The sequence below is a fragment of the Rhododendron vialii genome, chromosome 7a, assembly GCF_030253575.1.
Source record: "Rhododendron vialii isolate Sample 1 chromosome 7a, ASM3025357v1".
Lineage (NCBI taxonomy): Eukaryota > Viridiplantae > Streptophyta > Magnoliopsida > Ericales > Ericaceae > Rhododendron > Rhododendron vialii.
Genome location: NC_080563.1, coordinates 30,481,899 through 30,611,585, shown reverse-complemented (window position 1 = coordinate 30,611,585; position 129,687 = coordinate 30,481,899). Strand labels below are relative to the sequence as shown.

Here is a 129,687-nt window from a genome sequence, read left to right as displayed (position 1 = left end):
TCACGCTCATGATCTTAGCAGCTCTACGCTCGCATTCTCAAGCTCCTTCTCAACAGGCTCCATGTCATAATCGACAAGATATCATCTGTTCTCAAGCTCTATGCTTGAATGCTCAAAGTCCAACACTTTGAATGCTCGAAGCTCTTCGAATGCCCAACCACTGTGTACTAGATGCTCAAGTTCTACACTTGAATGCTCAAGCTCTACGCTTGAATGCCCAACCACTGCATACTGGATGCTCGAACTCTATGTTTGAATGCTTAAAGTTCATACTTTAAATGCTCAGGTTTCGCGCCCTGAATGTCCAACCACTGCGTACTGGATGCTCAAAGCCTGTACTTTGAATGCTCGGACTCTATCGACCGAATGCTCGAGCTTTACGCTCTGAATGCTAAAGTCTAGAACTTAAAAGAAGCTCTACGCTTAAAACAACACACACGCATGGGCCCGTGTACGTAAATTGCATCACCATTGTTATCATCGAGTCTGCATCATCATCATCATCATATTTGTTCGTATTTAACTATCATCATACACATATTATGTTTTGCATCTCTCTCTCATGCAACAGGTCATTCCTGCACACAATCGGCTCTACGCTTCGGTTCTATTACTCCGAGCCCTAAGCTCCAACCCATAGGCTCTTGCCTTATTATTGATACCAGCTCTATGCCTCGGTTCCATTACTTCAAGCTCTAAGCTCTGACCCTCAAGCTCTTGCCTTATGATTGATACCGGTTTTGCACCTCGATTCTATCACTTTAAGCTCCATGCTCCATGTCACGCCCTGGATTTTTAAGCATAAATAAATAATATGTTTCAATAAAGAGTTTCGCTTATCATAAATATATTATCCCAAAGAAGTTTTCACCTGTTCAAATTATAATTAAGTCCCCAAGATTAAGGTTATACAACTTAGGCACTTAGGCCCCAATTAGAACTTAAATATTTGTACGGACTATCCCTTAAGTTACAAACAGTTTAGTCAAAAGGAATTTCCAAAATGAATAGTTACGAACCCATCTTTACCAAACGAAAGTCATTTACAAAAGATGATTAAGTACCTATATGAGGTTGGCTTCCAAAAGTCGATCACTTCAAGCACATAACATATGCAATCTACTATCCAGCATTTGAACCTGAAAGGAAAGATTAGGTTGAGCTACACTAGCCCAGTAGGAAAATCTTTAGCAATTCTATATGTAAACATGATGAAATGTGCAGGTGAAATGAAGACAAGAAGTGCGGCTTAATCGATAGATAACAATTGATTTAAGGGCATTCCAACGTTCAATATGATCATCCTAATGCATGCCTATAGCTCAATGTACCAGCAAGTTCACACGATATTAAATAACTCAAGTAACCTCGACACGACTCACTATCACCAATCACCTCCATCAATATTTCCACCCATTGCGTTAGCGTATAACACTAAGAGGATTACCATGTTACCACCCCTTGCGTCATAGTGATCCCTAACAACTCAGGTCACCATAGAAGGATGGTTTGGGTATCAATACCGCGCTGTTTCAGAGCGATTTTCTACAGTTTTGACAGACATTCAAGCACCAAAGAGGTACGATCCAAGCAGGATTTCTACATCATTTCAACATATATACACATAAAAGAGGTAAAAAAGTCCTTACCTCGAGACGATAACAAAGATCTCCGAGATTAGAACAAGCCCTAGCTTTCTTGAGTTTCAAATCTTCGGTTCGAGCTTAGAGACACGATCGGAAGGCTGGAGGGAGGTTGATTATTGAAGTTTTTTGCAAGATTGAATGAGCTTTTGAGAGAGAGAGAGAGAGAGAGAGAGAGAGAGAGAGAGAGAGAGAGAGAGAGAGAGAGAGAGAGACGGCAGAGAGAGAGATGAGGAATGGAGATAAAAATGATCTCCTACTTCTCACACACCTCTATTTATACCCATACATCTTTTATTCACACCTACACTCCTTCCACTCTCTATTCTTTCACTTCAAGCCGCAATCTAATTAATCACTAATCATGCCATACTTTCTCAATTAGCCATTTAACTATTGTTTCAAAAATTAAAGAAAATATGGATCTCTACAGTCTATCCTCCTTAAAGAAATTTCGTCCTGAAATTTACAACTCAAACCAAACAAGATCATGCATCGAGTAATTATGCTTATGCCACAACATATATCATCAAACAACAAGTCAACGATCATAAGATTTGAAATCTCAAGACTTACATTGATCAATTTAGAAACAAATGCGGATATTTCTCCCTCACTTCGTCTTCCATTTCCCACGTTGACTCTTCTTTTCCGAGATTACTCCATAAGACTCATACTAACGGAATGGTTTTACCTCTCAAAGCTTGCTCGCGTGAATCTAGGATACATATCGGCTCCTCCCCATAAGATGCATCAGCTTTCAACTCTAATTCGGACCACTCTAGAACTTGTGACGGATCCGGCTCGTATTTTCGTAACATCGACACATGGAACAGATCATGAATGCCCAATAATCTCGATGGTAATGCCAACAGATACGCGACTTCTCCAACCATCTCGATAATATCAAACGGTCAGATAAAATGCGGTGAAAGTTTGCCCTTTTGCCCAAAACGAGATAATCCCTGATGCGGTGACACCTTAAGGAACACGTGGTCTCCCACTTCAAACGATAACGGTCGGCGACGACGATCGGCGTAACTCTTTTATCTACTTTGCGCGGTTAGCAACCAGTGGCGAATCAATTTAACTTGCTTGGTGGTTTTCTTTTGTGCTTCAAGAAGACGTTGACGAATCGCTTTCATGCACTCAGAAGTTTCTCGGATCAGTTCTGGCCCAATTAATGTAGCCTCGCCCAACTCGGTCCAACAAATGGGTGATCGACATGGTCTCCCATACAACGCTTCATACGGTGCCATCTCAATACTAGATTGGTAGCTATTGTTGTATGCGAATTCGACCAACGATAGGTGATCCTCCCAACTACCCCGAAAATCCATGACATAAGCCCGAAGCATATCTTCTAGATTTTGGATCGTTCTCGTGGATTGCCCATCCGTTTGAGGGTGATACGCGGTGCTAAATAAGAGATTCGTGCCTAAAGCGGCTTGCAAACTTTGCCAAAAGCGCGCGGTAAACCTTGGGTCTCGATCCGACACGATAGAAACGGGGATTCCATGAAGACAGATAATCTCATGAATGTATAAACGGCTAAATGTGTCAATCGAATCCGTAACTTGGATTGGTAAGAAATGCGCCGACTTGGTCAATCAATCGACTATCACCCAAATGGCATCGTGTCCCCTCGGCGATCTCGGTAAATCGGTAACGAAATCCATTGTCATGTTTTGCCACTTCCATTCGGCCACTAGTAATGGTTGCAACTCCCCCACGGGTCGTTGATGCTCGGCTTTGACTTGTTGGCACGTAAGGCATTTGGACACAAAGACGACAACATCTTTCTTCATTCTCGGCCACCAAAACTGTCTACGCAAGTCATGGTACATTTTCGTTCCTTCGGGATGCATGGCTAAGGTGAGTGGTGAAATTCCTTCAAATTTTCCTTTCAACACGAAATGGGTACGAACAATTTTCCTTGGTATCGTAAACCTCGATCGGCATGTATCATCCACCATTCTCGAGCATTTCCGCTAAGAAACTGGTGCGAAACTCCCCCGCTTCTTCATCTTGCTGTTGGGCGTCAATCATTCGAGTCGACAAGGTTGATTGAACAGTCAAATTGCACAATGTAACCCCATCTCGAACCTCCTCGAAATGCAATGCATATGAGCCTAATTCGTTCATCGTTTTCCACTCATGGATAGCTAAACTCGCAAGATGTGTCGATTTTTTACTTAAAGCGTTCGCTACCACGTTCGCCTTACCTGGATAATATTGCAACTCAAAATCGTAGTCTTCTAAGTGTTCCATCCAACGGCTTTGATGTAGATTAAGCTCCTTTTGAGAGAATAAATACTTTAGACTCTTGTGATCAGAAAAGACTTCGAACCTCTCACCGTAAAGATAATGACGCCAACTCTTCAAAGCAAAAACAACGGCCGCAAGTTCTAAGTCATGGGTAGGGTAGTTCCATTCGTGATTTTTCAATTGCCATGATCCATACGCCACCACTCGTCCCAATTGCATCAAAACGCACCCTAACAATTCTTTCGAAGCGTCACAATACACAGAATAACCGACTCCCCATTTGGGTACAATCAAAACTGGCGCAGTAGTTAATCTTCTCTTCAATTCCTCAAAGGCCTTCTCACACTCGTCACTGCAAACAAATCGAGTCCCTTTACGAGTTAATCTAGTCATCGGAGCCGCTAGGCGAGAGAAGTCAAGTACAAATTGACGATAATACCCGGCCAAGCCCAAGAAACTACGAATCTTGAATACATTCTTCTGTTGTTGCTAATTCATTACGGACTCTATCTTTCCCGGATCAATGGACACCCCATCCTTCGATACAACATGACCCAAGAACTTGACCTCGGACAACCAAAACTCACACTTGCTAAGCTTAGCATACAATCGGTATTCTCTCAAGAGTTCAAGGATGATTGAAAGGTGAGATTGGTGCTCCTCCTCCGAAGGCGAGTAGATAAGGATATCATCCACGAATACAACCACAAAACGATCAAGATAGGCACGAAAGATACGATTCATCAAATCCATGAAGGTTGCCGGGGCATTCGTCAATCCAAAGGGCATGACAACAAATTCATAGTGGCCATTTCGGGTACGAAAAGCGATTTTTGGAATGTCTTCCCTCCGAACCCTCAACTGGTGGTAACCGGACCTCAAATCGATCTTAGAGAAACAAGTTGCACCTCAAAGTTGGTCAAACAAGTCATCGATTCTAGGCATTGGATACTTGTTCTTAACGGTAATGCGGTTCAATTTACGGTAATTGATACATAAGCGAAGTGACCCATCCTTCTTTTGAGCAAACAAAGCCGGTGCTCCCCACGGTGACGTGCTCGGACGGATAAACCCCAGATTCTCCAATTCTTGCAATTGAACCTTCAATTCTCTCAACTCGGCAGGAGCAAAATGATAAGGAGGTACGGAGATAGGAGCGGTACCAGGAAGCAAATCGATAGAGAATTCAATCTCTCTCTCGGGTGGTAAACCAGGCAACTCCTTCGGAAACACATCCGAAAAATCACAAACAACTATGGGCAACTCTCCACGCGCGGATACATCCTCATCTAAGGCCAAACTTGCTAATAAGGCGTACATCGACTCCCGCTCCCGAGACTCACACAGACACGGTTCTATCGTTTCTCGACGCTCCCCGAGGAACTCAAAACAAGAACCCCCAAGCGGACAAATACGAACCCGACGCTTGAAGCAATCTATAGTAGTGTGAAACGTAGACAACCAATCCATCCCCAATATAAGATCAAACCCCGACATGTTCAACACAATGAAATCAAAGGTAAAACGACGATCTCGAATGATGAGCTCACAATCCTGGCAAATACGGTCTAATGGTTATCTACCTCCTATAGGTGTCTTGATGAACAATGGAGGATTTATACTTTTGATTTCTAACTCCAAAACACAAGCAAAAGATGCAACAATGAATGAATGTGATGCTCCGGAATCAAATAATACTCTAGCAAAGGAATTAAACAGTAGAAATGTACCTCTCACAATTGAAGTTTCTGGGGCTTGAGAAGTGATAGGAGGTGGTTGAGGCGGAATGGCTGATGTAATGGCAAAAGCTCTCCCTTGTGTAGTCTGACCATGAACATGTCCACCCTGATGACCAGAGCCCTGAGTAGGCGTAGATGAACTAGCTCCTCTTTCAACCTGAGATCCCTGAATAGAAGTGGTTTGACGAAAATGGGGCTGCTGCTCCTGTCCACCCATTGGCTGCTGCACCGAGCCCGACTCACTACGTGCCCCTTCTCCACGTGGGCAATTCCTAGCAAAATGGCTGCATTTCCCATAAATGAAGCATGTACCCAAAAGCCGCGGACACTGGGTGCGAATGTGCCCCACCTGGCCACACTCGTGGCATACGATTGGAGGTCTATTAGACACTCCCCGAGTCCCAAATGAGGAAGAAGGTGGAGGCCTAAAGTTTGACGGACCCTGCGAAGCCGATGAATGATCTCGTTGTCTCTTTCTCCCTTGACTACCAAAACTCCCAGAAGAAGAGCTCATACCCCCAATCGGTTGCCTTGGCTCCCAAACCTTAGGATTTTTAGGTGCTTCTTTAGGTATCTCAATGCTCCTAGCACATTCAACGACATCGGCAAACCTTCCTTTATGTTGTGCTATCACCAACCTCTTCACAGTCTCATGTAAGCCCTTCTCAAACCTCTTACATTTTCTCTCCTCCGTAGCCACCAATTCCGGTGCGAAACGGGACAATGATTGGAACTTTAAGGCATACTCTGACACTGTCATATTCCCTTGCTCAAGCTTCTCAAATTCATCCCTCAACTGGTTGCGACTGGTTTCAGGAAAGTATTGCTCCTCGAAGAGCATCTCAAACTCGGCCCAAGTTATGTTCTCAACATCTGGCTCATTTACTTGAGCCGCGGTCCTCGCCACTCTCCTAGCATCCTTCCTCAATTCTAAGACCGACTCCGACCATTCGTTAGCTTCCCCAGTTAATTGAACGGCCACTATATTCACCCGCAAGTCGTCTTCCGTTATCTTAAGAGCCCTAAAGAGTTTCCGGATCTGGGCCAACCAATGGTCGGCTACAAGAGGGTCACTGCTTGACCCATCAAACGTAGGTGGATTTCGACTACTGAACTCCCTCATTGCAGACAAAGCACGGCTATCCACACTTTCCCTAGAAGCAGGGTTTAGAAGATTTACAGCCGCAAGAGCCGCAACAAATCCCTAGCTAAAGGATTTTGAACGATCGGTACTTCCTCTCCTTGACCGTGTCCGGCCCCTTCCCCCGGATTCCCATTCGGATTTTCCCCATGATGGCTAACTTCATCCTCAACCAGTGCCCCTCGGCCATGATCACGGCCTCGACCACCCCGACTTTCGACCTCACCAGCTCTAGCTCGAGTTCTTGGAGGCATTTTACTACAGGTTATAAGAAAATAAAGGTTTGTCAACAACAACATTATTTCATGAGGTCGAGGTCCCCCAACAATCCCTACACGGGTAAAACAACTCCACGCTACTCTACTGTAGTGAACTGCAATGCCACGTAAGCCAAATAATGTCAATGCACACAAGCACACGTGTGATACGAAAAAGGCATGACTTTTGAACCCATGAGACTAGAAGTCTCCCCACGATCTCAAAGTATTCAAACCTAGTTGCTTTGATACCAATTTGTCACGCCCTGGATTTTTTAGCATAAATAACTAATATGTTTCGATAAAGAGTTTTGCTTATCATAGATATATTACCCCAAAGAAGTTTTCACCTGTTCAAATTACAATTAAGTCCCCAAGATTAAGGTTATACAACTTAGGCACTCTAGCCCCAATTAGAACTTAAATATTTGTACGGACTAACCCTTAAGTTACAAACAGTTTAGTCAAAAGGAATTTCCAAAATGAATAGTTACAAATCCATTTTTACCAAAGAAAGTCATTTACAAAAGAGATTAAGTAACTACATGAGATTGGCTTCCAAAAGTCGATCACTTCAAGCACACAACATATGTAATCTACTATCCAATGTTTGAACCTGAAAGGAAAGATTAGGTTGAGCTACACTAGCCCAGTAGGAAAATCTTTACCAATTCTATATGTAAACATGATGAAATGTGCAGGTGAAATGAAGACAAGAATTGCGGCTTAATCGATAGATAACAATTGATTTAAGGGCATTCCAACGTTCAATATGATCATCCTAACGCATGCCTATAGCTCAATGTACCAGCAAGTTCACACGATATTAAATAACTCAAGTAACCTCGACACGACTCACTATCACCAATCACCTCCATCGGTATTTCCACCCCTTGCATTACCGTATAACACCATGAGGATTACCGTGTCACCACCCCTTGCGTTACAGTGATCCCTAACAACTCAGATCACCGTATTACCACCCCTTGCATTACGGAACCGCCTAAGTCTTTGTATTACCACCCCTTGCGTTATGAGACTTCATAAATCAATTCCTGACACAAACAACTATTTCCTTACTCGATATACAAGCTATGACCTTCCCAAGACCACAATCAAACATGAAATATGTTACGACATGCTAACTATATCACATATATGCCATAAACGTTCATAAACATTTGACCAATCAATAATATGCGAAATAACAAGTTTTAATCAATTAGACCCTCATCATTTGTTACTTACGGAGGGCCTAAGGATCACGAATAACATCAATTAATCATAGGAGATCAATTAGATAAGCAAAAGACGGGCTAGAAGGTATCCAAAAGGGTTTAGAATCGATTGGGATTGAAACGATCGAAGAAACACAAACAACATTGAAGTTGTCCAGAACAACAAGGGGTATTAATACCCCTAAGTCAGGTATCAATACCCGGCAGGCTGGAAGTCAAGAGAATGATGGGGTAATGATACCCTAATTTTGGGTATCAATACCGCGCTGTTTCAGAGCGATTTTCTGCAGTTTTAACAGACATTCAAGCACCAAAGGGGGCGATCCAAGCACGATTTCTACATCATTTCAACATATATACACATAAAAGAGGTAAATAAAAGTCCCAACGTCGAGATGATAACAAAGATCTCCGAGATTAGAACAAGCCCAAGCTTTCTTGAGCTTTAAATCTTGGATTCAAGCTTAGAGACACGATCGGAAGGCCGGAGGGAGGTTGATTATTGAAGTTTTTTGCAAGATTGAGTGAGGTTTTGAGTGAGAGGAAAAGAAAGAGAGAAAGATCGGCTGGAGAGAGGGTGGGACGACAGAGAGAGATATGAGGAATGGAGATAAAAATGATCTCCTACTTCTCACACACCTCTATTTATACCCATATACTCCCTTCGTCCCATTTTTATAGTCCATTTTCGTTTTTCGTGCCGTTCTTTTAACGCTTATATCTTTCAATATAAATCTCCAAAAATATGCAATGTGGATCTTGTTTGATAGTTCTCGACTAGATCTATAACACAAAGTTTTCAAAATTATGAAAAACATTGTAGATTGGAAGATATAAACGTAGAAAGAAAGACACGAAAAACGAAAATGGACAATAAAAATGGGATGGAGGGAGTATCTTTTATTCACACCTACACTCCTTCCACTCTCTATTCTTTCACTTCAATCCCCAATCTAATTAATCACTAATCATGCCATACTTTCTCAATTAGCCATTTAACTATTGTTTCAAAAATTAAAGAAAATACGGATCTCTACACTCCGACTTCATCAGGCTCTTGCCTTATGATTGTAACCAGCTCCGCGCCTCGGTTCTCTCATCTCAAGCTCTGCACTCCAGTTACTGGCCTCGTGCCCCCAATTCTCAAAATCGGCGTCCGATTTAGAAGATGGCTTGGATTCCACTCCAATTACATCAATTCCATTAAGCTCATTCACAAGGATAGGCTACCCAACCGAGCTCCCCTCAGTCAAAATAAGGATGATCATGAAAAGTGGGTGAGTCGATTTCTTTTCATGATCATCCTTACTTTGACTGAGAGGAGCTCAGTTGGGTAGCATATCCTTGCAAATGAGCTTGATGGAATTAATGTAATTGGGGTGGAATCCAAGCCAACTTCTGGATCGGACGCCGATTTTGAGATTTGGGGGCACGAGGCCAGTAACTGTAGTGCGGAGCTTAAGATGAGAGAATCAAGGCAGAGAGCCGGTTACGATCATAAGGCAAGAGTATGGGTGTGCACAGGTCAGGCGGGTCAGGTTTGACCCAAACCCGACCCGACATGTTGAGTAACAAATATTTTAGGCCCGCAAACCGAATTGAATAGGTGCAACAACCGTCCGCGAGCCCGATTCTTTACGTCGGGTCGAGTCCGACCAAAAATTGAATTAATCTTCATGAATTAGTCGGGTCAGGTAAGATACGCACCAACTTGCACCCCGAACTGAAATCTAATTTTTAACAAAAATTAAACTGCACCTGTCCGAACCACATGTTCGACCCCGCCCGAGATAGTTCGGGTCGAGTCAGGTTCGCGGGTGGACGATTTTTTTGCATAGGCCTAGGCGAGAGCGATGAAGTCGGAGCCGGTTACAACAATAATTTATACAAGGTGTGAGGAATAACTTTGAAGCAAAATGAAAGAAAATTCTTTAACCTACGGGTTCCTGTCTTATTTTGATAAGTTTTATGGCTTTCTAACACATGTAAGATTTGGGTAGTTTCAAGGGTGTTCCGTTGTCAAAAGGGCACCAGCCCATCATAGGCGGTAATCAGGTGATTCCTTCTTTAATACTATACCACTAGGTACAAGTGACTGCGGAGTTTGCTGAAACCCCTAACATAGCCCGTGACATACTGGGATATTAGGTGCACTCAACGAAGTTGCCCGCTTGATGCATATGATACAAGAATTAAATAAAGCAAGTATTAATCTTATGTCGAATTTTCTGGTTATGGCTCAAAAGTCCTTAGCAGAGTCGCCAAAAACTGTAGACACCTCCCAAACGGAGCATTGCCATACAGATTGATCATATTTATGTTTGGTTCCACTTCATAAACTAAGATCGTGGATATTCCCATGGCTAGGAATATCTCTATACGATCGCGGTTATCATCAAAATAGAGTCGCCATCTAGTTTATAAAAATTAGGAAAAACAGATAGAGATTCCAGGTACGGAAGCCAAAAGTACAATAAAGGGAAGGTATTAGGCACCCCGTTTTGCCCAGCCGTGAGACTAGCCCATAATTATTCGACATACAATTAATGCTTGCTTCATTCAATTCTTAACATGTAATCTATTTTTATGCCATTAAATAGTTAATGGTGAGCCAAGATAGTAATTGAAAGCATGCATCAAAATAACCAGAAAACAAACAGACTGTCCTAGAGAATGGATCCCGCGGCCAATGAATTGATGTCACGGCCGAGGGATCCTTCTGGATTGATGTACCGGCCGAGAGAATGATATCTCAGCCGATCTTCTTCCTCACACCAGAACAAATAATTAATTGAAAATCAGAACGCTGTGATTTTAAGTACAGACACATAAAAATAGACAAACCATAGGCCTTTGTGCCTCACCACCTTGATCCCTCAATTGGTTGATTGTTTCGGATTGAGGGTGATTGACTGATTTGTTTTGCGAAACCCTAGGATTGGGGTTTGTACTTCGAAGTTTGATTGCTAGGATTGCGGGTACCTTCAGGATCTTAGGGCTTTTATAGAGAGAGTATTTCTGCAGGGTTTTGTGGCTACTGAGTGTGTATTGTTATTATATTTCAGAACCCTAAGGCGGCCCCTTTATATAGACACCAGATAACATCACTCCAACGAATCACAATGCACGAATTAATAGGAAGTATATGATCACAAGATCTCTTCTCAAAATCTTCTTTCGTAGCTCGAAAGAATCGAAAAATGGCTGCTAGGGTTTTGAGCATTAGATCAAACGATTGAGAAAACATTCCAAAATCTGGAAAAAGGATGATCTGGCGGCCGAAAAATGGATCTGGCGGTCGAGGAATTGTTCTTGCGGGCGAGGGATCAATCTCTCAGAGAGATTTTCAAACAACATGTTTCACGGGTGAAAGAATGATGTAGAGGCTGTGAGATCGATCTTGCGGCCGATACATGTATTTTGCTAGGATGATGTATTTTTGTCTGAAATGCTATTTGGCTCTGAATTGGGCCCTCTTAGTGGCTAAAAGTACTCACCAAAAGTTCATGGGCCTATGAGAAGTCAATCAACAATCATTGTATCTATTCATCATCGGGATGGTCTCCAAGGTGGGACTTGAAATAATCGTTAGGCCAAATTAGGGTGTCTACAACAAGAACTTATTTGTAGTTGTGGTAAGGCAGTGAGTATAGTTATTGAAATGGTAACTATGCCCAGATTTTAGCAAGCACACCCTTTTTATATAGTAAGTATTGCTATAAAAATGAGAAGTATGCCCAGATTTCTTTAAGTTTGGTTATTGAAATAGTAAGTATGCCCATATTTTAGTAAGTACATCCTGTTTATATGGTAAGTATTGCTATAGAAATGGGTAGTATGCCCAAATTTTTATAAGTATGGGTATACCCAGATTTCTGAAATGATACAACATGTTCATGGCACACCAAACAACACCACAAAGATACTAACCAAGGTCACCATTTATCAAACACAAAGAGCCACCAAGTTTACAAAAAGGTAACATTTGCCATATCAAGTTTATAACAAAAGCCACCAAGGCACATTGCATTCATCAAGTTTATAACATGATTGAATTGCAGCATTTGTCATATCATTGTTTGTCTCCATAATTGAATTTTAACTACATTTGTAATAAAAAAGAACTACAATTGTCATCAAATTATCCTTCTAGTGTTGCGCGGTATTTTTGTTGAGCCTTTCGGATATTAGTGTCCAAGAAAACCAGATCCACTAGTGCTATTGGAGGGAATCACATCGCTCCACCTGCCAGAAAAAATAATGTAAGAGCTACAACCGCTGGTAAAGTAAGAAGCAACTCCAAAAGTGCAACTAAGAGTCAATTAGTGGAGAACAATAAGATGTTGGTGCAGACAATTACAAGACATCTCCAATAGCTGAAAAATGACAACCCTCCTAATTCTGATAGCTTCAACCCAACCATTTAGCTAGTTCTAAGAAAAAACCCGTGCATCACGCACGAACTCATATTTTTTTTCCTCTAATAAAAAGTACGTAAAAACAATAGCGTTCACCCTATGAAAAGAATGATACATAAATATTCCATCACAAAATAGATGGCGTTTTTCCTCCAAATACTTGCACTTGACCCTCCGTCCAAATCGCGATGGGTTTGTCAACTGCTTGTCAAACTTGTATGGGCTCAATGCCTCCCCTGCACTTGCCCCTACTGAAAACACCCAGTTCATGGCATCAACCCATAACCCATGGAAAGGTTTTGAGCACCCACTAAACTATTGGCAAGGATTTGACCCACCTATCAGCGACTTGGATGCATGGTCAATTGTGACAATGTACTGGACACCGAACAAGAAGAATACTTCAACGTTTCCAAGAAGGTTATTCAATGCCAGTTGGACTGCTGGGACAAGTGCTGATGATGAATGACCGGAGCCCCGAAAGCTAAAAGAAAATTAGACAATAAACCAAAAGTAAGACCAAAACAACTTGAACTTTGATGATAACAACTTGAATTTTTACCAATGACACTGATGGAGAAAATCCAAATAGGGGGAAAAAAACTCCCTTAGTCGAACTTTACCAATGGCACTAATGAAGAAAATCCAAAGAGGGGAAAAAAAACTCCTTTAGTTGAACTGAAATTGAACTTAAACAGAAGCGCTTCATATGGTTGACTTGAGCAAAAAGCGTGCACCTACTTTTGTCCAAATTAATGCAGTCATACAACAAATTACCATGGTTGACTTAAGCAAAAAGCGTGCACCTACTTTTGTCCAAATTAATGCAGTCATACAACAAATTACCATGGTTGACTTAAGCAAAAAGCGTGCACCTACTTTTGTCCAAATTAATGCAGTCATACAACAAATTACCACTCCGATTGTCACGCCCTTGATTTTCAACATAAATAAATAATCCATTTCAATAATAATCTTTACATAATATAGATATTACCCAAAAGAGAGTTCCCAAATGATCACTTACAAAATCAAGTCCCCAAGTGTTAAGATTTACAATTTTGGCACTACGGCCCAAATTCCATAGTTAGTCAAAGACGGTAAATTTAGAGATTACAAGATATTTAAAGTTAAAAGAGTTCAAATAAATTTACAATTACATCTTATCAAGTGGTCATACAAAAGATGATGTTCCACTTCTCAATGACGGCTTTGAAAAGATATGAAGTCAAGCATGCACAACATGCACTCCGTGTTAAGATCCTTGAGATGTACCTGAAATTGATGATAGATTGAGCTACACTAGTCCAGTAGAGAATTCTATACTCAAGCTATATGTAAATGCGATGAAACATGCAATAAGAGTAAATGATTTCCGATAAACGATTAAGAGAGTACAAGGGGCACTGCAATGAACCGATGGACTACAACCACGGGATTCCATACGCCATAAAGATATCCTTAACCATTCATACATTAAGCTAGATAACCTACGTCAATTTCTCAAACCATTTTAAGACCCTCAATGAACACCACAATTTGCTTCCTCATTTTTTACCATTCATTATTAGTCCCCTTTTCATAAAAAGAACATTCCTTTTTGATTGCCAAAAACAATTTTGAGAAAAACTCTCGACCTTTATGGTTAAGCTCCGTTGATTCGAACTTGTATACCGGAATTCGTTGATTTGTGCTCAAATACCGGAACCGTTGATTCGCTGAAGAATACCGGAGGATTTTTCATAAAAAAAAAATCATTTTTCCAAAACCAAATTCCTTCTTTTTCAAAAAAAAAAAATTTGATGAAACCAATCGTTTATTTCTTTTTTTTCAACTGTTACAATCTCCAGCAATACACAGCCCAAACAACAACATGAACTTCTATAATAAATCATAAATTCCTTCATCATGTGAAACATTTAACTATATTACCACACCTTGCGTTATATTGAATTCTCTCCACCTGGGTTTCCGCATTACCACACCTTGCGTTGCAGGCCCTCTAGATTCTCCGCATTATCATACATTGCGTTGCAAGACCCTCAATTCAAAATTCACAACTCACACATACATACATGCACTATCAATCCGTATACAAAATGACAATATTTTCCAAGGTCACATTCCTTCGTTCATCATCACACAAGGTATCACAAACTCACAAACATGTCTTATTGTATGTTAATAAATATCTTAAGTTCATGTTATACCTCTAAGTTTATCATGACGCACTTCGTCAAGTTCCAAACCCACAAATGACTCCACGACATACCATCCACTAGGTTCTAAACGAGTATCTTATAGAACGAGTGCCAAGGAACCTAGGGAGATCAACAAGATGAAGCACGAGGATACAAGTCACAATACTACCCATCGTATCACTAGACAAGGTCATGTCTACTCATAACACTTATCACATTACCCCTTATAGCCCACGGTACTCCTATCAACCTTACGGTACATTCTCTATCCAACGACACTAATATCATACTCTAATGAGTGCCAAGAGACAAGATCGAACAACAAGGCATTAGGACACAAGAAATCATGTTCAAGAGTGACTTAAACATGTTCCATTTATATAGGGAGTCATTACGATGGAACGATAACAACCTTTGGAGTAGGTAGACTGACACACCTCCACTCTTATGGTCATAACTTTCTGTGTACTTATAATTTTAAGACGGTTTTAGTGGCAAATGAAAGCTGACTTCAAGACCTTTGAATCGATATAAGTTTTGCATGAAATGGACATCGGATGAGGATGTTATGGCCGTTTGAAGTTGGGCTGAAACTCAGAAAGTGAGCAAAATTTCCAGAGAGGGGAAAGATTGATCCCTCCTCTAATGAGGATCGATCCCCAAGGGCAAAATTCCAGATTTATGAGGGATCGATCCCCCCTTCCCCAGGCAATTTTGGGCGATTTCAACAGATTTTTGATAGACTTCAAGGACACGAAGGAGGACGATCTAAACTCGATTAAAGCATGAAATCAACTCATAAACACATAGAATGAGTAAGAAATCCCTACCTCGAGGTTAGAAGCTTCAAACACGAGACCAACGAATGAGCCCTAGCTTCCAAAGCTCCGGAATCAACCAAGTACTCCTCTTCCAAGCGAAACCCACGAAATACAAGCTCGAGACTATGATTGAGAGATGGAATGGAGGTGAATCTATGTGATTTCGGGGTGATTAAGTGAAGTTTGGTGAGAGACAGAGAGAGAGGAGAGAGGGCCGAATGGAGAGAGAGGAGAGCGGGGTGTGTGTGTCGTGTGTTAGAGAGAGAGAAAGATATATGGGATTTTGATTTTCTACACACTCACCCATCTATATATACTAGGATACACACAAATCACACTTGTTCTCCTTTCAATTACAATCCTATGACATTAACCCCAATTCACATAAACTTATATCATTTTGTATTTTTCCTCAATTTCCAATATCAAATAAATCCGTAAATATTTTTTCAGAAATTATGGGTCTCTACTGATGTTGGACATAGAACAGCCCCCATAATGAACAATACAAATGCAACTTGAAATCATCATCATCGTCATTTGTTTTAAATCCCGTACATTGGCGAATCCCCTACATTCTCTCAACAACATTTTCTTTATTTTAAACAACATTTTCTTTGTTTTAAATCCCGTTTGAAAGGACAAAAAGGGTAAACTCTCTCTCAATAGCATTTATCCATGTACCCAGTAATCGATGGGTCTCTTTTTTGAACTGTTAAATTCAACATCCAAAGAGAGAGGGAGAGAGTGTGTTATCTTGTCGTTGGTTTCGGGGCTTTGGAGGTCAGGAGGTATAGCAGTTGTGGAGGTTTCTAGCCTTGTTCAGAGGAGCACAGGAGAAAGAGATGAAAGAGATGAAAGGCATCGGGTGTCTACGTTAGGGAGCTTTGGAGGAGGCGTGGAGCTGTGTTTGAGAGGGGTGGGAGCTATGGAGTTTTCGACTGACTGTGGAGGCGTGAGAAGAGAGAGACAGGATGGAGGAGGGGTGAAAATTAGGGCTTTCAATTTCAGTCAAAAAAGTAACCGGGATAGTAGATAAATGAGAGAGAGGGGGAGTTTTCTACCAATGGCTGAGATTAAACCCATAGCATCCAACGGCTCAAAAACAATGGGAGTATGGTGCTCCCAAACTGCTTGGGAGCGCCACAGCCGGACGCCACATGTAGTAGTAATTACTTCAATATTTAACACTGTATTTTCCTTATTTTACCGCGCACAAAGGTAATCACAAGGGAAAAAAAAACCAAGAGTAATGATTTTAATTATTTGTAGATTGTAGTGCTTATGGTCTGAATTGAGTTGAGTTTTGTTCACCCTCCACTTAAGAGCGTGAACAAACCTCTTTTTCTTATGGGAGCCTTGTTGAGAAGGACACACTACAGGGTTCAACGTGTAATTAGTCCACCTAAACTTTTCATAGTGGTTCCAGTCCTTATATGGACACGCGTTCCAAAAATACCCAGTATACACGTGTTTCTGTCACCGTCGTTTTCATCATCATTGTAATGGAGTCTCTGCATGTGTTTACATTGTGATATTACTATCTCTTACTTTATCATTTGTTGTAAAATACAACCAGAAAATATTTTCGATAAGATAACATTATCTCTTTATTCAGTTTGTGAGATACCAACACTATTTATCTAAGATATTGATAAATCTTGCTTTATTTTTGCCGATACACTATATTTTTGGCAAATAGAGTTGTCCTCTACTTTATTTGTGAATTGAATTGGCTGCGATACTATTATCTCATCTGTTTTAACAGAAAAAATGACAGATAACATGTTAAATATTGTGTAATGAAGTATTTGCATATGTTTACATTGTGATATTACTATCTCTTACTTTATCATTTGTTGTAAAATACAGTCAGAAAATATTTTCGATGAGATAATATTATCTCTTTATTAAGTTTGTGAGATACCAACACTATTTATCTGAGATACTGTTATCTCTTGCTTCATTTTAGCTTATACACTATATTTCTGGCAGATAGAGTTATCTTTTAGCCTATTTGTGAATTGAATTGGCTGAGATACTATTATCTCATCTGTTTTAACAAGAAAAATGACAAAAAAACATGTTAAATATAGTGAAATGGAGTTTTCACATGTGTTTACATTGTGATATTAATATCTCTTGCTTTATCCCTAAGTTTATTTGTGAATTGAATTGGTTGAGATACTGTTATCTCATCCGTTTTAACAATATCTCAACCAATACATTTCAGCCAGTAAAATTCACAAAAATTAAAAGAGATAACGCTATCTCAAGAGGAAAAACAACTGGAAGAGGAAGAAGAAGAAGAAAAAAAAATGAGGAGAAAGAAGACGAAAAAGAGGTGAAGGAAGAGGATGTTAAACCAAAAATGGCAGATAGAGTTATCTCTTAGCTTATTTGTGAATTGAATTGGCTGAGATACTATTATCTCATCTGTTTTAACAAGAAAAATGACAAAAAAACATGTTAAATATTGTGAAATGGAGTTTTCACATGTGTTTACATTGTTATCTTAACAAAAACAGTCTCAGTATCTACCAGAACAAAGAAATAGATATAATGCTATCTCAGCAAATAAACAAAAATAGAAAGAAATAATAGTATCTCAGCAAATACAGTTCACTGTGATACACATATCTCAGCAACAATAATTTTTGTATTTACCAAAATAAAGCAATAGATAATGTTATCTCAACAAAAAAAAATTTCAGTATCTACCAGAATAAAGCAATAGATAACGCTATCTCAACAAATAAACTCTATAAATACAAAAATAGAAAAACACAGCAAAAATCAAAACAAATACTGAGACAGAGAAGAACACAACGACAGAGAAACATCACCACAGAGATCGCAAACAAAAAAAACTCCGAGGACAAAGATCGTGATCCTGATCGGGAGAGATCGTCACAAAGGGAACAAGATCGCGATCGCAACACAGAATCGAGATCGTGATCCAGAACTGAGCTGTGATCGCGGGAAGAGAGAGAGAGAGAGAGAGAGAGAGAGAAGGAGACAGCGAGAGAGAGATGCAGTCAACGAAAAATGCTGCTACTTTAGATTTTTCTGACGCTGACGGCCTCCACATGACTTTCGTCTTCTACAACCATCTCTGGCGCCGGGCGTTAGCATTCATCACCGGCGATTGTAAATTGCAACTGAATTTTCGGCGACTTCCAATGGGACGACGACTCCCGGCTACGCCAGTGGCCGATCAAAGATGTTTGGGGTAGTTTGTGTGGCGACTGGCAAGGGTAATGGTGTGAAACGACGAAGGTTGCTGGACTCGGACTCGGTCGGAAATGGTGGAAACGGACAATGCCGGAGTCGGTCGGGTAGTTTATTTTTTTATTTCGTCTTTCCGTAACATTGAAAAACTAAAAAATAAAACATTATATAGTACACCTAGTCAGGGCATTTTCGTCTAAAAATGGATTGTAGACCTAATAAATGTACAGTAATGGACCTTCACCACTATTACACATTAGGCTGGACTAAACACCCAAAATCACCTTCAAAACGGATCCTAGCCCAATTTACCGTTAATATTAAAGGCTCCGTTCCGGAACCAAAAATAAGTTTTATTTTTTAAGAAGGCAATTTCAAGCTCAAAAATTATGGATTTATTGAAATCTAAAAATATGCAATATGGATCTTGTTTGGAAGATCTCGATAAGATCTTTTATACGATGCAAAAAAAAATTGAAAAATTATTTTTCACTTACTTTATTTTTGAGTTTGAAAATGTAGAATAAGCTACTTATTTTTTAAAAAAGTTTCTGGAACGGGCCTAAGAAAGAAAACAATTTATTGGTGAGACATCCATTCATTTAAAATAGGTTTCCTTTCTTATTATTAGTATTAAGAAAACAAATGAAAAAAGCAAAAAAAAGGATACAGCGCTCAGCTTTAAAATTCAAACGGCAACTTCCCCATTCTCATCACAGCCAAAAAAGTCAGTCCCCTCTCTCTCTCAATGGCGACGACGGGAAGGGTTCCCGGGCTTCCTAGGTCGTCCAACAATGGCGTCCCGTGCAAAACCGAGACCAGATTGGTGATCCTCGCAGCGAGTGCTTTAATTCCCTGGCAGCAAGGTCAAGATTGGAGAAAGTTGATTTCCGGGCAACTTTGGGGGTTTTCTCTTTTGAGGCAGGAGTTCTTGCTAAATGTGTGGATATGGGTCGGTAAAGTAATGATATACTCATATCTTATGTTTTCTCCCAAAACCCTAATCAACACCAGGCTTGGATCAAGACAAAGAACAGCGGAAGCGCGCAGACGAACCCTAATTACCAAACCCTACTGGCTTTCAAGCCTCGCCAGGTATTGCTCGCCGAGAGAAACACTAAGGTGACGACGATGAAGCAATGCAGCAACTGCGAAACCCTAGCCCTGAATCCTGATCAGAAGCCCTTCTTCTCTAATCGGTCCTCGGCTACCCCGATCGCAATGGCTTCTCCAGAGCTCTCAAACGCTTACTTTCCGAAGCTCAAATCGAGGTATCCTTGCCTCGTTACTTCATCTCCATATACATGCATGTAAAGACTGATTTACATATAAATTTGATGCTGCTCAGTTTGTGTATTTTTCAGGCCTCAGAGCAAGTTCAATAGTAGTCATTTTTGGTGCTGAACCCATAATTTGGAACCAGAGAATAGAACTTTGAGCTCCGATGCGGAGCCAAATTTTGGTTCAATATTTGTATGTAATAGTCAATAACCGTGCTCCAAACCCTAGCCCGACACCATTGTTTCATTCATGCTACCATTGACGCCATATGTGTTGGCGGCGTGCCGTTGCGAGGGCCGCGGATGCCTGGGTTGTAGCAATGACGGTGCGTTGTCGTTTCTACTCCGGTCAAACTAGCCATTCTGGGACATGTCTGTGGAGTCGGGCTTGGGTTCATCAGCTGAGGGCGGAAATATCAGAGGAACTCCCACCCATGGTGGACGCTACGTCCAGTACAATGTCTACGGTAACCTATGCTACGTCCTGTCGGCCGCGGTGCTTACGGTATCATTTGGTAAGGGCCTGTACTCGATTCCAGCTGTGTTGTAATTCTGTACTCGCATCTCTTGCTTCATGGAATTGAGGTTTTTGAGAACTTGAGATTTTATTTTTTGTTCTCAATAACAGGAAGTGATATTATGTAGTTTTGGTGAATAGTGGTGCGCGATATCCATGTGATGTTACAATGAATTAGAAACCAACGTGTCCTTTGGATCATGCTTCATCTGTTGTGGGTATTTGGTTTGTTTTCGTTCTCGATTGATCTGTCTATCGTGCTATCTTGCGTCAATTTAATGAAGCAAGTTTCATAGGGGTTAACTTTTTCTAGGGCTATATATATTGTAAAGGATTTGGTCAAGGCCTCAGTTCTGGGGTTTTGCTCCCTCCTACTTCTCAGCTTCGAAGCATATTAGGTGCTAGTGCTGCCAAATCTTGTGGGGCCAGCCATACGTGACTGTCTTGGTTTTAGTTGGGCCAAAACTAGCCATTCTCAATTGCATGTTAGCACAGACGACAATAAGGATACCAACCGAACTCTTTCTGTTAATTCTTACATCGGTTGTGCTAATGGGTAGACTGATCCAGAAGTTGTGCTGTTAATTCTTTCTCTTTATGTTTTCTCCGACATTGGTGTATATCTATTATGCCCTAAATGTTAATTGTAAAATAAGGGTATGCGTGTGTGCATAGGTGTATGCATATATGTATATGTAAGTGGGTTGGGAATATGCTTGATTGGATTATGGTTGATGTGTTTGGTGAACTATTATAATCTTTCTCTTTACTTGTATACAGTTTGTGTTGATTAGAGGAGGTTATAATGCAGCAATTAATAAACCAAGAAGTTGTTTGGATATATTTATGCCCATCTTGTGTTCGATGAAATGCTGGTTGATAGAATAGTATTTGATGAGGATAACCTGGCTTTATTGTGTGATATTTTACCTAGATAATGGACTTTAGGGCATGTAGAGAAATGTTAGAGAGATGTGAATTTTTAGTTATGCGGCTTATGCCACCATGTGTTGATAGATGTTGTTATCATAATCGGGCATTTTTTGGAAATATGTATCTTTCAAATTGATCAAGTAGATATGAATGTGTTCCATTGAATATTGAGTTGGGAGCTCTTTGATTATTGTTAAAATGTTAGTTTTGTTGTGAATGGTGTTTTGATAGTGAAAGTTAGCTGTTGATAGAAACAACGAATGTAAAGTGATAATGGGAATGATCGAAATGGTACACGATATGAAAATGAATATTAACATGGATTTGTGTTTCAGCGAAATGTCAGAATGAGTTTTTTTTTTTAAATATCAAGAAGGGTATATAACAAGTGAAATTCATAAGGTGTACATTTGGGGACTATGATGTGTTAATAGGGGTATAATAAAATATGTTCACACTGGGGCTAATTCAAAATTCCTTAGCCCTTATGAGTGAGTTCTTCTGTGGCGTTTTGATTTAGAATAGAATGGCTACAGGCCTACAGTAAGACACTTTATTTTTCATGAATAAAGATGAGAAATCTATCTTTTGGATACAATAACTCTGTAAATGGGGACCTACGTAGTTTTTCGAGTATCATGCTTAATTAATCTTATCCATATATTTAGCTTGCATCCTACGGGCTTTGGCTCATGTGTTGTAACCATCTCAAGACCAAAAGAGGATTCAAGGACTTAAGAGGAAGGATTTATGGTTGATGACTCCTTTTTGTAGTATTTTGATGTAAACATTCAACCTATATTCTTTTGTAAGGCGATAAGGTCAAACTTAGCACTTTACGTATGAAATTTGTAATCTTGAACTTGGGACTCATGGTATTTAGATGTTATGATCGAGCCATGTGTATTTGAACTTTTTTAATATTTTAAGCATTGATTATGTAATCTAAATTATGAAGCTTGGTGTATATGTTGAAACTTTGTAGACATGGTGTATGTTCAAATGTTTGAGATAAAGTAACATGGTTCATATATCATTCTCCCCCCCCCCCCCCCGTGAAGAACAGGCAATTCCAAACGATCGACAGTGCATTGTTGTTCCTTCTCCGGTCAGAAGACCTGTCCGCTTACTGCAAGCTCTTGAAGTGCTTCGTTGTTGTCTCCGACAATGCCCCTCTTCTCTCTTCGTTTTATCCCGACTGTCGTTCGTCCCAACACGAGGTCTCTCCTAATCCTCTCTATTTTTGGTTGTACACAATATGGCATGATTGGTTACGGGGTAATTGTTGCGGTGTTTAATTTTATTTTTTTAGATACTTTATTCCACTATTCTATGCACGATTTGGATAGAGATAGCAGGGTTGTATAGATCGGTAAAAATTACATATGGACATGACGAAAACATATGGAAAACACGGTATATCCCTGTGCATTGGCCTATGCGTTTCAAATGAAAGAGATGATCTTTGGCCCATTTACTTTCTGCACATGTTTCATGTTAAGCATCGAGAGAAAAAATGAAAATATTGAGGGTGTCATAGGTGAGGCAGATTCCGATATAGCATGTTTAGGATTTGATGTGAACAACATTGTTGTCCAGTTCACACGTTCATACAACTGGCTAGGTTGTGCTGTATTTATTTATTCTCTCTGAGTTGGTTTACTCATGATTTATCATTTTCTTTTTTTCTCTGTGTTTGCTTGAGCAAGGGTATGTTAAGAATATATATACTACCAAATTGTGCTGTAGGAGTGGCCCTCATTGAGTACTAGATAGGTATCTGTTTGACCTTGCATTTACGTGTAACCAAAGATGGGTCTAGCTTCGGTTTAAGAGTGAAGGTGCCTATAATTCTTTATCTGGATTCTGTCATTGTGGGAGGTGTCTAATTATCAGGAAACTAGTCATAGATACAGTTATGCACCTGGATATGTAGTTCTGCTAGTTTTGATGCATTCATTATCCCCCAGGTGACCAAACAACGGTTACACCCCTTCTTACTAAACTCTGCTTGATGACACGATCTATGACTAGGGAAAGAATTAGTCTACTGAAACTTTGCCCTCCATGTACGTTACTTGAAGTGGGCAAGGTCAGAACATTTCATCTAAGTCTTTTTTTATCCATAATCAAATAAGATAATTGATCCTGGCCCACCATACCTATCATGTATAGAATGCTTAGTCGGTATGCTGTAGTATTATGTGCATGAGATACACCAACAACTTCATATTGTTTGGGTTTGTTCCTTGTGTAAATGATTCACATTGACTTAGTGATCTGACTTCTTGGGTACTGCATTCGTCTTGTGTAGAAAATTGATGTAGAATTCTTGATTCCATTTGAAAGTATCTGTGATTTAACGTGGTAGGCACTGGAAGCGACAAAGCTGGTGTTAGATATAATTAGTAATAAAAGAACTGATGCATAGTTCTTAGAGAGGATGATGCTAGAGATTGAAGGGCGGGCCCAAACTAGCCATTCTCAATTGCATGTTAGCGCAGATGACGATAAGGATACCAACCAAACTCTTTATGTTAATTCTTACATCGGTTGTGCTAATGGGTCGACTGATCCAGAAGTTGTGCTGGTTAAAACACAAGAAACTGATCTTTTGGTGGAGTTGCTTGGGAAAATTTTATGACAGGTGGCCAATTTTTTTTAATATGTTCATATTCCTTTAATTTCTTTTCTCATCTCTCCTTAATCTAATAAAGTATACGCAACTCTTGGGTTTTTCTTATTGCATGATATACATACCTACGTGTATTATTCACATATTTTAATGAATTTATGTAAAGGAGCAAGTTGTCAGTCAACGTGTGTGGTGGGTTTGGAGGATTGGGTGGATCGAAATCGTTTACATGCTAAACTAACCAACTTGGCTGAGGCAGGTTAGGTTGGGTTCAATTTGGCGGCACCCAGTCTAGAAAATCTATTAAGCCTTTTAGGTTGTCTCGTATGTGGGTTGTGTGTCAGATAATTAGGTTTGGCCAATTTATTTCTGAAGTACGATTGGATTTTATTGCCACATAAAGCAGCAACAAAAAGGATGTAAAGTCATTTAAGTTACAATTTTGAGTCTTGTAATAAAAGTGATAATGTATTTCTTGCATGAATATGCTACATGATTTCTAATGGAATAACTTGTTCACAGGTTGACTGGCGGGTAAGTTCAATTTTTTAGCCCGTTGATGTTTGACAACCAATGTATCTACGTGCAGGTTGTTATTGGTGTACCCCAGTGCCATAGTGTAATCATGGAATCAAACCTCATTCAGTCAGGGTGGGTTTGGTTGAGGTGATGGGTTTGGGTTGGAAATGCCACCTCTAGTTAGCTATAGTAGTCTTAAAGTAGGCATGTAAAATATTGTAGCGGTAAAACATCTACATCTATGGTTTTGGGCCTTTAAATAAACAAGATCTTTAACTTCAACAAATGATTGAGATAAGAGCAATCCATGCCCAGTGGGCCATAAAGAAATTACAGAATGAAACAAGTCTCTAAAGCTGAGTGGCCTATGCAAATGTTGTCATTTATAAAGATTAACAATTGGATTTTTTCTTTGATATAGGTTGAAAGTGATGGAGGATCTGATATTTGGGGACTATATGGAAGTTGGCACAAACTTAAAGGTGATCCCTCAATGTGCTCCGAGGCTCATCTAAAGCAAGTTATGTTACGCCCTACCTTTTCTTTTTCCAAATAATATATTTTTTTTAAAATTCGGCATTTATAGTACGATCCTATTTAACTATTTTGTGCACATTAGAGGTATAATTGTCATTATTATGGATTGAAGGGTATAAGTCTAATTAATTTATGTAATTAGTGGTGTACCATAATTAATTACTTTAGGTAATCAATCGGCTAGAAGTAAGGGTTTTGTGAGTTATGAGTAGTTTTATAAAGTTACGCTTAAGGAGATATTCACATCATACTAGGGTTATATTTTGATAGAATATTGAAAAGGCTTTTTGAGAGAGAGCATCAACCATAGTCTTAGGGTTCTTTGGAGCCAATATTACATCACGGTTTTTGAACTCGTTCTTGATCTAGCGTCGGGGTACGTAATATTATTTTGGTTTGTTTCCTTTCTTTGGAGAAGTAACATTTTTAGAGGGGATCAAGTTATTGGGTTGCCTGTTTTGGTATTTAATTTACTTGGGAGAATATGTGATTTTGGTGGAGGATTGTTATGAGAGAGAGAGAGAGAGAGAGAGAGAGAGAGAGAGAGAGGGGGGGGGGGAGTGTTGGAGGTTTTGGTGATGTGTATGTATGCGTGGATGTACGGGGTGAGTTGGGGTAGTTTGCGTTTTTGACTTCTGCTTATGTATAGTATATACACAACGAATCTAGTTTTATTGTAGAGTATCAAGAGTCGGTGAAGCTTTGGTGGTTTTGGTGATGTGTGTGTATGTGTGGTTGTACGTGGTGTGTTGGGGTAGTGTGTGTTTGAGTTCTGCTTGTATATCGTATACACAAAGAATCTAGTTTTATTGTAGAGTATAAATCTAGTTTTGTTGGTTGAATATTTTTAAAAGGAACAAGAGGCTGTAGAACTTGGAAGTAGTTTTTGGTACGTGGATACTTGAGAGTTGAATTAGTTTTAAGGATAGTTAATTACTTTTAGGGTAGCGGTAAGTTGCTCTAGGTAATATTATATATGAAACAGTTAGTGATTCCATATGGTTCATTATGTACAGGTTAGTCTCTTGTTGCGTGTAAGTATTCCATGTCTATATGATCATCAATGATATGCCTACATTTTCTTTTTCCAAATAATTTTTATTTCTAAAAATTCGGCATTTATAGTACAATCATATTTAACTATTTTGTGCACATTAGAGGTATAATTGTCATTATTATGGATTTGAGGGTATAAGTCTAATTAATTATGTAATTAGTGGTGTACCATAATTGATTACCTCAGGTAATCAATTGGCTAGAAGTAAGGGTTTTGTGAGTTATGGGTAGTTTTATAAAGTTACTCTCACGGAGATATTCACTCCATACTAGGGTTATATTTTGATAGAATATTGAGAGGCTTTGGGAGAGAGAGCATCGGTCATAGTCTTAGGGTTCTTTGGAACCGATCTTACACCATGGTTTTTGAACTCATTCTCGATCTTCCGTCGGGTTACGTAATATTATTCTTGTTTGTTTCCTTACTTTGGAGCAGTAACATTTTTAGAGTAGATCAAGTTGTTGGGTTGCATGTTTTGGAATTTAATTTACTTTGGAAAATTTGTGATTTTGGTGTTGGATGAGAGAGAGAGAGAGAGAGAGAGAGAGAGAGAGAGAGAGAGAGAGAGAGAGGAGTGTTGGTGGTTTTGGAGACGTATTTATGTATGCGTGGCTGTAGGTGGTGAGTTGGGGTAGTGTCCGTCTTTGACTTCTACATGTATATAGTCTATGTAAAGAATCTAGTTTTATTGTAGATTATGAAATGACGGTGAAGTGTTGGTGGTTTTAGTGATTTGTGTGTATGTGTGACTCTACGTGGTGAGTTGGGTTAGTGTGTGTGTTTGACTTCTTGTTGTATATAGTATACACAAATAATCTAGTTTTATTGTAGAGTATAAATCTAGTGTTATTGGTTCAATGTTTTTTTAAAGGAACGTGAGGCTTTGGAACTTGTAAGTGGTTGGTACGTCCGTACGTGGTTCAAACTACTTGGAGATAAAGAGTTTTAGGTTGGTAGTTGACTAGGGACTTGAGAGTTGATTTAGTTTTAAGGATAGTTAATTACTTTTTTGGTAGCCCTAAGTTTCTCTTGGTAGTATTATTTTTGAAACAATCAGTGATTTCTTATGGCTAGTTATGTACAGGTTAGTCTCTTGTTGCTTGTTAGTATTCCATGTCTATATGATGATCATCAATGTTACGCCCAACGTTTTTTTTTTCCTAATAATTATTTTTGCTAAAAATTCGGCATTTATAGTACGGTCATATGTTAACTATTTTGTGTACATTAGAGGTATAATTGTCATTATTATTAATTTGAGGGTACAAGTCTAATTAATTTTTGTAATTTGTGGTGTACTATAATTAAGCACTTTAGGTAATCAATCGGCTAGAAGTAAGGGTTTTGTGAGTTATGGGTAGTTTTATAAAGTTACTCTCAAGGAAAAATTCACAAACATACTAGGGTTGTATTGTAATAGAATGTTGAGAGAAGGCTTTGCGAAAGAGAGCATCAGCATAGTCTTAGGGTTCTTTGGAGCCGATCTTACCCCACGATTTTCGAACTCCTTTCCGATCTTCCGTCGGGGTACGAATTTTATTCTTGTTTGTTTCCTTACTTTGGAGGTATAACATTTTTAGAGGGGATCAAGTTATTGGGTTGCATGATTTGGTATTTAATTTACTTGGGAGAATATGTGATTTGGTGGAGGATTGTTATGAGAGAGAGAGAGAGAGAGAGAGAGAGAGAGAGAGAGAGAGAGAGGAGTGTTGGTGGTTTTGGTGATGTGTATGTATGCGTGGCTGTACGTGGTGAGTTAGGGTAGTTTGGGTTTTTGACTTCTGCTTATGTATAGTATACACAATGAATCTTGTTTTATTGTAGAGTATTAAGAGACGGTGAAGCTTTGGTGGTTTTGGTGATGTGTGTGTATGTGTGGCTGTACGTGGTGTGTTGGGGTAGTGTGTGTGTTTTAGTTCTGCTTGTATATCGTTTGCACAAAGAATCTCGTTTTATTGTATAGTATAAATCTAGTTTTGTTGGTTGAATGTTTTTAAAAGGAACATGAGGCTTTGGAACTTGGAAGTGGTTTTTGGTACGTGGATACTTGAGAGTTGATTTAGTTTTAAGGATAGTTAATTACTTTTAGTGTAGTCGTAAGTTGCTCTAGGTAGTATTATATTTGAAACAATTAGTGATTTCATATGGTTCGTTATGTACGTGTTAGTCTCTTGTTGCGTGTAAGTATTCCATGTCTATATGATGATCATCAATGTTATGCTCACATTTTCTTTTTCCAAATAATTTTTATTTTTAAAAATTCGGCATTTATAGTATGATCCTATTTAACTATTTTGTGCACATTAGAGGTATAATTGTCAATGTTATGGATTTGAGGGTATAAGTCTAATTAATTTATGTTATTAGTGGTGTACCAAAATTAATTACTTTAGGTAATCAATCGGCTAGAAGTAAGGGTTTTGTGAGTTATGGGTAGTTTTATAAAGATACTCTCAATGAGATATTCACAACATGCTAGGTTTGTATTTTGATAGAATATTGAAAGGCTTTGGGTGAGAGAGCATCAGCCTTAGTCTTAGGGTTCTTTGGAGCTGACCTTACACGTCGATTTTCGAACTCGTTTCCGATATTTGGTCGGGGTTCGTATTATTATTTGTGTTTGTTTCATTACTTTGGAGGTATAACATTTTTAGAGGGGATCAAGCTATTGGATTGCATGTTTTGGTATTTAATTTTCTTGGGAGAATCTTTGATTTTGGTGGGGGTTGAGAGAGAGAGAGAGAGAGAGAGAGAGAGAGAGAGAGAGAGAGAGAGAGAGGAGTGTTGGTTGTTTTGGTGATGTGTTTGTATGCGTGGCTATACGTGGTGAGTTGGGGTAGTTTTGTGTTTTTGACCTTTTCTTATGTGTTGTATACACAATGAATCTAGTTTTATTGTAGAGTATTAAGAGACGGTGAAGCTTTGGTGGTTTTGGTGATGTGTGGTTGTACGTGGTGTGTTGGGGTAGTTTGTGTGTTTGAGTTCTGCTTGTATATCGTATACGCGAAGAATTTAGTTTTATTGTAGAGTATAAATTTAGTTTTGTTGGTTGAATGTTTTTAAAAGGAACATGAGGCTTTGGAACTTTAAAGTGGTTTTTGGTACGTGGATACTTGAGAGTTAATTTAGTTTTAAGGATAGTTAATTACTTTTAGGGTAGCTGTAAGTTGCTCTAGGTAGTATTATATTTGAAACATTTAGTTATTTCATGTGGTTCGTTATGTAAAGGTTAAGTCGCTTGTTGCGTGTAATTATTCCTTGTCTATATGATGATCATCAGTGTTTTGCCAACATTTTCTTTTTCCAAATAATTTTTATTTCTAAGAATTTGGCATTTATAGTATGATTATATTTAACTATTTTGTGCACATTAGAGGTATAATTGTCATTATTATGGATTTAATTAATTTAAGTAATTAGTGGTTTACCTTAATTAATTACTTTAGGTAATCAATCGGCTAGAAGTAAGGGTTTTGTGAGTTATGGGTAGTTTTGTAAAGTTAGTCTTAAAGAGATATTTACACCATACTTGGGTTATATTTTGATAGAATATTGAAAGGCTTTGGGGGGAGTGAGCATCTGTCTTAGTCTTAGGTTTCTTTTGAACCAATCTTACACCACGGTTTTTGAATTCGCTCTCGATCTTCCGTCGAGTTACTTAATGTTACTCTTGTTTGTTTCCTTACTTTGGAATAGTAACATTTTTAGAGGGGATCAAGTTATTGGGTTACATGTTTTGGTATTTAATTTACCTAGGAAAATTTTGATTTTGGGTTTTGGATGGTAATGAATGTGTGTGCGAGAGAGAGAGAGAGAGAGAGAGAGAGAGAGAGAGAGAGAGAGAGATTTGGTTTTTTTTTTGTGTGTGGTGTGTGTATGCGTGGCTGTAGGTGGTGAGTTGGGGTGGTGTGCATTTTTGACTTCTACTTGTGTATAGTATACACACAATATAGTTTTGTTGTAGATTATGAAGAGACGGTGAAGTGTTGGTTGTTTTAGTGATGTGTGTGTGTGTGGCTATACGTGGTGAGTTGGGGTATTGTGTGTTTTTGACCTTTGCTCGTATATATAGTATACAAAAAGAATCTAGTTATATTGTATATTTTAAATCTAGTATACAAAAAGAATCTATTGTTTTTGGTACAAAAAGGAACATGAGGCTTTGGAACTTGGAAGTGGTTGATACATGGATCAAACTACTTGGAGATAAGAGTTTTTGGTTTGGTAGTTGACTAGGGACTAGGGACTTGAGAGTTGATTTTGTTTTAAGGATAGTTAATTACTTTTAGGATAGCCCTAAGTTGCTATAGGTAGTATTATGTTTGAAACAATTAATGATTTCATATGGTTCGTTATGTACAGGTTAGTCTCTTGTTGCGTGTCAGTATTCCATGTCTATATGATGATCATTAATGATACGCCTTACCTTTTCTTTTTCCTAATAATTATTTATTCTAAAAATTCGGCATTTATATTACGGTCCTATGGAACTATTTTGTTCACATTAGAGGTATTATTTTCATTATTATGAATTTGAGGGTATAAGTTTAATTAATTTTAGTAATTAGTGGTTTTCTATAATTAACTACTTTAGGTAATCAATCGGCTAGAAGTAAGGGTTTTGTGAGTTGTGGGTATTTTAATAAAGTTGCTCTCAAGGAAATATTAACAATCATACTGGGGTTATATTGTGATAGAATGTTGAGAGGAGGCTTTACGAGAAAGAGCATCAGCCATAGTCTTAGGGTTCTTTGGTGCTGTTCTTACAACACGATTTTCGAACTCGTTCTTGATATTCTGTTGGAGTGCATAATATTATTCTTGTTTGTTTCCTAACTTTGTAGGAGTAACATTTTTTGAGGGGATCAAGTTATTGGGTTGTATGTTTTGGTATTTAATTTACTTGGGAGAATCTGTTCTTTTGGTGGAGGATGGTTATGAGAGAGAGAGAGAGAGAGAGAGAGAGAGAGAGAGAGGAGTGTTGGTGGTTTTGGTGATGTGTATGTATGCGTGGCTGTACATGGTGAGTTAGGGTAGTGTTGGATGTTTTTAAAAGAAACATGAGGCTTTGGAACTTGGAAGTGGTTTTTGGTACGTGGGTTCTTGAGAGTTGATTTAGTTTTAAGGATAATTAATTACTTTTACGGTAGCCCTAAGTTGCTCTAGGTAGTATTGTATTTGAAATAGTTAGTTATTTCATATGATTTCTTATGTATAAGTTAGTCTCTTGTTGCGTATCAGTATTCCATGTCTACATGATAATCATCAATGTCACAATCTACCTTTTCTTTTTCCAAATAATTAATTTTTCTAAAAATTTGGCATTTATAATACGATCATATTTAACTATTTTGTACACATTCGAGGTATAATTGTCATTATTATGGCTTTGAGGGTATAAGTCTATTTAATTTATGTAGATAGTGTTGTGCAAAAATTAATTACTTTGTGTAATCAATCGGCTAGAAGTAAGGGTTTTGTGAGTTTTGGGTAGTTTTATAAGGTTACTCTCAAGGAGATATTCACAACTTATGAGGGTTATAATTTGATAGGATATTGAGAGGCTCTGGGAGAGAGAGCACCAGCCATTGTCTTAGGGTTCTTTGGAGCAGACCTTACATAACGATTTTTAAATTTGTTCCCGATCTTTCATTGGGGAACGTAATAATATTCTTGTTTGTTTCCTTGCTTTGGAGATATAACAATTTTAGAGGGGATCAAGTTATTGGGTTGCATGTTTTATTTTTTAATTTATTTCGGAGAATCTGTGATTTTGGTGGAGGATGGTAGAGAGAGAGAGAGAGAGAGAGAGGAGTGTTGGTGGTTTTGGTGATTTGTATATATGCGTGGCTGTACGTGGTGAGTTGGGGTAGTTTGCGTTTTTGACTTCTGCTTATGTATAGTATACACAATGAATCTAGTTTTATTGTAGAGTAGTAAGAGACGGTGAAGCTTTGGTGGTTTTGGTGATGTGTGTGTATGTGTGGCTGTACGTGGTGTGTTGGGGTAGTGTGTGTGTTTTAGTTCTGCTTGGATCTCGTCTACACAAAGAATCTCGTTTTATTGTATAGTATAAATCTAGTTTTGTTGGTTGAATGTTTTTAAAAGGAACATGAGGCTTTGGAACTTGGAAGTGGTTTTTGGTACGTGGATACTTGAGAGTTGATTTAGTTTTAAGGGTAGTTAATTACTGTTAGTGTAGTCGTAAGTTGCTTTAGGTTGTATTAGATTTGAAACAATTAGTGATTTCATATGGTTCGTTATGTACATGTTAGTCTCTTGTTGCGTGTAAGTATTCCACGCATAGTTGTCAAATCGTGAACCGAATCGAGAATCGAAAAGGCCTAGTAGCAAATTGAATCAAAACGTGAATCACTTCGATTCGGTCATGATTTTTAAAATGCATGCAAAATGTATATTTCATGTTTGAATCAATAAAGATAGTGTTTCAAAAGATAAATAGATGATCACGTGGTCTAAATAGGCAAGACACTTGCTTTTATCGCAAGAGATGTGGGTCCGAATCCCTCCGTGGTCTATATTTCTACATAAATGGTAATAAAAAGTTCAAAAACCAATATAGTTATGCCATACATGCAATTATAATCAACACAAGATCCACAAGTTTCAAGATTTCAATTACCTAATAGCATAACGTAAGCCCTAGCAAATAATGATAGTACTTGCAAGTTGCATCAAAAAAGAACATTCAAAGTTTCAAACACAATTTAACTAGTAAATAAGTTTTAAGATAGTTTTGATTGATCATTCCTCAATCATCTTCAAGGTCAAGTTCCTCCACATCATTATCATCATCATCCGCCATAGTCGCTTCATCAAACTCTTCTTCCTCTTCTTCTCCCTCGAGTTCAATGACTTCATTGTCATCAAGCACTTCAATTTCATCTTCATCATCCAACTCACTTGCTTTCTTTTTTCCTTTTTTTTTGGCCATAAGCATTCAAGTTCCTTGGCCCTACATTCAAAGTAGTTCTTTAAGTAAAATTGTACTCATTTAAACTAGAAGTTCATAATAATATAATAGAGATCTTAATTATACACCTCTTTCTCTTTTTCCCAACCTTTCCATCATCTATAAAGCACTCTTCAATGTCCATCCATGAATGATCTACGGGTAGTACTGGACCTTCTTTTTCAGTGATCCATTCGTCGTTGGACTCCATATCAGATAAACAAATTGGATCATATGTATCACCCCCCTCTTGCCTTTTCTCTTGCCTTAACTCAAGTTGAATGTTGTATTTTACAAACACCAATGCATTCATCCTTTGAGTTTCCAAACGGTTCCTCCTTTTTGAGTGTACAATATCAAATATGCTCCAATTTCTTTCACGTCCAGTTGCACTACAAGTGCCGCTTAGCACTCTTATTGCTAGCCTTTGGAGCTCCTTGCACTCTTCTCCAAAACTCTCCCACCATAATGCTATGATATATTTTCATTAAAAATAACTTATTAGAGTACAATTCATAATCATTTGAAATGAAAATATAGATGTAACTTGTAAGTAAGTAACTCAATAAGTATTAAAACTTTAAAATTTATCGGGTTGCTTCTTATCTCTTGTCAACTTGGCCATGTCCATACCAAACATACCCTCGGCATTTTTGAACTTCTCTAGTTGCTCGTCAATGATAATCCTTGTGTCCATATATCCGGGTACATCTTCTCAATGATGGTGTACAAGCCCTTTCTAACTTCTCTATCAACTATAAATGTTTCACTATATTGAAACCTATAATAACGACCAAACCAACAAGCGAGAACTCTTCAATAAAAAAGCAAAAACATACATGAAACAAAAGTAAAAATGAATAACTTACTGTAGGGGGATGAAAATAATTGGTTCTTCTGATCAACTGGATTGCAACGGCTTATTCGTGCTTCTTCACCGGAACCCTAACTCAACGTCTGAACCCTAATCTGCAAAATAGACAGGGGGGTGAGTGCACCTTTGCCTCTCATGGCAAAGGCCCTCCGATGCCTTTGTTAGTATCACGTACTAGAAATTTTACCCTAATTCTCAGTAGGAAAGCAATCAGAATGCAATGTATTGCGTACTTTTTACCCCTAGGTTTTCCTCTTATTTATAGATTCACGTATGCTTGCTGTCCAAGCATCTGTGTTGCCTTAGGATTCCTAACTCGTATAGGAATCCCAAGATATCAAGGATTCTCGTTTCCTTTATCAGTTCATTACTTTAATCCTTGTAGGACTCTTTTCCATAACAAGCCGAACATCCCATACTCGTTGGGTATCTTTATCAGATCCTATATTCTCGGGATCTTATTCCTAAACGGAATACTATTTGTTTCTGGACTCTTACAGAATGTTCTGTATGCTCCAATACTTGACTGAAGTTCTTTATTTTGTTCGGCCATCTCGTTGCCGAACAGACGGCTTGGACCATTGACTTCTTATGTCATTGGTCCATCTTGTCGAACATTTGTTTAACATGATGACTGTCCTGCCTATATTCAAACTATGGTCCCACATACCATTTGCATTGCTTTTTAACCCGTGATCCCTCGTATCACGTGCGTGGTTCTTTTGCTTCATCTGTTCGGCTGTTTATAACCGAACAGTTTGCTTTGGACCATCTACTTCACATGTAACTTGGCCCTTAGTTTGCCGAACAAACAGCATGGATCAATGACTTCTCATATCATTGGTCCATATTCCATTTCACTATATTGCCCGGCGGTAAGTCTTGTCATACTTACCACGTGCTCCCGAATATCACGTGTTCGGCAACTAAATGTATGTGTTCGGGAATACCTCCCTACAATTGCTCCCCAGCTTCATCTATTTACCACTGTTCGGGGGCAATATATGATGCTTAGAAACAGAATTTAATTTAGACCAGACTCTTCTGATTCCGTGCAGTCATAAATTCAATATTTCATTGATGCTTGTTTGGCGCCTCTGTCATTATACCATCTCGAGGTAATGACTCCACGTGGCGCATGTCGTACGCATTTCATTAAATGTGAACTGACGCTTTATCCAAACGACGTCAATACGTCGTTAGTTGAAACCTTCTACCCCGTTACTTTTCCCGTAACGGCGTATGAGGAGACGTTTCGTCTCCGTTTCTCTCCCTTAAACCCAAAAAAGGGTTTCATTTTGGGTTTCTTACCCAAAACACTCAAACTTTCAGTCTTTCCCTCTAAGCTTTCTGCCATCGCCGCCATCTGCAAATTCGATTGCATCCCAGGAAATCGTCACGGTACCTTTGTAAGATTCTCGTTCTAACTCCATTTCTTCTGCTTAGGTTTCCATCTGAAATCTCTTTTCTTAGATCTGTGGGTTATTTTTAGGGTTTTAGTTCGTACCCATTTCCAAGTTTTCTTCTTTCCTGAGTGTACCCATGGCGGATGATAGTGAGAATCCCTTGAGACCCAGTAAATTTAGGAAATTATGTGAATCCCCAACTGCTATGGCAGCATTTAGAACTGAATACAACGTTCCAGAGAACGTGGGACTCGAACTCGCCCCTTTAGGTGCAGACAGGGATGGCGGTTCATGGGATAGGATGTGGATCCCGATTGTAGCCATTGTTGAAGGCGGGGTCCGATTTCCCCTCCACCTATTACTCCGCCAGATCCTAAACTGGTATCGTCTTACCCCCATGCAAGTATCGACAAACGTATTTAGGTTGATAATGGATGTAGTAGCTTTGAATAGGATTCTGGGGACCCAGTTAGGAATTTGGGATATTCAGTGGTGGTACAGTATTGTACTAAATCCTGATTATAACACCTATTACTTCAAAGTTAGAAGGGCCGACAAGCGTCTCGTGCTAAACCTGCCAGACTCTGCTCGGGATCACGAAATCGATTTCCTTTACGTCACTGGAGCCTTTGAGCCACTAGGAGAGGACGGCCAAGTGATAGGCCTTCACTGCCCCCACATATGGGGATACCCACGTATGCTCCTCATATTTTGATCTTTGCAATTGTATTTATTCCTTTCTCGTAGCTTTTCTATATATCTAATTATGCTGCTTCAATTTCGACCTTGCAGCTGAAAACGCAAACAAGCGTCCTAGACGGGAGCCTAGCTACGTCCGAACAGAGGACATCAACAAAATTCTTAAATATAAAGGCGAACCTGGTACTCCTACAGCTGGTCGGGGTCGAAACGCCGAAGTGCTGCTAGGATACGACCCGTTGTACAAAGGAGTTATAGACAGGAGGCTCGCCCAACCAAGCACCAGTACTGCTTCCACCTCCACTGCTCCTTAACCACGCATTTCAAGGCTACAGGCTAGTGTCACTCTTGCCGGTCAACCAGGCGAAATTGCAATTCCTGACGGTATACCTCAAACACGTGTGGTACTCAGAAGATCTGGTCGTAGGCAAATTACTGCCGAACAACAACCCGTTCCTCTCCAAATTACCAGTCAGTCTTCCTCATCCGGATACTCTCGATCACCTCCAACCCCAGGTACGATGACGCGCCAACCAATTAACCTCAGCTCTTTACTCACTGTCTCCTCACGGGGACGAGGTGCTACCAATAGGGTAGCATCAACTGGCGCCCCTCCCCCGCATTCACGTCGCAATAGGGGGGGATCTGCAAGATCTTCATCTTCTCCTCGGGAAGATAGTCCTGTTGAGGCTACCGATGCTCATCGGGACAAACGTCCCAGGAGCGAAGAAACTGGAGACCCTCTTAACCAAACTACTACTGTAGTCCAACAACCCCCTTCTTCGAGTACTCTAGTGTTTCCTGAAAGCTGGACCCCTAATCTCATGAGGGGTGATCGGCCTGTTCATATTGGGGACAGTGCCAGCTCTTCGGAAACAGCACTCGCCCTTGCCCAAGGTCTATTGCTTCCTGTAGACATGCAGAAGGAATCTGAGGCTACACCTGATCGGCTTGTCTCCACTGGACTCATCAGTGGTATCAAGGTAATGTGACTTAATCTTTTCATATAAGTCTTTATGTATATTTCGTATACCACATATCATTTACTGCTACGCCTGTCACTTACCACTCGGTGTTTTTGCCAGTTCATTCAAAAAATGGTAACCCTGGGGCAAAAGTACCAAGAAGCTGAGGCCGAACAGATCAGATTGCTAAATGACAACACTCGACTTCTTCGGACAGTTGCTCGTCTAGAAAGAGAAAGAGACAAAGCCAAGGCGGATTTTAATGGTGCTAACGGCAAGCTGCAAATTGCCGAAGAGAGCCTAAACCAGGCTTTATCTGAAATCGACAGCACCAAGAAAGCATCTTATGATGACGGCTACCAGAATGGCTATGATGCCACAACAGCTAGTTATGTGGAACAGATGTCAGCTATACAGGACCAGATCTGGATTGCCAGCTGGGAAGCCTGTCTGACAAAACTAGGGGTTGCAGAGGATTCACCCTTCTGGGTTGACAACGAGCTGCCTAGCACCCGTGCTCAGAACATTGAAGACATTCAAGAGCCAGCAGGACATCCAGAGGAAGACTTTGAACAGCAAATTGAAGAATTTGCCAATGCTAAGGAAGATACTCCCACGGATGTGCACCCTACTGAAACTCCTGCTCGGGATGTATCCATTGAGCCCATTAACTTGGAAGAGAATGTAATCGAAGATGGTGCTGATATTGAGATCAACACTAATACTTCAGAGGTCCAAAATGTGGATTGAGTTGGTAAGGATTTAAACTGTTTGAATTTGATTGCCAGTCCTGCGTGACTATGAACATATTTTGGCCCTGTGAGGCACCAGTACTATCAATATGTTATTAACACAGGTATTCGGCCATTCGTGGCATAACCTTTTATGTTTTGTTCGGCTACCCTCGTATTTGCATTTGTTCAGATGCAAATAGTTTAATCGTAAGTATTTCGTACTCTAGCAGATCCTACAGATCTTACAAACATGACTTCGTTGTACTGAATCTAAGTTTCACGTATTTAGAAACATTTGTTTCTCAGTTTTCCGTACTGTTTGCAAGTGTAGTACATACAAGTGTATTCATACTTGTATTTGTCTTCAAATCTTGCAAGTATTTTCGTACAAACACTTGTAAGGTTCATATAATCATATAGGTGTTCATTTAAGTTTCACATACTTAAGAATAGATATTTATAAGTTTCACGTACTTAATGTTTTTAAGTTTCTCGTACTTGAACAAATGTGGCTAACATATACTCGTTATGTTTTCAAGCCATGCTAATAAACGTTTACAAGAGTCTCGTACTTGCATTCGTTAAGTTTCACGTACTCACACAACAACTTCTAAGTATCACGTACTTAGAACTACTCGTGTATTAGACGTATTCACACAAAAACGCCTAAGTATCACGTACTTAAAGTTTTGAAAATCTTACAAGTGTTTCATACTTGTGTTTCAGTTTCACGTACTGAACTGTATACCCTGCTCCCCAATACGAATGAGGGAAACTAAACTCGTAGTTCGTATTAAAAACAAATACCACAACAGTTATACTAAGAAAGCGATTTTATTCATAATCTGCAAAACTCAAGAGGGTGTTATTCGTACCCCTTGCAACTAAAAATAATCAAAACTAGGACAAGGGAATTATATTCGTAATTCCCACACAATCACGTAGTGCAAATCTAAGACAGACTTTAATACTTCTAAACAAAGAACTTTCGTAGATTATGAACATTCCAAGGCCTTGGAATTGGATCACGGTCCAAATCTGCCAATCGATAGGCTCCTATGCCTACAATCTCAGTTACTCTATACGGGCCTTCCCAGTTGGCCCCCAGCTTGCCTTCGTTAGCCACCTTGGTGTTGCCGAGCACTTTTCGTAGCACGAGGTCCCCAACACCAAATTCTCGAGGATGAACATGCTTGTTGTAGCTTTTCATCAGCTGTTCTTGATAAGAAGCAAGATGTACCAAGGCGTTTTCTCTCCTCTCCTCGGCGAGGTCAAGCTCGATTTGAAGGGCCCTGTCATTGCCTCCACTTTCAACCAAAACGGTCTTGTTGGTCGGCAAACCCACCTCAAAGGGTATGACAGCCTCTGTTCCATAGGCCAATGAATAGGGGGTCTCTCCCGTAGACCTCCTAGGCGTTGTTCGGTGAGCCCACAGAACTAATGGTAACTCGTCAGGCCACTTACCCTTTGCTTTGTCAAGTCTTTTCTTGATTCCATCAAGGATAGTTTTATTAGACGCCTCTGCTTGCCCATTACTCTGAGGGTAGGCTGGGGTGGAATAATAATTTCTTATTCCATACTGGGCATAAAAAGTCTTGAATTTCTTCTAAAATTGGGATCCATTGTTTGTGATCAATGAATAAGGGACCCCAAAGCGAGTGATGATGCTTTTCCACACGAACCTTTCTATCATAGGTTCAGTGATTTTGGCCAGTGTTTCTGCCTCAATCCACTTTGTAAAATAGTCAGTTGCTACAAGCAGGAATTTTCGATTCCCAGTTGCTTTGTGCAATGGACCCACGATATCCATCCCCCATTGAGCAAAAGGCCAGGGACTTGTCAAAGGCACCAGATCTTCGGCGGGTGTTCGAATCATTGGTGAGAATTTTTGACACTTCTCACAAATCTTCACATACACCTTTGCATCTTCTTGCATATGTGGCCACCGGTATCCTTGAGTAATTGCTCTGTGGGCAATTGATCTGCCTCCAGCATGGCTCCCACATGTTCCCTCGTGGATTTCATGAAGGAACTTTTGTACCATCTCAGGATGTACACATAGTAAATATGGGCCTGTAAAGGATTTCCTGTATAACTTACCCTCTGGAGACAGCCAAAACCTAGCAGATTTGACCCTTATTTTGTGGGCCTCCTTTTTGTCAGATGGTAGTATCTCGTCTCGTAAGAACTCCATGATTGGGTCCATCCAACTTGGTCCTTGGTTCACATCCAAGACTAAGTCTTCACTCCTCCCAATGCTCGGCTTATTCAGATATTCGACTGACACCTTTCTTTTGAACTCGATTGGTACAGCTGCAGCCAACCAAGCTAAAGAATCTGCATGAGCATTCTGTCCAGAACTAATTTGCTCGATATATACCCTCTCGAAGGTATCAAGCAAGTCCTTGGCTACCTGCACGTAAGCCAACATCTTTTCATTTCGAGTTTCATACTCGCCGGACAGCTGATTTACCACAAGCTGGGAATCACAATACACCCTAACCTGTTCTGCTTTAAGGGTTTTTGCACTCCTCAATCCAGCCAGGAGTGCCTCATATTCAGCTACATTATTCGTTGCACTGAATCCAAGCCGAACAGATAGTTCAATCAGAACTCCTTGAGGAGGAAACAGGACTACCCCAATTCCTGAACCAGTATTACATGCTGATCCGTCCACGAATAGCTTCCACTCCGTGGGATCTTGTTCGGCTGAAGGTTGATCCTTCATGGATGATGTCTCAGTCACCTGTTCCTTTCTCGTAGGAGGTAGGGGAGCCACAGTGGGTGAAAATTCTGTCACAAAATCAGCCAACACTTGGCCTTTGATTGCTGTGCGTGGTTGATATTCGAGATCGTACTGGCTTAACTCCACGGACCATGTCGAGATCCTTCCCGAAAAGTCTGCCTTTCGTAGCAACAATTTTAATGGAAACTCAGTATAAACTACAACCTTATGGCTTTGGAAGTAGTGTGGCAATTTCCTCGTGGCTGTTCTAAGTGTCAGGACAAGTTTTTCTAAAGGCAGATATCTCGTTTCTGCATCCAACAATGTCTTGCTAACATAATAAATTGGGATTTGTTCGATCCCCAAATCCCTCAACAGGACTGCACTTACTGCATGCTCGGAAACAGCTAAGTACAGAATTAAAGACTCACCTGGCTGTGGAGTTGACAACAGTGGGGGCTCGGCCAGGTACTTCTTCAGGTCTTGGAAAGCTTGCTCACATTCTGCTCCCCATTCAAATCCCTCCCTCTTTTTCAATAGCTGAAAAAAGGGTCTGCACTTGTCGCTTGACCTGCTGATGAATCTGTTAAGTGCCGCTGCCATTCCAGTCAGCCTCTGGACTTCCTTGGTAGTTTTGGGACTCTGTAGTCTCTGTAAGGCATCAATCTGATCGGGATTTGCCTCTATCCCTCTCATAGTTACCAAATGGCCCAGGAACTTTCCTGAACCAACTCCAAACGCACACTTCGAGGCGTTGAGTTTTAGTTTATACTTCCTCAGGATTTCGAACACTTCTTTTAAGTCAGTAATATGCCCTCCTTTTTCTCGACTCTTTACCACCATATCATATATGTAAACTTCCAAAGTCTTCCCAATGAGCTTCTTGAACATAATGGTTGCAAGTCTTTGGTACGTAGCCCCAGCATTCTTCAGCCCAAACGGCATGACACTGTAGCAGTATAACCCTCGTGGTGTGATGAACGAAGTCTTCTCTTGATCAGGTTCAAACATAGCAATCTGATGATATCCTCGATATGCATCGAGAAAACTCATTCGTTCGTAACCAGAGGTTGCATCGACCAATTGGTCAATCCTGGGCAAAGGAAAACTGTCCTTAGGACACGCTTTGTTTAGGTCTGTGAAGTCCACACAGACACGCCACTTCCCATTCTTCTTCTTTACCACAACAGTGTTGGATAACCACTCTGGGTAATAGACTTCACGTATTGCCTTGGCCTCCAGTAAACGATCGACCTCCTCAATCACTGCATCTACATGCTGCACGGCTGCCCTTCGTTTTTTCTGAATGATCGGTTTGTGCCGAGGGTCAATGTTTAAATGGTGACAGATCACATCTGCATCCACCCCGGGCATTTCCTCTGGCACCCATGCAAAAACATCAATATACTTTTTTAGAAATCTTATTGATTCAGCCTTTTCGTCTGCTGGTAATGATTCCCCAATTAAAAAATATCTTTCAGGATCAGTCTCGTTGATCTGAATCTTATCCAGGCCTTCAACTACCTTTTCAGCCGGGCTTCTTCCAACATCCTCGATGGTTGGGTGATCTGGCACTTCTAATGTATGAACATGGTGGACCTTTGGGGCTGTTTTGATGATGGAAATCAAACATTGCTGTGCCACCTTCTAGTTGCCTTTAAGGACTTCAATCCCATTTGATCCTGGGAATTTCACCATTAGGTGATAAGTGGAGGAGACTGCTCTCATCTTGTGCAACCATGTCCTCCCTATAATTGCGTTATAGGAAGAAGGGACATCGACCACTAAAAAGTCTGTTCTCAACACTATTGATCCATCCCGAACAGGTAACGTTACCTTTCCAAGGGGCCAGACTGCTCCTGCACCGAACCCAATAAGAGGTGTTGTAGAATGTTCTAAGTCTGATTGGGCCAGGCCCAGCTTCTTGAATGCATCATAGTACAATACCTCTGTTCAACTCCCCGAGTCCACTAGAATTCTTTCGATGTCATATTCCCCAACTCGTAGGGTTACGACCAATGCATCGTTGTGGGGTATTTGGACCTCCCCCAAGTCATCATCACTGAATGCCAAGCTCTCATTGCATACATCAGTCTCTCGCCCTCTCTTGTTTCCCAATCGCATCACGTGCTGATCGTGTTTGACCTGTCTTTGCAACAGCCTCACCTCACTCCTCGTATAAGGTGCAGCCAACCCATGTATCATATGGATCACGCCTTTAGGGTTTTGCTCGTAACCCAGCTCCATAGCCTTCCCTTTCTCCTTAGGGTCCTCCTGGATAAACTCCTTGAGATAGCCCCGAGAGACCAAATCATCAAGGTGCCTCTTGTATATCTCATAGTCCTCAGTCATATGGCCTCAATCTTTGTGATAACTGCAGTGCTGATTCGTAGCACGTTTTGGATCTTTGTCTCCGCCTAGACTTGGGGGCCATTTAAAATATGGCTGATTCTTTATTCGATAAAGAATCCTGTAAATTGGCTCCTTCCAAACCGTAGTGATAGAAAAGAAGGACTTGGGGTCAGGAGCTTGCTTGTCCTTGTATGGCTCTTTCTTAGCCTGCCCGTACTCCCTTCTGTCTTTGTAAGTCTTGGGCTCTGGCTTATCCACTTTTTTGGCAGGTGCCTTCGGCTGTTCGGCAACTGTCCTGCCATCCTCACGGAGTATGTCATCCTCCATTCTGGCGTGTTGCTCTATCCGTTCCATCAATTTAGCCAAGGTGGCTACCGGATGTTTATTTAATGAACGGCGCAGCTCTCCCCGAACAGGCAAACCAGTTTTGAACGTAGCAATTGCATACTCTTCACTGCAACTTTCAATCTCGTTGAAGGTTTCCCAGTACTTCTTTGCATAATCCCTGATCTGCTCATTCTCCTCCTGCTTCATGGTGGAGAGACTCTCAAAAGTCTTTGGGACTTTTCTGCTTGTTAAGAGCCGAGCAGTGAATTCCTCGGCCAACTGCCTCCATCCTCGTATGGATCGTGGGGCCAACTTATGAAATCAGGATAAAACCACCTTACCAAGACTGGAGGGAAACATCTTGCACAAGATGGAATCATCCCCTTCATGCATAAACATGGCCTGTTGATAATGCTGTATGTGAGCCACGGGATCCGTATTTGTCTCATAAAGTACGAACGCACCGTGCTTCACTCTGCTCGGCAATCTCGCTTCTTGTAGCCTTTTTGTAAAGGGGGAGGCTGCAATATTACTCAGGGCCTTGCGTGCTGCTTCTCGTGTAGTTACTGTCCCATCCTTTTGCTCCTTTGACTTGTGGGCCGAAGCCTTGACCCAATCAGCATCAGGTCTCTCGTACCTGTCTCGATGATGCTTTCTCGTGTCCTCTTCCTCGGGGGTAGAACTTCGGTCTCTGCTCCTCCTTTTTCGTGAAGAAGTCCTTCTCTCTGGTGTTCGACTTCTACTTCTTCTTCCCCTTTTTCGTGGAGAAGCCTCATGACGCCCTATAACAGGACTTCTGCTCCCCCTTCTACGTGAATGAGTCTGTTTATGAACCACCAAAGCCCGTCCGTCTCTCTGGGAATTCCTTCGAAAGAGTCCAGAATCTTCTGGGTGCTCTTGTACCCTCTGCAGCTCCCGTATCTCGTACTCTCGTTTTCTTATTAAATGAGCATACTCCTCGATTTCTCTTCTTTTTTTATCAAGGACGTCATCATCGTTGTGTATACTCTTTGAACGAGTAACTGACTCCTCTCTTCGATGAGACTTACTCCTTCTGGTGGAACCAGTAGCAGTCTTGTCTCCTTTTTCTTTGGAGTTATCTCTGTCATGTCTACCAGTGGGCTTTCTCGGAGCGCCTGGTGGGGATTTATCCCTTCTCCCACCCAACTGGTCCTTTGGACTGAACGGAGTGACTGGATTTTCTTCTGTCATGATTACTTTCTCAGAAAAGTTTGTTCTTTTCCCACAGACGGCGCCAATTGTAGGGGGATGAAAACAATTGGTTCTTCTGATCAACTGGATTGCAACGGCTTATTCGTGCTTCTTCACCGGAACCCTAACTCAACGTCTGAACCCTAATCTGCAAAATAGACAGGGGGGTGAGTGCACCTTTGCCTCTCATGGCAAAGGCCCTCCGATGCCTTTGTTAGTATCACGTACTAGAAATTTTACCCTAATTCTCAGTAGGAAAGCAATCAGAATGCAATGTATTGCGTACTTTTTACCCCTAGGTTTTCCTCTTATTTATAGATTCACGTATGCTTGCTGTCCAAGCATCTGTGTTGCCCTAGGATTCCTAACTCGTATAGGAATCCCAAGATATCAAGGATTCTCGTTTCCTTTATCAGTTCATTACTTCAATCCTTGTAGGACTCTTTTCCATAACAAGCCGAACATCCCATACTCGTTGGGTATCTTTATCAGATCCTATATTCTCGGGATCTTATTCCTAAACGGAATACTATTTGTTTCTGGACTCTTACAGAATGTTCTGTATGCTCCAATACTTGACTGAAGTTCTTTATTTTGTTCGGCCATCTCGTTGCCGAACAGACGGCTTGGACCATTGACTTCTTATGTCATTGGTCCATCTTGTCGAACATTTGTTTAACATGATGACTGTCCTGCCTATATTCAAACTATGGTCCCACATACCATTTGCATTGCTTTTTAACCCGTGATCCCTCGTATCACGTGCGTGGTTCTTTTGCTTCATCTGTTCGGCTGTTTATAACCGAACAGTCTGCTTTGGACCATCTACTTCACATGTAACTTGGCCCTTAGTTTGCCGAACAAACAGCATGGATCAATGACTTCTTATATCATTGGTCCATATTGCTGTTCACTATATTGCCCGGCGGTAAGTCCTGTCATACTTACCACGTGCTCCCGAATATCACGTGTTCGGCAACTAAATGTATGTGTTCGGGAATACCTCCCTACAATTGCTTGGGATTGAGGTAGTAAGCCGCCGCATGAAGGGGTCTATGGAGTTGATAATCCCATCTCGTATCAATGACATTCCATATTTTCTCATACTTTTTCTTTTGTTCCCTGTTTTTGGCGATTTGTTCTTTCGCCCTATCCATAGCCTCATAAATGTACCCCATGGCCGGCTTGGAATCACCGTCCACAAGCCTCAATACTTTAACCAAAGGCAAAACACACTTCATGCAAAATTTGATTCCTTTCCAAAATCTATGATCATCTAAAATTATGCTTTCCACTTTATTCCCCGCTGCACTTTTACCATAAGAGCTTGTAGCCCACTCCACCGATGCAAACATAGCTCTAATTTGAATCTTTAAGTCATCAAATCTTTTCAAGGTGAGATAAGAGGTAGCAAATCTAGTAATTGCTGGTCGTGCCAATTCCTTCTTTTTTGTGTATTTTCTAAACATGTCAAGTACCCATTGATGCCTATAGATGAACGCGGTGACTTCCTTTGCTTTTGCTAAGGTATCCTTAAAGACTATAAACTCGCCGATGTCACTAAGCATCAAATCAAGGCAATGAGCGGCACAAGGGTTCCAAAACAAATTAGGCCTTTTCTCCATTAGCAATTGTCCGGCACTTACATAAGCCGATGCACTATCGGTCACCACTTGGACTACATGCTCTTCCCCAATATCTTTCACCAAGTCATCAAGCAAGTCACACAAATTATCTGCATTCTTGATAATGCCGGATGTGTCAATAGATTTGAGGAAAACGGTACCCCGTGGACTATTGACAAGAAAATTTGTAATGCTTCTATACTTTCCATCGCTCCACGCATCAGACATTAGGGTACAACCCGTTTTCTTCCATTCTTTTTTATACACCTCTAATCCCTCTCGCACAAGATCCACATCCTTTTTCAAGTATGACACCCTAGCCTCATGATAAGTAGGGGTTTTAACCCTCTCCCATATTCACCAATTGAAGCTACCAATCTCTTAAATAATGTAGGGCATTTAACACAATTGAAAGCTATGGCGTTCTTGTAGAAAAACCGACAAATATCTATAATCACGGGTTCCCTCTTCTTTTCCATTTCATTCAAAATAAGTTGTTTCTCTTTCTTCTTGCCTTTGGTAACATAAGCATCCATCGTCCCCTTACTTTTGGATCCCCTTACTTTCGGAATTAACTCCCACATCTTCCTCCTCATCAAAAGATTCAAAACATTCCAAATTTGTGGCTTTTTTTTTGGTTCTTGCGTTTTAGATACTCAAGGAAAAAATCTTTAACTTCCTCGGAAACTTGAGGACATTCGCATGCCTCGTTGTGAGTTCCCGCCAAGTGATTTTTCATGCGAATGACCCCACCCCAAAAAGTTTGACCACAATAATTGCACATTTAATGCATTCGATTGTCCTCACTAACCCGAGTACAATGTTCCCATGTAGGGTCTTGAACATTGCGAGGTTTGCCCCCTTTCTTTTTCCCCATATTCCCTAAGTCACAAAGTAAAACTCAAATTTAATAATACGAAAACAATAAAATACTTTGTCAAAGCATTAATGGTGACTGGTTTACAAGTGGCATATCTTTATGAGTGTGTAAAATACTCTATAAATTGTATACTGTATAGTGGAATCAGTCACAAGAAAGTAGAAAAAAAAAACTGTGTCTTGATTCTTGAAAGTGGACAAAAGGCATATTAAATTTGCTGGTCCAAGTGGAGCACATATAATACTCTATATTCTGTAAAGTGTACAAAATACTCATTGTTTAAGGGTGGAATCAATCAGAAGAAAGGAAAAAACAAGTCTTGGAAGTGGAGAAAACTCAAAAGGCAGTGGTCCAAGTGGACCTGCTACTTCCACTACAAAACCCATGCCATATACTCTATTTACCCATAAAAAATAGGAGAGAGAGAGAGAGAAGAGAGAGAGAGAGAGAGAGAGAGAAACCTGTTCGGCACTTATACTACAATCAGTACGGCGACTACGCAATGAAAAGCTTCGATCGAATCAAAATCTTTCAAGAACAGAAGCAAATAGCAGTTCAAGCAAGATCCATGGTGAAGATTGGAGAGCAGATCAAGGTTGAAAAATACAGGTTAGCATCTGTCGAACCCTAGAAAATGGAATGAGGTTGGACCCAGTTCGATTTAATTTTCGTCGAGTGTTTTTAACTGGGTTTTGACCCACTCTGAGGGCTGAAATCACAAAAAACCCCCCAAAAAATATGTTTTTTGCCTTTTGGGTCCGACAGACACGACCTAGATTCGTCAGTAACTGAATCGTACATGAATCGTATGTATCGTATGATTCAGCGATTCCTGAATCGATTCGATCGATTCCGTTCACGATTCTACCCCATTTGCGATTCTCAGTATCGGTTCGAATCGATTTTACCTTGTATCGAACCGAATCGTACGATTCGAATCGCGAATCATACGATATCAACAACTATGATTCCATGTCTATATGATGATCATCAATGTTATGCCTACATGTTCTTTTTCCAAATAATTTTTATTTCTAAAAATTCGGCATTTATAGTACGGTCCTATTTAACTATTTTGTGCACATTAGAGGTATAATTGTCATTGTTATGGATTTGAGGGTATAAGTCTAATTAATTTATATTATTAGTGGTGTACCAAAATTAATTACTTTAGGTAATCAATCGGCTAGAAGTAAGGGTTTTGTGAGTTATGGGTAGTTTTATAAAGATACTCTCAATGAGATATTCACAACATGCTAGGGTTTTATATTGATAGAATATTGAAAGGCTTTGTGTGAGAGAGCATCAGCACCAGCCTTAGTCTTAGGGTTCTTTGGAGCCGACCTTACACGATGATTTTCGAACCCGTTCCCGATATTTGGTCGGGGTTCGTATTATTATTTGTGTTTGTTTCATTACTTTGGAGGTATAACATTTTTAGAGGGGATCAAGCTATTGGATTGGATGTTTTGGTATTTAATTTTTCTTGGGAGAATCTTTGATTTTGGTGGGGGGTTGAGAGAGAGAGAGAGGAGTGTTGGTTGTTTTGGTGATGTGTTTGTATGCGTGGCTATACGTGGTGAGTTGAGGTAGTTTGCGTTTTTTACTTTTTCTTATGTATAGTATGCACAATGAATCTTGTTTTACTGTAGAGTATTAAGAGACGGTGCAGCTTTGGTGGTTTTGGTGATGTGTGTGTATGTGTGGCTATACGTGGTGTGTTGGGCTAGTTTTTGTGTTTGAGTTCTGCTTGTATATCGAATACGCGAAGAATTTAGTTTTATTGTAGAGTATAAATCTAGTTTTGTTGGTTGAATATTTTTAAAAGGAACACGAGGCTTTGGAACTTTAAAGTGGTTTTTGGTACGTGGATACTTGAGAGTTAATTTAGTTTTAAGGATAGTTAATTACTTTTAGGGTAGTCGTAAGGTCCTCTAGGTAGTATTATATTTGAAACATTTAGTTATTTCATATGGTTTGTTATGTAAAGGATAGTCTCTTGTTGCGTGTAATTATTCCTTGTCTATATGATGATCATCAATGTTTTGACTACATTTTTTATTCCAAATAATTTTTTTTTCAAAAAATTCGGCATTTATAGTATGATTATATTTAATTATTTTGTGCACATTAGAGGTATAATTGTCATTATTATGGATTTAATTAATTTAAGTAATTAGTGGTTTACCTTAATTAATTACTTTAGGTAATCAATCGGCTAGAAGTAAGGGTTTTGTGAGTTATGGGTAGTTTTGTAAAGTTAGTCTTAAAGAGATATTTACACCATACTTGGGTTATGTTTTGATAGAATATTGAGAGGCTTTGGGGCAGAGAGCATCTGTCTTAGTCTTAGGGTTCTTTTGAACCAATCTTACACCACGGTTTTTGAATTCGTTCTCGATCTTCCGTTGGGTTACATAATATTATTTTTGTTTGTTTCCTTACTTTGGAGTAGGAACATTTTTAGAGGGGATCAAATTATTGGGTTGCGTGTTTTGGTATTTAATTTACCTAGGAAAATATTTGATTTTGGGTTTTGGATGGTATTGTGAGAAAGAGAGAGTGTGTGTGTGTGTGTTGGGTTTTTTTTTGTTGACGTGTGTATGCGTGGCTGTAGGTGGTGAGTTGGGGTAGTGTGCATTTTTTTCTTCTACTTGTGTATAGTATACACACAATATAATTTTATTGTAGATTATGAAGAGACGGTGAAGTGTTGGTGGTTTTAGTGATGTGTGTGTATGTGTGGCTGTATGTGGTGAGTTGGGGTACTGTGTGTTTTTGACTTCTGCTTTTATATAGTATACAAAAAGAATCTAGTTTTATTGTAGATTGTAAATCTTTTGTTTTTGGTTCAATGTTTTTAAAAGGAACACGAGGCTTTGGAACTTGGAAGTGGTTGGTACGTGGATCAAACTACTTGGAGATAAGAGTTTTTGGTTTTGTAGACGACTAGGGACTTGAGAGTTGATTTAGTTTTAAGGATAGTTAATTACTTTTAGGGTGGCCCTAAGTTGCTATAGGTAGTATTATATTTTATACAATTAGTGATCTCATATGGTTCGTTATGTACTGGTTAGTCTCTTGTTGCGTGTCAGTATTCCTTGTCTATATGATGATCATTAATGATACGCCCTACCTTTTCTTTTTCCTAATAATTATTTATTCTAAAAATTCAGCATTTATAGTATGGTCCTATGTAACTATTTTGTTCACATTAGAGGTATTATTTTCATTATTATGAATTTGAGGGTATAAGTCTAATTAATTTCAGTAATAAGTGGTTTTCTATGGTTAACTAGTTTAGGTAATCAATTGGCTAGAAGTAAGGGTTCTGTGAGTTGTGGGTAGTTTAATAAAGTTACTCTCAAGGAAATATTCACAAACATATTAGGGTTATATTGTGATAGAATGTTGCGAGGAGGCTTTGCGAGAAAGAGCATCAGCCATAGTCTTAGGGTTCTTTGGTGCCGTTCTTACAGAACGATTTTCGAACTCGTTCCCGATATTCTGTCGAGTTGCATAATATTATTCTTGTTTGTTTCCTAACTTTGTAAGAGCAGCATTTTTTGAGGGGATCAAGTTACTGGGTTGTATGTATGTAATTTTCTTAGGAGAATCTGTTATTTTGGTGGAGGATGGTTATGAGAGAGAGAGAGAGAGAGAGAGAAAGAGAGAGTGGAGTGTTGGTGGTTTTGGTGATGTGTATGTATGCCTGGCTGTATGTGGTGAGTTGAGGTAGTTTGCGCTTTTGACTTCTGCTTATGTATAATATACACAATGAATCTAGTTTTATTGCAGAGTATTAAGAGACGGTGAAGCTTTGGTGGTTTTTGTGATGTGTGTATATGTGTGGCTGTACGTGGTGAGGTTGGATAGTGTGTGTGTTTGACTTCTGCTTGTACATTGTATACACAAAACATCTAGTTTTGTTGTAAAGTATAAATCTAGTGTTGTTAGTTGGATGTTTTTAAAATGAACATGAGGCTTTGGAACTTGGAAGTGGTTTTTAGTATGTTGATAATTGGTAGATTATTTTGTTTTTAGGATATCTAATTACTTTTAGGGTAGCCCTAAGTTGCTTTAGGTTGTATTATACTCCCTCCGCCCCAAATTCTTTGTCCGGTCCGCAAAACGGAGTGTTAAAAATAATACAATATTTGTAAGAAAAAATCAAAAGTTTTTTAACAACTTACCAGATTTCAATGAGTATTTTTAATATGTGAAAATAGTTTGAATTTTTTCTTGAAAAAATTGCATTGTTTTTAACACTCCGTTTTGCGGACCGGACAAAGAATTTGGGAGCGAAGGAGTATTTGAAAAAAAAAGAAGAGATTTCATATGGTTCGTTATGTATAGGTTAGTCTCTTATTGCGTGTCAGTATTCTATGTCTACATGATAATCATCAATATCACGATGTACCCTTTCATTTTCCAAATAATTATTTTTTCTAAAAATTCGGCATTTATATTACGATCTTATTTAACTATTTTGTGCACATTAGAAGTATAATTGTCATTATTATGGATTTGAGGGTATGAGTATCTTTTTAATTTATGTAGATAGTTGTGTGCCAAAGTTAATTAATTTATGTAAAAATTCGGCTAGAAGTAATAGTTTTGTGAGTTATGGGTGGTTTTATAATGTTACTCCCAAGGAGATATTCACAGCATACTAGGGTTATAATTTGATAGAATATTGAGAGGCTTTGGGAGAGAGAGCATATGCCATAGTCTTAGGGTTCTTTGGAGCTGACGTGTCACGCCCTGGATTTTCAACATAATAATAATAATATTTTCAATTAAAATACTTCGCAACAATTCAACGTAATACCCCCAAATACTTTCCATAATCCATCCAAGAGAAAAATCAAGTTTTAAAAGTTTACATTAATGGCACTCCGGCCCCAAATTCTTAAACAATAATCCCAAGAGAGTAAGGCAAAAGAATATAATTGAAATTACGATTACATCTTCAAAAGGATTTTACAAAAGATGCCATGGTAATTCCTCGGTATTAGCTTTCAAAAGTATGGTCAAATGCACAGCACGCACTCCATATCAATGCCCCTGAGAGGTACCTGAAAATAATAATAGGTTGAGCTACATTAGCCCAGCAGAGAAATCTTTGCTCAAACTATATGCATATGAGATGATTTATGTACCGGAAAGAACAATGACAACAGTAAGATTCTCACATGAACCGAAGCAAGGATCTATGACTTGATAACCGACACCGTTTTCACACTTGAAGCTTAACACTCTCTAAGTTCTCCGCTTTCAATATGTCGAATGTTCTCGATTTCTTTTCTGGGCAAATGGGACCCTGTGCATCCCATATTCGTTCCGGCATCACACCGAGCGGTGGATCCGTGGCTTTCTTGTGCACTTCCGGGCATTTGGGACCCCGTGCGTCCCATTTTCGGCATCCCACCTCATAGTGGTTCCGTGGCTTTCTTCGTATCGTTCTATTATTTTAAAACAAAATTTTTCATTCTACAAGTCTCAATACCGTATAGCATAATCCATGTCAAGTCCATATCCTACATAAAATATGCCACAATGCTCACATAATAACCCGAATGCATAAACAAAGAAAACAAGTATCATATTCATTTAGTTTTACGCTTATCCTTATTATAATGAGATCCAAAAGAGTAGGGACGAACAACGAGTCGTTGGAATACGAGCAACAAAGTTTAGAGATGGCTAGAATATGATTGGGGAGTGTTAGAGGTGATTGGGAGCCAATACAATCGACGAATGATCAGTAGAGTTCAAAAACAGTTTTCTTAGTCGTTGGTACCGGTACCTCAAAAAGTAGGTATCGGTACCATACCAATCCAGTGAGCAAATAGATATCAAGGTATCGGTACCTCAAAAAAATGGTATCGGTACCACTGCATTACAGTGGACGATTTGCAGAAAAATCAAAAGAGAGCATAACTTTGAATTCAACCATTTAGAGCCCGATCTTTGGCACACAACCAACTCATAAACATGTAGAGAGAGTAAGAATTCCCAACCTCGCCTTGGAGAACGAAACCCAACGGGATTTGATCGAGCCCTAGCCTTGAAATTCGAAATCCTTCGAGAATACTCCTCTTCGAGCTATATCCAACGAGATACGGGCTCAATAACAAGAATGGATGAAGGATTGAAGATTATTTGTCTTGGGTTTTGAGTGAGGAGTGAAGTTTTTGGTGTTGGAGGAGAGAGAGAGAGTGTGTGTGTCGAGAGAAAGGGAGAGATCTGGAGTGAGAGAGCGAAAGTGAGGAGTATTTTACTCCTCTACATACACACCCACACATATATATACTACCCACACTTCAAATTGCACATGCACCCTCCCACAAACAATTCTATCACATTCACCCCAATTCATTTAAACTCAATAAAATCCATATTTTCCTTAATTAAAATACTTAATAAATCTTTTATTAAGTTTTTCAAAAATACGGGTCCTTACATGACGTTACACCATGATTTTTTAATTCGTTCCCTATCTTCTGTCGGGGTACGTAATATTATTCTTGTTTGTTTCCTTATTTTGGAAGTGTAATATTTTTTGAGGGAATCAAGTTATTGGGTTGCATGTTTAGGTATTTAATTTACTTGGGAGAATCTTTGATTTTGGTGCAGGATGGTAATGAGAGAGAGAGAGAGAGAGAGAGAGGAGTGTTGGTGTTTTTGGTGATGTGTGTGTATGCGTGATTGTATGTGGTGAGTTTAGGTGGTTTGCATTTTTGTCTTCTGCTTATGTTTTTTTATAAACAATGAATCTTGTTTTATTGTAGGGTATTAAGTGACGGTGAAGCTTTGGTGGTTTTGGTGATGTGTGTGTATGTGTGGCTGTACATGGTGAGTTGGGGTAGTGTGTGTGTTGGACTTCTGCTTGTGTCTAGTATGCATAAAGAATCTAGTTTTATTGTAGAGTATAAATGTAGTGTTGTTGGTTGGATGTTTCAAAAGGAACATGAGGCTTTGGAACTTGGAAGTGGTTTTTGGTACGTGGATACTTTGAGAGTTGATTGAGTTTTAAGCATAGTTAATTGCTTTTAGGGTATCCCTAAGTTGCTCTAGGTAGTATTATATTTGAAACAGTTAGTGATTTCATATGGTTCTTTATAACCAGCTTAGTCTCTTGTTGCGTTTCACTATTCCATGTCTACAAGATACTCATCAATGTGACGACCTACCTTTTCTTTTTCCATATAATTAACTTTTTTTATCCGCTATTTATTTGTAGATTGATTATGTATGCACTCTTTTTGTTTGATTCATACTAGCCGTCTTCCAAAACAAGGTTGTTATTGCTCGGTGTTCTTATTGCAGTTTCTATGAACCTTAAGAAGTAGTAGAGTAGGCTATTTTCGCACAAGTTTGTATCTTGTTGTCTTTCCCTTTGTGTGTATATGACACATATGTGTTTAACAATGAAGCACAAATAATCTATTTCAGCTTCCGTATCACGTATCGAATACCGATACTCTCGGATATGCTCTGGATATGTATTCGATACATTTTTTTTTTAAAGTATCCTGCTTTTAGAATTATTTTTTGGCATCTTGATACGTTTCTGATATGCGAGGATACGTGTTGGATACGCTCTAATATGTTTTGGATACAAGCGAGGGTAAATATGTTATTAGTTAAATATATGGGTTACTATTGCAATTAGGACTATATTTTTCCCCCACCAATTGACACCAAAAACACACTGACAATATCCCCTCTCTCTCTCTCGACAAACTTGTAAGCCTCTTTCTCTCTCGTTTGTATGTATGTGGATATATATTGTAAAATCCTGACTTTTTTTTTAAAAAAGAAGAAGTTTAGTCACGTGGTTCGAATAGGAACCCGACACACTGTATGAGTTTTGCAATGTTAGGGATTTTACCTTAAAAATCCGACATGGCCACAATGACCCTTAAAGTATTATTAGTCTATGTTGGATTTTTGGGATTTTTCGGAGACTGAAATCCGAACGCGTTTGGTCAAAATTTGCGTTAATGGAACGTGAAATATGCTGAGTCATGAGGAGGAGAGTAACAGGTGTCTTCTTTTCATGTTTTACTTCCTTATTCCACCGATGTGTATATATATATATATAGAGTTAGGTTCCGGTGAGGGATCCCTCATTTTATTAAAATGCGGGACTCCCCTTCCCAATTGAATTTCGATGATTCGAGCCGCTCAAAGTGATCAGAACGTGATTTTAAGGGTCCCTGTGAGAAATCAGCAAAAAAAAAGACCGGGAAGGGCTTCATCCGAGCAGTTTTCATTGAACGGTTCAAAAAAAACTGCTCGGATGACGCCCTTCCCGGTCATTTTTTTTGCTGATTTCTTGCGGGGACCCTTAAAATTACGTTCTGCACACATTGAACGGTTCAGATTTTCAAAATTTGATCGGGAAATGAAAGTCCCTCATTTTAACAAAATGAGGGATCCCTCACTTGAAAATTCCTCTCTCTCTCTCTCTCTCTCTCTCTCTCTCTCTCTCTCTCTATATATATATATATAGGTAATTATCAAATTAGAAGACAAAACAAAGTAAAAAGAGATTAGTAAAGGAGGGAGAGACTCCTGCCTATACTTCCTTTTTGCCGAGATCCACCGCCTTCGGTTCCGTTCGTTTCACCAGAGGATTTCTACAGTTCCTTTTGGTAATCTTCTCACCCATTAATTTATTTTATAGTTAGTAATAGGAGATATGTATATTGTTTATGACAGAGGAAGTAGATTTGGGGCAAAATTTCTTACAACTCACTCATGCTCGATGCACGTATCGCTGGGAAATGGCAGCCATGGCTGCTGGCCAACTCAAAACCACTTCGACCACTCTCTCTCACCTTTTCACTGCATCTTTTTCTCCTCTCGCATACGCAGTATCCGAACCCCTGAAATTTTCACCCAAGGGAAAGCCCTTCCGGCAAAGAGTTTGGTTTCGAAACTCGTCGCCGTTAATTGATTCGAGTAGATTATTTGTAGATGCTACTGCGACTGTTATAAGCCCTAAATTTAAGAGATTGAAATGGGAATTTGATTAAGCTAATTAAAAACCCAGCTAAGATCTTGTGTGTCTATCCTAACAGATTGTAGGAATTCTATCTTAAACTTGTGCGTTTTTGTACCCATAGCTTCAGAGGAAATATTAGGTTAAAGTATACATTACTTTCATTTAGAAGTATAAAAAAATAGTCCATATGCCGATTCGATGGCCTAATCTGGAAATTAATTTACCCCATTAAGTTCAACTGTAACAAATAGTAATTTGTGGTAAATTTTGTATAGGTACCAGCGCCTTGGGCTAGTTCGGTGCCATGTCAAGTTAGACGCATCATTTTTTGGTGAGTTACGCATACCTTAGCTGCATGTATTTTCTGAATTTTTGGAAAGAAATGCCATTGCTTGTTTTGCTAGAAAATATGAGAATTGAGCTTCCTACTTGCTTTATTTGATGTTAATGCATGCAATGGTTGGTTTACAAATCTTTTGTGTTACAGTTAATTTAGACCATGGCAATATATTTTGGAAACTTAAATTTTACTTCTTGTTAGTACATGCTTGTGATAATATGAATCATTCGAACGGTGTCTCGAGCGCTAGGGACATGTAAAGAAACTAGAGGCGTGAAGTAATAAGGTAGGAGATGCAGCCAGGCATCACCAGGTAACGATATCTTATCACTCTTCAATGGGGTCGTTCCCCAACCGACTGGCAAAAATACCGTTAAATGTTATTATCGCTCGAATGTGCAAAAGTGAAAGGGAAGAAGAAAAAGGTCCATCTTTTGGACCAATGAATTGAATTTAAAGATCAAATGCTTGTTCCTAGAAAATTTGATGAGAATACTTGAAATGTTGCTTGGTTCTTGAATTGTTTTATTAAGTAAAGTATTTCCATGGTCAAACTTGTAACTTTGGTATACGCTTCTCACCCGAGTTTCGGCTTATGGAAACCTTTTCTAATTTTTCAGGTTATTGTAGATAGCAACTTGGGGGCCGGATGCATTATTTGGTAAGCTATTGTAAGTAGCATGTCTGTAAAAAGGAACAGGAGCGTGGTGTCTTTTGAGACAAGTGGTACTGTAATAGTTGTCATTGTAAATTATGCTTAGCTATGTTGTTTAGACACTCTGGAGTTTTATGAATAGATCCTTCCGCTGTTTCTCCTTGTATGTTTTTTAGTATGCTCTGAATGGTAAAAGTGTTGGAGGCTTTGGTGATTCTGTCACCGGCCGGTCACGTGACCCGTACTAGAGTTGGGACGTGACATATATATATATATATATATGTGTGTGTGTGTGTGTGTGTGTGTGTGTGTGTGTGTGTGTGTGTAAATATATCTCTCGGCATGTGAAATGGTGAATTTGTGTAATGAAAAACTTTAATCGTTTATGGAATTTTAGGTTTTTATTAACTTTTCTATTCAACGTATCCCCAACGTATCGTATCCTTCTTTTTGAAAAAATCACGTATTTGTATCGTATTTGTATCCGTATCGTATCTTCTTAGGTGTTTAACAACTGTACATACCGATTTGCATTTTCCCTTTCATTGTTGTTTTACACTTAGACCCGAGCACATGGTATGATTACTCGCCTGGCTTATAATTCAGTTTAAGTTGTTCTACAGATATTCAGGCAGTTCTTGCTATCTGTGTGAGGATTCATACCCCAAAGTTGATAGTAGGCTCTTGTGAGGGTGGCTCAGCTGTTTTCAGGCTGGACTACAAAGGGCAACCAGCATGTCTAGCTCAGTCACCTCAACTTCACAAGCAAATGGCAATTTGTGGTGGTTTTGGCCGTGTTTTTGAGGTAGGTTCAGTTTTCAGAGCTGAGGATTCCTTTACCCACAGACACTTGTGCGAGTTTACAGGTCTTGATGTTGAGATGGAGATCAAGGAGCACTATTCTGAGGTAATTGAGTTGTTGGCTTATAAGTGTAAGGATCACCAATTAACAAAGGTTATAACCTGTGTGATGTTAAGATGCCTAGCTTTTTCATGCAGGTTATGGACATCGTGGACCGCTTGTTTGTTGAATTGTTCGACAGTTTGAATGAAAGATGTCAGAAAGAGCTTGAAGCCGTTAGAGAACAACATCCATTTGAGCCTTTAAAGGTCATACTATCATATTTCTGTTTGTGTGCCATTATCAATATGTTTGCGGACATTGTTGTTTATGCATGCATGCTATAGAAATTAATTCTTTAAAAGAATTTTATATTCCTATCAAGTGGATATGCTCCTTTGTAGAACAAATACTTCTATATGGGAGTTGTATCCGTATCAGATTCTGATCCTCTTCCCATACTTGCAGATATGAGATATTCTCCTCCCATACGTGCAGATACATATCCCAGAAGCATCCCTTATATAAAATTAAATTTATTGATTTTAGAAGTATCAGATCTCTTTTGGGTACTCTTGGTCATGCAACTGAACTTTGTAAAATTAAGATTGCGGCACTTCTTGCATAATATTGGAGTAAATTGTTAGAATAGGAATACAGATAATTATTAACGTCTAGCACTATACTTACTTTTTAGTGAGAGGAAGATATATTAAGGGCTTGTTCTGTTGAAGGTTTTTGGATTTGGATTTTGGATTTGAATTTGTAATGATTAGGGTAAGGAGATAGGGTAATGATTGGAGAGAGATAGAGATAAAAATGAAAGTAGTGGTTGGAGATGGGGGTAATGAGTGGATATTAGTGTAGGGTAATGAGGTAGGCACAAATACCAGATATGGATCCCGCTAGGCAAGGTAAAGAACATGCCACGACCTGAAAATTTGTACGGAACACGAGAACCTTGTTTAAATCTATCTACTCTTTAATTGAAATATTCTATTTTTAAGGAGAGTTCAAGTTGTTTTGCATGAACTTAAACTTTGTCCAAATCCATGCTTTATTGGCGAGTGCTGCTATTGGTACATACAATATGTACATACAATGTACATATAGATTTTGTGGGGTCCAATTTGGGTCCCACAAAAATGATCTGAACCGCTTATTATTTTTAAAACATCTTTTTATTGAGCCCTGTAAAAAATCAGCTCAACCCGATATCGTTAAGAATTTTTTCTGAATTTGTAAGGGCGAAACTAAGCAGTTAAGTAGTTTCGCCTCCACAAATTAAGAAAAAATCCTTACCGATATCGGGTTGTGCTGATTTTTTACAGGGCTCCATAAAAAAATGTTTGAAAAATAATGGGTGGTTTGAATCATCTTTGTGGGACCCGAGGTGGGCCCCACAAAATTGATATGTACATAATATGTACATTTCATATGTACCCCTAGCATTTTTGTTTATTGGCACTATACCTCTGTTCTTAAAACAATTGGCCCAGAATTCAGAAACCAACTATGTCTATGTTTCATCTTCCAATCGTTCTCTAGAATATTTGTGGGAAATGTACATGTCTCTCGTTAAAGGTGACATAGAGTGGAAATATGCTAAAGTACTTGTTTCTAACTCTTGCTCTTTACTGCAACATGATAAGATATTCTAGTAACTCTAGACAACAAAAATGCAGCATCAAGAGAGAACAAATTTCTTAATCAAGATATTTCTCAATAATTTTCTTTATTTTGAAATTTCTCTGATACTCACTGGAGTCCTTAAATGGATTCATTGTTGCTACATCCTGCATTTTAGGGCTGTAATTCTCGTATGATATGTTTCTACAGGAAGTTGGCACCAAAATTGATCCTCTAGGGGACCTGAATGCATAATCTGAGAGCAAACTGGGGCAACTTGTTTTGGAGAAGTTAGTGACATTTTATTACATACATTTGACTTGTTTTCCTTACTTTCCTTCTTATTTTTCTTTCTAGATTGCTATCCCATAAATCAGTAAGCATTGAACTGGACTTCTTTTAAATATAGGTATGGCACTGAGTTCTTTATACTTCACCGATATCCATTGGCTGTTTGACCATTCTATACCATGCCTTGCAGTGATGATCCAACTTACAACAATTCATTTAATGTATTCATTCGAGGTAAGCATTCAATTACGACATGTTTTCATAGAATTATAGAATGTGCATGTGCTGATTGTTTAATGGAGCCTTTCATTTAATTTTACACCTCCAACATGTCTCTCAAGTGTCCATGGTGTACTAGATTGTCCCTGGAGTGTCCAAATGGAACGAGAAAAAGTTGAAACCATATAGGCACTTTTGTTTGCGTATCGGACACCTGTCCGGACGTATCTCCAGCGAGATGTGCGACACGTAAGGATTAAGGATTACTGTTTGATTGGCTAGTTGCTCTTGCTACTAAGAACCTTTTTTAAATCATAACGGTGATTTCCTGTATGCCATATAATAGTATAAATACAGCAATGTTTGGATTGCGGGCAATGCGCCTAAATTCACTTCCTCGCATTAGCATGCATCTCAATATTATTGCATATGCACATTCATACATGCACACAAGCTTCATTATAGCCATAACCATGAAGGCCATTCCTAGAAGATTGTTTACAAGAGTCTCAGGAGTGTGTGTCGTAGTCTAACCCATTCATAGCCTTGCAACATTTTTCCTTTAGTAATTGTCTTTGACATCTCAGCATTCTAAAAAACTTCATCTGTCCTTTCCTTTGAGTTTAGGGGAGGAGATAATTTCAGGAGGTCAGCGGGTCCACCTACCTAATCGTTTGGCAAAACGTGCAGAAGCCTGTGGGATAGATGTCAAAACAATATCAACATATGTGGATTCCTTCCGGTATTTTCAAAATTGACCATTTTGCTCTTCACATTTTTTTCCCTTTCGTAATTGCTCTTGTTTTTGCAAGAAGTTTGGCCCCTGCATCGGCCTGTCTTGTGAATACACTATTCGTGGGTATGTCTTTGTGACCTCTCATTGTGCTTGCTAATCAAACCACTTGTCTCCAGACGTTAGATATTTTATTTTCAAATTTTTTGGTTGGGTTACCTGTAAAACTACCTGATATTGGAAGTTTTGCTTTTACTATTTTGAAACTTAAACGACATTAAACTTCAAAAATTCAGTTTGTTTTCTTCCATTGTATAAGTTTTTCTGCATACCATTGCATGTTAATATTTGATAATTTTGAGACCTTAGTCTAGCTTTTGGAACAGAATGTTAATTGGATTTACATTTGCTCAAAGTGACCTTAGTATAAATTATTGGTTTGTACTGTTGAAAGTAGTATTATTGGTTTTTACTGTTATTGGGCGTGATGTAAAATTAGTACTTGTGTCTGATAGTGTAAATTATTGCTACATACTGTTTAAAGTAGTACGTAAGATATTATTGCTAGTATGTAAAGTAAAGTGTGGCAGGCAAGTACTATTGGAGTGATGTAATCAGTGATGAAAACAATAGTGTTTGTACTCCCTCCTCATGCCTATAAAAGGAGGGCTTCTCCCCGTTGTAAAACCAAGTCAGTGAAGTCAGTGTGTTTTCCAATAATACTTCTCTCTATTGTGTTCTCTATATTGCGCTCTCTCTCTCTCTCTCTCTCTCTCTCTCTCTCTCTCTCTCTCTCTCTCTCTCTCTCTTGATCCTAACCTACTTTGTGTTTGTATCCACTTTGTGTCTGTAAATTTGGTATCAGAGCCAATGTTGTCCATTCTAGCTTAAACTCCTTCTGGGAACTTCTTTTCCAAAACTACTTCAAATCTTTTCTAATAAGAAAAATTGAAGCGTATGCTCTGTGGTTACCTTCTAAGGATCCTCTACATCAGAAACTTCATTAACTATTTTGGTTATAAATTTTTGTATTAGTGGGTTAAAAGTTCCTTGAGACTTTGGCTTTTGAGCAATGTGTCTTAGTTTATCTACCCTAGAATACAGAGTTTTATTAATCAAAATTGGTTAAAGATCTTATATTGGAAAGAAAGATTTGTGGAATGAGGAAAACGAAGAACCCAGATTTTTTCTAAAAATGAATTATTTGTTTTCTACCCATTCCTCCGCCACCTCATCTATTGTTCCTTCACGATCGTCCTCTAGCTGAAATTCCTCCGCCTCTTCTTCTAATCTTGAGTACTTGTTGAATTTGAATTTCTTCTTGGTGATAGTAAGGTTCCTTTTACTGATCTCCCTTTCCTAAATCCCTATAATGTTTTTGTTAGATCACAAACCTCTGTAAAAAAGACCGTCACCCAACTGTTCTTTACAAAACGACCATCTTCTGTAAAAGAGTATGTCCAAGCCTCCAAATTTGATCAGTGTTTCATACTGGCTACAAAAGCTGAACAACTTTTACCCTTGGAAATCCCAGTTGATTTGCCTCGCATTTGGCAACAACAAGAATTTACTCATCTTCACTTTGGAGCCATCAGATTGGCTGTCACTTTCCATGGCAGAAAAGGTCTACCTATCATTTCCAGACTTGCTCTGGTAGACACCATATTTATATAGTACCAGCATGCATGTATTGCTACAGTCCAAACCACCTTAAATGTTGAAACTGTGGTCTTTACCTTTATCCAAATTTCAACATGCCACTAGCAGTTCCTCATCTGCTAACAGCTCTGAAGGTGCAAGTTCAAATTGGTGGTGCTTCCCAAATTTCTACCACATATGCAGCAACCCTCCACTATCAAATAGCCTATCACCTTCAAAAACATGCCCTAGACATGTCATTACCCTCCTCCACAGATGAAGACCTTTTCTTAATTGTCAACGCACCTCACCAAGCTCTTCCACAGATGAAGACCTTTTCTTAACTGTCAACGCACCTCACCAAGCTTCCTGTGTCCATGTTCTACGTCAGATTTCTCGTTCTAAGCTTCTAAAGTTTTTCCCAGAATCTTGGGTTACAGCTTATGAAAGGAACCAACAAAAGCTCATACCTATCCAATCCTCAAATCCACTTTTCGTCTCAAAACCTGATGGTACAGTGGAAATCTCATTTCCAAAAGAAGCCTTTACCTCATCCTCCACCCATCCTGTCATTTTTCCTTCAAGGATAGACATGTTTGTAGATGGTTCTAGAACTAGCCCTCCAATTAAATACTTCCAATCTAGCGGCTTTCCAGTTTTCTATTTCAAAAATCCAGAAACAGGTCATTGTTATTTTGATGCACGTGACTGCGATGAGTGTCTAGAAGACAGTCTTCTAGAAAATGAAGAGGACTCTGAAGATCCATGTCCACTATGCTCTCCTTTACCTCTCACTCCTTGTAAATCTCCACTTCCTCCTCAACCTCCGTCTAATAATGGTCCTTCGGCTCAACCAAGTGAGTGTTTTTTGTTCACCACATCCTCTTTCTGAACTGAAGTAGATTTTCCTCCTTTGGAGTTCTATAATTCTCAAGAAAGGACAACCCACCGTCATAAAATTCCAGACTTCACTACAATTCTCCCTGATGGTAGCACCAAGGCAATGTCAGTAGTGGAAGCAGCAATAAATTGACAGTCAGCAAATTCTCCGGCTCATAACAAAATTCTTCAGAGAATTGCTAACTCTCAACACCATTTTGAGCACAAACCGGACACCCAACTCCACCCCATCCGTTTGGCACAGTAGGTATTCTACAACGCATCTATTCAAGCTCAAAATTCACGCTGGTAAACTTCGAGCACTGATGTCTGGCAGCACTTCTATGAGATCAAAGAGATGGGGAGTATGTAATGGTTCCACACGATAAGTTCAAAGTCACTCCCAAAGACAAATCCCGCCATAAAAAATAAAAAAAAAACACAATAATAACCACATTATGATTTCATAGCTAATTAAAAGTTGTTCCCATTACATTAAAGATGAATTTTTGAGGGGTTGTGCCGATTCGCCTGCTACTGTTTTTTGGTCAGTAATCGCAGGTGCTACTTTTATATGCAGACATCAATTTCCTAACACAGAACAATAAAAATCAGCTGGTCATAGCCAGGCAAGTTAGGCTTCTGCGAATCTTCATGGTCTTTGCTTCTAAAACCCGAAAGGTTTCCGGGAAAATATACAAATATGGTGTTCTTCCTTAACAAGCTCTCTAAACATGAAGGCTCCCCATCTCATTGGTCTTTCATGCTAAAAAGTTCCTCAAAGAGGGCAGCTAACTGAATAAAGAAAATGAAAGAAGAGAAACTAGTTTAGGTCTCATACTCTATCTTATCACAAAACTGTTCTCCATCCATACAAAAAATGCCACGGACACAGAGAGGTGTCCGGAACAGTCCATCTACCTTGTGGGATCCACGGGTACCGGATGGTCCAAGACACATCTGTATCCAGATCTGTGCGCCTCTATCTATGTTCATAGCATTGCTCCACAGCGTCTTGTCAGGCATCCATGCTAGAGCGGCTCCTGGAGCTATCATAGCCATTTGTAGGGTAACTCAGCTCTTCCTGAAAAAATGTCATGCTAACTATTAGTCAGACTCGCAAGTTCAGCCTGTTCGGTAATCGTTAATAGTTTAGAAGTTTTGAAGAAAATGCAAGGACCTAGACAATTAGTCCAGAAAAATCGTTTGGTAGACCAAATTGAAAAGTTAATTTTAAAAATTTTTCAGTGGAAGAAGACCAAAAATGACGTTTACAAATTCTCCATTAACATTTTTCTCCAAAGAAACAATCACAACATGAAAACAAGAAGTTTTGTCTACAAAATTGGGGTAATTTTCTGAAACCAATTGAAAAAGCAATTCTGAGTCGTAACCAAAAGGAAAAAAAGAAAAAGTAGTTCTGAGATAACAACCGAACAAGGAATCTCCTCTTACTTGGCACACGGAATGTTGGCTCTGGTTGGGTGACCATAAACTGCTGCCACCATTCATCAAATCGAACATGCTCTCCTCCGCAAGTGCTGTCAATCTCTCAAGTTCTGGCAACACAACCTTGCCAAGATCCGGCCTGTCTTTTCGTCGCAGCTCCGCACACTTGAGCGCTATCTTCGCCAAACGCAGTGCCTCTTCCACAGGCCAGTCATGCACCACTGGATCAAGAATTTGACTAAACATCCCATTCTCCATAGCCCTTTCCACATGGTGAGTCAACCCCATTGGAGGCCTGCCCGTCAATATCTGTAGAAATATGATACCCAGAGAGTACACGTCGGATTTCACCCCAAGCATCCCTGTTTGTTGGTACTCGGGATCTATATAGCAGAAAGTTCCGGCCGTCGACGTCATTCGATACTGAGTGACAGTGTCCGCCACAGACGGAGGGACGAGCCTGGCCAATCCGACGTCGCTGATCTTGCTCACGTAGTTGCGGTCGAGTAATATGTTGGCGGGTTTTAGGTCGCGATGAACTAGGGGTTCTGGTTTGGACTGGTGGAGGAAAAGTAGGCCAGTGCCGATCTCAGCAGCGATTCGGAACCTGTGTTGCCAAGAGAGAGGGGGAGCATTTCCTCGTCGGAAGAGACAGTCTTCCAGGCTTCCTCTAGACATATACTCGTACACTAGGCACCCGTACTCTGGACAGGCTCCCAGGAGGAGAACCATGTTAGGGTGTCGTATACAGCTCAGTACTTCGACCTGTGATCATTGTCAGTAAGTAGTTGAATTAGAAAACAATAATACATGCTTGTATGGGAAGTGGGAACAGTCACAGTTACAAGTGGAAACAAAACGAAATGAAATTTTAGTCTAAGAACGAAAAGCTGAAGTTTCAAGTCCAAAGCAAGGGTCTTAGACTCTGAATACCGAACCTATGACCGTTTTATAATTGGTATTTATATACACTTCCGGAGAAATTTCAGATACCTCTACCCGAATTCATCGCTGCAAGTATTATACAATCATATACATACATATATATTTGAGAGCAAAAGAATAAATCAAATTTTCAAAAAAAAATATAGAAGCAACAGCTTTCATTCAAGGTATGACCTACTCAGAAAGGAAAAAACCAACGCAGTATGACCGCTACTGACCAATATTTCCCAATATGACCAGTACCATCCAGTACCAACGAGTATTTCAACTACACAAAATTGGAGGCCAAGGTATCAGCTTTACATAGAAACAGTACATATCAGCCGGTACTGATTTGGTTTTCAAACCTGGTCCAAAGGGATACAAGTTTGATTTCTATTAAGTTTATGTAGTTTACTTGCTCATGATATATTTGGATAAGGTAGTTAAATGGTGTAGTGTTAACCTCAAGGCCACTCACAAAGCAAATAATTTCTTGAATATACTAGTGTTATCCACTGTCCAGAGGATGCTAGCTATTTTTGGAACTTAAAGAGTTTTTTTCTTGTTTTTCTTTACGTAGTTAATACCTCAGTAATTGATGTTTACACTTCAAAACAAACAAAAATACAGGGTTTGATATTAACTTGGAGGATTACATAATGACTTCGAAGGTGGATAAGCTGTATATTAAGGTTAAATGTTCAGGTATAATCCATTTGGTAAGTTGTTAACTATAGAATTACTTGTTTTACTTTCTGCTTGAAAACTCGTCTACAAGCTCAACTGAATTCTTGCAACATGTACATGTGATTAGGCAACATACCTCTTTCTGAAATTGTGATCTTCCTTGAGCAGCATCCGGGCGAAGAACCTTAACTGCAACTTGGGTGTGGTCAAGGTAACACTTGTACACTGGCCCATAGCCGCCTTCTCCGATTTTGCGAGATTGAGAAAAGAAATTTGTTGCTTCTTCAATCTCTTCAATTGTGTACTTCCGGTATCTGACATCTGAATGTGCCAGTTTCTTTAAGACCTTATTCTTCTCTTCTGTCTCTTTGAGTGCTCTCATTTCTGCATTAATCCTCTTTTGTGCTTCCATTTCTGCAATCCTCTGAGCTGCTTCAGCATGTTCAATGGCTGCCCTTGATTTTGCTTTTTCCCTTTCGATAATCGCCATTACAGATTCCTCAGCTAGTCGCATTTCGTCTGACTTTTGTTGTTCTTCCGTTTTCCAGCGCTGGAGCTCCTTTGCCTATTTAAGACAGATCAGCTTTTATGTTTCTGTAAATCATGAAGTTCCAAAAAAAAAAAATAGTAGTTTTGCATACCTTCTCCTTTTCACAGAGTGCTTCTTTGCAGGCTGTACTGTACATTTCCATCATTTGAACGAGTTCCTGCTTTAGCCTCCTCATTTCAGCTTCAACATCATCCTGCAAGTTTAATCGTAAGCATGGCAGTTGTTTGTGCATATACCTTTGCGTCTATGCAACTACATATTCACACACAAAATTTAGAGATGCATGTCGATGCATGCTCTGGCCAATCGAAATTACGAGTCTGATGGGATTATTTAGGCTCTGTTCGGAAAAGTTTTTATTTCCAATTTTTTGTTTTTGTTTCCGATATTTTTTGAAATAGGCATCATAAATATGTTTGTGTTACTGTTTTTTTTTTTACAAAATACATAATCAATTCCACTGGTTTACGGAAATTCTAGAAACATATAATTGTGTTTTCATTTGTTTTGAAAACACTTTCGGCAGCTCAAAAAACAAATAAACAAAAACTATTATGGTCAGCAAACGTGTTTTTTGTTTTATTTTTAATAAATAAACAAAAACTCATTTCTTGTTTTTCATAAACGAAAAAAAAAAAAAAACTAACAACTTTACCAAACAGATGTGATTATATATCCCTTTTGTTATTAGTGTGGGAAAAAGAGGGATATGGAATACTGGGGAAGGTATTGTTATTTAATCCCCTCATTATCAGGCCAATGGAATTAGTTATCCTATGGGATTGTATATCCTACGGGAATACGTATCTCTTTGTTATTAGTACAGTCAAGCGAACAAGGTCTTAAATTACGCAGTACTCTTACCCCTGTTTGTGACGAAGACGATTTATCACTACCATTGGAGATCGTCGAGAATTCAGGTGGTGTGCTTGTGCCCATTGATTTTCCTCCAAGGTGCGGTGACTCAAAGCTATGGTTCTCCACTTCTGAGCTGCTTGACGGCCTTGATGACCTTGAACTTTCATAGCTGTCATAGAATGAAGGAAACATGCGGTCGACACTTGGTCTGCCGGTGCTAACAAAGGATATATCGGTTTCTGGTGTCGTGAGTTCGCCATAAGGTTTTCCATTTGGGCCTTTCCTATGAGTGAATGGTGACCTGTTTATGCCAATAACTCTCAAATCAGACTTTTCAAAAGCAATTTCCGGTCCCGTTTGGTTCACTTCCTTATTTGTTTATTTCTTATTTTTAAGCAGGAAGTAAATAACCTGCTTCGGGACTACCGGAGTGCTTATTGCTTATTTGCTTGTTTCTTATATTAAGCAAAAGGCAGATAAGCAATTGGGAGCCAAACGGGCACTCATTATTGTAGACTATATAGAGGACTATTTCTGAGACCCAGAGCATAACTTTCTATATGCTCCATGTATATATAGGACTCAATATAGATCTCAAGGTAATTTGCTAAACTTTTTCCTTCGGATTATCCAATTAAACTGACTAACCTGATGAAGTCCGGGTCATTGAGAGGGGTTTGCGGTTGTGGCTCAGATGGCACCTTGGGTGCTCCTGACAGAAGATTCAAGATAATATTTATAAGTGACCATTGCCAAATGGTTTACAAATCAGAGAAATGGTCATTCAAGCAGGAAAATAATAGCTAACCTCTTGTACTAATACATGGGGCTAGTGGTGTCACAGAATCTGATTTGATCTGGGCTTGATACTGAATTTGGTTGCGCAGTGGGGAGACAGCTGGTGCTTGACGAGATGCTGGTCTTGTGGATGAAATCTTTCCTTTGGCTGAAATGACATATACATTACAAAAATCCGGTACTGCTTTTGAAACATTGCTTGGAATATCTGTTGCTTTGAATCTCCTGCTCAGAGTGATCAATAACAAACTTAGGATTGGGAATCCGTACTTTTGATAGGATCGTACATATATCAAAAGTATCCGAATTCTGCATATCGTCCTTGCAAAAAGGAAAATAACAAGAAAGGTCTTTTGATATGGCTACATCCAAGTTTTTCATACACCAATTGTGTGGATCCTGGAAGTGTCTGTTCTGTTTGTGGTTGGCATAAATTAGGTTGTGTTAGAACTAGAACAGATGTGACATATGTTCGAATTCATGATGGATGGTTATGATAATTATGAGCAAGGTCTTTATAAATTGGGTTTTTACTTCTTAGAATCTGAACCTTGACGGTTTCCCCACACTGATATTTCGGATAGCTTTAAAAGTGATCACTGGGTGGTTTTAGATCGTTAAAAGGGGTTACATTTGGGTCCAACACTTAACAACTTATTGGTTCTGGTTGTTTTTTCCAAGATTTGAAAAAAAAAAAAAAAAAAAGAAGAGAAAGACATCTTAAATATTTTGAGAGCGTAGGCTAGTCCAAGTCTTTTAGAACTCTAAACCATCATTATAAAGAGAGTCTAGAACTTTTCTATAACGTGTATTAATCAGTGTCAACGCATAAAAGAACAAGGAAAAGAGCTCTACACAGGAACGAAGCTTAAAAAGGTAAACCTTCATAAGAGTTGGGAGCACCCCATGCAAAAGGGTGCAAAAGAGGGACTGATAGGCGAGACTGAAAACGAAGTCAAAAAAGAAGTGAGTAATAGTTGCTAGCAACCAGCAACAATGAAAAGAAACGAGGGGAAAATGGAATAGATCTTCCTTTTGAACGGCAAAAATAAATTTTATTAATCTTTGAAAATGATTACAAAGACTAACAGGAGCAAGGAGAAGGACAACAAGCGCCCATCCGAGACCCAATCCCTTGATTGGCAAGATGCCAACCAAGGAAACACCCCAAGGGAGAAAATGGAATAGATCTTTCTTGGTTAATCATTCATTCTAAAAATTAGAGTTCTCCAGCTTCGAATTTCGGATGCCATTTCCAGGTTAAAATTATTACAAGTCTGCAAAGTTGTTGCTAAGAAGCATGAATAGAGAAACAAACATGACATAATTACGGAGTGACAGGGAGAATAAACTTTAGAACATCGTATATTGACTTAATATGGACACCAAAATTGACCAAATAAATACAATTACTCTGCTATTTTGTTTTCTGTTTATGTGAATAACAGTAACAAAGCATTAAAAGTAATAGAAACAGGTAATGCTACAACATTTATAACCTTTTTAGATGCATTGGGTCACATCATTTAACACACTAGAGCAAGTCACTAAAAGAGAACTGCAGCAAAGAAGAGAAATTTACATACTCATAAAACTAATAAAAAAACTACGACAAATGAGTTTAAAACTCAACTGGGATCATATAGGCAGATACCAAGCATTGTAGCTAAATGCTTAACATGTCCCTACGTGTATGTGGACCCAACACACAATTCCAACCTGTGTTAGTAACGTGTCTAACCCGTTAAAAAAAAAAAAAAAAAAAAACCTTGTCTAACCCAATTTAGAAAAAAAGGTATGGCATATCCAAAGCTTGTTCGTTTCGATATGTGTCAAACACCTGACAGAAACAAAAATGAGGGTCTCAAACTTCATAGGTTGCATTTATTTCAGAAAAAATGAATAGAAGAAGAATTGACAAGCAATGAAGCTCGTAAAGAAGGAACCACATGAACAAGTTAGGAAACATTTCAAAGGTAGAAATCTTCAAAGCAGGTGCAACTGGACATGGGGCACAATATTTAGATAAAGATTCATTTTTCAACAAAAAAAAAATTGATAAATGATGGTAAAGATGGTGGGGAAATTGAAAAAGTTGAAGAATAGCAGAAAAATGAAAAAAGAACCCAATGAAGTGGAGGAAAAATTAAAAATGTTAAAAGAAGGTGGAGAAAGCATTTTTCCTATAGTAGTACTAGTACCAAAGCTTCCATTACCCCCATAGAAGGTTTCCCTTCTCTACGGGTCTGATCTAAAACCCATGGCCGGCCTAGCCCACATAGCTTAGGATGGTTACTATCTAATTCAGTAGTCAAATATACGTAGTAGTCATTCATGAGCATGCAGTGTTGAGAGTTAGACTTGTGATATCAATTTCGTTACTGGAAGAAAATGAAGAGTAACTTACCAATTTAGTAGTGACTGTAATAGTACCAAGAGAGGTTCATACCTGAGAAATCCACCAGATTTGGAGTGTGCACCAAGGACCAATATCTCTATAGCTGATTGACTGACATACTCGACTAATGCTTCGACAACATCTGTACCTTCGAGAACGATGTCAAGGCATTGGATCTGATGCAAAAATTGCAAGGGAAAAAAGCACAAAAGACGTAGTGAGGAAAGGTAAAACTATGTTTGAAGAGGAAGGATTCACATGCTAATGTTCTACTTCACTTTGCATCGCTGTTCATGCACCCAGACGAATTGGAAGTTGTGTAACTGATGTTTCGAGTACAGAGATTGTACCACATTGGTCGGTCTAGTAATGAGAAATGGTTTCTGTCACCAAATTTTTTTTACATCATATTTCCCCACTTAGTTGGATGCTTGTGATTGGTTCCATAGAAAAGAGACTGGTCATTCATATCCTCTCATCTATGCGGTAAAATAAAAGCAGGGATAAGAATCAGATAGTCCCCGGACGTAAACTGTGTTTTATTCACCTACTTGACACGTGAGGATTGAGTTTGACAACTAACAAGGCCAGTGGGTGGACTTAGCCTTACAGGCAATCACCTGCATAGAACATCTAACTATTTTCACTATGTTCTCGCAATATTGTGTCTGCCTATAACTATGGTTTTATAAAATAAAGATATTGGAGCTTGAAACCTACATCTTTACGTGTACAAAAGCAACGAAACGGAAGGAACAATTCCCTGGTTTGTGGATCAAGATCTCCATTTGGTGATCCATGTCCATCAGAAATTTGGCATTGCCCTGCACATAAAAGAAGCCTAAATAACTCATTGTGATCATATGACAAAAAACACAGCTCCAAAATGTATGCTGAGGAGCATATAAACATATAAGAGACTCCATATGCAAATACATTACTACTATTTTCTAATTTTCAGGAGGAATCATTGCTTGCACTAGCAGTCTTTCAGCCTCTAAAACATTTTTAGAATCCAGATTTTTTTTCCTTATTAGCCCTCACGTAAGTGCAGATTAACAGGAAGATAATTCTTCTGTAAGTGATGAAACCACACACAGCTTGAATAGTGAAATTATTCAGTAGTCTGGGAGCACCGCCACGTGGTGCTCCCGACTACTTCACCACCATATATTCTCGTGGGGTCCACAACTAAGTGAATGGACCCCACATAAATATGTGGTTTTGAAATAGTCTAGAGCACCACGTGGTTGTGCTTCCAAACTACTAAATAATTACTCGCTTGAATTTATGTCACCAGGAAGTTGTTCAAAAACTCAGATAGCAGCCATGATATGAGTGAAAGTAGTACCAAGATGCTCAAAAGATCATGCACAGATTAGTGGTTGGATTTTGGTCCGGTTTGGTGCAAGTGCAACACATAAGTGTGAGAACCATTACACACTTAGAATGAACTGGTAGAACCTAGAAGGATGCCTAGCTGCGTAAAAATCGGGAAAAAAATAAAATTGGGATCATCCCTAGTCTCTCCCTCCCTCCCTCTTAGGGCTTCTCACGAGTACCCTTAAAATTACGTTCTGATTACATTGAGCGGCTCGGATCATCAAAATTCGATCGGGAACTTGGGGGATTTTTTAAGGGTCCCCGGAACCGCCCCGATATATATATATACACACACACTCTACACAATACACCCCAGCACTTATGAACATATACTTTCGGGAGGGGAACTGGCCCAGAGTTTGCATTGAAGAACGAAACGGAACCGGTTCTGACACTTCGAATTCTACTATTTTTATTCACTAACAGAATTTGAGGCGTTAACAGTGGGTCAAGAGAGAATTGAAATACAATGTTAATGGTGGAAACTCGGACTTGGTCGGGCAAGTCCCATGTTCGAGTCCCCTAAGACCTTATTGGTGCTAAACGTATTCCTAACACCAATCACAAATGTTAGGGCATTAGTTTCGGCCAACATAGGTGCAGTGGCTCCCCTACAGATAGTGGTGACTAGGGCTGCAAACGAACCGAGCCGCTCGCAATTCAGCTTGTTAGTGGTTCGTTCAAGCTCGGCTCGGAAATTAAACGAACAAGCTCGAGCCGATTTTTTCAGCTCGTTTACAGCTCAAGCTAGGATAAGCTCGGCTCGAGTAGACTCGCGAGCCGGGGTATATACACTTAAGTTTAGGATTTTAATTGTTATTTCATAATTTATTCTTTTCGTTTTCAGTTTCCAATCAACCAAGGGAAGCGAAAGCACACGCACACCAACACACCATAGGAAAATGAAAGATATATACCTTCACAATCAAAATATTTTTGGTTGTATTAGGCCTATGCAAGGATATATATATACATTTTTCGTTGGTCCGTTGAGGCTCGTGAACAAGCTCGAGCTCGAGTCAAGCTAAGGCCCGCTCGGCTCGAGCTCGACTCGTTAAGTTTTCACTGAGCTCGAGCTCGAGCTTGTGTTTGTTAAAAACTTAATAAACAAGCTTGAACATAGTAAAGCTCGGCTCGGCTCGACTCGTTTGCAGCCCTAGTGGTGACTGGTGCGGTGTGACAGGTAATAATCCGAACGGTGGTGGATACCATATCAGCACTTCCATTTTACGCACAAAAAATAATAATCCCACCAATAAGCATGTCATCAAATACAACTTGTAACTGTGTCATTAGTAAAGTAAAATCGTACTAGAAAAGACGCAAAATAGGCGCCAGAGCCAGAATTCTTGATGTACCCATTTTTTGGAGCTAAAATGATAGGAATGGAAATGGAACAGAGGGGGCTCTTCAAAAAGGGACTAACTTGTTATCAATCTTAGGATACAGCAGACAGGGAACTCCATCTTCCATTACAGAAGAATCCCAAATGAAGAAAGGATGAGTACCAGTAATTGCAACAACTGAAACTAATCGAGGAAGAGAGAGGAACAAAAGGCAAAAAAAGAATTGGAATAAGGAAATGATGTGATTTTGCCACCTCATTTTTAGTCGACTGCACTTCACTTTTTGTTTTGTTTTTTCACATGATGCACAAAATTGAGTGTCAGTGGTAAAACTGGAATGCCAAAATCAATTTCCATAAAAGGGTGTTCACTGTTCCGTTCCTGTTCCATGAGTTCGGTTTGGAAAGCTGAGAAATCTATTGTGAATCGTTTGCCACCGTGAATAGTCTACGAATGACTTAGGTGATGTTTTTTTTTTTGTTTTTTTTTTTGATCCGCCTTAGGTGATGTTTCACTTACACTTTTTTTACTTTTAGAAAAAATAACGTTTAATTTTAATTCAATTTTTTTTTATGTTTGTTAGTTTTGCGTTAAATTTTTGCGAGTTATTAATCAGAAAAGAAAAGTAAATTTTCTTTATATTTTGGAAAATAACCAATTTCTTAAAAGTGGTTATTTCTCAAAATATTTGGATAAAAATAATTTTTTTTAACCTTTTTCAATAATTCACAAAAATTTGACACGAAACCAACAAGTGCGGAAATTTTTTGAATAAGGGCAAAATATACACTTTTTTTAAAAGTAAAAAAATAAAATAAAATGTGTTAGTGGAACGGTGGCTTATTCCGTGAATAGCATGCCTTTTGAGACCTCGGTGTAGGACAAGCAAAGAGATTGTACACGATCATAATTAATGGATGTGAGAGGAAGAATCTGTAGAATTCACGTAAGTAATGGCTAGCAAAGAACTGGATAACGTGTTAGTATTATTATGCACTATACTAGTCCTATTGTTCTTGTGAACTGTTGTATGATTGTTTGTAAAGTACGATTGTTTATCTACCGAGTGTTTGTATGCTCATGGTGCTATTGTTGCTATGACATTTTATGGTAGGTATAGAAGACGAAGTTGAAAGATCGCATCAAGTCGAAGAATTTATAGTACCAGTAGTAACTCTATTCGTTTTCCCTAACTTAATTCAAATCCATAGAATTGTAATCAAACTAAGTTTTTGCTGTTATTTAAAGAAATTTATCTTAGAAATTACTTTAGAATTTTTTTTAATAACATATCTGAAAATCAGGTTGTTGTAGAAATTATAAATTCAATACAACAGATCAAGAAAAAATCAATTACAATGGTAAAATGAGCAAGACAAAATAGTACTTATATTTCTAGGGAAATGATATTAGCACTCCAAAAATAGTACTTATATTTCTAAGGAAATGATATTGGCACTCCAAAAATTGATGCAAGCACTCCAAAAAATAAATGAAAGTGGCTTTGGAGTTACACTGATTTTGGAGTGCCTGTATCAATTTTTGGAGTGCCAATATCATTTCCCTATTTCTAAACTAAAACTTGTGAAAAAGAAATACTTCCATTTTTTTGACAAAAAATGTTCTTTTTAAGTTCTCATCCAGAAAATAAATTTCCAAACAAGGCAATCAAACAAATTATGTATTTTTATAAGCACATAGCTTCTTTAAAGAGCGTCACAAAACAAAAGAAAATATACGTTTGTTTCTTCTTACTATCCTCTCCCGATCAAAGACATTCATGTGACGCGATTAATAGACACCAATAAACATGTCCAACATCCAATTATCATGAATTTGAAAAAGATGGTATATAGATCAATAAAAGAGAACATGAGAGAGAGAGAGAGAGAGAGAGAGAGAGAGAGAGAGAGAGAGAGAGAGAGAGAGAGAGAGAGAGAGAGAGAGAGAGAGAGAGAGAGAGAGAGATTACTCGGATTGGAATAATGAGCAGCTGATGAACCAGATTTAACATTGACATGTACCAAAACTACAGTTTGGCCTTTGCTCATGAGATTATCAATAGCCCATTTCAGAGCATACTGGCTCCCATTGTCCTTGTCTATAGCCACTGCTATCAACCTCTCTACCACCCCATGCCTTTCTCCATTTCTTGGAATCCACATCCTTAATTTATTTATTCCCTTTCGTAAACTTACAAAAAAAAAAACCCTTTCTTTTCCTTCCTCTCTTTCGGATGAAATTTCGATCTGCACGCCCACCAACAAAATGAGACAAAACGAGGATAAGCAAAATTACTCTCCCGACAAAATCAGACTTTTAGTCTCACTTATCTTTCTTGCCAATTCCAGAGAAGAGCACAAGAAGCACTTCTACGTGCCATTTTGTTTTGCTATTTTTTCTCTATTTTTTCCTGGTTTTGTTTCCCTTTCACAATAGGAACCGGAAAGCCTCAAACGTTTTCTCTCTCACTCCCTCAAAATAGAGACCCCATGAGTCTCTCCCTGTCTCACCCTCTCTCTCCATTCAATTACTAAGGGAATTCCATAAATGACGGATGGTCTGTTATTCTACCTTCAGTAAGTCTAGGTACACTACACTAATAAATTAATGAGTCTAAAAATTTCTCCGAATGTTTTCAATTTTTTTTTATTTTTTGTTAATAAATGAGTCTAAAAATGGAGTAATAAATTCTTGCTAAAAGGAAAAAAAAAAATTTAGTAAAGACAAAAAAATACCAAACATCTGATATACTATTGTAGTTGGTATTTTAAATTCTCAATTATTTTATGAGTTCATGTGTTGTGATTAAGTGTTTGGATGCTAATTGGATAGAACCGAAACCGAATCGGTCTTACAGTTTGGTTCTGGTCACGTTCCATGCAAAAATTGGTTAGGTTTTAGTTCTCAATTTTTTACAACCATTTGGAATGGTTCAGTTACTGGTTTTCTAAAGAACCGGACCAATCTGGACGATGTACACCCCTACCTAAATTAGGTTTATCTAGTCATGATTGAAATTCTAAGTTATTCATAGAACTCCGATGAGTACCCCCGATCAGGGGTGAGAGCATATATTAATCTGGCTCGTAAAACGGCACAACCTTTTCCATGTATCACTCGTACAATAAGCAGATTTTAAAATTCAAAATAAGTACTTATTATTTAAGAAGGCAATTGCTCAAAAGTTATATGTTTACGCAAATAATTTTTCTAGCAATATGGATCTTATTTGATATATCTCATTATTGAAATCTTTTGAACGGTGCAAAAAAAAAAATTCAAAAAATTATTTTTCATTTGCATTTTTTTTGAGTTTGAAAATGTGAAATAAGCTGCTTATTTTTTAAGAAGGTTCTTAAACTTTTCAGCAGCGACATAGATGGAGTGATTTTGGTAACATCCTCTAGGTACTCAATCAACACCCTTAAACTTCATGTTTCTTTTAGAACCAATTTCCAAACAATAGCTTTGGTGAGCCGAAAACGTTTACCAAATTTCAACAGAGCCATTTGTTGTGCCAAATTTGTGGCCTAAACTTGCAACGTGTGACTTTTCAATACTTTGGATGTCCAACACCTTCGATCAAATAATAACAAAAAAAGGTATTTGTGCCAAAGTAGCATTAAATCAGTATAACCGCATTGTCATCCTCTTCAATTTTTACAACTGGACAAGTCAAAAAATGATATTTACCCAAAAAAAGTCAAAAAAATGATTCTTTTCATTTGCTAAATTATCTCGGACCATTAGAGATGCTCTTGAAATATTTTCACATGGCAGGTTGGAGGATATGTGGTTGAACCTCATGTATGAGATTTGTAGCCCTTTAATATGAGAATTTGTGGCTCTTATTAATTTTTGTGGCTAAAAGTATGAAAGTGTGTATGGTACACACCCTTTGATCAAATGAGTGGTTGATATTGTATCACATAGGCAAAAGATGACCCCTTGAACCTGTCATCTTGGGTCTCATATAAGGAGCCACAAAATCTCATGTAAGGGCCCTTGATATTTCATATGGAGGCTGGGTTTTTTTTTATGAAGTTATTGGATATACCACACATTGTAATACAAGAAGGTCATAAAACACAAAAGACCCATAAAATATCATAAAGAATACTCTCATATGACAGCTTTTGGACCCTAGTGAAAATGTAGTGGAAGTGACATTGAAGCGACATATCTCATATATATTGCCACAAGTTCTGATCAAGGAAGACACAAGTTATATCCCTCGTAATTACCAAAAAAAAAGTTATATCCCTCGTATATAATACCACAAAATGTCATTTACCAAGTCACAAAAACTCAAATAGTAGTTTTTTCACAAAATAGGTGCAATCTATTTTGACTCTAGTGTTTGGTTTGTAGTGAACCACAAATATTTTGTATACAAAGCTACAAAACTCATAAATAAGGCCATATGAACTCATATAGGCCTTTTTCCACAACAAAATAGGTGCAATCTATTTTGGACTCTAGTGGACCACAAACTAATTGTATATAAAGCCACAAAAACTCATAAATCATGCCATATAACATATGGGAAATGATATTGGCACTCCAAAAATTGATGCAGGCACTCCAAAAAACAAAGGAAAGTGACTTTGGAGTTACACTGATTTTGGAGTGCCTGCATCAATTTTTGGAGTGCCAATATCATTTTCCTAACATATTTCATAAAATTTGCACTGTATTACAAAGAGCAATCCGTTTTATAGAAAGTGCAATATAATGTAATCAAAGGAGCAGATCTGTATAATTGAAGGAGCAAAGTTGTGGGTTTTTTTAATATGAAAATTTTGAATACAATATTATAGTTTATTAACTTAAATTAATAGACACATTATAGTAATTGCATTTTTTTCCCGGTAGTAATTGCATTAAGAAATATAATTTATTTAATTATAATTTTGTAACTTAATCAGACCTCTTCAACCATATGATCAGAACACATACGGTATTTCTAGAGACCTTAAAGTCCCATAGCATAGGGCTTTGGTTTAGAATGAAGTTCAATGTATAAATTTTAAAGGTAGCCGTTGACTCATTCTTTTGAATGCTTGATTGATCTAAACCGTTAAAATTTAACGTCTTGTTAATTTTATCATTCTTGCCCAAGTCGGGTGATAATCAGATATCGGCTACAACATGAGCAATCTGTTTAATGAATTATGCCATATAATATTTCATAAAACATGCATCGCATTACGTGGAGCAATTTGTTTCATAGAGAGTGCAATATGGTGAACAACTCTGTTTTATTGAAGTAGCAACCTTATTTTTTTAGAGTTTTATATATTAAAACTATAATTAAAAATTAAGTGTTTCAATTTTTAATCTGTTAAAACCGGTGCAAAGATCTTATTTTTCTAATCATTTTATTATATAGGGTCATAATTAAATTTTATCTTTAGGGCTCTCATAATGAAGTTTATGCTCCATAGTGTCTCAAAGCAAGAGCAGTAGTTAATTATTAGAATTTTAGAGATAAAATTTAATTATTACTCTCTAGGATAAAATGATAATAAAAATATGATCTTCGCACCGGTGCAAATGAATTGAAAATTAGAGCAGTAAATTTTGAAATAAAAAATTTTAATATATAAACAGTCTAATGTTTTTTTTTTTTTGGATATTGAATGCCACACAATAAAAAATTACAAATTCTTATTAGAACACAATAATAAATACGTACTTGGATATGTGCATGCTACACAATATTTACAACATAATAATTAATTAGAACACAATAATAATAATACTTACTTGGATATATCGCCGGGTCCCAACAAAAAAATAAACTATTAAAAATGTTAAAAAAAAGAAATGAATTAGAAAACACTTTAAAAAACAATTTTTTGTATTTTTTAAATTAATTAATTTATCATTACAAGGATCAATCCGTCTCATAGGAAGTGCAATATATTGTAATGTAAAAAGCAACTGTGTTTTATTGAAGGAGCAAAAATAGGTGCCATTGTGATGTGAGATCTTACTTTTGTTGAACTATTCCAATTAAAAATACTTGCTATCGAATCTAAAAGCTGTAGGGGCCTTCAATAATGAATGTGCGTCCCAATGGGCTTTCAAAACTTGATAGACCAAAAAATTTATGAGAATCATTAAAAAATGAAGAACAACAAAATGAACGTTATTGATCGTCGTGATTGTGTTGCGATCATGTGGTTATCGTAAATTATACTATAGCAGAAGACCTTGGTCTAGAATCAAGTAAGTTCAATATATAGATTTTAAAGGTAGTTGCCGACTCATTTTTCCAAATACTTGATCTGAACCGTTAGGATTTAACGTCTTATCAATTCTATCATTCTCGCCCAAATCAGTGATAATCGGATGTCGGTAAAAACATTGCAGAACACATTTGGTGCTTCCAGAGGCATTAAAATCCTATAATGCACCACTCGAGGGCCGCCTAAACTATTTTTTAAAAATCGAAACCGTCTATCTTTTACGTGAGAGGGATTTAGATTATTCCTGCCAAGAATGAAGTAAATCTCTTATTATTACATACTTGATCGGACGTAAGTTATCATTCTTATAATGAATTTTGGTACCGATGAAAAAGCCTCATAAATCTGATGGAGCCCAAAATTTACGAGCATAATTAAATCAACCAAATTAACGGCCTCGATTACTAAAATACACGATTCACCAAGGTCTATTACATTTTACCGTTGAAGATAATTGCAAAAATATATATAACACAAGATTGCACTTTGAGACGGGTGGCAAATTAAATCCAAAAATAAACCCAACCTAGCCCATTTATTAGTTGCGTCAGAATGGGTCTAACCCATCTAACCCATTTAGTAATTGGGTCTCAAGTGGGTCTTAATGGGTCAACGTAAATGATACAACAAGTCATAAACATGACCCATCAAAGAAAAATAGAAAAAATACAATACAAATTGAAGTTAGCCCCTCTCGATCTCATTCTTCATCCACAGAGGTCGTCACAATCAAATCCACTCGTCATAGCCATCGACAGGGGAATCGGCGGAGGCGACTTCGACATAGAATTTGAGCTCATTGCCGTCGCAAATTACCTCAACAAATGGCTAGGTTGTGCATCCAAGTCAGGCTTTGAAGGGTATTCAAGACTAAAGTGCAGGCATCCTTCGTATATCTTCTTCTGAATAACATGGGACGAACCAATATCGTTTGTCCATTCCGAACACCTAATTCAGAGGAAAAAAAGACCATTACAAAGATTATCTAGCACAATTCAACAGATTATCTTATTGCCATCGCGAAATGGCTGGGATTTGTCACCGTCGTGTGGGTTCAAGCCATATCTGGCAACAACTACACCTTCTCGAATTACTCCGACAATTGAGACTACTCAGACACTTGAAATCAAAAGCGAGAAGTAATTCTATCTTTGTTGTTGTTGGAGTATAGAGGTTGTGATGAGCCTTTCTTGGATGATTCCGTTGCTGATTTTTGTGTTTATTGTATAGTTTGTGATTGGCAGTTCGATGTATATGTGTTCGTTTTATTATCAATATGCAGAGATAGTGCCTATAAGTTGTTTGATGGTATGTCTGAGTAGGGGTATGAACGAGTCGAGTCGAGTTTCGTAGTGTTTGAGCTCAGCCCTTTTATTGAACGAGCCTAAAACTCGAGTTCGAGCTTGATCAAACGAGCCAAACTTTTGCGAGCTGAGCCGAGCTTTGGAGTCTCGATCTCAACTTGTTTAGTAAATGAGCCAAAAACTCATGCTTGAGCTCCGCTCTGTTACTAATGAGCCAAGGCGAGCCACGAGCTGCTCAGCTCGATTCATTTTTGAAAAGTTTTTTTTTTTTGGTTTTTGAAGGAAACTTTTGCAGTTGGCAATAATCAATTCTTTTTTTTTTTTTTGATCTAGTCAATAGTCAATTCATTCTAATCATTTTTTACTGGATGCTAAAATTTCTGCAGAATCTCCATTCGGTTAAGTTATTTTAGTATACAGGGTAATTTGGCCATTTTAGTATACATGGGTAATTTGGTCATTTTAGTATATAGGGGTATTATGGTAATTTTAGTATACAAGGGTAATTTGGTCATTTAATTTTATAAGGGTAATATGGTCATTTTACTGTATATGGATATTTTAGTCATTTTAAATTTTAATATATATGTAATTGGATTAATGGGCGGGGCAGATTTAATTTCAAATAAATGGGTTGAGTTGGGTATGAGTAATTGAGATCATAACTAATTGGGTCTAAATGGGTCAATGACCCATTAAAGACCCAACCTACTAATAACTTATCCAATTTGGCCCAAACCTACCCATTTAACACTCCTAGGTTCAAGTAGTATCAATTTTTTTTTTATCAGCCTAGTAGTATCAAGTTGATTCATCATATTTTAACCAATAAGAAAACGGTAAATTGGGCTAGGATCCGTTTTGAAGGTGATTTTGGGTGTTTAGTCCAGCCTAATGTGTAATAGTGGTGAAGGTCCATTACTGTACACTAATATTAATAATAAGAAAGGAAACCTATTTTGAATGGATGGATGCCCCCGAACAAATAAATCACCAGCTGAGTTTCAAATAGAGTTGGACTTAAAGTCTGTTGAGCTGTTCAAATAGATCACCACCATGTATAGAATTGCGATTTACTGTCAACTGTGTATCGAGCCTCGACTCTACTTAGTTGTGTTGAATAGATTTAATTAGGACTCTACGTAAATTTTTTCTTCTTTTCTTTTTGATAAAAAAAAGGGCTTCGGTGCAACTTTAACTAAATTACTAGTAGTTGATTTGTCTAATAATTAATTGTTTTTGGAGTAAGTGAAATTTTCAATTTTTTTGATTACTTTGAATTTTGATTATAGGATTACAAGAAAAATTATGGACCAAACACGGGAAGGGTTAAGAAAAACCAGAATTATTTTTTTTTTAAATATGTACTTTACGTATTTAGTAAATTTAAATAAAAATTACTCCATGATTTTAACTTCTTAAGTTTGCTCAAGACAAATCACAAAAATAAACTTATAAAATTTCAAGAATATATTACAAATCTCGATCATCGGAAAGTAACCACATACTATAGGATAGTCAAACCCTTTTTACTTTGACGGCATTAATCAGTTTCATGGGTTCCCATCAGTTGGGGCTCCACAGGAGTGACTGTGAGATTGTGTTTGGAAGATGTCTATCTTAGGGGGACAGAAATGTGATTCATGAATTCTTAAGATTTCTATGTTTGGGGTAGAAATGGAATAGAAAAATGGTTATTGATCTCCCAATTTAAAACCAATTGAAATTCATGTATAAAAGAGGAACTATACAAAAATCTTGAATTTGAGGAGGCTGTGGCGGCGCAACCCCGCACACGAACGGTGTAGAGCAACCAAAATGACGTCGCTTTGGCCACCCTCATTCAAACCACAATACATTTTTTATTTTTAAGATGCATATCGAAACCACAATAAGATTATCTAAACCGCTTATTTTGTTGGCATCACTAGTTTAAAAATTATTTTGATCATGTATCAATAAGTATCAAAACAAGTCATATTCTTAAAGTATTTTTTTATGTTTAGATGGCGATTGGTGTTAAATTACTATATATTTTTTTAAACTAATGCTCTTCTAAACATGCTCCATAATTCAAGCAGTTCGGATTATCAAATCTTGCGTCATGTATCACTTTGGAATTGCGAATATCGATTGGTATACTAAAAATCGGGCATCAATACTTATATAACATGGTTTGCTTTAGAAGGGCATTCACGGTAAAAATCTTAATAGGTAATTAAACACAAAAAATATTCAAAAAATGAGTTATTTTGATACCTATTGACATCGTATCAAAATCATTCTTTTTAATAGTGATAATATCAAGGAGGCCAACAAATTATAAGCGGATCAGATCATCTTATTTTGATCCCAAAGGAGGCCTACAAATTACAAGTGGATCAGATCATCTTATTGTGAACCCTGTACTCGTCTTAAAAAACATTTCATGGGTATTTAATTGAAGGTATTGTAAGGGTAAATTTTTACTTAATGTTAGACATTAGTGTACAAAAAAACGTGACAACAAATATTTTTGTGAGACAATATGAGATCTCATTAATGATTTTACCTACTTAAAGCACCAAAAAGTGACAAATTGCATCTAGGCTAATTATCAACATTTACGGGGAGTTTGGTAACCTTTTTATTTTCACTTTTTGGTTTTTATTTTCACTTTTTTGAAAATTAATATAAAAAACTTGTTTGGTAACATATTTTCACTTTCTTATTTTTATTTTCACTTTTAAGAATTTCTGGAAATTATGAAAACTAAAAAAAGAAGTTTTACCCAGTTTTGAAAACTAGAAAAGAGAAGGAAATTGTTATTCCAGTGCATCAATACTTATACTATAAAATTTACTGCATACAAACTGCTGCTGCTTGGTATAGCATTTGCTCTTGCTTTTGCTGTTGCTGTTTCTGATTGTACAACTGCTGCTATTTTGCTACTGTGAAGGGTTAATGGGGAATTGCCTTTGCAAGTGGGGTGACGTTCAATGTTGTTCCAATGTGTGGGAGTGATCAAACTGTTTTTGTCTATTATTGCTTGTGTTTGTTCATTCAATTTGAAGAATAAAAACAAAAACAAAAATGATACTACCAAACATGTTTGTGTTTTCAGTTTTTGTTGTTTTCAAAAAGATTATTACCAAACATATTTCTTGTTTTTGTTTTTATGAAAAAACATAAACCTGTTTTTATTTCTAGTTTTTTAAAAATTGAAAACTGAAAAGGTTACCAAACGCACCCTTAAATTTTTCATTTTTCATTTTATCACGTCGGTTACGTTGTTGATGATGCAGCAAAAAAAGGTGCTTGTTCACTAAGGACAAGCAACGTGTCCGAAAAATTCTCTTTAATCCTATTTGTTACTTTCAAGGTGTATGGCATCTCTTTTTATGGATTTTCCACTTCCTCTAATTTAGACCTAAGCCCAAAACAATCAGAAAAAAACCGAAAAATAAAAAACCCGGAACCGCATTACTAATAATTCATACGCTTCACGCAAACGGAAAATGAGTTTTCTAACATGGGTTTTTAAAAATAAAAGTTAAACTGCTAATTTGGTGAACAATTGTTGAATGTACATAGACTGCTCTTTCCATGCGAAACTGTGTCTTCACTTTATACAAATGTTTCGGAGAACGCAGCAGTAAAGTTATGGAGCAAAATTGCATATTCACTTGGCATGGAATGTTATGGAGCAATCCGGAGAGGGTCACGAGGGAACAGTGAAGTTTTGCGGATGTTGTTGAGGGCACAAAAGAGCATTACCACACGCTCCAGTCCCACCCCAAAACCACCATGTGGAGGTGCACCATACCTGCAGCATAACGGTAGTGAATCAGATTTCGCTTGTTTTAATGTTATCAGCTTGGATGTCCTAAGCTGGCCAAATCATATTTGGCTAGCCAAGAGTACTTCCACAAGAAAACATACAGTAAAATAGCTCACAAATTGCGCAAGTACAGTACTAATAAATACCCCAGTTAGCCATGGTATAACAAAAACTGGTCATTTGGTATATATTTAGATCAAGGGCTGCCAGAGCTATTTGTAATCGAGCAAAGGAAATTTGCATGTACGATTGAATGAGCATAACCAACTGTGGAAAATGTTTTGATACTCTCGGCTCATCATGACAATCAAATAACAATACTGATAAAAGAAAAACTATGATGATGGCAACTCATTATTATCGTCACAATGAGACCGATGATGACAATGACAACTTTTAACCGTGAGAAGAGTCTTAGTACTGAACAGAACAAAGAAGTTAACAATATTGAATATTGGCCTGGCAAAACTTGAAAGATCTATTGGTAGAAGTTAAAGAAAATGCTGTAGATAAATTAAGCTCACTCTTAACAAATGTATGTCTTTCTACCATTCTGTTCCAAAAGCTATGTCTCAAAAATATCAAATATCAAATATGAAAATGAATTGTACGCAGTGGCATGCAGCAAAAACTATACGGTGGTTTGCACATTGTTACTGACTTTTCTTCACGGAACTTTTGTGGCTAGGATCAGACCATAAATCTAAAACATGAATGAAACCAAACTGAATTTCTGAAGTTTAGTGAAGATAAATTTTCAAAATAGGAAAATCGAACTTCCAACATCAGGTAGCTGCAGGTAAGCCAACCGAAAAATTAGAAAATAAAAAAATCTGATGTCCGAAAACAAGGGCTTTGATTAGCAAGAACAATGATAGGTTTCAATACACAAACAGAGGCCACCCACACAGATAGACACACATAGAGAGTATTCACTAAACGAGCAGATGCAAGGGGCCAATTTCTTGCAAAAACAAGAGCAACTAAAAAAGGCCAAAAAAATGTGAAGGTCAAAAACGGTCAATTAAGAAAATACCAGAAAGAATCCACATATGTTGATATTGTTTTGACATCTATCCCGCAGGCTTCGGCACGTGTTGTCAACAAATCAGGTAGGTGGACCCGCTGAGCTCCTGAAATTATCTCCTCCCCTAAAGTCAAAGGAAATGACAATGAAGTCGTTAGAATGCTGAGAGGCAAAAGATGATTACTAAAAGAACAAACACTTTGTTTGGTTTGAAGTTTTGAGAATTTTTTTTTGATGTAATGAGTGGAGAGAGATAGATAAACTTATTGAGAATTGTGCAGGGAGTAAAAAAAATTTCCCAAAACTTGAAAGTGAAGTGTAAAATGTTGCAAGACTGCGGATGTGTTACACTATGGCACACGCACCTGGGGCCCTTGTCAGTCATCTTCTAGGAATGGCCTTCATGGTTATGGCTATGATGAAGCTTGTGTGCATGCATGAACGTGCATATGCATCGATATTAAGATGCATGCTAATGGGCTACAGTGAATTTAGGCTCATCGTCAGCAATCCCAACATTGCTGTATTTCTTTTCTTTTTTATTGGCAACATTGCTGTCTTTCCACTATTGCATATACCATACAGATAATCACCGTTATGATTTGAAAAAGGTTCTTAGTAGCAAGAGCTACTGGCCAATCAAGCAGTAGTTCTTATGGGTGGGGTTGGGGGCGTGATATGAAGCACGTACATCTCGCTGGAGATACGTCCAGTTTCGGACATGCATACTCCACGGGCAGGTGTCTGACACTCGAACGGAAGTGGTTATTTGGTCTCAACTTTTTCTTGTTCCATTTGGACACTCCAGGGACAATCTAGTACACCATGGATGATGGACACTCGGGGGACAAGTTGGAGGTGTCAAATCAAATAAAAGGCTCCAGTTAAAGCATGGAGAAGGGTTCTTTTCACATAATAGATGATAGTTGGTAAATCATAAATACCAATGTGGATAATGAAATGTTTTTTTGTTGGAGAACTCTTGGGAATGACGTAATAACTCATGAAAAACTTGAACGATGTAACAAAAAATGAGAATAAAGGCATGTTTGGGACTTTTATGGTATTATTTATTTATTCTCTTCTATTTTTACTACAACATCCAGGATATGAGAAAAGTACATGGATATGTTTCATGATAAGCCAGCAATGCAGTGTGTCCATTTTTTTGCAAACATGGAGTGCCAGAGTCATGTTTGTGTCCATGTCAGTGCCACAAAGGGGGCATACGCTAAGAAGTATAGACATGTCTATCGGCCTCACATATCTATGTTCAACCCATGTCAGACATGTATAGTACATTTTGGACAGGTGTTGACAACGCTTAGATATTTACCCAAATTTTAAGTGTGTTTGACACACTAGGGCTGGCTACTACACCTTGTTGACACACTGAGAAGTCGAAGAGGGTACACATTAAGAGGTCAGAATACAATTTCAAAAAGTTAGGCCAGGGTCAAAATTGCCATGGACGCTTAGTGTATTAATACTTTCTTAGTGATTATTGTTTTTATCTTAATAAAGCTAAATGCAATTTATGCTTCTTATCCTTATTTGGTGGAGATGATGTCATTATCTTATATGTATACAGAGTGATGTATACGAATACACAATTCAACGTGTCTCCGTATCCGCATCACAATTCTTTAAAGAAAGAAAAAAAAAACGTCTCTATGTCTTGTGTCCGTATCAGTGCTTCTTAAGCCGTACATATGGATCGACAAGAATTTTGAAGGTATGTTCCTATTTACAAGACCAACTATTCAACATCATAGTTCAGAGTCAATTTTCTGCAGTTCAAACAAAAAATAATAAAATCACAATTCAGCGTCCTCCTAACGAAAACTGACACTTCTAAGTAGTTGATTTGTCTCACTCGTTGGATGAAGGCACTCGACACTATTGAGGCACATGTCAAACAGGTGTTCTAATATGGTATATTTTTAACTGCAAAACCATACCCGCACTGGACACTTAAAGTCCATCGCTACATACACATGAAGGCTGAACTCTGAAGCACATTGTCCATTTGGATTTTGGAGAAAATAACATAAGATCCAATGATAACATAAAATAGTGAAGATTTACAAATATAGTCCCTCCTCTGTCCATTTTAGTTTAGAAATCTAAAAGCTTAAAACTTCTAATAGCTTTAGTAATAGAGATTATGTAAATGCATATGTTAAAGACTTTATTTCATACTATTTCCCCAATAAGTATAATGTATATTCCAAAACTAATTAGATAGATATATACTAATGTACTCGTAAAGTAAACAGAAAAACAAAACTGATATTATTTTCACAATTATGAGCAGTGTTACTCCTTTTTCAAAGGTCAAGTTAGTGTGCATGTATCGTGTCTCGTATCCACGTCCTGTGGTCATGCTGGGCTATTTTAGGAGTTCTTGTTCCCCTCATGCAACAATCAATGTTCTAGTTCTTTAATTGCGAGAAAAGAGAACATATTACAAATTGCTTATAATTCCATGAAAACATGCCATAATTGAATGCTTACCTCGAATGAATACGTCAAATGAAGTACTGTAAGTTGGATCATCACTGCAAGGCATGGTATAGAATGGTCGAACGGCCAATGGATATCGGTGAAGTATATAGAACTCAGTGCCATACCTATTTTCAGAAGAAGTCCAGTTCATTGATTACTGATTTACGGGATACCAATCTCGGATAGAGCCATAGAGATACTAGAAAGAAAAAAATAAGGACGGGAAAGTAAGGAAAACAAGTGAAATGTAGTTAAGTAAAATATAGCTCACTTCTCCAAAACAAGTTGCCCCAGCTTTCTCTCAGATTCTGTGTTCAGATCCCCTAGAGGATCAATTTCAATGCCAGCTTCCTGTAGAAACATATAATGCGAGAATTACAGTTCCAAAATGCTGAATGCAGCCAGGATGAATTTATTAAGGACTGCAGCGAGCATCAGAGAAATTTCAATACAAAGAAAGCTATTTAGATATATCTTGATTAAGAAATTTGTTTCAGCTTGATGTTGCATTTTAGCTGTCTAGAGTTACTAGAATATCTTCTCTTGTTGCAGTACTTCAAGGTTGGAAAGTAAAGACCAAGAGTTAGAAGCAACTACTTTAGCATATTCCACTCCATGTCACCTTGACCAGTGACATGAAACCTTTCCCAAAAGATTCAAGAGAACAATAGGAAGACAAAACAGAGTACATCATTGGTTTCCAAATGCGGAGCCAATTTTCTTAAGAACAGAGATACAGTGACAATAAAGCATGGATTTGGACCAAGTTTAAGTTCATGCAAAATAACTTGAACTCTCCGTGAAAACTAAATTTGTCAACTAAACAGTAAATAGATTAAAACAAGATTCTTGTGTTCCTCAGTAATTTTCAGGTCCTGGCATGTTGTTTTCCTTGCCTTGCCAGTCCATATCCTGTATCCACGCCAACCTCTTAAAGAACTATCCTTCATATTCAAAGCTGGGAATCCAGATAGAATCCTAGACAACAACCCCAACCATCTAAGTTATATTTTTTTAATTATTCATTTTTTTTTTTTATAAGTAAGCAATTATTGTGCATACCGATGCTCTGGACTATCAATGAAGGAAGCATGGTAATGTGCACATAAATTGATTTGAGTCTCTAGGTCTGCCCTCTCTGATGTCATTTGGCTTTGATTTGGGGGCATGGTTTTATAACAAAATTTGGGGGCATGGTTTTATAACAAAACGTCCTTGTAGCTCCTCGGTTCTTGGAGGTTTAGGGGGAGGCCACTGTTTTAGTGGTATTCTGAGAGCAGCCACTTTGTGCATATATTGCCAAAGGTTAGGTCTGTCTCCAATCATCCCCCGCCCATATCCCCAATGATTGAGGACTAGATGGGTTATGTTATGTTGTTGTTGTATAAGTAAGCAATTGTATTAGAAAGAAGGCATTAAGGGAATGCCACCCATATACATATTTTTTTTAATTATTCATATTCAAAGCTGGCCATCAACTTATCCACCAGTGAGAAGAGAGCCAAGGAATCTGCATCTCATTAGGTTATATTTTTTTATTATTTTTATGTTTGGATGAGCAACAAAAGAAATACGTGAAACAAGAAAGAAAGTATAACAGATTAAGGACAACAAGTCAACCTATAAACAAGTAGGGGAAAAGCACAACATAACAAATCATATACTGCTGTCCAATCCGTTGCTAAAAAAAAGAAAAGAAAAAGGAATCCCTTATAAGAGTGAGATATAGCTGCCCAAAAAGAAGATAAGCTGCAATATCCACATCCCAAAACTCAAGCATTTCTCTCCAGCCAAAGGAATAAACACGGGCACTTGAACTAATCGGTTAGTATAGACTACCCAAAAAATGGGCATCGAATTTCCTTCTAAGTTGCATTCTCTAACTAAACTTCAACCAGTCCAAACTCAATCAATTTAGCTAGTCATACAATGAATCTTTTGGTCATAGTGGCTTCCGTAGATTTTTCTTCTTTATATTTTTTATTTCCCTTCTGTTGGCCAGACAAGTATGTGTGCATTTTTGTTCCTAGCCCAGCATTTTCGAGAAAATGCACTACTTTTATAGAGGTGTATTTTTGTTCATCCCACGTGTGAGATTTAATTCAATTTCTCTATGCAGATAATATGTAGTATTTTTTTTATATATAAAGATGGAGAACATTCCCTTCAGAAAGGAGAAAATGACTTGCAACCTGCCACACTGGTTTTCATTGGAGAAGAAGGACGAGAACCCTTACCTTTAGCAATTGGACCCCCTCTTGAAAAGTAAGCCGTAAGGTCTTTCTCAAGTACTGTACAGCCAATCAATCTCAATAGTCAGCACAAACAAGTGTATAGCTATGAAGCATGGATTTACAGGATACGAATACAATACGGATACAGCTGTACGTGAACTAGGAAAAACTAGAATATGGGTATAGCTCAAATACATTAGACTACAAACTGTCATTACAATATTTTACCATTACAGTATGTATAATGCAAGTATGGTGAGAACCGTTCTGTGCTCTTCATATGCAAAAGTGTTGTACACAAGTTTACACGGTTACTTGTTGAAATCAGATTTTATGAACACATGCATGCCACAATGAATGAATTAAAAACAATTAAAAATATTGATACAATTTTCATCTTAATATATCTTCCTCTCTCTAAAAAGTGAAGTATTAGACATTAACATTATCTGTATTCCTATTTCCTAACCATTTACTCCAATACTACGCAAGAAGTACCACAATCTTAATTTCATAAAGTTCAAATGCGTGACCAAGACTATCCAAAAGGGATCTGATACTTCAATAGTATAAAAAATTAATTTTTTATAGTGGATGCTTCTGGGATATGCATCCATGAGTATGGGAGGAGAATCGGTATCCATCCGATATGGATACAACTCCCATATAGAAGTTATTCATGCAAAATACGAGTATACCCACTTGATAGGAATATTAAAATCGTTTATATTAACTTTCTAGCATGCGGGCATATAATAACATCAGTGTCTGCGACACATTGATAATGGTTCACAGACCTTTAAAGGCTCAAATGGATATTGTTTTCCAATGGCTTCAAGCTCTTTCTCGCATCTTTCATTCAAACTATCAAACAGTGCAACAAACAAGCGGTCCACGATGTCCATAACCTGCATGAAAAAGCTAGGCATCTTAACATCACACATGTTATAACCTTTGTTAATTCTTACACGCATAAGCCAACAACTCAATTACCTCAGAATAGTGCTCCTTGATCTCCATCTCAACATCAAGACCCGTAAACTCGCACAAGTGTCTGTGGGTAAAGGAATCCTCTGCTCTGAAAACAGGACCTACCTCAAAAACACGGCCAAAATCACCACAAATTGCCATTTGCTTGTGAAGCTGAGGTGACTGAGCTAGACATGCAGGTTGCCCTTTGTAGTCCAGCCTGAAAACAGCTGAGCCGCCCTCACTAGAGCCTGCTATCAACTTTGGGGTATGAATCCCCACAAAGCCTTCAGATAGCAAGAACTGCCTGAATATCTGTAGAACAGCTTAGACTGAATTACAAACCAGGCCACTAATCACACCATGTGCTCTGGTCTAAGTGTAAAACAACAATGAAAGAAAAAGGCAAATTGGTATGTACAGCTGTAACAAAACATACGTGTCATATACACAGAGTGTAAGATTAAATAATAAAGATGAAAAACTTGTGCCAAAATAGCCTACACTGCTACTGCTTGAAATTGATAGCAACCACAATAAGAAGATCGAGCAATTACAAACGAGAAGGCAATAATGATGTTGAAAAACAAGCTTTTGGAAAAATGCTAGTACACATCAAACAAAAAAAGTGCATACACAATCATTGTCAACAAATAAACAGGGGGTAGAAAACCAATGAATGGTCCACTACTGCAGTGAGTTAAATGGTACAGTCAAGCCTATATAAACGATTTGGTAATGCCTACATGATAACCTTGAAGATAAAGAAACCAATGGGCAAAGATCCACAGCCATTATTGAATGTCAATAAGCTATTTTGTGATCTTAAGTTCTCCTTTTCTTCTCCCTTCAAATATACAACAGTTGAAAGCAACTACAAACACACCAAAGGTAAAGAAGTGAAAATGGGGTTAAGCACAGGGTGTGGTGGCTACTGTGGTGATCATTCATGGGGATGCCAAACAGAGAGAAGTGGTAGTCGCAGTAATGAATAATGATGATGCCAGAAGAGTGATTAATCTTTTCTTTCCCTTTGTTCTACGTTCTAGGATGTCTGCTTAATATTGCCAAAATGGGAGATAAAGAAAATTACGGTAGCAGTTCCAACCATAGTTGCACGGAGGAGAAGGCGCAGGGGAATATAGAAGCTCCCAAGGTTGGGAGGGTGAAGGGAATGTGTACATATATTACAAACATAATATAGCATAGATATGCACTTTAAAATTACAATAATTTTAGGGAGTAAAAATATGGGCCAAGTCCACCATAAGTGTATGAGTTCTTTTCAATATATCATGCTTGGGCTAGATATGTGAGTTCATCAACAAGACCAATTAATAAAGCCAAGTGATCACCTCGGCAATACAGTCATTACAGTCATTACAGTCATTGTGGAAACCAGTCTCATGGAATCAGAGAATACTCTCCCCAATCAAGAAAATTTGGGGATTCCTCCATCCTCGGTTCCACCACCAGGACCCTCTCCGATGGAAACCATGGAAGGTAACTCTAACTTGCGGAAAACGACTACTTCCAAACCTGCGGAGAAGGTAAGATCGTTCGTCTCTGCTCTTCTCAACGCAAGGACACCTTCCAACGAAAATCTGGAGCGTAATACACTTGGATTAGATGCAGATAGCGACGAGGAGGGGATGGACCTAGATCCACCGAAGACAAAATCCAGAATCAAAGTGGAATTCTCTAAAGAACATCTCAAGATGATCAGACAACAGCATAAGGGATGTCTCATCATCAAATTGCTAGGCAAAAATATTGGTTTTAAAGCACTTATGGACAGAATTACACATTTGTGGAGTCTTGAAGGGCTCTTTTATCCAGTTGACCTAGGGCTGGGTTTCTATCTAATACGGTTTGAATCAAAATCAGATTACAACAAGGTTTATACAGGACCAAGATCACTACCTCACGGTGAGGAAATGGGAACCGGATTTTAAAGCAGATATGGCCAATGCGATCAAAACCGCTGTGTGGATGCAATTTCCATTTCTACCGTATGAGTATTATGATGAGGAGAGCCTCATTGAAATTGCTGAGAAGTCAGGGAAACCTCTAAAAGTGGACATTAACACTATTGAGGGATTGAGAGCAAGTTATGCTCGTGTGTGTCAAGTTAGATTTAAGCCAGCCATTGGAAGTTTCCGTGGCAGTGCGTAAGTATGATTATCTTATTGAGTATGAACATGTTCACTTAATTTGCTTTTCTTGTGGCAGGATTGGACACCTGAGGGACACTTGCAACCTGTCACCGTCACCGGCGCCGGAGAAGAACGGCGAGATTGGTAATCAAACTGTTGGGGACTCTGCAAACTCTGCTTCACCTGACAGTAAAGCTGTTAACGGGGATAATTGATGATGGGCCTGAGGAATAGGTTATGGAGAGTGGATGGTAGTTTCACGGAATAAAAACAAGAAGCCCAGGGCCAATGCGCTCAATGCTCCTGGACCACAGAGAAACATTCGTCATAATAATATGGGAGGTCAATATGAGGCCCAAAAGCAAGGTTCAGCCAAGCCCAAACATTTCCTAATGCTGGCCACCAAAACAGACGAAGAGATGCAAGGGTTGGGTCAAACAAAAATCCCACAGAAGCAAATAAAAGCCAAGCTGCCCCACAGAAGGGCATCAGTAAAAACCAGGAGATCAACAGAAATCTAGGGATCCGCCACCATCCAAAGACAAGGGTACAGCCTCTAGTTCAGGTCACAAGTTTGAGTACAACCCTTTATTAAAGAAAGCTGCCCCAAATCAAACGGATGTAGTGATGCAAGACAAAGGGGGAAATGCAGGGAATCAAAACTCCCCTAGAACTGTAAACAAGATAGTGGGAAACCCTAATTCTCAATCTGTTCAATCAAATGCCTCACCTAGACCAGACTCACCACAAGTCCAGAACTCTCCGTTTGATCAATCCCAACCTGTTCCTCCCGACATAGTTGATCTTAACGTCAAAACCTACCATGAACTTGCTAGATCCAGAGAGGTTCAGAATCAGCAACTCAGATGTGTGGGCATCACTCGAACCCGAGAGAGAAGCAACTCTCCTAGTCGACGTAGCTTGGTGGACCAAGGACGTCAACCTTCGGATCTGCCTGAATCAAAGAGCCAGCTTGGAGGGGGGAAATCTTCACTGGGCATTGATGGAGCCCAGACGAACGCAGGAGCAGAATATTGCCAGAGTCAACAGCATTCTTAACAAACCTCCAGAGTTTCCACTAGAAGAAGACACGATGAATTCGTGTTTTAACATCCTGGTCTGGAATTGCAGAGGAGAAGGTAACAACACCTTTAGAAACACATTTTCTGAACTCGTGAATACATATCATCCTGACGTAGTGGCTCTCTTGGAGACAAAACTCTGTATTAGCTCTATGGGTATGTTTTTCAACAATAAGGGTTTCACGTCCACTTCTTATGTGGATCCTATAGGAAGAGCTGGTGGCATATGGCTCCTTTGGGATCCAGGCCAAGTTAAAGTTACCACTACCCACATAACTAACCAAGTAATTCATGCTACGATTAGTAAAGACCCTTTCGAGGAGTGGCTCCTCTCTGCAGTTTACGCTAGCCCAAATGCAAGATCTAGAGAAAGTTTATGGGATGATATGGAGTCATTTGCAGGGTCTGCTCAAACCCATTGGCTTGTTGCTGGAGACTTGAATGACACTGTGAATTCTTCTGAAAGAAAGAGTACATCTCCCGAGCCGGATGCTAACAGGAACAGGAAATTCATGGATAGGGGTAGGTTAATAATTGCAATCTTATGGATAAGGGTAGCTCGGGCCAGAAATTTACATGGACAAAAGGCCGTCAAGGTCTAGCTAACACTCAGAAAAGGCTTGATCGAGCGCTATGCAATACTGAATGGAGAGCTCTTTTTCCTGAAGGTATGGTCCAAAATTTACCTCGTACTTACTCTGATCACTCCCCTATTCTTATTTGTGTTTTTGGCATGCCTAATCACGTCCCTAGGAGCAAACCTTTTAGACTTGTAGCAGCCTGGATGCTTGACCTGTCCTTCCCTGAGATTGTCTCCAAGGCTTGGGCTGGGAATAATATTAGTGACTATTAAAAACTTCACTTTTGCTGCTAATCGCTGGAATAAAACTGTTTTTGGAAATATTTCTAGAAAGAAGAGATGGACTCTTTCCAGAATCGAAGGCATTCGAAAATTCCAACAGAATAAATTTTCCCATAATCTTCAGGTTCTAGAGAAAGATCTTATTTCTGAGTATAACAATATTTTGGCTCAAGGGGAAATTCACTGGCATCAAAAATCTCATGTTAAATGGATCACTCATGGGGATAAAAATAACAGATTCTTTTATCTTTCCACGATTGTTCGTGGAAGAAAAGCCCATGTTGCCATGCTTAAAGATTCCAACAATGTCTGGGTTGATGACCCTTGTACTCTTAAGTCTATGGTTCAAGATTACTTCACTTCTCTCTTCAAAGGCATGGATGTCACTGTTAACCAAAACCTCCATAGGCTTCCTCATAATTGTTTGTCTAGTGCTGATAATACCATTCTGGATAAACCTTTATCTAATTCTGAGATTTGGAGTAACATGAAGTACATTCCAGCTTATAAAGCCCCTAGACCCGATGGGATACGGGCTATCTTCTACCATAAATTTTGGGGGACAGTTTGTAACGACATCTGTGATTTTATTAAAAACTGTTTCGATACCAGATCAGTGCCTAAAGAGATGAACAAAACTCTGATTGCTCTCATTCCCAAAACTGAGAATCCTGAAAATGTTAAAATGTTTAGACCTATTAGTCTCAGTAATGTCATCTACAAGGGTATCACCAAGATTCTTGTTACTAGACTCAGACCTTTTCTGCATAAAGTCATTAGTCCTTTTCAAAGTAGCTTCATTCCGGGGTGATCCACTAATGATAATATTGTGATAACCCAAGAAATTTTACACTCTTTACGTGCAAAGAGGGCAGGAAAGGTGGTATGATTTTTAAAATAGATTTGGAAAAAGCTTATGATAAGATCTCCGGGAAATTCCTTAAGGATACTTTGCAATACTTTAATTTTAGTGACCTTTGGATTGATCTTATTATGAACTGTGTCTCTAATGTTTCCACTTATATTATCTGGAATGGTGAACCCCTCCCTGAATTTTCACCACAAAGGGGACTCAGGCAAGGAGATCCTCTATCCCCATACCTGTTTGTTCTTTGTATGGAAAGACTGTCTCATTTGATTAATAATAAGGTGGAGAATGGGAAGTGGAAAGGCATAGCTGTGTCCAGAAATGCCACCCCTCTCTCACCTTTTCTTTGCTGACGATCTTATTCTTTTCGGTGAAGCTCCTAAAAGCACTTGCATATCGATATTAGAAGTTCTCACTGAATTCTGTGCCTTATCTGGTCAATCCATAAACTTTGGTAAATCTAAAATGTTTGTCTCCAACAACATACCTAGAAGAAAGGCTAGATGATTCAGTGCTTTGAGTGGGATACCTCTCACCTCTGATCTGGGAAAGTACTTGGGTATTCCCCCTTTTACATTCTAGAGCTACTAAAAATCATTTCAATGAGGTGATTGAGAAAGTTCATAGGAGATTGACCACTTGGAAGTCAACACTCTAAATCTTACAGGTAAGGCGACCTATATTCAATCTGTTACGTCTATTATCCCTAGCTATACTAGACAAACCATGGAGATTCCTATCTCGGTGTGTGAGAAAATTGACAGGTTGAATAGAAACTTTCTTTGGGGTGACACCCCCACAAGAAAAAGGATTCATCTTATCAATTGGAATCAAGTCTGTAAAAGTAAGGATAAGGGGGGGCTTGGCTTAAAAAAGGCTCGCAATCAAAACAAATCCCTCCTAGCCAAGCTTGGTTGGGGTTTGATCACTAACTCCAATAGTCTCTGGGCTTTTACCCTGAGAGATAAATACCTTAGGAATAATACACTCCTGGACTGGCCTGTCAAGAGGAATGCGTCCTATACTTGGAAAGGTATTATTCACACTAAGGATTTACTCTCTAAGGGCATGAAGTGGACTATAGGAGATGGATCGGGGGTGAGCCTTTGGCATGACTGGTGGTGTGGTACTGGGCCTTTGGCTAGCCAGTATCCGGGTTCTCATACTAACTCTAATATGAAGGTGAAAGACATAATTGATGGTAATGGAGCTTGGAATTCTACTACTATCCAAAATATTCTATCTCAACAAACTATGGAGGACATAATTACCTTCCCCTCTATGCTAACACATCTGATCACCGCTAACCCATCTGATCACCCTCATTGGGTGGGTTCTCAGGATGGGAAGTTTACTGTGGCAGCTGCTAATGAGACTTTGAATATTGAGGATACAGATATCAACGGTTGGAGGTGGATATGGAAACTCAAAATTCCCCAAAAATTGAAAGGTTTTATCTGGCTTATACTACATGACAGGCTACCTACAAACTATATAAGAGCACATAGAGGAATAACCCCTTCAAATGTGTGTCCTAGATGTGATACCAGCACAGAGGACACAACACATATGTTTCGCGAATGTAGCAAGGCTAAGGATATATGGAATTGTTTTTGTAATCGTTATTGGAATAGATCTCGGTTTGAATGCCCTACTCAAGATTGGATTAACTCCAATCTCAAGGTGAAAAGGAAATCTCCAGTGGGTAATGATATTTCTTGGTCCACCCTTTTTGCTGTTATACTTCAGCAGATTTGGAAAGACCGTAACAGGAAAAGTTTTGATAACTTGGACAGCCATACTCTTGTGAGCCATAAGAAAATCATTATTTACGCAGTTAGCTACACTACAGAGATCTCTCAGGCATTCAAATCCCCTCTATTCCAAGGGGTGAAAAACACTGCATTAATTAGTTGGAATTGTCCTGTTGCAGCTAGTGTGAAACTCAACACAGATGGCTGTCTCTACGAAAGCACGAGGAAATCTGGATTTGGAGGGCTCTTTTGTGACCATAGAGGCGTCTGGATTCTGGGATACTAAGGCAAATTGGAGAGCAGCTCGGTTTTCGAGACTGAAATATGGGGTATCTACAGGGGTTTAACCATAATGCTAGAGAAAGGTCTTAGCAATGTGAGCATTGAGACAGATTCTCAAATGGCAGTCAAATTGATCATGGAAGGCCCCCCAGCGGGACATCCCAGCAAGCACTCCTTGAAGACTCCAGAGTTCTCATGACTCGCACTCAGTAAACACTTGGCCAGTTGGCCACATGTACAGACAAGCCAACCAAAGTGCAGATAATTTGGCCCATCTTGGGGCTGAACAAGATTCAGATTTGGTGGTAACAGAGGAGACACCTCCATCGGTTAGACTCTTCGTTTTAGAAGATGCCATGGGCATTGGTCATCTTAGGGACTAGTAGTTGTGCCAATGTCAGTTTCTAGTTGTATGTTTATTTCTGTTGTAACTTTGTTTGAAACTCTGTCGTTTTAATCTAATCTATTCTGTTGCACCAAAATAAATAAATAAAGCCAAGTGATAAATATTTGTGTTCCTATACATGGATCGAACAAAAGTTCCCATCTTGGTAAGGAGTGCGCTCCCATCTCAATGGGAGCGGGCTCCCGTCAAGCTTCTTAGGCGGAGCTGCCCCACTTTAGGAGCTCCTTGCTACTAGGCTTGCAACAAGGCTTGAACAAGCAGGGATTGCACATTCTATACTATAATTAATTTCATTTCCAACCAAGTTATATAAGCTTGCCACCCCTATGTTAAAATCATGATTCCATCTCCGTCCAAGAAGGGGGCAGAAAGCCAATTGTCATAACCCAAGGGTAAATAAAGTAACATCAATAAAAAATAGTTCATTATCTGAAAACCAATGTCATAGTTTGTTTCATCACTTTCATTGGAAAGTATCCACATAATCTTTGAAGGTTTACCATGCTATTTGATACTTTGTTAACAGTAAATGTTTCCATGTTTAAAGAGGGTGCTCACTATTAAGTTCTTGAACACTAGTGTGAAGGAAAGCAATATTTTGTTATGCCTCATCTAGCTTCTTTGGACTGTGTGGGAGTCAATAATCTACAAATCTCCATATAAAATCACTCCAACTAGTCATGTGTTCGATAAATGTTGCATTGTGATCCTTTATTAGTAAGCGCACAAGAAAGTATTGAGTGTCCTCTATTAATATAATTGCTACACTTGACAGTCCATTCCAACAAGTTATTCATTTGATACAGATTGTACTGGAACTTTTCCTTCACAGATTGTACAGGAACTTTTTTTTTAAAATCCGTACTTCATTCATCTATTCTTGTTTTTAAAGCTGGGGCCACTTTTTTATCACCTGATCCAACAGCCACTGGCAATAATTTCTTAATCACCGTCAAAAGGATGACTTGCTTCATATACCCTTCTTTGCTTGCAACAATATTGATAAACATTCCAAGAAACCGTGCTATAGATTTCAACAAAAATGAGAAGACAGAGGGATGGATGCACTGTTAAGAATATAAACCACATAGGGCAAACTTAGTAACTTACATTTTCAACTTGGCATTGAATGCGAAAAATCCCTTGATTACTAGGTGTGCGCAGGTCAAGAACCCTAAAATTTAGACGAGTATCCTGATTGACACGAACAAGCTGTTCTCCAGCCTACACCCATCGAAAAACAAAATTGACAAACAGTTTAGAAGCCAGTAAGCACATGAGTACAATTCATCACAATCACAAAGCTTGTTATTGATACCCACAAACGTAACGATACGATTTAATATGTAGCCTTCATCAACTACAAGCACTCAATAAGTTACGTGTAAAAGATAATGCAAAACCGGTATACCTGCAAAGCCTTGTCAATTTCAACTTCACTACGTGCAGCATCCTCAATGTTAATAGGTAAGGTAGGCACTGCCTTGCTGACGCAGTAAACCTTCCTCACTTGAATTTCCACCTGCAATGCCAAAATAGTTTCTTTTAAGTTTTAACTACTTATGTCAATATCCAAACAGATATCACAAGTCATTTTCCAGACTTTACCCATCACATGAAGAAAAAAACCCAAAAATTGTGCCAGAAGCCAATGAGTATCTAACTGATGCCAATAGAGATAACATCATCCAGAATTCAAATTTGCTAAGAAAATCCCTAAGCATTCTGAACTAGTGTAAACAAAAAATAACATTGAGATCCTGACTGTAGTTTGCAAGAACACGCACTAGGTGAAGTGAAAAAAGTCAAAAAGGTAGCTCCTCTACATGTCAGCACTGGGAGCCGTGCTTCAACCAAATAGTAATTATCCCAAGAAGAAGACAGGTAGGGAGTTGGGGCTTTGATAGAGGATTCCTCAGGGTGTACAAGGACAAATATATAGACATCAACGTATATAAATGTAACTCAAGTTAAGATAAACGCATTTATTTATGTGCCCTATTAATGTGTCCTATTAAGTATATATCATCTGGATCCTAACACAAATTTCATATAATTTCCAAACTTCACGCACCACATGTACACAGAAACAAAAAACCAAAATTGCGCCGCATATTTAAATGGATGTTTAACAAATGCCAACAAAGGATAACATCATGAACATTTTCCAAGTTTTAAAGAAATCCCTTAAAGCATTCTAAACTAGTGTAAGAAAGATCAATCATAAACTTGCACATACAATTGTAAACCTTTTTTCTTACCCAGCAAGGTGGTAACACAACCTAAAATGGGCATTCAATATTCCAACCACAAAATATCGTAGCACCACAAAATAAAATAGTTATTCACTAGTGCCCACAAAAGTATTTCTGCGCAGAAAACCTATAAGTTTTCTCGCCACAAGTCCTTGTACTACACAATGATTTGTAGAATTGACTGCAAAATGTGAACCACAGATTTCACTCTGTTTACATACAAATGTAAATGCAAAGTGAAGAGAGCATACTGCATCTGCATACCACCCAGAGTTTGAGTAAACTGATCGACACAATGCATATCGCACTACACAAATAATAGGTGGGGCATCTTGTGTCGATTCCCACCATGCTATGCAGAACACAATTGTGGAACCCTAAGGCCTTGTTCTTCCTAAATTAGTTGGTCTGGTATTTTCTCAGGTATTATTTACTTCTCAAAGTTTCTTGTTTAGAGGACAATAAAACCCCTGTCAATCTTTTTAATGTTTAGCAACTTTTTTGCGCTCGGTCTCATAAAATTGGTCCTAGGAAACTAGGTGCAATTTTTAAGCTTCAAGACAATGTACTTATTCAAATATTTTTTTTGTGCAATATGAATCTTGTGCGATAGATCGGTCTTTTGAACAGTGTAAAATAAATTGAAATTTTATTTTAGTAAATATATTACTTTTAAATTCGAAAATTGCAAGGGACTAATTTATGGGACGGAGAGAGTATTTTTAAACTCCTTTCGTCGAGACAATAAAGGAGTAATTTCAAATTTGAGCGTAAATCTAACAAAAACTCAGAAAGAACAAACACCAAACCTATAATTTAGGAAGAACAAAGCCTAAACATTGCTGCGAAATTATTTTTTTTATACCTGCTGAGAAGCACCTTTGATGGGGCTGTCGGGCACAGAAACAGTCCCCTCAACATCAACATACGACTCCCTACTCAACCCCGTGGCAAACTTCACCATCCCAAGGCTAACCACGTCCGGACAAACCGACAGCACGCACTGCACCGTCAACCCCTTCTCCCTAACAATCAGAAACGCCATCTTCTTGCTGACGGCGCGGACCGTCTGGACCCGGCCCCGCACTAGCACCGTCCGGTCCCTGAGCTCCTCCGTCAGCGACCCCACCTCGGTCCACTGGCGGCCCGTGACGGCCTTCGACTGGAGCTCCTCCAAGGGGACGCCGCCGTAGTGGGCCGCGAGGGGGTCGGGGGCGTCGGGAGAGGTTGCGGAGGAGAGGGAGGCGGCGGCCTTGGAGTGGAGTTTTTGCTGCTTGGCGGCTTCTTTCTTGGCGGCTTTTTTGCTGATGGAGCCGGCATTGTTGTTGTCGTTGTTGGCGGCGTCTGGTTGCTGTTCTTCTTCTTCTTTGGGATTGGGAGGGTTTTGTGTGTCGGACGACATTGGGACGAGGAGAGAGAGGAATTTGGGAAGGGTTTGTGTTGTGACGACGACTGACTAGGGCTTTTGATTTGGTCTTATATAAAACATCCTCCGAAGACTGGGGAAAACTATTTTGATTAAAAAAGGAAAGGAAAATTATGGATACTTTGCGTGCACCCAACGCCTAACGGTTATCAAATGTGTTGACCACCGGTGACGAAATATTGACCAAATATATGTTCTGACCGGTTAGTGATATGTATACCGATGGATTGTAGGGAAATCGTACCGATGGGCAGCGCTGGGCCGTCTCTGGCAACCGGATGGTCGATCCGAACCGTTCAAAAATTTAAAAAAAAAACCGAACACGAAAAATAGGGTGTTTAGATCAAGCACCCTACACACATCGGATGCCGTTGATTCCCGTGTGGTCCCCTCGGTTTTTTTTTTTAAAATTTTTGGACGGCTCGGATCGGCCGTCCGGTAGCCGGAGACTGCCCAGCGCCGCCGGTCGGTACGATTTTCCTACAATCCTATCGGTACATATAGCAGTTTTCTGTGTTGACCATCGGTGACGATCTCTGATCCCATTTCATTAAGAATTTTTCCCAAATTTTTTCACTATCAGTGACGAGATGAATCGAAAAAGTAAAAAAAAAATTATTTTTATCTAAATATTTTGAAAAATAACCACTATTAAGTAATTAAAAATACTTAAAATTATTTATACTTGAAAGTAGTTATTTTCCAAAATATTTGAGTTAAAGTAAAAAAAATACTTAAAAATAAAAATAAAAAAAATAAAGAAAATTTGGCACAAAACAAACTAACAAGCAAAAAAATCAAATAAGAACAAAAATTTAAAAAAAAAAATCCTATAAGTCCTTTTAGTGCTTAATGGAATGGTGTCTTTGTCAAACAACAACAAGCTACACAGATTGAAGCATCACACGCACACGGTCCCCCGTTTCATTACATCTGGAACACCACCAAGTGATGCAAGAAAAGACCAAATGTGTAGATGCGTCGGTGGTTGAGCGTTTGTGGTTTCGTTTATTAGCATTCAAGTTTGATCTTCTTTTTGTTTGTGAAATCTCAAATCAGGAAACCGACCAAACCAAACCGCATTAACTAAAACCATCCCGACCGCGTCAGTTTCAGATTTTAACAAACCAAGTAGTTTGGTTTGGTGGAAAAACTAGCGAAAAACTAACCGAACCAGTATCATCCCTAATTTGAATGGCTTTTTCAGGATGTCAAGCTTTTGAATAGTTTTTTTTGGTACTTCAGAATTAAGAAAAGAAAAAAAAAAAAAGGGCTTGGGCTAGAGGTTTTGTACAATCCTATGGGCGAAAATTTCGTCAGTATTTTTATTTTCATTCCTGGTTTATTTAATAGAAATGGAGTAAGTATTTTTATTTAATTTTTTTGCCCACAGTAATTATTCAATCTCATATTATACGAACATTGTGTTGAAGTCTTAAAAACAATTTTTATGTGATTCATGTAATTAGAAACGCCCTTCATTTTCAGTATTTAAAATAATGACACTCAAATATTGATTTTACTCCTACAAATGAAATTTCTAAAGGAAAAAAAAGAAGCCCTAAATAGCAAGACAAGCCCGGGATATGTTATGGCCTGGGCCTATATTTTTTAGGGAAAATGACGGCTAAGGACGTATTTTGATAATTAATATCCGCCAAAGACATTTTCAGTATTAACAAATGTTCTCAGCATGTCCTTAGCAGGTATTAATTATCAAAACACGTCCTGGACTGTCATTTTCCCTATTTTTTAACATCGAGTGAGGCGACCTATCCGAAATTGTGGGAACCCGATGAGTTTGGATCGGGCCAACTCGAGCCCGATTTTTTGGGACGGGCCAAGTATACCCTGCTCACTACAAGAAAAATTCAATTGGGTGACGAATGAAAATCGTCACAAATTGCATGTTTTTCGTCACAAATAATATAGGTGACGAAAAAAATTTGTCGACTAAAGGTTGTCGAGGATTCCTACCTGGTGACGAAATCTATTTTTCGTCACCTATAGTACCTTTTGATGACGAAATATTTCGTCACCAAAAAGTGAATAATTGGTGATGAAAAATTTTTCCTCACTTATTGTGCTTTTTGACAACGAAAAAATTCGTCACCGATGGGTGACTGACGAAATTTTTTGTCACTAATATAAGAAATCGGTTTTTCGTTGCGAAAGATGTTTTCATATGGAAAAAGAAATCCATCTTTCTTGCTCCTGCTGAGTTTCGAACCCGAGTCCCTTGAGTTTTTCGCGCAAGCTCCAACCAACTGCACTACACACACTTTTCAGTTAATATTTGAAATATCTAATATATAACACATATGTTTAATATGAAAATATATTTCGAATGTAATTTTGGACCCTTAAACATTAAAATTAGCAATTTTGATAAACATGAAAGTTGTAGGCAATTGAGTTATTGTTCAAACCCAATTTGAATTATCTCAATCGGAGATTTTAGTAAAGAGTTATGTCCGAAATACATTTAATGACAAAGCGTAATTCATAAATTCCGTCACGAAAGGTACTCATTTGACAACGAAATATATTTTTTGTCGCTAAAAGCGTTAAAATGTGACGAAATTATTTTTCGTCACCAAAGTTAAGCATTTGGTGACGAAAAAAATATTTCGTTACTAAATTACTCACATTTGGCGACAAAATATATTTTTTGTCACCAAATGATTATCTTTGGCGACAAAAAATAATTTTGTCACCTTTTTTAAGTTTTTGGCGACGAAAAATATATTTTATCGCCAAATGGGTACCTTTAGTGACGAAAATATTTTTTTCGTCGCTAAACAAGCATAATTGGTGACGAAATTATTTCGTCACGAAAGTTATCAAAATAGTGACGAATTTATTTTTTCGTCGCCAAATATACTCATTTAGTGACAAAATTAAATTTCGTCGCCACTTTTTCGTCACTAATTTTTATTTTTCTTGTAGTGGCTATTTGTACACCCACTTTCTCTACACACCTATTTAAAAATATTAAGTTGACGTATACTACCAACAAAACACTTTACACAATATGTATATGTGACACTATATCATTGAGCAATGGATGAGATATCATTTTACAGTGCTCAATGGTAAATTGTCAGTGCGGTGAGCAAAAAACTCGTCAAAACCCGAATTCAGTTCAAACCACTCCAAACAAAATGGTTTCGTTCGATTTTTCAATAATGTGGTTTGGTTTAGAAACCATTTAGCCCAAGTGATTGGCTTGGTGGTCAAGGCCTGAAACTTAGAGATTTGCTTCTTCATAAGATCTCAGGTTCGAAACCTCACAGGCGCTATCAACTCCTTTAAAGCCAGTCCATACAGAGCTATTGTTCCGGCTTTAATTGGGCTTCCCGCATGTGGGAGATAGAATTGAGCCCCCAAGATTAGTCAAGATGCGCATAAGCTAGCTCAGATACCTAATCTATAAAAAGAAACCGTGTTAAATGGTTTGGTCAATAGATTTACGTTAACGGTTCCGGTTCTAATTTCCACAAATTTTATGAATTTTATGGGTAATTGAATAACACCTCAATAGATTAAGGCCCCGTTTGATAACAGAGATAGATTGATGAGATTCGTAAGGAGATAGAATTATAATTGGAATTGGTAATGAAAAGGGATTGACAATGAATATTTTTGTTTGGGATGAGATTATTAATATCATGTTTGTTTGAGATTGAGATTAAATGATGGGATTAGATTGATAGAATAAATTGGTAATGAGAATGGATTAGTAATGAAAAAGGGTTGGAATTGGATTATGAATACCAAGTCCCAAGGGGTATATACCCCCTAAAGTTCGGCTTTCTCATCCCATGAGATTCACAATCCGGAGCCATTTGTGTTACCAAATAAGGAATTCACAGTCCGGAGGGACAGTTAGTCCAATCCTAAGGCCGAATTCGGTTAACAAATGGGGCCTAAGAGTCTAATTAAAAGTTTCACAATATTTGAGTATCTATTAGATATTAAGATCAAAGTTGGGGAGTATTTTGAAAGTTTCCCCTTTATTCAATTATTACACCCGTATTCTCTCGGCTTACATGAAAAGAGCACAAAGCCAAAAAAATAATCAAGCCAACTGTTCCCTAAAAAACAGCCTGAAGTTTACTTCCACCCACTGATCTGCTTCTTTTAAACAAAAAAAAAAAAACAGAAGAAAGCAAGTAAATAACCCTCTGATCTGCTGCCTTCTAGTATAGTACGGAGTAGTATTCACTCGATTATTCTTCAGACTCTATGCACAAGTAGGTGTGCTAAACAAGCCAAACATACTACTCATGTTTGACTCAACTTCTTATTACATGTGTTCAAACCTTAAGCGCTCTTGATAATTTTTTAGGACTTATTGTTCAAAATTGACTCATATTTGAAGTTTTGTGGTTGTGATAAGTTTGATTTGACTTGAGAAATATGCAAGTGAATCTCGAGGTTTTCAAGCCTAGTTTAAACTTGTGAAATTTTGAGAAGCTCGAGCTTAGCTTGTGACGTTCTAAAATGTGAAAAGTTGGAAAACAAAAAGATATAACCTGCATAAAAATATTGAATATTCAGCCTTTTTCACCATACTTGATTGGTGAAAAGATGTCAATGAAAAAAAAGATCTTACATATATGGGAGATTTATTGATTTACTCAAATCTTTGAAATAATTACGAATTACCTCATGTTCACGAGCTTATCAAATCAAACACCCATATGCTTAGGATTGGCTAGAATTTACAAATAAATATAGAGTAAAAAGTGATTGAGAATGGGCTTATACTTTGTTTGAACGAGTCAAAAGTCAAGCCAAGCTCATGCCGAGCTCCATCTGTTTGGTTCATTTAGCAGCCCGATACAAGTCCAAATAACTATTGCATTGAAAATTTTCTCGTATGCACACGTCCACTCAAAATTTCTACCATGCTTCTAAGTGGTATGGGTGGGAGCATGATGCTCCCATTGAATATAGACCATTGGATTGCAAAATTAGGTAAATCATAGCCGTTAGATCAAACTACCCAAAAAAGTAAGGTGAATTTTGCTAAAAACGATGTGGTTTTGTGTCTTTTTCCACCAAAATTGCAATAATACTTACCACAAAAACTAAGGTAACACTTACTTTGTTGTATGACTACACTTAGTATGTTGTATGACTATGAGTCTATGACTACACTATATGGCTACACTTCCTATATTATATGCTACACTTACTACGTTATATGGCTATACATACCATATAATAACTAGTGAGAGCATCATATATGCTCCCATACCACTTGGAAGCATCATAGCCGGAGCCATAAACGCATACACTCAAGGGCGGTCCCAAGGTGGTACAAGTGGGGACCTGGGCCTCTGCATACCTCCCAATTATCTCATTATTAATTTCTACTATATATAGTTTAGGTTTTGTTTATAAAAATTATAAAGAAAGGTTCCCTCAAGTATGTGTTATTAATTGATAAGGGTGATTATTGTTATTTTTGGTTGTTGGTTTTGTGAATACATGTGATCTGTTTCCCCTGCATCATAAATTTTACATTAACCACTGCGTACATGCACTTGTACACACAAACACTTATATACACATGCGTACACTTTTATGCACACACTCATGGTGTTTGTGTTGCTATGTGTTCGTAATATTAGAGTTTCTACCTAATTTAAATACACTAATGACTAAACAGAATTTGGAATACCTCATTCGTACTCAGAATATCAGCTTCACCTAAATTCTCCCTCCTGATATTGGAAAAATAATAGTGCATCAAGAGCAAAGCACTAATACAACTGGTGTGCTAGCTGTGGTGCGTATCCCAAAATAATAGGAGCTGTTCTAAAGGTAACACGTCTTTCACATCAATTATATCAAGGTGAATTCACGCTATTGACATCTTTATTGTTTTTCCGTTCTAGAACACCTTCTTAAAAAATAAATACTTATTTTATATTTTTAAATTTAAAAATCATGTAAATAAAAAATAATTTTTCAAAATTTTTTTACATCGTTCAAAAGATCTCAATGAGATATATCAAAAAAGATCCACATTGTTAGAAAAATTATTTGTGTAAACGCATTATTTTTGAGTTTGAAATTACATTTTTAAAAAGTAAGTACTTATAATAGGTTCTGGAACAGGGCCTCCAAAAATACTCTCTATTAAAGACAAAACCATTTCTCTTATCTAAAGGCAGTGCTAGCCCCGATATTTGGGGTGCCCAAACCCGACCCCAAGCTTGGTTGCCCATTTACTATTAAGTCATAGAAAATAAAATGACATACAAGTATAAATAAATTAAATCAAGGTCACATTGAGTTTACATTTTTTTTTCGGTTGCCCCATGGCATTGGGTTACCCAAACCTGAGGTCTTGTGAGTTTACCCCTGGCACTCTGTCTAAAGAGCCTAAAGGTATTTTTCGTTATTAAAAAATTGGTCTTAGGTCCATTATGTGAATTTCATAAGTTCACAAGTCCACCTATTAGTTTTATAAGGTGTCGAGTCCAATTTAAAAAGTTCATAATATGCCCAGTCCACTTTCTAAGATAAGATACCTTAGGATTTAGGCATTTTCATAAGGTTTTAGGGTGCACTTTTTTTATTCTAGGATTTTAGTGGTTTTTTTCCTTTCATAGAGTTTAGGGTTTTAGGCACTTTCATAGGATACCATTGGATTTAGGTCAGTGGACTTGTAGGCTTATGAAATCGCTATAGTGGATCTATCACCAAATCTCCTGGTTGGTATTTTACAGGAAACAAGTGATAGTTTGCATTAATTTTAGTATAAAAATATAACAGAAACTCACACTAGATACATGAGCTTGTCATTGTTTTATTTGTTTGTTTGTTTTTTGTCGTTTGTTAATCTTAATTTACTCTATCCTAAGAGACATGGGGAGGAGTACGGGTGTTTATGGAAACTCACCCTAGATACATGAGGTTGTCATTGTTTAATATATGAGGTTGTCATTGTTTAATATATATATATATATATATATATATATATATATATATATATGTATATGTATATGTATATGTGTGGTTGTCATTGTTTATGTTAAGTAGATAGATAGGTCATGGGAGCACTAGAAAGCATGAGTGGGGGACTTGTGTGTAATCTGACTACGAAAACAAAAAGCAACTCTGTTTATTCGGCCACTACTTTTTTGACCACATCTTTCAACTGTTTTTGTCGCGGATAAAAGAAGAAGAAAAAAACTGTTTTTGTTGCAAAATTTCATTATTAGCTTCCTTGATGCATGATATGAAGATTCCCAAAGTAGGTTAGTGCTTTCTTCGGTTTCATTCCATTTAAAATAGTAATGTTTGCTTCAACTTGTCTTTTAATGCATGTAGCTAATATTTACAGTAGCTATATACAAAGACGGATTCAGAAATATAATCTAAGAGTATCCACAATATTATAATAAAAAATGAGATTAAATTCTTTACACAGCTGGTGTAAATATTTGTTTTCTTCAAATCAATTACATTGCGACACGTTGCAAAACAGTGGTCCCAATCAATAAAACATACCGGCGTGGCGCAATATAATTGATTTGGAGGAAACAAATGTTTTCATCGGTGATGTAAAGAATTTAATCTCATCAAAAATAAAAGGTTTTTAAAGTTAACAATGTTAGTGCAAAATATTGCTCACAATACTATAATCAAACTTAACAACCTCCGTAGAAATAATCAAATTTTGTGTTTTGAATAATTATCCAAAACCAGCAACCTTTTAACAATAACCAAATTTAATAGATCAACCCTACATATTCTCAATCAAATACACCAATAATTATATAAAAATGTTCTATCTCTCTTCCCTTTTCCTCTAGATCTCTCTTTATTTTCGAAAAAATTGTTTTTTTTTAGAAAGCAGTTTTTTAAAAATAATTTTTTTCAAAAAAAAAAGTTCCAAAAACTATTTTCTATTTTCTATTTTTAGTAAATAGTTTTTATTAGTTTCAAAATTATTTTTAGAAAAACTATTTCTACTATTCACAGTTTTTAGTTTTTTGTAGTTTGAAAAGATGATGTGGCAAATTTTGGTTATCTAATTTTAATTATGTCATTGTAGACATCTATATTGATATCCTTAGCAATCTCTTAAATAAATAATCAATAGCTGATGTGGCAATTTTTGGTTATCAATTTTTGATTATAGCATTGTAGATACCTTAATGGGGGCATCTGTTAATCATAGTAGCAAAAATTCAAATTTTTTTAGTCAACCATAGTAAAATCGTACAAAATTAAGGCATGCATTACTAACTACAAAAGTTTATAACGTTTTAGAATGATCGAGCTAGTTTTGTTAATTACTTTATTTTAAAATATTTCTTCCAGACGGTTAAAAATAAAGAGAATCAAGAAAGAATAGCTCCAAATAGACAAACAGCTCATAAAACGACAAATATAAATGCTCCATATGATGAAATTCAGGCATGAAACTAATTTTATATGTGTATTTTCAAGATATATGCAAAAGTGTATATTTATATATTAGTACACTTTCGTAATTATGATAATTTATACAAAATATATTTTAAAAATATTTTAATTTTAAATGGGGGCATGCGTTCGAGTGGGGGCATGTGCCCCTGCATGCCCCCTTTGGATCCGTCTCTGGCTATATACGTTGCGTTTACCCGTATTGATAGGCCAAAAACACTAAAAAAAAAAAAAGGAAAGACATGAAGCAATGGCGGAATCAAGAATTTAATTTGCCCTGAGCTAATAAAAAATTCAATAAACAAATATATATATATATATATATATATATATATATGTGTGTGTGTGTGTGTGTGTGTGTGTGAAGCCAAAAGAGTTTTATTATTAATGTCCAACAAACTAATTATACTAAAATACGTAAATGTTTAAAAATAAACAAAAAAAGTAAAAAAACATACACTATTGAAGTTGTACCCTACTGAAGTTGCCCCTATGTTGATATAGAGAGTATTATTTATTATCAAATCTGAATTAATATCTTCAACAAATTCTCTTTCAATGAAAATAATTATAAAGAATGGGTTGGTCTATAAAAGTAAAATGAGGTGGGCTAAAATTTACATATATATATATATATATATACACACTCCGGATCCCCTCAGGGATCCCGGACTGAAGGCCTGATGCGGGACTCAATCGTACGCCGTTGGATCTTAGCCAACGGCTGAGATTTTAAAATGGAACTCGCGGGTAAAATGGGGGTTGGATCGGGTAAAATTATCTCGCGGGTTACGGGTTAGGTCACAAACGGGTTATAGCAACCCCTTTCCCATTCGTTCCGCAGAGAGAGAGAGAGAGACAGAGGAAAGAATGAATGACACGAAGAATGAAGAATATCGAACGACGACGAAGAAGAAGATCGAACCGACGGATGGTATCTCTCTCTCTTTCTCTCTCTCTGGCTCGTTCTCCATCTGTTACTCGATTCTCGATTTGGGTTTTTTTTCGTTGTACTTGATTAAGATCGAACTGGTACAAGGTATCTCTCTCTCTCTCTTTAGAGATCTCTCTCTGTATGTGAGTTATGTGCAACTTCTGCTCTGGATTCTACATTTCAACCCCCCAAAAGTTAGGGTTCCGAAATTTGAGTAAGAGTTAGGGTTAGGGTTTATTTAAAAATGCACAAATACGTAATCCATTCTATTTTTAGTTCGTTTTTTTTATAATTAAAATGGGTTTAATTTGATTAGTCTTTGTCTTGGAGTATTTGTAATTTTTTGTGTTTTGGAGGTTTTTTCTTTTTTTGATTATTCATGTTATGTCCAGGGATCTCAATGTGCTTTCTTTGGAAGAGAACTGGTTCCAAAACTCAGGAAGTTAACTCATCATAGATCTCTGTCAAGAATAAGTCATAGCCCGTTGATAGAAGTTAAAATTCACTCATTGATTCTTACATTTGTACCATTAAGTTTGTTTTTGTGCTGTCATCAACCTCTTCTCTTGCTCACCATGTGTTTTCTTTGTTATAATTTCTGCTATAGGAGGTCAAGTTTTTCCAAAGCCATGGATTCTTCAAATGCAACGATGCCTAGGTACAAGATTAGGGTATGCGGTTGCAACCTCCAACGCCTCATGTGGGATCTCAGGAATCAATGGCAGGTTCACCAACCGTTGCTCTGTTACCAATAGCTATCCACAGAATTCTGAGAGGATGTTTTGGAGAGGACAAATGGTTAGGCTTAGTAGTTCACTTAGCAATCCAAAGATGCATTATGTTGGCAATCCACAAACTGTGTTTTTTATTGGACATGGAAGATGTAATATGTTAGGTTTTAAATATTGTCTGGCATACTTTGAACAATGTGAGCCTGTTGAATATGGATGTATCCATGATGATTTTTGTAAGTTGGATCCTGGCATATGGTTTTGTAAATTAGATCCTGGAAATGACTTTTGTGAACTCATGTTTTGTGCAATCTTAAAGGGTTGGTATTTGGTAATCTGCTGCCTCTGTTTCATGGTTTCTGTGCAATCTTTTGTTCCATGGTGTTTGGTAATCAGCAATTGCAATTTTTTTGTGAATGGTGTTGGGTAGTCTGTAGTTGGCGTTGTTCCTGTCGTCTGTAATGTGCTTCCTCTGTTTCTTGGTATGTGGCATGGGTATTGTAAGCTCATGTTTATGAAAAATGTTCCATGTTTTTGTCCTAATCTGCTATCTCTGTTTGCCTGGACATTTGCTGTAAGTGTGTGTGTTTGTGGGCAACAACCTGATCAAGACCACCAATAGTAAGAGAATGCAGATAAGTCTCCAAATCTGTATCTAATTTGACAATTTCCAAAGAGAAACCAGAACTTATAGCTTTCTTGGAATTGAGCCATGGATGAGAACCGTGCTGGACATATCCAATTCATTCCAATAGTTACACATTATGTACCAGTGTGCAGTCATGTGGATTGGCGGACTTACTTGTGTGTGGCTTCAAGATTTGAGGAGAGATTTATGGAGAAAAATAAAATAGGCTTGATCAAGGGCATTTTGCATGCAGATCCCATTACAAAATTACAATCCCATTATGAAATTCTGATTGGTCAAGTATTTCTTTACAAAATTCCACTAACTTCTTTACAACAAATGCAAAAATAAAATGAACATCCCATTACAATGAACATAATAGAATTCCAGATTGTACCTTCTTTACAAAATTCCACTAACTTTCAACAATACAAAAAAATAAACTAGAGTACAAGCACAATACATCCCATACATAAGAAATCAATGTATAAGGTGTTGTATGTCGAACTTTACAATTGTATGCTCCTAACTAATCCAGGGTCATCAAAGAGTTCAAAGCAAGCAATGCAGCCCCAACAGCAGACTCCACCTGAAGAATCAAAAGGGAATTCTTGATTGGTTAATCCATGGCAAAAACTTAACATGACATGAGGACAAAAAAAAAAACTAGTCACTGAAAAGGGGAAATTGGGAAAGAATGCCAACCTTTGGTCTAATTGGACTAGCCTTGGGATATAGGCAGTAACTTCTTTACCTATATCCCACTTCTTATTAGCTTCAAGCACACCACCAACCATCAAAACTGGGAAAGAGCCAAAAAAGAACAAAATTGGGGCAATGCTTCAAACACACCACAATCCAACTTTAACCGTCAAAAAAGAACAAAATAACATCAAAGTATGGTTTCAGCTCCAACGACAACAAGAGAATAAATTGGGGCAATGCATGCAGCTCACCTTATACTTTGCACATCTGAAGGGTTTTTTTGTGTTCCAGATTCTCAATGGTGCTGGTTCTCCACAAAAACAAAAGATCCAAAAATCGGGATCACCACTTCTATTGTTACCCAAACTACTTCCTTCAATGACATGGGATATGGATAGAGGGAGGAGGATTCAAGTATAGAAATCTCAACACCTACATTCAAAAAAAGGATAACCAATAGTCGAAATGAGAAGTTGAACAGCAAGACATTTAGAAATTAGCTAATTTGTTTTTTTATATAAAAAATGGATTTTGTATTATTTAAATCAAACCCTAGGCCAAATGAGATCGTCAGTCAGTTCGTGTTTCACAAATGAAGACCTGAATATTTCGAAGCTAATCTCGTTCGAAGCCCTAAAAATGCAAAAAACAGGTTCGAAGAGGGAAAGAGAGATACCTGGTTTTCGTTCTTCTTCTCTGGTTCAATCTGCTTCTTCTTCTTCTTCTTCTTCTTCTTCTTCTTCTTCGTCGTTCTTCGTCGATCTGGTTAAAAACAAGGGAAAAAAAACTAATTTGCAGTCCGATTGAGAGAGATACAAGCCAGAGATTCGAGAGAGAAATATACCTGGTGTGGGTTTGCTTCGATCTTCTTCTCCAGATCGATCTTGTTCTTGTTCGTCATCTGCGTCTGGTTCGTTTTCTTCTTCTTCTTCACTCTCTCTCTCTTGGTGGTCTCGTACAAAAGCAGTAAAAATGCAAGGAGTCCGGGTGAGATAGGGTTTTGTTAGAACCCGGATCCTATAGTTTTTACCCGACCCAACCTCCATTTTACCCGCGAGTTCCGTTTTAAAATCTCAGCCGTTGGCTGAGATCCAACGGCGTACGATTGAGTCCCACATCAGGCCTTTAGTCCGGGATCCCTGAGGGGATCCGGAGAGTGTGTGTGTATATATATATATATATATATATATATATATTTTTTTTTTTTTTTTCATTTTTTAACTTGATTTGGGCTACAACCCCACCTCTATTTAAATGTTCCGCCCTTGATATTAAGTCAAAGCTCCAATCCGGGGACGAATCTAGATATCTAGCCTAGTAGGAACACCTTATTAATCATAATTAATCATGAGAATTATTTCTCCTAATCAACTAGAATAAGATCATGCTAAATTAAGACAATCGTTACTAAATATAGGATTTATAATGCATATTTGGCTATGAAAAGATTCAAAAATGAGCACACAATAATAAACAAAACTTTTAGATTGTGTTCTACATTGACATCAATAAGTCTTTAAAGTGATCAAAATAGTTTTATTACTGACTTAATTTTAAAATACTTCTCCATGACTGTTACAAATAAAGAAAATCAAGAAATAAAGCTTCAAATAGACAAACAATTTATAAAACAATCATCATAAATGAACCAGAAAACAAAAGTTGAAGCTTTGAATTAATTCTACATTTTTATTTTTGAGAGATATTTTTTTCCGGTCAAACAGAAATTCATTATTGAGAGATATATGTGTGTATGCTAAATGTAGTAGGACACTTGCATAATTATAGTAAATATATAACATTAATAAGTGGGGGCACATGACCCCACATGCCTCACCTACATCCGTCCCTGCACTAATCGAGGGATCACTGAGGAAACCTGGCTCACTTAACAAAAGACTTAATTTCGCTGAGAAAAAACAAGCTATGTGGCATGAAACATTTTGGATGAGGTCCATGGAGATAGCAAACACTAGCTCTCAATGAGATTTCATAAAAACCATAAAAAATAAGATCGAAGAAAATGAAATCTGAGTACATAGCGGTCATTACAGCGGTCCCGAGTACATAGTGGTCATTACAGCGGTCTCTTTTCATCCAACAAAACGTCCCAAAAAAAAACTGCCACAAAACTACCAACCATGGCAAAAATACGATAAGAACGTACCAAATTAATTTTGAGTGCAATCAGAAAACCCACTCATTTAAATTTCTATTACATTTCAAACTCCACTTCTATTTTCCAAATAAAAAAGATAAAATCAAAATTTGGTCGAGACTGTATAAATTTTAATCCAACTAAAACATCACTCAGGGGGTATTTGGTTACCAACTTTTTGCCTTTTCTTTTTCTGTTTTCAACATTTTGAGTGTTTGGGTTTCCCATTTCAAAACCCATTCTCAGAAAATGAGTTTTTCATTTTGGTAACTAAAGGCAAAAGCAGTAGTGGAAGATGGGCTTTTTTGACTTTTTCCATTTTCGTTAACAAAAAAAACTCATAGAATGTATTCTGAACATATCTCGTAAACATTACTTCTGATGCAAAATGCATTCTGTACATATCTCTAAAATACTCTACCAAATTCAAAACACATCTTAATCATAATTAAGAAAAAGCCAAAAATTCAATAAAAAAAAATGCAAAAAGCCAAGAATTGGAGGTCCCTAACACCCCTATACACGCGTATGGCACTATTGCGGAGTAAGAGCGCACCATGCGTTTTGCCGCCACTTCACGTAGGAAATCCAGTTGGAGACGGAAATGGCATTATCCAATCAAAAGAAAGGCACAGTTTCTTTTAGAGGTCTGGGTCAGTTTACGTGCACCTCAATTAATTACAGGGCCTTGAAGTTAACGATTGGCCAAACTTTTAGTAGCTCCAGGGTTTGGAATGTTTAACTTCCGTAAGATTCGAAACTTCCGACCTCTTGGAGGCAAACTGTTTAATTGTTTTTTCATATTTACTTGGCCAAACCCCTCGATCGGAATTAAAAGAAAGGCAACGTTGGGATCCAAATTCATTCTATTTCATGAGTGACTCATGACACGAAAATGGCGTGCATGTTTTCCCACCTCTTATCTCTCCAAAACCCCCACCCACTCACAATCCCCTCCCCCCCCCCCCACAAAAAAAAAAAAAAAAAAGAGATCCTCGATGTTGTTACAAGGATATGCCATTCTTTAGCAAACAAGAAAAATAAGGGAAGGAAAGTGCATTGGTTTGTGTCATCTTTTTAGGCTAATAAGTTTTGCTTGTAGAACTGGATAAATTTAAAAAAAAAAAAAAACTATATGAATTATTTTTTATGAAGTTCATAGAATTTTGCCTTATTTTCTATTTTTTTTAGTCAGCATTATGTTTTACTTTTCGTATGGTATCTTTCGTAGGGACAAATTGAAAAGGCACTCAATATGGGAAGAAAAAAAAACAATAATTGAGAGCTTAAATCTTCTCTACCTAATTTTGTACGTATCAGCGTTGCAGTCTATGTTCGACAATAAGATGGCGTGGTAATCTTTTGATCTTTTAAGATTTTCATGTGATTCGATGACAAAAACGTGTGGTGCAACGCTATAGATGAAATTGTGTATGAGGATTTGAGGAGAAATTTAGAACTAATTTTTAAATCCGATAATTTAGTTTTAAGAAGCAACTCATAAAATATAGTCATTGTTCACGTTGAAGAGCGGTTGTAGTGTAGGGTAAAATTTTGTGTTTGGATGGTTCAAGTGTTAGAGCTAGCTAGGATCTCTCTCTCTCTCTCTCTCTCTCTCTCTCTCTCTCTCTCTCTCTCTCTCTCTCATCCTAAAGAAGCCGCCTCCCCGCATTTCCTCCTTCTCCTCCGGAGGGGAAGAGATTTCTCCCCCTCGTGGTATTTTTTCATCTCCCGATCTTAGATCTCGGAGGTTTTCTCTTCTTCCCCCTTCACCCGCATCCTCCTCCTTCCCCACCACCATTCGCCGTCCCTCCTCCACCATGTAGTCCGACGGCTTTTGGAGGAGTGCCTTGCAGATCGTGATCGCCGGAGGCGTCCTCCCCACCGAAGTGCGAGATCTAGGTTGGTGGATGAAGTCTCTGCTCCGGTACAGCGGACTCCGTTTGGTTCCGTTATCGATTTTTCTCTTTTTTGTTCTCTTCTTTGGTGTCCCCTGTGTGAAATTTCTCCTCGTTTGTGGGGCTTCTATCACTCCTGTGTGAGTGTTTATGGTTGTTTTTTCGCAGTGCTCCGACTGTTTGGAGTGATGGATTTAGTTGGAGTTGGGTGTAATCTTTGGACTGAGTCTCCTCCTGTTTGATTTCTTGATCCCTTATTTAGGGATAGAGTTTTCTCTTGATGTACTATTTCTTGAATCTATAATATCATTAGTTATGGTAGTGGCAAAAAGAAAGTGTTAGAGCTAGGAGGGTAAATACTAAATAACGTTGGTTCTTCATTCGGTTTCTTTAATTATACCATTTTTGTGGTTTACAAAAAATGATTTATTGAATATTAAACAAATTAAGAAGAGAAGAACCAAAAAAGACAACAGGCAGCCCTAGCATCAAAGTGGAAAAAGCCTAATGGCAAAGACGAATTAAAGCAGAACAACAAAACTTTTTCATTAGATTTTTGCTCCCTCTTAAGATGTCAATTACTTCAGCTAGATCTCATTGCTAATCATTTTTGGGGTCACCTTGTCTCTATCCCTACGCATGTATGTGCAATGCCCTCGAGAGTGGCTATACGAATTCATTGTAAGTGCAAGCAAACTGATCCGAGAACACCTGCATTACCGAAAAAGAGACAAACAACAAACACATTCTTAGTATTTGGCAAGAATTCACTTCATCAACGTCATAAGATCGAACGCATCAACCAATTAAACATCCCACAAAAAAGCCAAGACCAACTTAACTCCCACCATTTTGGCTAGGTGTCGAAAGCTTATTTGAATATTCCTAATTCAAACCAAAAAAAACAAGGAAAAGGTGATAAATACATTTTTCCCTAGATTAATTTATTATTATGCACAACCCGGTTGCAAGCATTGTTCTAAAAGTCGGCCGTCTAAATGATCAACTAGTCTCTACCTAGACACTAGAAGGTGGTCCATCGCTTAGATTAGGCAACCGAATAGCCGGCGCCTAGTCCCTGCCTACGCGCTATGAGGCCGAATAGTCGGCGACCAAGTGGTTACTAGGTGCTCCTTTTTCGCCCAACCAGCGCCTAACGATTTTTAGAGCATTAATTGCAAGTGCCACTATACCAAAATTATGGACCCTACACATATGTGTGGACAGACCTAATTTACGATGACGTTTTTTTTTTGTTTTCATAATCAACCTTCTTTCATTTTTTTCTCTCTTATATTACTTTATCTCTTGTCCTGAGTTGCTTACCACTATGGAAAATACACTAAACAGTAACGGAATACTATATATATCGAGACAAACTTATCACATGATTAGGCTTGTTTTGCCTCCCAAAATTTAGTAGGAAAGTGGAAGAGCTTTAATCCAAACGCGCGGGTTGGCCTGATGGTCGAGGCCTGAGACGTAGGAGCTTGCTCCCTTTCTAAGATTTTCGGTGTTATCAACTCTTTTGAGATCAGTTCATATGAAGTTTTGATTTGGTTTTAAATGGGTTCTCCGTTAGTGAACGATATGGTTGGTTCCCTAAAATTAATTGAAGTGCACTTAAACTGACTCAAACACTTATTATTAAAAAAAGGAAAGTGGAAGAGCTTGTTTTTCTCTCATGAAGTTGCACGTTGCATTCAAACGAGTCCATGTACATGCATTCTCTTTCCTCTATATATACTCCATTTTTAAGAGTCACCAAAGGACGTTAAAGTAAGATCACCACAAGCAATTATCACCACACACACACACACACACACACACACACACAGAGAGAGAGAGAGAGAGAGAGAGAGAGAGAGAGAGAGAGAGAGAGAGAGAGAGAGAGATGGAATGGAAGAAGTGCTATTTAGACGTGATACTGGTGCCCTTAGGGTTCGCGGTGATGTTGGGTTACCATGTGTGGTTATGGCATATGGTTCGAACCCAACCGCTCACAACAATAATCGGAACTAATGCCACCGGCCGCAGGTTATGGGTCTCTGCAATCATGAAGGTAAGTCTCATGCCTATAGCTAATTAATGTTGGTTATTTTAATTGTTAAGTACATATGTTCATCAATTCTTCCTCTACCTCTTTATACATCATGATCATCTCAACAGAAACTTGTGGTGAGAAAACAAAAACAAAAACAAAAACTCAACAGATACTACCATTTCATAACTGATTCCAAGCGATCGCTTGGAATCACTCGCGAGTGCATGGTTTAGCAGTGGGAACTCATCAGTCTTGTGACTCTACGACAGTACCACACATCCCAATATTGGAGGATTTTACTTACAGTACGAGTTAACGGATTAGAGTATCTCCAATGCACCTATCACTCGTTCTCCATTTTAGAGACTCAAATTTTTTTATTTAACTCAAAAAAAAACCTATATAGAAATCTGTAGTTCCCACAAACGAGTAAGTTTATAGAATTTCATCTCACTATATATATTCACATCTCTAAATCTCTCCTCTAGAAATTTCCGTTCAATTTATTAAATGTTGATTAAAAATGTTCAGTATTGGTCTCAATAGAGAGATATTAGCGACATATATGTTTTCGATGATAAAAATCTAATTTGATGAAAATTAGATTTATTTAATAAAACTTATGTACGCTAGACGAAGAAAGTGCAAAGGATATGAGAGGAGTCAATCTCAAAGGAAAAAGAGGGGCATAGTAGGAATTTTGAAATCGACCTCCATCCTTAGAAAAATGATTCTCCAAAAGTTTCATATATGGACCTTCAAATTTGGAGAAAAACATTAATGGGGCATGATTGGAGGGACTTGGGGTCCGCGTAGCGCGTTAACGCATTGCGGTATCGTAGTGCACTTTTATTTTTATTTTTGATAGGAAACAAGATTTTATTAAGAAATCGCCAAAAAACACATCAAGGATTTAACCAAAATACAGACCACAGAGGATGAAACACAGTAAGAGAGGTCAAAGGAGGGAAAAGAAAATATAAGAGTATAAAGTTACATCCAAAAATTGAATGAGCCTATCTAAAGCCATGAGACAAAACATGAGTGGCATCCCCTCAGGCACCAAGCATTCCCGAGGCACAGCACCAAGCACTAATTCCATATGAAACATCAGTGGCATCCCAGAGGCACAGCACTATAAATCAAAGATTCACAGAAAATCATCAATGAGCAGCAGCGCAGATGGAATTAAATCATCAATGAGCAGTACTTGTCCTTCATTCAAAAAAATCCGGACCTGTTCCCATTCGAACCGTGCTTGTACGCGGTTGGGCAGGCCTTTTGCATAGCCCCCGAGCCCTGACATTGTAATAGCACCTAATGCAGGTGAGGCTCTGTGGGCCTGTGTTGATGGGCTAGACTTCTGTGTGGTAATCCCACATTAGAGGTTTGGGTTGTATGTGTGTGTTTATAAGATCCACTCACACTTCATTTAATCAACGGTTGCCTACGTGTTTGGGTGAGTGAAATTACCCTTATATCCCTCATTCAAAAAATGAGCAGTACTGCAAGAATCAAAAGGATGTGATGAGATGTCAATACGTAGACAAATCAAATGAACTGACAACAAAAGTTTTTGTTAAATGAATGGTTACTGTAATTCTGTGAATAAACTACAAGAAAAATTAATTTAGGGAATTGACTTTTTCAGACTCCCCTTTTTTTTTGTCTTTTACCAAAAAAATTTACATCCATTTTAAACATTAAAAAACAAAAAAAAAGAAAGTGTGGATATCAAAAGGGGGAGTCTGAAAATCACTCCCATTAATTTATCTCAATATTGCTATAAATGTTCAATTGATCCGATTTTGTGTTGAAGGACAAACTTCATTAAATGAGTGGTTCGGATCATTTAATATATTGGCTGAGTGGTCTCGTTTTTGTGCGCTACAACTTCTAGGCAAGGCCCAAGAGGCCGCAGCCCAGGGTCTCTAAATTTTGGGCTCAAAATAGGGCCCCATTTTAAATAAGTATATATATTATTTGTTCGTAGTGCAAAACAATTGCCTTTGTTAGTTTAGCGGTAGCCATAATAAATGTCTTGAGTTTGAATTCTGGCAAAATACTTTCTTTTTAAGTGTTTTTTTTGCCAAGAAAAATTCAAACTACGCAACTGTAGTTGTCGTGATTAGAAGAATGGACTGAATTAAAAGAATAAGTTATTTTTAAGTATAAAAGAATACAACCTTGGGCCGGCGCTGATCACAACTTCGGAGGGCATTTAGTGCAATAATATTCGTAGGGAGAAAACACCGCTATTTTGTTTAGGTTGCCAAAATTTGTATATTGCCTCCAGTCACACGCTTACTAAATATAGTCATTCTTGCAACTCGAGATTACCGTAATTGTAGCCAAATAGATTTAATGTTTATCTCTACTTAGGGAAACTATATGAGTATTTGGACTCCACTTCCTTTTTTCTTTTTCTTTTTTATAAACGCACTCCAAAAATGAATTGCATAAGCAACTAGTTAAAATAAGCTGCTCAATCCGAATATAACGATATATAGGTAATTATTTTCAAAATCTTCCCTTTCTTATGGTACTCTTTTTGCCTTTATTTATGTGAATTTATCATGCTTAGTTTGTTTTACTGACTCACGTTTTTACACATTAAAAGATAATGGAATAAATTTGCATAAATAAAATTAAAAAAGAGGAGTGCCAATAGTAGTAGAAAACTATAAGAATCAATTCTGCCTCTATATGGAGTCGTTTGATGAACTGTGAAGGGGTAAAATACCCCTCGTATATGTCCGGTCCATCACTTAAATTATGGTTTGGAAACCAAAAAATGAGGGGTATTAGCTTAAGCCCCTCTTCTCTTATACCCCTTAATACCGCTAGTGGAGGATCATTTATAGGGAGATTTTGGGGTGGTATTAAGTAATACCCCATCCTTTTCCATTTCAACTACAAAATAACCTTATCCCTCATTTTATCTCTTATCGAAATCAAGTACTATTTAATCTCTCTTCTCTAATACCTCATCCAAACCAATTACTTTTGAAATCCCCGTCACATCAATGTGGGTCCACCTTTTTTACATAATACCCCATACTATCTTATCCCCTTCTAAACTAATACTCCAATTCTATCCCTGCATCCAAACGGGCCCTATATGTATTAGAAGTTGGCCACAAGTGTGAATATTGGAATGTGTGAGTAGGACAAGACTCGGGAGTACGTAATTAGGAGTACTGTTGGGTAGTTGGTTTAGACAATGAAGTACAAAGTACAAAGTACAAATCACAAGACGCTATATGCATTGTGTGATAGTCCACGAGAAAACTCAGCCCAACAATTCAACCACTATATATAAACCCAATCCAATTATAAGCGGGGGAAATAATTCCAATGGACGAATACCCACACGCGGATAGAGAGACTCGAAACATCATAATAAAATACAAAAGTCCTGGCCAATTAAAATAAGCCCAGTTAATTCTGCAAAAGTTGTTAACACCAAAAAGATTTCTCCCTTTTTATATATATTAGAATAATAGAAAGATAATACTATCTGTTGTAGGTAAGGACGCTTTTGCACGTTTGCATTTGGCTTTTGGTCACAATTATTTTGAGCACTAAAGTCTAAAGCCAGCAGTCGCGCCAACAATAATTTGTAGATTCCTAAATAAATTATGCCACAGTGCAAAATAATTTGTAATTTTTGTACAAATTAATTTTGGTCACAATTTTTGTAATTTTTGGTCACAATTAATTTGTACAAAATAATTTAAAATTCATAATTTTTGGTGGTGGGTCATGTCCCAGTGCATATGATTGGTCGAGGGGTATATATGTTTCAACCTAGTTTGGATGTACACTTTAGGTAAGGATTGGCTACTCTGCAGTACAACTGCAAAGAGTCCTTGCAGTTGCATTTCAACCATTCATTTTTACATTTAACAGCTCAGATTTAAAAAAATTTTTTTGGGGAATCTCGACCGTTAAAAACATTATCCGACAGTTACGATCACTTAGACCGCACCTTTGCAGTCCAGTAGTCCAATATTGGACTGCAGACAAGCCATATTCTTTAGGTAATGATGCATTTGTTTCAATGTCCCTTTGCTCTCATTGTAATGTCTTTACCAAGGCACTATTTTCATGTCAATTGTACTTCAACTGCAACCACGTTAATGTGTGGACTTTATTTGAACCAAGTGGCTCTTTGTCATGCTAACAAAACCCGTAGTAGGATATGTGAACATGTGTATATAACTACAACATATTGTCATTTCCATATTTACAGTAATTCTTTTTTTTAGATCTTGTATAGTATAGTTAATTTGATTGGTCATATATGCATTGCAGGACAATGATAAGAAAAACATCTTAGCCGTCCAGACGCTCCGGAACACGATTATGGGATCGACGCTGATGGCCACGACATCGATCCTTCTGTCCTCAGGCCTAGCCGCCGTCATAAGCAGCACATACAGCGTGAAAAAGCCGATCAACGACGCGGTCTACGGGGCCCACGGAGAGTTCATGGTGGCTTTGAAATACGTGACACTCCTCCTCATCTTCATCTTCTCGTTCATCTGCCACTCCCTCTCAATTAGGTTCGTGAACCAAGTCAACTTCCTCATCAATTGCCCGCAAGGCCTGCCGGCGTGCAACGACATGATAACCCCGGAATACATATCGGATCTGCTGGAGAAAAGCTTTACCCTCAACACTGTGGGGAACAGGCTCTTCTACTCGGCACTCCCCTTTGTGCTTTGGATTTTCGGACCCGTCCTTGTTTTCTTGTGTTCTCTCACTTTGGTCCCTGTCCTTTACAACCTAGACATTGTGTTTCCGAAAGAAAAGGGAGACAGTGATACAGACTTTGGAACTTCTGTTGTGTAAAGGATGTCACTAGCTAATAGTATTCTCAATTATGTAATGATTTGGTTGGTTGTTATCGATGAACTAGTTTCCGGCATACATGATCAATGGTTTGCAAGAGAAAGTTAAACATTGGTGTGGTGCCAACATACATCCCTCCGATTTGTAGAGGAAGGTAAAATAAAGCTCAATCAATTCGCTAGGGGGCAAAAGTCGTGTACTTCTCCCCAATCGTTCGGGGGTGATTATAAAGCATCTCCAACCCACGACTTCAAATCCTAAGTAGGTGTAGTAAAAATGATAATTTTGCACATTATTCTTTGATCCAGCCTTGAAGCCAAATGGAGTGTCAAATCCAACGTGGATTTGGCTCCACACAATTTGCTTCAAATTTAACTCCTCATGCCAAATCTATTTATGTATTTTGGAACTTAAAAAATAGATTTTGTACTTTAATATTTGAAATTTGACAACAAGGTTGGATATGGGATTTGTTGATCTCAAAATAGCACACAATCTTTCGAAAAATTTGACATTCTAATTTGAAGTCAAGGGTTGAAGACGCTGTTAATTCAACACCAATACGATTAGAAATTTTCTGCAGAAGAATAAAGGGAGGAAGAGCAAAATAGGGGCTGAAATCTTTCTCTAATTTTTCTCTCCTGGTACTTCCAAACATTTGAACACTTGGATTACTTGTCCTATTGCGTAAACTAATTCTAATTTGGACCAAGTACAACATAAGCCCAATTGGGGTTAAGCAAAAATAGAGGCCCATCATTTTAGGCATTTCTTGGATAGCCTATATAGGCTTATAAACCCATTTTTTTTAATAAAGACGAAAAAATTAGTTTATTGGCTTATTTTTGTCTTTATTCAAAAAAATTGGGTATCGATAATAATTTTTACTTTTTAGATTCCTCTCGTCATGACCAAACAATAATCCTCAAAAATATTGACGAAAAATTAACAAATGCGAAAAAAAAAGATGATAAAAAAAAAAACATTAGCTTATTAGGCCAAACAACCCCTAACATTGCTCCCTCATAACTCCAAGTAGCCAGAGCCAGAGTGTGTATATCAACGATTTGTTCTGCTGACTTGCAAAACTTACGTTGTACTTGACCTTCATCAATTGATTCTCGAGAGTGGTGCTTAATTGCTAGAATTAGAGGGGATGTTTGTATTTGTCAAAAATCTCAGGGGAGGTCAATGTAATTTATCCTATGAATTATTCTGTTTTTCTAACCTGTTAATAAAAGAACATTGAAAGGGTTTGGACACTTTTCAATTTGGACCAATTTGCCCCTTGATTTTGCCCTATTTACCTTCCAGTCCTCAAGCCATGAACCGCCCCACCCCACCGAACCACCATCACCCCACCGAACCGCACCACCCCACCGAACCGCCATCACCCCTTTCGGCCACCACCCCGCCCGACGCCACCACTACCGCAGCCACCTCGAAACCCCACCACCGCAACTCCCTCACTCCATCAGCATTTTAAAAAAAAAAAAAACAGCCACGGGTTTCACACCCGCGCTGCCGCCGCGGGCCCAGCCGGAGTGCCGCCGGACGCCACCTCGAGATTTCGGAACCACCACAGCAATCTACGGACACCGTGCAATACACACCCGAGCTTCGAATCGCGTTTGTGGTAGTTTTCCGGAAACCCGAAACCTTAATCTCAATTTTAATGGAAATAGGACCAAAACTTAATATTTGATGTAGATGGTAACCTCAATTTAATTTATTAATTAATGTTTAGTCCAGTTTTTATTAACTTTTAGTCCTATTTGTATTGAAAGGTTTTTGGCAGGCCTTACGTTAAATTGGATGGTTTGATTATTGCGTAGATAAGAAGTTATGGTGGATTGTGGTATTGAAATTCATGTGTACATGAAGAATTATGCGATTAATAAATTTATCGGAATAATCGTAGTTTATGTAGTAATTATATAATAATTAAATAGGATTTGGATTTAAAATGTAAATGAGGAGATATTTTCTTTTAGCAAAAAAAAAAAAAAAGTTAGCACTTATAAGCTAATCTCAAAATATATTATTGGCCATATTAGTCTCCTATCACTTCATTATAAAGATCTAATATTAAACGTTTATTGTATTTTATTTTAAAAAAATATAAAGTTAAGTAAATACTAAATTTAGTAATATGCACTTTCAAATAAAAATTAGTTTGGAAAGTCTATGAATAATAATATGGTAGTTAAAGATAATATTTTAAATAGAAAATAGTGGAAATGTTTTATAAATTCTAAATGTGAGAAATAGACTTAATTTTAAGTATAGTAATTAATTAATTATTTGACTAAATATTTATTTTGTGATAATAAAGAAATAGAATAAATGATTTCGAGAATACTATATAAGTTGATATTATTAGTTTGGTAAAAGAAAAAGGAAAAATATTATCTTTTAAGATAATGATTTTATTCAAACCGTCGTATGCTTATTTTGACTTATTCGTCAATTAATATTTAATAAATAAGAATATTGTTATGTCGGATATTGTATTTGTGAGTTTTGTCTGTTGTTGATTGTTACGTGGATTATTGTAATTTGAATTATTACGTAAACGTAGAAATTGGACAATAGGTACCTTGGGGGTATTCGAGGCCAAATTAAAACTGAATAGATGTTAATAAAGCAATTGTCACAAAAGTAATAAGTGATTGGAGATTGTGCGTTGTGTCATGGTTGGAAATTATTGGGAGAGAAAGAATCTCGATGGAGGAGAATCGTAGAAACTATTAAATATAAGATAAATTCATAAAAGGCTACATGTGACTGCGTGTTGAGATTGTTGTATAATTTTGTGTTATTTCATTAAAATTGCAAAATTGTGGTATATAAGAGCACTTCCACGAGCATGAAATCTTCGTGCTTGCACGACGGGGAAAACCTAGTTTTTATAAAAGAGAGATAGTGCTAAAAGAGCATCCGTAATAAACTAATCAAATTCAAAATGTTGCTAAGAGCATCCACAATGGAATAATCAAGAGTGAATAATCAAAAGTTGCCACATTATTAATTATCTTTTTGTTATTCATTTAAGGGGTTGTTAAAGTTAGTAATGTAGAGGTCCACAATGGTACAATCAAAATTGAATAACCAAAATTTGCTACATCACATTTTCAATTTATAAAAATCTAGAAATTGTGACATAGAAAATAATTTTTTTAAAAATAGTTTTCAAACTAATAAAAATAGGTTATTAGAAAAAGAAAATTACATTTTTGAAACTTTGATTTAAAAAAAAAAATTTATGGAAAAAGTTTTAAAAAAATAGTTTTTGGATAAAAGAAAGTTTTAATAAAAAACTGTTTTGAAATAAACCGTTTTTGCAAAAAAAAAAAAAGATTTTTTAAAGTATTTTTTTTAGAAATACGTTGAAAATGGAATAGATAGAAGATTTTTGTGTAACAATGGTGTACTTAATTGAGGAAATGTGAGGACAATTAAATTTGATTATTGGTAAAAAAAAATGCTAGTTTTAATTATCTAATAGTCAAAATTTGATGAGTTGCTAAGAGCATCCACAATGTGATAATCAAAATCAAAAAATTGCTAAATTTAGCAATGTGTGCTTAAAAAAGTGCTCACATTGTAATAACCAAGTTTAGCAATCTCTTTGCAACTCATCAATTTTTGGCATTTAAATAATCAAAACTAGCAACCTTTTGCTAATAGCCAAATTTATTGGACCCTATATCTTCTCAATCAAGTATACCCATCATGGGATAGTAAAACTCACTCTCCATAAAGCAAATGATTTATTGGTAGGTGAAACTCACTCTCCACTTTGGTAAGCGATTCTGCATTTAACAATATTGATTACTTATTGAATCCTAACAAATGCTCTCCACTTTCACTTATTTTACTATAATGTCATTCAATGTAGACTATTAGATTGAGAAGAAAAAAATTGACCGTTAGATTTAAATTTTTGCCAACACATTTTGATTATGGACAAAAAGTAAATAATGTAGGACTTGACATTGCTAATTTTAACAACCTCTAAATGAATAATTAAAAAACGATGTACTAACTTTTTGTTATCCAATTTTGATTATTACATTGTGGATGCTCTAAGAGGTTGCTAAGTTTGGTTGTTCCAATATAAGCTCTCTTTTTTGAGCAAATGTTACTAACCTTAGCAACCTTTTGGTTTTGATTATACCATTGTGGATGCTCTAAGGATAACAATGTTTGTTCAAAAAAATGCTC

The 129,687-nt window shown here is 37.9% G+C and overlaps 6 protein-coding genes and 1 non-coding gene across 10 annotated transcripts; 5 read left to right on the top strand and 2 right to left on the bottom strand.

Moving 5' to 3' along the window:
• Positions 1-19,975: 19,975 nt before the first annotated feature.
• LOC131334115 (uncharacterized) lies at positions 19,976-57,351 on the top strand. Of its 2 annotated transcripts, XM_058368993.1 has the most exons (6): positions 19,976-20,228; positions 20,322-20,752; positions 22,749-22,907; positions 25,263-25,361; positions 56,499-56,554; positions 57,184-57,351. In XM_058368993.1, exons 2-6 carry the CDS (start codon positions 20,507-20,509, stop codon positions 57,191-57,193), a joined length of 570 nt encoding a protein of 189 aa, XP_058224976.1. In that variant the 5' UTR covers positions 19,976-20,228; positions 20,322-20,506; the 3' UTR covers positions 57,194-57,351. The 2 variants fall into 2 exon arrangements, 1 of the variants encoding a protein (XP_058224976.1); XR_009202053.1 differs by lacking the exons at positions 56,499-56,554; positions 57,184-57,351 and adding an exon at positions 24,059-24,334 and having other exon boundaries at positions 22,754-23,779; positions 25,263-28,096.
• LOC131332882 (aspartate--tRNA ligase 2, cytoplasmic-like) lies at positions 57,206-61,104 on the top strand (the record flags this gene model as incomplete). The annotated part of the gene is made up of 6 exons (XM_058367192.1): positions 57,206-57,224; positions 57,842-58,125; positions 58,218-58,328; positions 59,899-59,978; positions 60,098-60,213; positions 60,826-61,104. Coding segments are annotated over 4 exons (459 nt in total), but the record flags the coding sequence as incomplete, so codon positions are not given.
• Positions 61,105-64,082: 2,978 nt separating this feature from the next.
• Positions 64,083-76,372, bottom strand: LOC131333918 (U-box domain-containing protein 35). Of its 2 annotated transcripts, none has more exons than XM_058368735.1 (10): positions 75,817-76,372; positions 71,836-71,939; positions 71,167-71,291; positions 68,728-68,942; positions 68,568-68,631; positions 67,926-68,220; positions 67,153-67,254; positions 66,648-67,076; positions 64,904-65,662; positions 64,083-64,532 (listed from the first exon to the last, which is right to left on the bottom strand). In XM_058368735.1, exons 1-10 carry the CDS (start codon positions 76,007-76,009, stop codon positions 64,467-64,469), a joined length of 2,352 nt encoding a protein of 783 aa, XP_058224718.1. In that variant the 5' UTR covers positions 76,010-76,372; the 3' UTR covers positions 64,083-64,466. The 2 variants fall into 2 exon arrangements, with proteins under 2 accessions (XP_058224718.1, XP_058224719.1); XM_058368736.1 differs by lacking the exon at positions 75,817-76,372 and adding an exon at positions 73,925-74,043.
• An 8,477-nt stretch (positions 76,373-84,849) lies between these two features.
• On the bottom strand, positions 84,850-103,129 carry LOC131332241 (aspartate--tRNA ligase 2, cytoplasmic-like). Its single transcript, XM_058366340.1, has 10 exons — positions 102,494-103,129; positions 100,785-100,895; positions 100,484-100,597; positions 91,988-92,278; positions 91,792-91,902; positions 90,998-91,051; positions 89,032-89,111; positions 88,770-88,885; positions 86,262-86,376; positions 84,850-85,210 (listed from the first exon to the last, which is right to left on the bottom strand). The coding sequence occupies exons 1-10, from the start codon at positions 103,028-103,030 to the stop codon at positions 85,084-85,086; spliced, it is 1,656 nt and encodes a 551-aa protein (XP_058222323.1). The 5' UTR covers positions 103,031-103,129; the 3' UTR covers positions 84,850-85,083.
• On the top strand, positions 89,839-89,946 carry LOC131335011 (small nucleolar RNA snoR100). The gene has a single exon (XR_009202405.1). It is a non-coding gene; the product is annotated as a small nucleolar RNA snoR100 (small nucleolar RNA).
• Positions 103,130-112,329: 9,200 nt separating the features above from the next.
• LOC131332242 (uncharacterized) lies at positions 112,330-113,505 on the top strand. Of its 2 annotated transcripts, XR_009201633.1 has the most exons (3): positions 112,330-112,439; positions 112,832-112,933; positions 113,047-113,505. XR_009201633.1 is itself a non-coding variant. In XM_058366341.1 (2 exons), exons 1-2 carry the CDS (start codon positions 112,380-112,382, stop codon positions 113,192-113,194), a joined length of 423 nt encoding a protein of 140 aa, XP_058222324.1. In that variant the 5' UTR covers positions 112,330-112,379; the 3' UTR covers positions 113,195-113,505. The 2 variants fall into 2 exon arrangements, 1 of the variants encoding a protein (XP_058222324.1); XM_058366341.1 differs by having other exon boundaries at positions 112,832-113,505.
• A 6,823-nt stretch (positions 113,506-120,328) lies between these two features.
• On the top strand, positions 120,329-125,536 carry LOC131332240 (uncharacterized). The gene is made up of 2 exons (XM_058366339.1): positions 120,329-120,621; positions 124,921-125,536. Exons 1-2 carry the CDS (start codon positions 120,454-120,456, stop codon positions 125,458-125,460), a joined length of 708 nt encoding a protein of 235 aa, XP_058222322.1. The 5' UTR covers positions 120,329-120,453; the 3' UTR covers positions 125,461-125,536.
• The last annotated feature ends 4,151 nt before the right edge of the window (positions 125,537-129,687 follow it).

Coding starts and splice junctions, on each gene's coding strand:
- LOC131334115 (XM_058368993.1), top strand. CDS start 20,507: ATGTGTTGGCGGCGTGCCGTTGCGAGGGCCGCGGATGCCTGGGTTGTA. Junction 22,908..25,262: donor GTCGTTCGTCCCAACACGAG/GTCTCTCCTAAT, acceptor TCTTTGATATAG/GTTGAAAGTGATGGAGGATC. Junction 25,362..56,498: donor CCGAGGCTCATCTAAAGCAA/GTTATGTTACGC, acceptor AATTTTGTATAG/GTACCAGCGCCTTGGGCTAG.
- LOC131333918 (XM_058368735.1), bottom strand. CDS start 76,009: ATGTGGATTCCAAGAAATGGAGAAAGGCATGGGGTGGTAGAGAGGTTG. Junction 71,940..75,816: donor TGCTCATTATTCCAATCCGA/GTAATCTCTCTC, acceptor TTTTATGTGCAG/GGCAATGCCAAATTTCTGAT. Junction 71,292..71,835: donor GCTTTTGTACACGTAAAGAT/GTAGGTTTCAAG, acceptor TTTTTGCATCAG/ATCCAATGCCTTGACATCGT.
- LOC131332241 (XM_058366340.1), bottom strand. CDS start 103,030: ATGTCGTCCGACACACAAAACCCTCCCAATCCCAAAGAAGAAGAAGAA. Junction 88,886..89,031: donor GGGCAACTTGTTTTGGAGAA/GTGAGCTATATT, acceptor TTCTGAAAATAG/GTATGGCACTGAGTTCTATA. Junction 85,211..86,261: donor ACATATGTGGATTCTTTCTG/GTATTTTCTTAA, acceptor GTTATGCTGCAG/GTATGGTGCACCTCCACATG.
- LOC131332242 (XM_058366341.1), top strand. CDS start 112,380: ATGACACGAAGAATGAAGAATATCGAACGACGACGAAGAAGAAGATCG. Junction 112,440..112,831: donor GAAGATCGAACCGACGGATG/GTATCTCTCTCT, acceptor TGTTATGTCCAG/GGATCTCAATGTGCTTTCTT.
- LOC131332240 (XM_058366339.1), top strand. CDS start 120,454: ATGGAATGGAAGAAGTGCTATTTAGACGTGATACTGGTGCCCTTAGGG. Junction 120,622..124,920: donor GGGTCTCTGCAATCATGAAG/GTAAGTCTCATG, acceptor TATGCATTGCAG/GACAATGATAAGAAAAACAT.